The following is a 144,179-nucleotide window of genomic DNA, read 5'->3' as shown; positions in this document are numbered from 1 at the left end:
GCCCCTTACTTCTCTGCAGGGTAAGTTATTTGATTGATGAGTTTGGGAAAATGCACTGTCCACACTCATCAGCTCCCTTCTGTCTCCTGAAGAAAACATGTCATATACCATGCTCCAAACTGACCTGCTCCATAGGGGGGACAGGACTGCATCTGATTGACCATGAGTAAGAGTATGTTTATAAAACTCAGGGTAACTTATTAGCAAAAACACTGGTCTACAGACCAGAGACACATTCTTCAAATAATTGTATCATTTCTATCTGTTTGCCACCTGTGTTTTTCTCTCAATTGGTTCCTAACAGTGCATGGAAATCTCAAAGTCTGGAAAGAATGCAATTCAAGAATTTCATTTAATAAACATTCACTGGTGGATGGCAATGTGTAACCTTGTGCAAGATATGGGGTGCAAGATGGTGAAATGAGGGTTAAAAAGGTAAAAGAGAACTATTTCCAAACATAAGCCCGAGGCAAAGGACCACCTCCCTTTCTGACTTACCTTTCCTAAATACCAGGTTCTTATTAGATGTGAGGGCACAGATGGTCTTGTTGGGGTCACAGTTTTCTTTGGCTGCGTTATTTTTCATTTCTTTGAATGAGGATTTCCAAGCAATCTGATGAATTTCGCTCTCACTCACATTTATGCCGAGGAAAGTCGTTATTTTCTTTATGCTTTTAGAAAGATCCTGAGCAATAAGCAAATAAATAAATAAATGAGTTTTGTTACTCATCAAAACACCAAATTCATTCCCTCAAACCTGAAAACAGAGTTCATTGATCGATTTCCTGTATTAACTGAATTTGACTTAAATTTTGATTGTTGAAAAGTTAGGAGAGACTTACTTTCTTCATTTCTTCATAGAATATAAATAGAATGTTTTTATCATTTTTGTGATCTTCCCAGCTTAAAACATGATCAAACCAGGATCCATACACAACTAGAAGAAAAGTGAATTGTTGTGTTAATATTAAACATTATGGCTTTGGGTCCCTGGGTTCTTCCTACTTCAGCAAAGTTGTCAAAGCAAGGCACATACATCTTAGACTTCCAATGAAAAGCCTTTCCTTAGAAAAGCTCAGTTTCACTATTGTTTCAACTCAATACAATATTGTGAAGTGAAGTTGCATAGTGTTATCTTTTCATAAGGCTGTATGGTGTTTTTTTCTTATTTTTAGTAAAAATATTTTTTATCATCAAGAGAAGTGACAGCAGAAATAGTGATATACTATTTCCCAATAACCATGTTTTGATAACTGCTCTGGATCTTGAGAGAAATAGAGAAACATTGAGAATTTGCTATTTTATTTCTATAATGTGACGTGCTTTTCATAATTATAAGTTCTTAGCATGAAAAGTTTATAAACCTCCCTGCCCCCAACCACCACCACTACCCAAAAAATGAATTCTATTCAGGTATCTTAGCTCAAGATTGAGAAATACAGACTTAGGGATTTGTAAGTAGTTGATATTATCTCTTTAATGTTTTGTTAATTTGACAGATTTAAATATCTCCAGACCTTAAAAGTAAAATACTATCATGCAAGGTAACCTCTAAGGCCATGATGATTAAAAGCATACAGGGGGCAACTGCTTGTCACCACAAAAAGTTGACTAGGTTGACAATCTAAAGCATAAAACAACAATAATTTAAAATACTAAATATACATCTTTCCAAGCATCTTTATCATCCAAAGATTTAATACTAGCTGGTTCCCCAGTCATAAAAGAGCTACTCTCCTAGTGATTTCCTGAAGATCTGCTGACTATTGATTCATTTAATAAACATCTATTAAGCCAGACACTGTGCTATATACATTTCAAACCATAAAGCTTTGAATAAATTACAGTATAACTAACTCTAAACTAAGTGCGATTTTTCATGGCTTCAACTCCTGAGGAAGCAAAGAGCAAGAGAATAACTATAATGTATTTTTGAAGCAGAAACTTCTGGGACTGCGGTGGTATCATTAGAGTCAGCCCAATATTCTACTACCCTTTGGACCTGAAGGGCTGTATAATAAGAACTGGTTCTTGGAAGAAATATCCAGGTACAGTTTTCAGTTATCAGCAATCTCAATGCTATTTCCGTGCCTAACATTATACTTTGTTTTAGAATTACCCCAATTACCGTATCAGTGATAAGGGTTTATCTTCTAAGAATGACCAACCTTTTCCCAAGCACAAACACATGGTAGGAGGAAGACTGATTTTTCTCTCACATAAATTTAGGAAGTTAACTAGTCTCAACTAGTCTCTAGTTCCTCAGACTACCTCACTGTCTCAACCCTCCATGCCAACCCCCACCAGCAGTCACAGCCCAGCCCTTGTAGGTAATGTCACTGCCAAGAGTTGTTGATAATGCAGAGCCCTCAACACCATCTGGGGGAGCCCATGCTTCTGTGGCCAAGAGCTAGGTAGGGAGAGAGACCCAGAGTCACACTTCGTGGGTGGGGTGGGGGTGGGCAGGGTAGTGTGACTGACCTGCCCATTATGGTTATTCAGCAGGAAATGTATTCCAACATATCCAAAATAGATTTAAGAGGAAACATTTGGATCCTAGCCTGATCATAATTTGAGAGCCAGCTGTTCTATTATTCACTAATTAACTTATACTGTCCCTTGTTCCAAAAGGACTCAAACTAGCCAAAAGAATCTACAGAAATTGGCTGCCTGTGCCTCTCTCACTAATGTAGGAAATTACAGTTTGGGTTAATTTTTAAATCATAATCCTTATTGTCCAAATCATGAATAGAACTACGGCATTAAAGAAAATACAGTTTCTCAAATAGAAATTTGAAATCTTGCTTTTATGGGAAATGTTTTCTCCATATCTTTCACTTAATTACAAAATTATTCCACCACTTCCTGGCCTTAATTAACATATGCTTAGATGGCCCTCCTGCTCTCCAAAAATTACTCTTTCCCCTGAAATGGTCTTAAATACAAGTTGTCTTTCTGAAACAATTCATGTGTCTTAGGGTCTGGAGAGCGAGTGAGCAATCTCTGCTTTCTAGGGACTTCGAGAACTCCTCCCTCCTAGACAATCCAGGCTCCTTTAACATGTCCTTTGGCTATACCGCCCTTTCCATCCTGGTTTCAGCCAGAAACTAACCTTCTGATCTCTCCCCTACAGTCACTGAAGACTGATTTTGGAGGACAGTCTTCTGTGTGATCTCAGGCCTTGCTACCAGCTACGGCAACTTTAATGGACAGTTTCTGCAATACCCTCCTCTACCTGTACTTTCTTCTCTTTGTACATCCCCTCAACAATTTTCTCACCAATATTTTCCATTTCCCTGCCCCACTATACTTTATTTTAATCACCTCCAAAACACTCAGTATTGGATCAAAACACTTCATCTTCTTTCCATCTCACCTACCACTTCTGAGTTCTGCTGCAGAAATTCATACCACTCTGTGTTGACACCACCGCAGATTCATTTTCCAGCCGAAAGGGCCCCAGGGCTGCCTGGCAACCCGATCTGCGCTGCATCAACGCACTCTCCTATTCTCCAGTTGTTTCAAACCTCCCTTAATATCTGCAAACCCTCTGCCCCCCTCATATCCAGTTACGATGAGCATCTTAGTGTCCAGTTTCTAGGAAGCATTCTGATGACAGATAATGGTGCAGAAAACAAAACTCACAGGGATGAAGTGGCCTAGGAAGTACAGAGCTCTAATACACCACGGGAGAAGGGGCTACAGGGGATAAGCAAATGCTCAGATATTGCTTCACTGAAATAGTAATCTGCCAGGGTACTGGCAGAATACAATTTATAGTTATTGTTTAATTTGAAAACCGAAAGTGTTTGTAAACTGTGTGAAAGACAAATTAGATGATTAGATAAATGTGTCACTATCTTCATCTTTATAGTACTGTCTTGTTATATAATGTGTAATTATGTCTATGGTTTAAAGATGGCTTTTGGAATATCATGATGCCTCACTTGTAAAATAGTCTTTCTAGATAAATATCTACTTATAACATTTCCACCTTAACGTGAAATTATTTAAAAGTCTTTGTGTCTTTAAAAGTTATGTCTAGCCTGGCCGGGAGTGGCTCAGCGGTTGAGCATCGACCTAAAATCTAGGAGGCCGGGGTTCGATTCCCAGTCAGGGCACATGCCCGGGTTGCGGGCTCGATCCCCAGTCAGGGGCGTGCAGGAGGCAGTCGATCAATGACTCTCTCATCATTGATGCTTCTATCTCTCTCTGTCCCTCTCCCTTCCTCTCTCTGAAATCAATAAAGATATATTTTTTTAAAAAGTTATGTCTAATAGAATAAGTCAGTAGATTTTTACGGCAAATTTTAGTCATTACTCAATTTGAACCTCTAAATAATCCTGCAAAATAGATGGTTGTATTAGTCCCATTTTATATTAGGAGTTTGAACCTTAGAATGGTTAAGCTATTGTCCAAAATCTCACAGAGAATAAATTATTGTCAGGAATGGATCCCAGGCTTTCTGCTCCTAGAGCCTGTTCTTTCTATTATATCATGTTGTCATATGCAAGAGAAATAACCCTCCCCTCAAACAGTCATTGAAGAACACTCTTGAAACACAGTCATACATCATACACACACACACACACAGGAAAACAAACAACACTGTCGTATAAAAAGTAAAATGTTAAGCAACTGCTCCCACCAGAGTAAATTTTAAAAAACTTTAGTGATTCAGTGACTATCCCCGTGTCTGCAGGGTTTGCCCAGGCTGGATTACACAATTGTAGAACACTTACAAGTCAATCTCTTTACAATGAAAAATCTATTAACTCACCTAAGAAGGTATAAAAGAATCACCTGGGATATTTTTTCTACCAACTTACTCTGCTACAATTCCTGATACTTGGATAGCAAAAGCAAATGTTCCATGAGGCTAGTTTGCTTCCCTGTGTGTGGCCTGTGTTGGCCTTTCTGTAGCTACGTTCATAGAAAAATAATCCTCGAACAGAATTAATCAGATCATATCCTAAGGCTGCTTTGTCTTCTGAGCATTGCAAAATTATAGAGCTACAGCCAAATCCGAGCTCATGCAGTGGTGAGGGAGGAAGGGGGAGCCACAGCAAGTAATAATGGGAGACAAATGCAACTTTTTTTCTTGAGAAAAAGCAGGCTCAAGGTCTGTTTTAAAAAAATAATTTATGTATTTAAACTCTGCTTATTCCAAAAATGGAATTAAGGCAGAGTGAGGTATGCTAACCATCTTCAAATATTTAGAAGGCTAACACGTGGAAGAGCAACTAATGATCGGGGCACAATTATTTGGTGGGATGAGATATGGCACAGTGGTAAGAGCGAAGATTTGGAGCTGACATCCGAATTTAAATCTTGGCTCTACTCCTTAATAGTTATGCATCTATGGACCAGTTATTTGGCCTCCCAAGGTCTGCATTTTCCTCACCTGTAAAATGAGGATAATAATATTGACCTCATGTGGTCTAGTGAGGGTGAAAAGAGATCACGTTTGCACAGCACTTAGCTAAGTGTCTATATCACATGGTAAGATTTTTTTTTTAACATTTTAGAAGTACCAAGATGAAATGTGTTCCTTTGGAGCAGGAGTATGGAGTGTGAACGTGTTGTCAACGTTGTTAAGAAGTTCAGGCTTAGTCCTGGCTCGTGTGGCTCCGTTGGTTGGGTGTCATCCCGTGCACCGAAAGGTTGCCAGTTTGATTCCACATCAGGGCACTTGCACAGGTTGTGGGCTCAATCCTTGGCAAGGGCGTGCAGAAGGCAGCCGATCACTGTTTCACTATTACATTGATGTTCCTCTCTCTCTCCCTCTCCCTTCCTCTCTCTAAAAATCAATAAAAAATCTTAAAAAAAAAAAAAAAATTTCAAGCTTAGCCTCTACAATTCTTGGAGATGTTGTAAAGGTGATTCAAACATCGGGTGGGTGTTTTATACAGAGGACCTTTAGTGTATGTGTCACTCCTGAAACTTTATGAGTCTCCTAGATGTGTGCCATTAAATGAGGAACTAGAGGAGCTGAAATAGTATGAGAACAGCATATCCTTCCAAAGGGAACAGATATAGCAAAACAAAGTATTAAACCTTGTTGCTGGTGACTTCCCAGTGTCCTCAGGTTAAGGTTACACTTACTGTGGCCTCTCTTAAATTAACAAGCAAAAGCAGGACAATTTCACGTAAAATAGTGAAACTAACAATTAAGATCTACTCTAAGCCCAGTAAGAGATAAAATCTGGATACACACCATTTCTAAATTATGTCTCTTTTCATTTCTGTATTTTCTTGGTATATTATTTTTGTTGAATATACCTTGGTCATTTAGAAGGTGCTTTTTGTTTTTGCTTTTGTTCTGTAAGAGCTCCAGACACCACTGAATTTATTCACAGGAAAAGGGAATAAATTCAAAGGTCATGCCTGTTAGCAAGACCAACATATGCTACGCAGCTCAATCAAATGATGTATCATTGTGGTGTTTTCAGGATAAATTACTTTGTTAGTTTTTATAAAACCAAGTGCCAGGATGGCTCATTCTTTCACATTTGTTTTATTTGGAGAATCTGAGGGTTGTTCGTGTGCATTGTTCATTTGTATTGTTTTATTGTACATGCAGCTATATATAAGGCATGTTTGAGGCTACTTTTCTAGCTCTCAGCTGTATTTCACTGTACTCCAATTAGTGCATAATTATCTCACTGAAAAGACTGATGGTATAAAAAGAAAGAGATTCTTTGTCAGCATTAAGCTTAATAAGAAACTGCTAATATGTACTACCCATGGTGAAAAAAAAGACTGTGAAGAAGCACCATGAGGATTGCTTAGAAGTAAAAGAATCAGCTACTCAAGGATGTACTTCTGAAAGTAGGCATTGGAATCCATTTAAACTTTTGGAAAATTCTTTCATTTCGAGCAGAAAGGTTCACTGTATATTATGAATAAAAAATCATTGTCATATTTACCATTTCCTTTTAGAAATAGCTCTAAAAATGCAGCCCAGGTTTCAACGCCGGGGAGATTCGGGTTATCTCTGTAGTAGTGGAAGAGAGAAACAGCAGTGTCTTTTGGATTCCTAACGATGTAGATAATCTGTTAAAAAGAAAACAATTTATTTTTGGGTGGAAATAGCACTAACACAAAAAATTCCCTATAAGAGAGTAGGAGTCAGTCCTGGAAAAATCAGGAGGTACACTTTGTAAAGTATATGATTGTCTAACTACTATGGTGTACACCTGATAATGCAAAATAATATTAAATGTAAATTGTAATTGAAAAAAATTTTAATAAAAAAATGTTAAAAAAAAGAAAAAGTAGAAGCTAAGCTTACCTGTGCCAGTCACGATTTCTTGGCCGCTTCAGCTAATTATTAACCACAGACTTAAGCCAGTGTTTCTCTACACTTAATGTGTATATGAACCAGCAGGGGATGCGGCCAGCTCACCAATGGGGTAAGGCTTGGCCGGCCCCTAAGCCTTAGGGCTTGGCCATCAGCCACAGAGGCAGCTCATCCTCTTGGGAGACCAGGGACAACCAGAGTCTCCGTCCACATTAGAGGTCACATGAAAAGGGCTGTAACTTCTGCTGTACTTTTAGTGTGGTAGTTTAAAGAAGCACTCTAACCTTTCTGAGCTTGAGTTTCTTTGCTTATGAAAATAAAATACCCACTCCTCTCATTTTTGTAATGTGTTTATAAAACACAGCTCAACCTCTAGTAGTCATTTCTGACCAGTGTTATTGCACTGCCCTGAGTAAGGGTGATTGAGTTCATCAGACTCTTTTTCTCCCCGGATCTCTCTGTCTCAGACACAGTCTGAAATGAAAATGCTCGGTTGAGTGAAAGTGTAATCCAGTTAGTACAGCTTCACCTGTTCTGGTAGATTCGCTGGGGATAAAGGCAAAACTCTATGACCCGTGCCTCTGCTTGGCTGTGTTTACTTTTCTTTGGGCAGAAGAATAGACGGTGTGCATAGAGACATTGTGGTCATAGCGTTATAATCATGGAAAGATCTGTTTTGATTTGTACACATTTGACTGGTAGGTTATTTTTGTTATTTTTGGAATATGGCTGACATTGTTTAGAGAGGCTTCACTACTGGGAACTTGTCACAATAAACACATGTATCTGCCTTTGCTTTTCAATTTTTTTTTCTGATCAAAACAGAATTTTTAAAAATGCTCCTTATACAGACATTTGTAAAGAAAATAAAATCCAATCCTAATGTCATACCACAGAAATCACTCGACATGCTGTTATATTTACATCTAGACCTTTTTTCTGTGTGTATATGTATATTTTAATTAAAGAGATTATTCAGAATATGTGTATTTAAACATGCTTTCTACTTAACCTTATTCCATAAGCATTTCCCCATGAAAACATAAATTTTAATACAAAATATAAAGATATTCTTTTAAATTACAGTTAACTTTTAAAATAAAAATAATATGGTAACTTTATTTTTAAAATAGCTTGAGGTAATTATTCTTTAGCATGTTATACACAATATTTTTTATTCCCTTCCTATATAATACTTTGCAAAAATGACAGATAAAATAATAAGGCAAATTTTCTTCTCCTAGACATCAATATTTAAAGTAAAAGATTAAAACCACATTAAGAATAGAATAAGACATAGTCTAGTGTAATTACATTTCATATTTCTTTCATTACTGAAAGATTATTAAAATAACTTTTAAAAGCTAGATACCGTGGTCACACCTATACATGCACTGTCTTATTTAATCTTTACCACACTGTATGAGATCGATACCACTATTCCTGTATCAAATGAGGAAACAGACTCAGAGAGCATCAGCAATTTTCCAAGGTCACACATCTCGAAAGTGGGGGAGCAAAAAGATGAATATGTGGGGGAAAAAAAGTGACAAAATCTGAATATAGTACAGATTTTAGTTAATAATAATTTATCAACATTGGTTCATAAATTGCAATAGATATGCCATACAAATGTAAGATATTAATAACAGGGAGAAGGGGGAGATGGAAACTCTGTGCTATCTAGTCAAATTTTCTGTAAATCTAAGCCACTTTAAAAATAAAGTCTATTGCCCTGCCCCTGTGGCTCAGTGGCTGCGTGTTGACTCAGGAACCATAGGTCACAGTTTGATTCCTCATCAGGCCACATGCCTGGGTTTCGGGCTCGATCCCCAGTAGGGGGCGTGCAGGAGGCAGCCGATCGATGATGTTTCTCTCTCATTGATGTTTCTAGCTTTCTATCCCTCTCCCTTCCTCTCTCTCTCTCTCTAAAAAAACAAACAAACAAACAAAACCAAAAAAACACAACAACAACATTTAAAAAAATAAGGTCTGTTAATTTTTTAAAAAAAGAAAAGAAAAAAAGGAAGTCTCAGAACAATAATCCAAGCGGGTTTTGTGGTATTCCCAAGCTTCCGCCCTTCACCATTGAACTTACCTTGCATTGTTTTTGTTTAACATCCATTGGTAGCATGTTATAGTTCAAATGTGTCGGAATGACTCTTCTATTACAACACATTTTTAGCTCTTCAAATTTAGAAATGTCTCCCAATTCAATTGGAGATGTTAGAGTAATTTCAGCGTTGGGAATGTTCTCAATGACTTTTGCAATCCAGTGAGTGCCTTCACACAAAAATAAAATAAAATTCATTTTTAATTAAATGGTCCTCTTGATGAAATGAATTTAGAAAATTAGCATCAGGTTATAAAGTCAATGGATGCATTAATTTTATTATAAATAGTTTTACCTCTTGACACCCATTGAAACCTGCTAAAACATTTAAGATATTAATTCATTATACAGGAAAAATCACATTTTAAAACTGTATATATACTGTTTCCTCAGCTTGAAATACTCTTCTATGCTACCACTCAACTCTAACACCTTCTCCAATTCACAAATACCCAGATCTTCCCACACATAGTTCCTATTGGTCCTGCAAGCTCATGCATCTTGCTCTCTTAGAAACTGTCTTCTGACTCCCCACTCCCCTGGAATACTTGCTCACCCTTCCAGTCCCTCCTAAGAAACACACACCAGAGTATACCTGCCATCTCTTGTATTTATGTCTGTCTCTCCAGTTCCCCCTTGAAGATAGACACTGGATCTTATTTTTGTTTGTGTGTAAATACAGAGTAGTTGTGCAAACAAAGCATTAGAACAATGAACAAATGGTATATTCAAACATCATAGAGATGCAAGCCTTCTACCTGGATGTCTGCAAGGAATACCACTTTATGTTTAATCAAGCAAATGTGGATGTGCTCCAGTGTTGTAGACACTAGTAAGTGTGAGTAGGGAAACAGAAGTTTGGGTGGGGACAATTTTTGCTACTTTGAAAGCAATGTCCGTGAAGAATTTAAATCAACCTTAGTTTCCATTTATCTCACTGCAATTACAATTTTAACAGATAATAAATATTCATAGTTTAAATAGTGCTCTCATTTGCATTATATGTCATAAATTTAAGACTTTTGGGTTATAACAGTCATATAACTGACTCATATAGTAGTGACAGTTGTTTATTTTAACAAACTATATTGATTTCTTCTAATGAAGAGAGAGAATACAATTTGTGCTGCTGAAGGAGACCTGGAAGCTGGTGGGAAGGTGTCAATTTCTAGGCACCAATATGTACAGTGGAAGCCTTATTCTTGGTTGTTTATATATGGTATAAGTTAGCCACCTGTCCCAAGAACCTTAAAAGTATCATTAATTACTTTCTAAACTAACATATCAATTTAAGATAAGGTATAATTATTCACAGAGCAACCTATTGCATAGCAAGAATACTGAGGTATTCTGGAGGCAATCATTTCATTTCCATTTGCAGCAATATTTTCCAGTAAAGGAGATACATATATGTTTTATATTTATTCTCAAAAACACCCTGGGAGTTCTGACCCTATGTGAACTCTGCATCATCCAAAGGAAGGGTTTCTTGGGCCTGACTTACAATCCAATGAGGGGACTCAGTACACACACAACACAAAGGGATCTTGGCTCTCAGTTGCTGAATCCAGGGTAGCAGGCATATGCTCAGCCACACACATCCACTATTCTGGACACAGCAACAGGCAGTTGGATAGTATATATACTGGTCACTTCTAAGAATAAACAATAACATTATTAATTTAAATAATAAGGTAAAATCTTTAATAAGAAAAGTATTTATGGTTCTTGTTAGTCTAGAAGGAAAAAAAAAAAACCTATTTATTTATAAATCAATCATTAACTAGAAATAGAACAAACACTATTTATCACCATGCCTGGCACAGAGTACAAAGAGAATTTTATAATGCTATAGATATTAAGCTTATCGTATATGTCAACATTTGTATGTCTTCATAAATAAAATAAAAACAAGAGTGTAGTAAAGCTCTAATTTCTCCAGTTGAGTTTTTCAAAGCACATTTTTTTCCCTCTACTGTTAAACTTTTCCATTAGAATAAATAGGTATTTCAATTTCCTGTGGGAAATTCTGATAAACAAATATTTTGTAAAAATTATTATATTTATTATTATTATTATATTCCTACATTTACAAAATACATTAAAATAAGCTTTACCAGATTTTGGATAGGAAACCAGAAACACATCATCTTCTCTTGCGTTGAAAGAATCCAGGGAATTTAGAAGTTCTTCTGAAGACATAGTAGAAAAGAGGATCTCCTTGAATTTATGAAGAACTCTTGACTGGTTTCGGGATGACATCCTTCAACAAATCAATCAAAAATTACTTACTAAACACCAATTTTACACAAGGCACAGAGCAAGTACAGGCCTTGATTTCTATCCTAGCTCAGTAGCAACGTAATCAGAATTACTGAGCTGGTATTCCAACTAGAGGAACATATATATACCTTTTGCAATTTTCACAAGAGTAATTTTTAAGCCATCACCCAGCCAAAGTTTACTGTGACAGTTATGTTATCTGAATTTCACTGATAACACATATGAAAAAATATTTCCTCCATTTGTCACTCAGAATAATTTAGATATGAAGTTTTCAAGCTATTAAAATGTAATCCTTTAGGAGACTAACATTCATCAAATCCCTTGACCTAAATAAGGAAAGACTTTTAGTGGCTATAATGGATAACATCACTATGGTAGTGACTGGGAAAACCACACACAGTAGAGGAAGTAGCTAGTATTGCATTTCGGGAAGAGAGGAGGAACAGAATGAGAAAAAGTTAATTCTGGGAATTGGCAGATCAATCTGTGACTAACTAAACCTTACAGGCAATAAAAGACAACACGTGAATCAGGAAACCCAAGCCAGAAAAGGGACACACATAGCTACGATGCACACAGGAAGTTTTTGGTGAATTAAATAACTTGTCTGAGTCATTCTTAATTCTTGTCACTGATACTATCGTCTGGATTCAATTAGATATGGCGATAAAGTGCCCAGTTACTTCAGTGAACCACAGTTGAATCTTTTTTGTTTGCTAACCATTAAAAAAAAAAAAAAAGGTATACCAACAAAGAAATGATCAGTATTTAACTGAGTACAAAAAAGTAGAGGTCCACTGTGTAAGAAATAACTAAAGGGAAAGACATACATAATAGTGGCAGAAATGAGATTTAGAATGATTATCTATACACATTGTGGACAAAAAGGAGGTTCTATGGATAGTAACCTCACAGGATGACCTGATCATAAATTCCTAACTAGGCAGGTCATGGTGGGTAGTCATGCCCCAGGCATATAATTTTTTAGTAAAAGGGTTATCTTTGCTTTAAGCAAGCCTTGTCCATTGTTTCTGTGCATCTATGTTAACATGCCTTTGAAATAAGCCGTAATCACCCCCAAGAGAGCACATAATCTTAACTCTCCTGTTGCTTCCTTCCACCTTTGTGTAAACTTCCTAACCTTACCTCCTTCATTTCAAATGCATAAAAGAAACTGCTATTCTCAGAAGCATGTATCTCAGTCTGTTGAGATCTTGCTTCCAGGTGTATCCTTTGTTTGACTCAAATAAGTATTTATAAAATTCTCTACAGGTTTGGACATTTCATATGTTGACAATATAGAAAATCCCAAAGAATCAAAAAACAATTAGAATGAATATATAAATTGCATATGGTTGGTGGATTATAATAAGGTCAATACATGAAAATAAATTGTATTTCTGTATTTTAGCAACATGTAAGTCCAAATAAGTGTTGGTTTTTTTGGTTGGTTGGTTGGTTGGTTTGGTTTTTGTTTTGTTTTTTCCAACACAATGCTCTTAAAAACAGTATAGGTTTTCTGTGAATATTACTGGTGCTCCCTCCATGAGATAAGAGCCACACCCATAAATATCTTCAGGACAGGCCACATTCTCCTTTGGAATGAGCATCATGGTGCTTTGAGATGATGCCTTTGATATTCTTAGAAGCTCTTTTTGGTCTAGCAGATAAGGTCAGACAAACATGCCCTTAATATTCTTAAAAGCCTGTTGTCTGCCAATGTGGTCTATGAGACATGTACATATTTTAATCTTTCTGAGGTGTTAACAAAGGATCTTACGGCCACACTCTTGACTTCACCTTTACCCTGACACCATGTTTTGCTGGTACTATTATGGATGTGATCTTTGTTCTGAGGCCATTTCTTACTTTGAGAACCTTTTGCTAGCTAGAAAGACTGTCCTGGACCCTATGTCCACTAAATGCTAATACAAAACTCAACAGTTCCTCCTTTAGTCAAACTCTTTCTCCTTCTATTTTTATTATAGGCACTAGAAGAAGTCAGTTACCATTTTCAACATTCTGCCTGGAAATCTCCTTAGCAAAGCCACAAGTTTGTTAAGTACTCTTTCTTTTTTCCATACTTACTCAGGGGCTGGTAAGTGTTCTGCCATACATAACTCACACCCTCTTTCATCCAGCCTCCAACAATCACTTCCTCAGCGACCTTCAAGAGTTTGAAAAGTTTCCTCCTGGCCTGTCAAGCCTACTGTCCAGTCCCAAAGTCAATCTTACATGTGTCCACATAAGAATGTCCAAACCTGTATTTTATTATCTTATTTCAGCCAAACTGACAACATAAGTAAGGGAGCAAGATCTCAAATGTCCTGGAGAAGAGCAGTTTTGCAGCTTCTTTTATGCACTTGAAATTAAGGAGGAAACTAGGGAAATAACATGGAGGTGGAAAAAAGCATTACAGGATAGTTAACAAGATTATGTGCTCTCTTGAGGGTGATTATGGCTTATTTCAAAGGTGTGTTAACCTAGATGCACAGAAGCAATGGACAGGGCTTGCTTAAGGCAAAGATGAACCTTTTACTAAAAAGTCATATGCCTGGAACATGACAGCCGACCGTGACCTTCCCAGTTAGGCATTTATAATCAGATCATCTTGTGATTTCCATAAAATTCCTTTTTTTCATCCATACCTTTTAAGTTTTTGTTACAAAAACACCTCATATACAACAGGTACCAATTTCTGTTTTATGACCTATTTGCTGAAAAACAAACCATTCCTAAGAAGTAGTCTTAAGACAATAATGTATTTTATCTCCCATAGTTTTATAATGTCACTGGCCTCAGCTGGGCAATTCTCATTTGGAGTCCCATTAAGGCACCTTTCAAAAAGCTTGGCTTGAACTGAGTAGAAATCCAAGGAAATGGAAAGGCATTTTCATATATAGGACTGTGAAGAAAGAATGTTTGGGATTTGGTATCAGAATGTGGGGTACAAAAAAAAAAAAAATACCACAACATGAAGTGCAGTTATTGTTTATAGAAATAATAAATTCAAGGAAAGAGGTTATTTTTCTTTCCCCATCATTTTTTGATGGTAACTTTAAGTGCCAGGATAAAACAGATTCCAGAACAGGAAATGTAAAAAAATAAGAATAGTTACCGGCAGGAGAAAAATCAGATAAGAAGGCAATATCAGGAAAGGTTCATAGGTAATGCAAGCAATAAAGTCATAAAGACTGTAGTGTCAGCGTAAGAAAAGGTAAACCTGTAGAGAATTTTCGTAAGAGTTGATTTGAGCCAAAACTGACATCAATTACTGGGAAGCAAGATTTCAAATGCTTCCGAGATCACAATTTGCAGTTTTGTTTGTTTGTTTGTTTTATGTACTTGGAACTAAGAGGGAAGTTAAGGAAGATGACAGGAAAGTAGGGAAAGCAAGGGGGGGGAGGGAGTTGGATTACAGAATACTTAAGAAGATAATGTGCTCTCTTGGGGCTGGTTATGCCTCTGATGAGTATTACTTCTGGTATTTTAAAGGTGTCTAATCTAGATGCACCAGAACAATTGACAGGACTTGCTTAAAGCTTTTCACTAAAAAGTTATACATCTGGGGCATGACTACCAACCATGACCTGCCCAGTTAGAAATTTATACTCAAGTCACACTTTGAGGTTTCTTTCAGTAGAATCCCTTTTTTGGTCCACAGAAGATATAAGTGAACACGTAGCTATGCTGTGATACTAATATTCTTATGTTTATTCTTCTTTTACAACAGTTTCTTATGAAGCAACAGTCACTCTAAGGCCAGAGCCAGAAAATACTCTTTTAACGTATTTTATTGAGCACTTACAATGGGGCCAAACATTATTCTGGCTACAGGAAATAGACTCTGAATAAGACCGAAAGAGACATGATTTCATGGAGAGAATTCTAGTTCAGGGAGAAAGATAATTCTAAAAAATAGATCAACCAGAAAATATCTAGTAACGATAAGTAAAATAGCCAAAACAAAACCATGGTGATAAAAAATAGAATAACTTGGAGGCTACTTTAATTTGAATGGTTAGGGGAGGTTTCATTGATGAGAGGCTGGCTTCCATTTACCACATGCAAGAGGCGGTCCTCATTAAGAGTCTAAACATGTATTGTTGTAGAAGCAAATGAAAAGAATATCACCTCAGGCCAAAAGGTACAGACACTGAGGAATTGCTAACAGAGCTCTGATAATTGTCCTCACCAGGAGAGCAAATTCTCAGCTAAACACAGATCTATATAGCCATGATTAAAATGCAGTGTTGGTGAGTGAAAATTTGTTTTTAATTTGTTTACTTCATTGTTTTATTTTACTTTCATGGAGCATTTTCTTGCTTTTGCTATAAGTTGAGGGAGGTTTCTGGCAAAGATGGAGTAACAGGAAGCTGGCTTACTCTCCAATTTCAAACAACTAAAAACAAAACAAAATATATATATATATATGAATATATAAGGAGCAGTGGTATTCCAGACATTGGACACTGGGAAATGAGTTTATCCTGATGATATTACCATATATTTCTTATGAAGTAACTAAATTTGATTGTCTAAAATTAAAAAGAGTGACCATACCCAGTTTTGGTGAGAATGTGGAGGAATTATCATAACCACAATAGGGAATGTAAAACAGTACTAATGTTAAACAGATCTTGAATGTTAAACATATCTCTGCTACATGATCCAGCCATCCTATTCCTTGGCGTGAGAAATGAAAACAAATATTTACACAAAGACTTGTACATGAAGGCTCACAGCAGTTTGATTTGTAATAGAAGAAACTGGGGGGGGGGGGAAGTCCATCATCAGGTAAATGAATAAGCAATTTGTGTTATATCCATATGATGGAATAGCATTCACCCCAAAAAAGGAATGAACAATTGATACCTTCGACTACATGGATGAATCTCAAAATAGTTTAGCTGGATACACTGTGTGGTTTTATTTATATGAAGTTCTATAAAACGTAAACTTGTCTATGACAGAACACAGATAAGTGGTTGCCGGGGCTGGGAAGGAGGCCAGGAGAAGCAGGAAGGAGAAATACAAGGTGGCAGGAGGAATCACTTGGGTGTGATGACACGCTCGTTATGTTGACTGTGGTGATGATTTCACAGGAGTGCGTATACGATGACTGTATACCTGAAATACAGACAGTTGACTGTATTCCAGTTATACCTCAATGAAGTTGTTAAAATGATTGAGGAAACTATTTCAATTCCAGAACCTGAAAATCAGAGAGATTCACGCAACACTCTTTGCTATTTAGTGTGTGCGTGCGTGTGTGCATGTGCTCAATATAAGGAGGGTCTTGGACACTGTTACTGAAATTATCTAATGAATTATCTTTATAAATTATTAGAAGTCTTTTTAGTTAGGAATTTGATTAGTGGTCTTAATAAGGCAAGACTATTAGAAGTATCATGTAATTATTTTGGTGTCTTTCTTGCAAAAGTTATTTATTTTTACATTTGTACTCTCAGTGCCTGCCACTTCCACCTTCTTCCTCGCGCCCTTCAGTGTGCCATTTCCTACCAACCAAAAAAATGCACCATACAAAAGGCACATCGAACCAAAGCATTATCGACTTTAAATATCAGGGCTTTGTTTCTTCATTTAGCTGTTGATTCAGAGATACATATTACGCAAATGAGGTTCAGCTTTGGGAACTATTTTATACCTAGACTGTGGGGATTTCTCTTTAGTACTGAAGATTAATTGCTTTCCTTCTTTTGACTCACACACATATTGATTCACAGCTACCAAGAAGCTTAGCTATGAATATGAAGTGCTGTAGGGCCTGAGTCGGGACAGGGTATTAGATGTTTCAACCAAGTGGGCCTTGTTTTACTGCATCGCCCAGTTTGCGCACCATGTTCATACACTCGCTCTCTGAAAGGCTGCTAACAGCAGCACTCACACCAAGTGACCTCAGTGCTACCTGAAGAATGAAAGCTGGAAAGTTGCATTGTTTTCTCATGAGGCTTGGAAGAGACACATGACAGAAAGTTAAGATAGTAAGGGAAGTTTTTGCTAAAATGGAGAGTAAATTCTTTGGAAGATACAGAATCCTTGTTGCATAAGGTTTATGAAAAGTTGATGGTAAGGTTAAAACTCATAAAAATGAGATTTCTATAGATACTAGACAATTCTGCCATTTTTGAGGGCTTAGTAGGTTGGCATAGTAAGAAGATTTAGAATGGAAAATGTATTTTATTTAAAATTAGAGGAATTCAGTTTTATTTATAATCTATGTATATTAAGGCCATGTAGCTAGTGCACACAAATAGGACCATACATCTAACTTTCTTTGTCCAGTCAATCCTATGGATACCACCGGTACCTTCTTCCTTCTAGACACAAATATATACATACCATGTGATTCAATTTATATGAAATTCTAAAGTATGCAAACCTAATCTATAGTGTCAGAAAGCAGGTCAGTAGTTGCCTGAGCCAGAATTTGGAGGGATTTACAGAAAAAGGGGAACAAGAAACTTTTTAGAGTGATGAACATAGTTATGCCTTACCTGGTTTGTCAAAACTCATCACACTATGCACTTAACATGTTATTGCTTTTGAATTCTACTTCAATAAAGGCAATTTTTAAAAATGATATTAAAATACCATTTTTTACCTATCAGGTTGGCAGTAAATTCAAAAACTTGACAACGCACTTTGTTGGTGAGGCTGTGGGGAGACTGGCACTCATATTGCTTGGGGGAATAAAAAATGGTTCCGTTTCTAAGGAAGGGAATCTTATGTCTCTTGATATAATGTTTTCAGAATATGTAGCATTCCTGCCAAAAATGCATTAACCGAATTTAATCATGTGGAGATATAAGACAAACCCAAATTTAGAAACTTTCAATTGACCTCAACTCTTAATGATAAAGATCAAGATAGACAGAGGAATAGTTCCAGATTGAAGGAGACTAAAGGGATGTGAAAATTAAATGCAATATGTGATTCTAGATTGGAGAACATTATGGGCTAAAAAATAGCTATAAAGAAAATTAATGGCACTATGTAAATTTATATAATTGTCTAATCACTGTGCTGTATACCTGAAACTAATATAAAATAATATTGAATATCAACTGTAATAGAAAAATAAAAAATAATATTAATGGGACAATTGATAGAATTTGAATATTAGCCTACATTAAATATTATATCAACATTAAATTTCTGAAATTATTTTTATACCATGGTTATGTAGGAAAATATCCTTGTTAGGAAATATACACGGAGGTATTTGGAAGTAAAGGATTATGGTGTTTGCAAGTTACTCTAAAATGTTTCATCAAGCCCGGCCGGCATGGCTCAGCTGTTGAGCATCGGCCCATGACCAGGAGATTGAGGTTCAACTCCCTGTCAGGGCACGTGCCCGGGTTTCAGGCTCCATCCCCCGTAGGGGGTATGCAAGAGGCAGCCAATCAATGACTCTCTCTCATCACTGATGTTTATCAATTAAGAAAGAAAGCCAAAATGAGAAAGAGAATTTTTTTTGCCTTGGGATCCTGGAACTGAGTGGAGGCCTTGGATTCTTGGGAAAGACTTCAAAATGACCCAAAGACTATAACTTTGGGTAGTCTAGGAGCTAAGAAAGACCAGAATATAGCCTGGGCAGGAAGCGGGCAAAAATCTGTATTTGTGATGATAAAGGCAAGAGGTCAATATTCCCGCAGCCTTATTTCTGCTCCTGCTCTGCCAGTTTGCCTCCCTAATTCAGAGGGCTATGAACATTCTATTGTTATTTTAGCATCAGTGGGAAATGCACACACAGTAATATTAGTGAGGGGTATTGATGGCCACAGTGCTTTCCTAGGCAGAAAAATATGACCCAGAATTTACCTTGGAACTGGGGTGGGAACATCTTCAGTCCAGAACGCCACCTGCAAGGTTAAGACTATACGTAAGAGTCACTGCCAGGTCATTATGGTCAGGAATACCCCAAGAAAGAAAGCAAAGGGAGAAGGGAAGTCTGTGAAGAAAGGGAAGGAGGGGAGGAAAATGAGAGAAAAGCCAGCAATACTGGCTGTGGAACAAGCACGTGTCCCCAAGCTACCCTCAGGGCACTTGCAGGAGGCAGCTGCTTCTGCTCTTGCCCCTCCCGCGAACCCCAGCCGGGAGGATCCCCTGCAATACAGGGCCTGGCCACTTCATTACGGAGATGTTTACATTTTTTTCCCAAATCAAAGAAAATTTGAACTGATCTAGGCAAGGATTCACTCTTCTTTGGGATTTTTGTAATTTCCAAAATGTGTTCTAACACTTGTTTCATATCTCCCTTTATTTTCATTTTTATATGTTTTATCTCCTCTACCAAACTGTAAATCTTTTATAGGCTGAGAACAGATCATAGTAATTTTTATATTCCTCACAAGGGACAGTAGAAGCTTAACAGTTTATGCTCAGTAAATATTTTCTGAGGGAATGACATTTAAAAACCAAACGGGCCATCAATATTTTCATTTGACATGTAGCGTTTTAGAGCCCCCTAGTGTGCAAAACCAGCTGCCTGGAAATGCCCAGAGAAACAGGAATTTGAACGGGTTCTCTCACTCCTTTAATTCAAGATCCTTTTCTCATCTCCCTGATTTATTCTTCAGAGGGGAAAGATCAGTCTTAGAATATTAGAGCTCATTCATTCTCCACGACGGCAGCTCTGCCTTGTGCGTAAGCCTCCTTCCAAAATGCTTTTCCTTTCACCCCAGGCACTGAAGATAAAGTGTGTCATTAACTGTAAGACATACATTTTAATATTCCTGCATCTTACAAACTGCATCTTATAATCGATGCCTCTATCACTCTTAGTTATGCCCAATCATGACAGTTATTGCCTACACGAGCGCAAGCTCAGTTATAACACTTCTCAACCTCTAATCTAACATCAGTTATGGGCATTGTTTGCACCATTTTTGTTAACTTTATCTGCCATCTGAATATCTTTGAAATTATATATATGTATTAAGATGCATTAACAATTACATATTTACATATATAGATATACATGTATATACATATACATAGAGAGAGAGATATACTTTGGCAATAAAACATAAAGCTATTTGTCTATGCAAAAAGGCAGAAAATTTATGCAATGGGATATAAATTGATTAGTATAAATTGATTCATTTTTGGAAGAATTCAATATTGTGCTGTAAAATAAGTAAGTTTTTTCCTAAGAAGATACCTAGAAATTGATAGAGCTGTATTATATTCTGTTACTAAGATTCATGCCAAAAGATTGTTTATCCGGTATCAAGCAATGCGACCAGAGGCAGGAAAATTTGCATATGTTCCTCTGAATAGATAAAAGAAACTTCAGAGTAATGAGAGACTGATGTAATCTGTCCATTCATTGTGTAAGACTATCAATAAGATGTTAATTTGTCAGCACCTTCCTGACAGTTTGGAATAGAAGCTGTTTACTTGCAATGATACATGATTCATCTGAGAGAAAAATAGAAACAGTAATAATGGTAAATTGAAAATTCTGGTGAAACTCTAAGGTAAAAACCTTCCTCAAAATTATCTTGACAGTGTTAGAGGTATTAAAGAAATCAAGATAGTGAGCACAGGTAATAAAAATCAGCATATCACTATGATAATATGCATAATTACCCACAACAAGACAATTATCTCCATATATTTAATTTTAAGCCACAACATGAAATCCAAGATTGAGATCATCTCCAAAATTGCCATTGTGTATAAATGGCAAAATAATTGGATGGATAATGGTTGAGTTAACGGTGGACTGCTGAGAGTCCTTGGGACTGATATTCAACAGCTTTACATACCCACACGGAAATTTGATTTCTGATGCATTTCATGCTCCTGTAGCTCAGCAGTGAAGGAGAAGCTCACTGAGAGCTACCGTCACTTAGGGGTGTCTTGGCTGTTCCAAACTCTCATTACTCTGAAGTTACAAATTAAGTTACGCGGCAAACTCTGTAGGTCTAGGTTAATTTTAGGAGCAATGACATCTTTAAGATATTAAACTTTCTATTTATAAACATAGTGTGTCTCTCAATTAATGCAGATCTTTTTTACTGTCTTTCAAAAAATTTTTTAATTTTTTTATTGATTTCAGAGAGAGGAAGGGAGAGGGAGAGAGAGAGAGAGAAACATCAATGATGAGAGTCATTAATTGGCAGCCTCCCGCACGCTCCCTGATGGGGATCCAGCCTGAAACCCGGGCAGGTGCCCTGACTGTGAATTGAACCGTGATCTCCTGGATCGTAGGTCCATGCTCAACCGGGCTGTCTTTCAACAAATTTTATAATTACTCCATAATAGACCTGTGCATCTTTTGTTGTGTTTATTATGAATTGTCATTTCATTATTTTTATTTGCTAAGGTAAACAGTTTTGATACCATTAATAACCTGATGATTATTAACAGGAAAGAAGCAAAGGGGAGACTAGATAATATGGACATGCCATTTATCATTTATACAACTTTGCCAGGAAGCTACAGTTTAACACCTTCCAGGACTATTCCCCACAGATCTCTGGGGGAAGGGACTGGACAATAGGCGCAGGCCCAGTGAGGTCTGGGTGAGGTGGGAAGATGCGTACCTGTCAGTGACACCTGGGAACAAGTCAGTGGCCACAATAGGCATGGCCACTGCAAAGGCGGGGAGATTTGATATTTAAACTCCTGAGCTAAGGAGTTCCCTCTCTTACTCTCTTGCACTCCTGGGACTCCTGGTGGTTTAATATCTTAAAATTGATTAACTTAATACACCACATTAATAGAATATAAAATACAGATGATCATCTCAATAGATACACAAAAATACATTTGCCAGTAGCAAACAGTCACTCATGGTAACAGCTCTCAACAAATTAGGAATAAAAATCAAATTTTTCATTGTGATAAAGAGCACATATAAGAACACTATAGCTAGCATCATATTAACCCCGAAAGATAAAAAGGTTTTACATAAGATCAGGAATAAGGCAAAAATGCCCATTCTCAGCATTTCTGTTCCACATTGCACTTGTGTTTTAGCCGGTTCAATAAGGCAAACGTAAGAAACGAAAGGCATACTTACTGAAAAGAAAAAAAAAAACGAAAAAAAACACATGTCTTTACTTGCAGATGACATCAATAGCATTATCTTTCTGGAAAAACAAAATAAAATGAACTTCAGTAAAACAAAAAAAACCCTTTTGATTTCAGGAGACACCATTAAGAAAATGAAGAAATAATTCATAGACAAAGAAAAAATTATTTGCAAATGTTATATCTGAAAAGGACATGCATACATAATAGATCTCTTAAAATCTAAGAACTCAATAAGAGAAACCCCCACAAATGTGCAATGCAAAAAATTGTAATAGATATTTCACCAAAGAAAATACATAAATGGCTAAAAAAGCACCAAAAATATGTTGAACATCATTAGTCACTAGGGAAGCAAATTAAAACCTCAAAGAGAGCCCAGCCAGTGTGGCTCAGCAGTTGGACATTGACCTAGGATCCAGGAGATCAAGGTATGATTCCCGGTCAGGGCACGTGCCCAGCTTGCAGGCTCGATCCCCAGTAGGAGGCGTGCAGGAGGCAGCCGATCAATGACTCTCATCGTTGATGTTTCTCTCTCTCTCCCCCCCTCCCTTCCTCACTCTGAAATCAATAAAGGCATATTAAAAAAAAAAAACTTCAAAGAGATACCATTACTTATTTTTTAAAAGACCAACCGTACCAAGTGTTGCTGACATTGTAAAGAAACAAACAGTTACATTTATGTTGGGTGGTGTGAGATGGTATAGTTACTTTGCAAAAACAGTCCAGTAATTTCTTAAAAGGGAAATCTCACCAGGTGAATCAGCAATCTGCACACAAATATTTATAGCAGCACTATTCAAAATAGCTAAGCACTGAAATCAATGCAAATGTACATCAACTATTGAATTAATAAGCATAATGTAGTAAATGCACACAACAGAATACTATTAGGCAATTAAAAGCAACAAACTACTAATACATACAATGATGCAGATGAACATCAAAAACATAAGTGAAACAAGACAGACACAAATGACTGCATATGGTTATTCCATGTATGTGAAATTTCCGGAAAAGGCAAACTTATAGAGACTAAAAGCAGATCTATGGTTGGCTGGGGTTAGGGCTAAGAGCAAGGGCTAAGAGAAGGGGTTAACTATAAACTGAAACTAGGAGACTCTTGGAGATGATAGAAGCCTTCAAAACTGGAAAAAAACCTCAGAGGCAACAACAATGTACTTGGGCTGACATTTTCCTCCTCACTAAACTACCAACAATAACCATTTTGATGTGAAAAGTTTAGTTAAGCTTGACCTGAAAAATGCAAGAACTCACATGGTTTTGCACATTCTGGTGATACCCAGAACTGGAAACACTGCTACTATTAAATATAAAGGTGAAACCTCCATCAAAGTGCTAAAATCTCAAAGATAAAGAAAAAAAATCCTAAAGAAGTTAGAGGATTAAAAAAAAGCAAGCATCACAAAAATATAATAATAATTTTAGCAAAATCCTCAAACACAAGGCAAATCAGAAGACAATAGAATCACATATTTAAAATGCTGAAAGTAAAAACTCTAGAGTTTTGTATCCAGTAAAATACACTTCAACAATGAAGATAAACTATAGTCATTTTCAGATAAACAAAACCTGAAAGAATTTATTGCCAGCACTATAAGAAAAGCTAATGGAGTTTCATCAGGCTGTTGAGAAATGATACCAGTGCCACAGGAAGGATTATAAAGCATGAAATTAGTACATATGGAGTAAAAATGCAAAAGTACATTTTATTATTCTAATTCCTTTAAAATGTATTTGTCTATTTAAAACAAAACCAACAATATTATATTGTGGGTTTTATAAAATATATGGTAGTAATATGCATGATGTCTTCATGTCAGCTTGGGCAGCTATAGGCTGGTTGACTTATAAACAATAGAAATTTATTTCTCACATTTCTGTAGGCTGGAAGTCTGAGATCAGGGTGCCAGCGTGGTTGAGTTTTCATGCGGACTGTCTTCCAAGTTTCAGACTTCTGACTTCTTGGATCTTCACATGGTGGAGAGCTGAGAGAGGAAGCAAGCTCTCTGGTGACTCTTATAAGGGCACTAATCCCATTCACTGAGCCTCCATCCTTATTGTCTCATCTAATCCTAATTAGGGTTTCAACACCTGAATTTTAGAGGGACACAAACATTTAATCCATAACACTTGACAATAGGAGAAATTGACAGAAGGGTCAGACTAAAGTGATTTATCCAATTGTAACCTTATTTTTATTACATGTGAGGTGGTATAATATTAATTCAAGTTATACTCTGATTAAAGATGCATATTATAATTCCTAGAGCAACAATTAAAATAAAATCATAGATGAACAGCTAAGAGGAGATAAAGTAAGACACTAAGAAAATACATGATTAATCTAAAAGAAAGCAAGAAAGTGGCATTAAAGGAAAAAGGAACAGAGTAAACCAATAGAAAACAAGCAGCAAGATGATGGACTCGAACCCGGCCATATACATGATTATATTAAATATAAAGGGGCTAAACATTCCCATTAAGAGCCAACATTGTCAAAATAGATATGAACTACACAAGATCCAATTATATGTTGTTTACAAGGGATGCATTTAAAAAATAAATACAAAATAGGGTGAAAGTACAAAGATGGAAAAGATATACCATAAAAATATTAATCACAAGAAATCTCATGGGTTTTTATTAATGTCACACAAAGTAGATTTCTAAAGGAGCATTACCAGAAGAGGGGAATTTTATAGATTTATCTTAATATTTACTTATATTATATACTTACATTCTCATAAATGTTAATAATAAAATAGTCAATTCATGAAGAAAATACGTCTTAAATATGTATTTTAGGCAATCAGGTGTCGAGATGGTCAGTGAGCCAAATTGAAGGCAATAATCAAATCTTACTCACTGTGATGTGGCAAGCAAGAGACAAAAACAGGCACTGCTAAAAAACAAAAAACAAACAAAATTGAAACAGACTCATAGATACAGAGAACAGGTTATGAATACCAGAGGGGAGGGAGGTCGGGGGACAGGGTGAAAAAGGTAAAGGGGTTAAGAAATCAGTAGTTACAAAACAGTCACAAAGGCCCTGGCCAGGTAGCTCAGTTGTTAGAGCATCACCCTCAGACGCCAAGGCTGGGAGTTCAATCTCCACTCAGGGCACATTCAAGAAGCAACCAATGACTGTACACATAAGTGGAACAACAAATCGGTGTTTCTCTCTCTCTTTCAAAAATCAATAAATTAAAAAAATTTTTTGAAGTCACAAAGATATAAAGTACAGCATAAGGAATGTAGTCATTAATATTGTAATAACTACATGGTGGCAGGTGGGTGCTAAAAATATCGAGGGCAGGGGGATGCTTTGTAAAGTATGTGACTGCCTAACCACACTGTTGTACACCTGAAACTAATCCAGAATAATACTGAATGTAAACTGTCATTGAAAAATAAAATTTGGAAAAACACAGGGTTTTCTTTTTCATGGAATGGTATTGGGAGAGAGTCAGGTAGATGCAGAATAGGTAGGGGGATCGTCTCACTGCTAAGGAGCCTAAACAAAAGGCACCTGAATCTTTACGGACACGCGGATCAGAAGGAAGGACAGGGGGAAGGGCTGGGAGTGAAACGGTACTGAGCCAAAGTAGAGAAAAGTGCCTCCGCTGAGACCCCTGGTAAAGAGGCCTGCAAATGAAGGTGTTGGGCTAGGCAGGCAGGCCCATGAGAACGGCTGTCCCAGATGATGCCGAGTCCTTGGAAACACGCACTGGTGTGTACAGCTGGTCCGGGCAGGACCGCTTCCCCGGGAGGCCTGCCGGCAAAGCCTTGTAATTGCCTGTGGCTGGGCACGGAGGGTCACATGTAGTTGTTTGGCATAAAGTCAGACCCCTCGGTGTATGTAGTTTATAACAGAACTGCAAAGTATACAAAGCTAAAGTTTATAGAACTAAAGGCAAAATGGACATATAATAGTAGGAGACATTAACAGTTTTTTTCTGCAATTGATAGGACAATAGATAAAATGTCAGTGAGCATATACTTGCTCTATTAAACATGCTCAGTACATCGCTGCCGACAACCGTAGAATGTACATCCTTTTGAAGTCCTCATTGAAGCTGGGCCACAAAGCTAGTTTCAATAAATTTCAGAACATTAAAATCATAGTATATTTTCTGATCATGACAGAATTACATTAGAAAGAGATAAAAAGATGAGAACCTAAAGGTACTAGTAAATCCCCTATTTGGAAATTAAAATTTAAACCTCTAAAAACACATGGGTTAAAGATGAATCACAAGGTAATTCAAAATATTTTGAATTAAACAATAATAAAAGCACAACTTATCGTAATTTGTGGAAGTCTCTTCTACTTCCATCCCTTGGTCCCCAGATCCAAATATTCTAAATGTGACTTAAATATCCAAATATGGGAGAAATTGGTCACTGTCTGAAATGTACACCACATTTTGTAAGATTGTACCACAACCTCCTAAGGCATTCTCTCTCAGATGGTCTTTAAAATGAGACCCTGCCAACTTTTCTGTAAGGCAGCTGCTTCTAGATCAGCATTTCTCTCTCTCTCTTTTTTTTTTTTTATCCCAAGAAGCCCTCACTAAATAGATCTTCCAATTCAACTTCCGTTGGCCAGGTCCTAAAAGTGCCTGTGACTGCTTCAACACTACTGAGCACAAGAAAAGAGTGACAGAGGGGTCTATGGGGTGAAAAAGACAGTCATTAACCGGTTGTGGTTAAAATATCTTGTGTAAATTTTACAAAAAAAACCTGTGACCCTGTCGATATGTTCCTAGGCTTCCAAAGGCCTGTTCAAATGAGGGCTCCAGAAGCTTCAAAACTGCTTATTCAATTATTTAAATAACTGAGCCAATGAAAACATAAGTAAAGGGAGATCCTTGGTATTAGAAGTTTCCAGTTGATGAACTTGAAAAGATCTGATAATCCAGTCTCTCGACCTCAGTTCAATATCCCTTTTATAGAATCATGCTTCTGCTACTATGATGTCCAGGAAGTGAAGACACCAGCCAGTGTAGTTTCTTTGGGTGACATTTGTTCCTTCAAACTAAGTTTAAAAAACTCAAATCTCTATTGTATACAAGCTGTTCATTCTGTAAATTATCAATTTAAGATTGCCAAATAAAAGAATACTACCTATGAAATTATCTTGACCAAAATATTGAATCTGAATCTGGTCAAGCTGCTGAGCCTAATTTGCAAGATTTTTTAAAAAAATTTTATTCAATTTATTTGTTCTTAAATTTCACCCATTTCTTTACCCTTTTTTCCCCATTATTTTCCTACCCTTGCCCCAAAGGAAACTTTTAAGATATTTTTTCCCCTAATCATTGTAATATCTAAGATTTTTTTTGCCTCCTAAACCCATTTTTTTTTTTCTTGTGGAGGCAATATCACCCCATTGAAAATGAATCCTCTACACGAGATGGTAAAGAACAATACTTGTTAATTCCACAAGCACAGCTTCTTTCTACACTTTTTTGCTATAAAATGTGTCCCTTGGTCAAAAGGATGCTGCATGCTATAACACGATCCCAATATGGTAAATAAGTCATTCTGTAAGTTGATAGGTGGTGGTGCTAGCAGAAAGATTGAGGACAGAAAGGCAAATCCAGAATAAATGCCTATTTCGGTGAGAACAAATTGCTGCATGCTCCACAATAACCACTCTTGACCCCATGAGGCAATAACCATTCTATCTGGTATGCTGACTGGATACCAGTTCATCTCTTTCTCACTCCACTACTTTCTCAATGGACTTCTATGCAAAGTGGCTTTGGTAGCGTGTATGGCAGTTATGCGTGGAATCAATCATCTGGCTTCCACCACTGCTGAGTGCCCAACAAATAATAGCAAAGGCCAATGCTGAACCCTCAGTAGAAAACCATTTTCCATGAAATCAGCAATCCTCCTGGTGGGAAGTTAATTATGGTGGACCTACCCAATACTCATACTCCATGCTTACTGTCCCCCTTTCCCCACACGAAAGGTTGCAATCTTCTTGATCGAAGTCTATCTTAAGGCCAAATAAATTCTTGCTTGCTTTGGAATCTGTTGATTGCTTTGTTTATCATGAAAAAATTCCCAAATATTGAGGGTTTTTAAAAAAATTTGTATCTGGAAACTATAACTCTTGTAAAGGGAAGAAATAACTTTCACTGTATTTATATAAAAGAAATAACAAAGGGCTTGTTTCTTCATATTTTCAAAACCACAGAAGATGATATGTCTTAGAATCATAAATGTTAAGCATAATTAGATATAAGCTCTATTTCATCCCATGGTCTCCTGATCAAGATTCAATTCAATCAGCCTACATCTTTAGTTCTTCATATCATCAAGAATCTGCGTATCCAAAATAATAAGTTTTCAAGTAAAAATATACTCTGTGACTTGTAATTACCCTCCCTTTAGGTTTAGGAATTCTTGGGTAATTAATGGCTTTGGAGTCTTAATATCTGTTTTTGAATGCTTAAATCGAAACAAAGTAGAACAGCAGGACTCAGTAATACTTAGTGTTTTTTTTTTACTTAATGATAGTTGTTGAAAACAAGTTAAATCTGTTTCCTTCATATGGTCTGAGAATAGGTTAGGGCATCCACATTTATAGAGCTCTGCCTCCCCTCCCAAATGATTCAGCTAAACATCATGAAGATTTAACATTAGGTAAGAGAATGTCCTTTCCTAAAATAGCTGTAGCCCAAAAAGGCTGTTATGTGAGAATAAAGTCAAAGAATTAATAAGATCTGCATAAAGCACCTTGATCAATTTCTGAGGAAAAATATATGATCAAGGATGGACCAAGGTCACTCTTCCTGATGTTCCCTCCCTCTGAGAAAGCATCTGGCAGAACTGGGTCACTAGAGCCCAAGGGAAATGGGAGTTTGAAGCAATTATCTAAATAATTCAGATAAGAAGGCACACTTGGGCTTGTCAAAGTCACCCATGTGAGCAGGAGGGGAATCTAAATGTTTTGAATCTTATTAGGAATTTATTAAAGTATCTCTAGGACACACATACTGATATTGACTCATTATATAAAGATCATTTTATTGCTGTAAAAAGTAGGCTCGTGTACATATTCATATTAAGTAAATGTTCAATTTTCTTTCTATTTTAATTTGCCCAATACATAGTTCCTTTCACCCACGTAAGAGGTACCAACAGTGTTCTTATGCTCTATTTATGGCATCTATAATTCTGTATCTTTAAAGTAATTTTCTCACTAAGCAGCATGAGTTTTCATCCAGAAGGAAAAAAATCAGTGTAGCTGATATAGATAACAAGGACTAGAGGAGGAAATAGGATTATCCATTTGCTTCAGGGAAATAAAGAGACTTCACAAACTATTTTAAAAAATTATTTTATTCACAGGGTACATTTTCAAATTTTCTCCAAGTAAGGGAGGTAGAGAAACTGAGACTTAGCGAACCTTCTCACCACCAGCCAGAATTACAATGAACACACCAAAGAAAAAGACATGTTTTTACAGCAAACCTCCTCCTATGACATTGCATTTAGGTGCTGTGGAAAGAAACAACTCAAGCAGAACCAACAGAGATAGGTACTGTTTTTTCAAGTCACGCTATAAAAAGTGCCAATTAAAAGGTTTTTTACCTGCTCTATTTTACACAAAAAAGAAATCGAAGAGCACTGATTTTCCCTACACCTCCTGCCTGCAGAATGTAGCTTATTAGGAAGAAGGATTTCCATGTACACTTCAAAGGTAATTTCATTTTATATTCTAAGCTAAAGGCTTTTCCAGAATTACTGCATCCTTGGACTGCTAGTCAGACTATGACTGAATGAGAAATATTTCAATTTTTCTATTTTCCCCTTGCCTTCAGCCTCTCTGCAAATTTGCTCTTGAAGAGCAGCTTGCACACATCTAGAATAATATATAATGTGCAACAACTGAATTAGAGATCAGAGAGAAACTTCCTTTTTCAAAGTTTTTCAGACCAACTATGCTGTATGGTAATTAGAGTGCTAGACTATTTCAGACTTTTTTTAAAAATCAGGCAAGCTTTGCAATGGAGCCACCCTTTTCTGTTCTCTCCGTCTTCCCTGGAGCGTCTCGGACCTTGACGTACCCCTGTGGCCCTCAATCATCCCAAATTGTGAATCCTGTATTTTATGATGGGATGTCTACACTAACCTACCAACAAGAAAGCCCCAGAGATGGTGCTTATGAATGAGTGAAAAACAGAAGACACTTGATTCTTTGCTTCCATGAATGCTAGGATTTGCTGAAGAAAACATTCTTAATCTCTACATGTAGAGATCACCTAGGGAGCTCCCTGTGAGAAGGTTCTATAGCTTCAACAAAGGATATTTACATATTGTTATCAGAGGTCTCCAAGGCCTATATACTATTGTGCATTTATATAAAAGTCACATTCACTACATTTACAAGGGTTCTCGCTGACGACAAAGATACAACTTGGAACAGATACGGTTATGCCTCGAAAGCGACTGGGGTACATGAAGGAAGTAGATAAGAAAGTGGAAGCCAAGCCAGAAAAAGTTAAGGCACCCTCTGCCACCCCCCACCAGGTCAGTCATCTTTCTCTTTTCAATGGACATAAATAATGCAAAGAGAGAGAGTGTGTGTGTGTGTGTGTGTGTGTGTGTGTGTGTGTGTACACAGAACATAGGGGAGAAAACACATCTAAGTCTCCGTGCATAACAATGGATATAAAAGCCTCTTAATGAAGTACTGTGGGAGCAGGGGACTAAAGCTTTAGTCACTATGCATAGCATAAGGTGACCATGTGATCATGTTTCAAAGCCTCAGCTTCAAGGTGACATTTCCTACCATTGCTGCCTCATCATGACAGGAGGTCTAAATAAGAATCTTATTTTGGAAGTATGTGTCAAAGTGGGAATGAAAGAGGGGTATGAAAATGGGAGTGTTGGTATTTCCAGGCCCAAGTACCAAGGAGAGCACAACTGGAGAGGGGCAGGAAGGGGGAAGCAGTTAGGCTGAGGGTCCTCACAGGTAAACAGGTTCCCTCTTCTGTTTTCTTCCCTGAGTGTCTCCCAGTCCGGCTATCACGCTGCCTCCTCTACCATCTTTCACTGTTAGTCATAACAACTGCGTGGCAGCACATTTCCTTTAAAATGTCTGAAAAGGTTCTATTTTGGGGACTGCACTCAAGGACAAAAGCCTCCGTGCTCTCTGCTTAGCTACCTTCTGAGATCTTCCGAACGGTCCTTCCCAATAAACCCTGATTTTTAGTTTCTTTTTTTTTCATTTTGGTTAAACCATTTTTAATATTATAATTCTCCATTTCTCTTATTGTGCAGAGAAAAACAGACATATCTGACTCCTGATATTCTTTACCCTGGATAAAATCACATCTTGTAGATGTTTATTGGTATCGTGCGAAGCATGCGCTTTTAAAATGACAAATATCTGGAGAAAATCTAATTACATAAAAGCAGAAAGAGACATGATCAATATATTGGGGCATTATTCTATAAAGCTCCTAGACAGCTTTACAACACTGATTACATCCCACAGCTTCAGCACGAAAGCAGAATCAGAAAGAATTTCAGCACAATGTACAGATCAATAAGAACACAGAGGAGGTAGGTAAGTGAATGACCATAAACAAAATATAATTCGTCTTTTGTACTTTAAAAAAGTTACAGTTATAGGCTTTGGCTATCACACAAATGCTCACAGGTATTATAAGCCAATTTATAAAAGCTATTTATTCCTTATTTGTTAGAGAATAAATCAGAAATGCTGGCACCAGAAGGAAAAAACTTAGAAGGAAACATAACCACATATTTTCCTACTGCAACGGCAAGCAGAGGTGTTGTGTTTGCATGAGCCTTCCATTCATGCACCTGCTTCAATCTTTCACCTCTAAGATGTATGTAAAAATTCAAACAACAAGACTAGACTGGGGGTAATGCTGATAATAACCATTTTCTCAAGATAGGAAGAAAAGAGGTTATGGCAACTGTAGTTTCATATATACCTCCTTCCATTCACTCAACCTAAATATTATGCCCTCATATTTAGGAGTTTATAAACTGACACACTAGGCTTCAGGATTCCTTTGGGTTCATCTCCAGGGCTTTAAAAGAGGCTATAGGAACTGGTGAGGAAATACCACCATCCCCCTATCTTCAAGGACTCAGAAAATCCATCTGAGTGGGAGGAAAAGCTCCACTTTGAAAAATCACTGGCAGGGCCATAATTAGGTCAGGGTGACCAGAGCTGTCACAAGACACCTAAATTTAGAGAGCACGAGTTTAAGGGGGAAAAAATCAACTGAAAACACACACCTATTCAAGACAGTGTAAAATTTTAAGCTTCTCAGCAAATTTTCACACCACCTTTCTAGTCACAAGGCTATCAGCTCAGCTCCACAGTGAGGCCATGGGACCATGGGACTGGACAGAGATAGAGTGCGTGCAAGCCAAGGTCAAGAGCAGAGGCTTCTCTGAGCCTTTGTGTGCTGAGAGCTTGAGAGCAGGGCCGTCTCCTCCTTTCCGCTTGCCTCATCCACTCCCTAGCACACAGTGGACTGAAGCTGTCAAAACTGCTGGTCGTATTTGTAGTTACTGTTGACTGTGTTCGAAGCTTGACCTAAGTTGAAGGTGCCTCGAGTCATTTACCCACTTCCAGCCCTGATGTGTACACACCAGCAGTCTTATAATCGGAGGGTCAACCTCTATCTGCACTGGGAAGATGAAGAAACACAAAGCACGGTTTTGCCCTCATTCCTTATTTCTCCACATACTTGTCCTCGAGTTCCCACAAAAATCTTTATGGCCTTGAGCTCTGGACCTCCGCAAGCGTAGGACCGCTATGCTCCCTGGTTCTGGTAAGAAAGTTTTCACTCAACAGAATAAGAATTCTGTAGAGTTTTCAATAGGCTGTGACATTTCTTCCTTTGAGGTCCCTCTTAACAAAATTTGCCAGTTAAAAAATTTCACAAAACCAATTATTTTTAAACATACAAATTAAAATGATAGGTGACTGACTTTCCACACAAAGAAGTAAGAGGTTGTGCATAACAAAGTGTCCAACTACCATCGTTGCCGACAAGAGGACTGCTACTGATATTGTTTCCATTTGGAAGCATCTATAATACTCCTGTAAAGCTTTTGAATAATTAAGAATCTTTTTTATAAATTTAGAATTCTAGGATTTCTTAAGTTATTTTCCAAGTAGGTTTTTCAGCCATGTTGTCCATTGCTTCAGGTATAATTTATACTAAACCTAAACATTTTTAGCCAAAAGAAGAGCATGAGACATCACAAGGCCAAACACAGAGCACTGTCTGAATAGCCGCCATTCGGGCTCATCTGGATCATGTGGATCATTTACCTGTTAAAATAGCTAAAAGTGAACTAAACAGAAAGCAAGCCCAGGAAGCACTCCTTAACTTCCTGTGTTAATTGCGGTTTAGATGCACAACGGCCTACAAACTGCTGGTCAGATACTCTACATAAAGCTGACACATCCAATGTCCTCTTCTATATAAAAAGCTTTCATATAAAAAATTATTTTTTTTTTCTTAATCCTATCTCATAGACACAGACAACTGCATGGTGCTCACCAGAGGGGAAAGGGGGGGTAAAAGGGGGTATGGGGGGGATAAATGGTTATGTCAGGAGATTTGACTAGGGGTAGCGAGCACACAGTACAACTTACAGGTGATGTAGCATAGAAATCTACACCTGAAACCTATATAATTTTATTAACCAATGTCACCCCAATAAATTCAATTAAAAAATTAAAAATTATTTTTCTTTCTGTGGAATGACTTCATCTATCTTAATATTATGAAGTGTAATCAAAATTAAACAGGGGTCTTCCTCATTCATGGTCCTTAGCATTAATGCAATTCTTATAAAAAGTCTCATCAGGAACTCATTTTCAGTCCCTTCACCCCCTCTTTGGCCCCCGTGGAGCCACCTCATTTTTGTCACTAAATAACTTTAAAAATTAGACGGACGTCCGAGAGTAATTCCCTCCATAACCAGAATATCTTCTGAACTGAATCTTAATGATCAGTAATATGAAAATGTAACTGACTAAATTTGGCCAAGTATGAGTGAGGCAAAGTTTTGAAGTCCTCAATTTCAGAAAAACAAAATAAAATAATGAGAGTTTAGAATTCAATTTCTTAATAGGAATAGGGTATCCCAGAGTACGCTGTAAGATAATTATAGAGAGATCCTCACTTACGAACACGTGTATTTTAATAAGGATGGAGACGCACAAGTTTATTCTACACACACATGCACACACGCACACCTAAGCACAAACCCTCACAAGCTTAGGTTAGATACATCTATCTAACCACACAAATATGTATGGCATACCTATCAAGTAATGCCACATTTTAATCTACTCTAAGAAAATATTCTCATTAACTTGTAGTCATACTTTGAATGACATGAGAACGTGTATGTATCCTTAAGTGAAAACCATATGGAACAATCAAAATATTTGGCCTAATCCAGGCTTTCTCAACCTTGGCACTACTGACATTTTAGGTGGTGTGATTCTTTTTTGCGGGGAATCTTACTGGTGCATTGTGAGTGTTTAGCAGGATCCCTGGCCCCTAACAACTAGATGCCAGTAGCACCCTCCAAACTATAACATTAAAAAATGTTATAGTGTCACCAGATGGAGGAGAAGAATCACTCCATTGAGAAGCAATGGTCTAAGTAAACATTATCAGTTTCAGATCGGTTTTGCCTTTCAGAAGCCATAAATTTATAGACTAAACATTGTACAAATTTTCTGCACAAATCTATCCCAGGAATCATAACAAGCTGTAATATTTCCAGATAGTACTTTCAATAAAATTGTGATTCACTGGCTCTATGGAGCTCATTATTTACGTTTTAACAATTTTAACAATTCAAATACTAACTTGACCAACACATTTTGTTAACATTTCTATGTATTTTTCGTTAGCCCTTTTATATTTCTGAGGAAGTGTGTAGCTTAAAATGTATTCCTTTTTAAGGTAATTATTAAATAATAGCAATAGCTCAAAAGAGGAAATATATTCAGGATTGCAGAGTGAATATTTAATGCAGCTCACTCAATAGTACATTCTCACTATATTTTTGCTGCCATATAGAATCAAAATAGCAAATGAGTTATGCACAGAATCAATACTCTCAAATTCTTAACTTTCTAAGTAGCAGTATAATCTAGGTTATGTCAACCAGTCATATTTCAACTGCTGATTTCTATAATAACCTCAATATTCAGTCTTACTTAGAAATTGCCTATTCCAATGATGTAGATATTTCCCAAGGGCACTGTCATCTTGATAGCTTTTAAATTAAGCTACCCAAAATGCCACCTGTTTTAATCTACATTGTTTACTAAGTTTCTACCATTAAAAAAAATGAAACAACTTTTTGGCACAGTTTACCTAAAGTTTGGTGATACTTAAAAAAAATAAAGATAGTGATTTCTAGCGTCTCCTTTTAGATTAAGGCATCCCAAAGAACAAAGACAATGAAAGGCTTCCTTTACCTTTCTCTTACATGTAAACACATTTGGCTGCTTGTGGTCCATCAGAGTTTGGCTTTCTAAGTAGTCCTACCTGCTAAGAGTATAGATAGCTACTAATTCACATCCCTTTACTTGTATGAACCTGCCTCGTACAGTCAGTCCTACGCTACACAGCATCCACTCATGAGATGTTGGGGAGAGTCAGAATAAGTAAAACAATTCTGTTCATTTGGGGTAAGCATTGGGGGGTAAGGTTCGCATTTCATGCTGGTATAGCATTATAAGCAGCAACCAGTAAGCTGGTTTGTCTTATATCAGGGTGTAGTGGGTACTCAAAATACATTTGGAGCTCTCCAACACTGGTTATAGGTTTTTGAAATATCACGCCATGTGGGTTCAGCTTTCATAGCTGCACAGCATTGAGCTTTGTTTAGCTGTGTGTGTGTGTGTGTGTGTGTGTGTGTGCGCACGCGCACACATATGCTTTATCTCAGAGTGAATATACCATGGTAGATAGAAAAGGGAGGAGCCTTCCAGTCTGTCTTCCAGAGACTAAGTTTACATCATTGTGCTTTACTTCATCTCTGAACATTAAATTATAAAGACAACTATGCAAATAATTTGCAAATAAATAATGCACTCACATTTGTAGTCTTTTTGCACTAAAACAACAATGCAAACAGGCTTACAAAATGCAGACTTAAAATTGAATGTATGCCCTACATTCTGAGGAGGAAAAGTTGTTCATGTTATCCAGACTGTGAATCAACACAATCTAATTCCAGCGATGCTTCACATTGTCTAAGCAGACTTGACAAAAAGGGGAGGAAACAATTCTTCTTTAACATTTGTTAAATGGAGGGGACTATAGTTAACATAGACTTGGCTCAACAAATCACAAATCAGCTGCAGCGTTTTGTGTCCTTAATGCTCAGTAAGGGATTTTTTTAAATCTACCCCATCACCCACTCACTGCCCCTAAATAGGACAAAAATAAATAATAATTTTTTAAAAACCTATAGTTCTGTCAGTCTTCATAAGTAGTTTTGTTTTTTCTTTAAATTAAGCCAGTTTGTACTGATAATCAGTAGCAATTTGTCCTGGCATTTCCTTTATTAACCTTGATTAACTCTTCAACTTCAACTAGAGTTCCATCTTATTTGTGAACTGTACCTTCTCGATTTAAACCAGGTAAATGTGCTTGACCAACATCATTTCGTCAGAATGTCACTAGTTGCAAATCCACAGTGTGCTATAAAACATTTCATAGAACATTTGACTTCCTGTTTGTCCTGCAAGCCAACATTAAAAGCTGAGTTTCCTTTGGGTGGTAGTTGTTGTTTGCAAGTGGCCCATGCAAATCCATGAAACAACTTCACCATTTCCTTCTGCAGTCATGTAGAAAACTTAACAAAATACCCTGGCTTAGTTCTTCCTTTTCCCACTGACCCTAGGAAGTGGGCTGGAGTGAGGTACCCTCACATGGGTCCAGCTGCATTCTCAGTGCGCCGATTTTATGAAGATACCAGAGTTGGAGAAATTCCTCTGGCATGGCATGGAAGCCAGAAAAGGGCAAGACATTATCATAGTAGTGGTGGCTGATGGGCTGCTCATGCATATTCACAGAGAAGGGCCAGAAGCCATAGATGGCCACCTCCTCACAGAGGCCTAGGGCTGCGCTCACCAGGAAGAGGCCTGTGGACAGGCGTTTGGCATGAATTCCCCTATTTTTCCAGAACTTTCCAATGCTACGCAGAAAGTTGGGGTTAGCAAAGAGCACTGTTTGATTGGCACCGACATCTGACAGTGTATAATAAACCCTCAGGGATGGCTCTGTTCCTGTCTTCATAGAAAAGGCAGGCATGTAGATATAACTGTGGTTATAAATTTTCATGTTGTCCACAAATGTCTTTCTGGACCACAGCAGGTTCTGAAACCTAGTAAAGAGAAAAAGAGGCTCAATTACCCTGGAGAAAAGAAATTCGTCAACCCTACTCTGTTGTTCTGATGGCCTTGCTAGCCTATACATCCTTGAACTTCCAATTATCTCATCATGAGCATGACTTTCCACCACCTCCACATCCTAACTCAGGTTAAGAGTCCTTAATGAGATTTCTTCTGAACTAAAGTACATTGTACATTTTGTTCTCTACTAGATTTTATTTGCCTGGAATGTAAGGATGGTTTAATCTCACGAATTAAAAAGTATTTGGTTACTGAACAGGATTTTGATAAAAGCTATTTGTGTGGTCTGATATAAGCACAGGACTGATTTCCTCATCTGCAAGTCAAAGGAATCTCTTCTAAAATACTTCTTCGCATTGAAATTCTATGATTCTACAAGTATTCAGATTAATCAATGCTATATTGTAACTATAATGTCACATAGAAAAACTTAGTTATAAAATGATGCTAAGAGTTGCCTGTGTTGTTTGGGCCAAAGAACACTTCTTTCCTATGTTCTTTCACTTTGGATTACATGAAGTGAAAGTTCAACTATATTCACCTAAAATTAAAGGAACACACGCTAGGTGTCAGGCATTGGAGAATTAAAAACTTAATGACCCAATTTTGGGGACACTTTGGTCATTGACAAGAGTATACAGTGTACTAAAACAATGATGAGGATTCAGTGTTCCTATAATGAGCAAGGTGGGAATGATGAATGCAGTGGTTGAAGATGAGGCATGTTGCAAAAAACCTGTGTCTCTAATTTGTTTGGACTTCACTCTGTGGTGATGGGGAACCTTCAAGGACTAAGTACTTACAGCATTTGCTATTTGGATTACAAATATTTCATCATTTGTTTAGTGGTCAATCTATGTCAAAAAATGTAACTGGCAGTTCAGTAGGTGTTCTGGGGAAGGAAGAGGCTGGTGGCCTAAAGACCAGGTAAGAGGTTGCTGATGTAGCTTAAGTGAAAATGAAGAGAAGACTGTAAAATAGACTAAGCCCTTGCAACTTTTGATTTCTTTCACAGGACGGGGGCTGCCCATCTCAGGTTATGTGCAGGAGGAGCAGCGGCATCTGAGAATGGAACTGAGCCACAACTAGCAGAGGGAGCCTGACCTGACATCTTGGCAGGGCTCATCATAAATATGTGAAACCAAAATTCTGAATACACAAATCCACAGGTTTAAGATTCTCACCATAAAGTATGTTAGGTGAAGGCTTTTTGTAGATATTCTTTATCAAGTTGAGGAAGTTCTCCTTTATTCCTGGTTTAGTTGTGGTTTTTTAAAGCTTGATCTTGACATAGTCTTTATTGGTTCCAATAAATAATTTTTCAACTGGTTCTCTTGTAAATTCTAGATAGGTAATTATATCTCCTGCTAATATTGACAGATTTCCTTTTTAAACATACTTGAAATATGTTTTTAAATTTGTTCTAATGTAGTGTATGTATTTTTACGTTGCTGACTTCTATTACACTTCTGTTTAGATGATATGGCCTGTATGATGATAACTGTTTTAATATATTTATATATTTTCTTTGTTACATAATGTATGGTCATTTTAAGGAAATTTCTATTTATTTTAAAAATAACAGACTTTTAAAATTGAAGACTCTTGCTATGATTGTGGATTTGTGAATATATATTTGAATTGAATCAGTTTTTGCTATATATATTTTAAAACTATCTTGTTAGGTACATAAAGTTTCTTGAATATTACATTTTTGATGGTACTGTTCATTTGATCAATTTAAATTGCTTCATGTTTTTAATGATTTAAATTAAATTTTCATTTTTACCAAAATAATATATGTACATAGTTTTAAAAATCAAATAGTATTAAAATGGAAAGCAGTAATCTCCTTTCACATTCCCCCAAATAATGTTCTAAGACTTCTCTAGCTGTTTACCTTGTTACATTTTAAAGCACCATGCTAAATTGAAATTTAAAACTCTTCCACTTACCTACTCATTTCTTATGAAAAAATAAAGATTTATCTTTCTTAAAGTGCTCCTCACAGCATTCCCCCACCATACACACTTAGACTTTTTTGACCTTTCAATCCAGATATATCACAATTGAAATCAACAGTCTGTACTTACCTCCCTGTCTGCCTAAGTACTGTTCACATCAGAAACAAAAGTCTATTACAATTATTAAATATCCTCTTCAACTTTTAATTTTTCCCCAGAGCAAATAAAGGTTTTCCATGAAACGGTCACAAATTCATTTCCAGACATCCATTAGAGCTGCAAATCTTCCTCCATTACTGCCAACATGTTAGTCTGTCAGGGGCACGTTTTGTCATTGTTGAGACATCTTTTCAGAAACTGTTTTTTTCTCTCACTGGGATCTGCCTGATGGCTTTCAAGGCCTGCTGTGTAGCTGTTTTCCTGGAGCTTTTCTTTATCAGAATCCATCTGTTTTTATATCTTTTAATTGCCAACAGCTCTTTCTTATTACCTAAATTTTCTTTTTCATTTTATAGTATCCTACTCATAGTTGATGGATGCAATAAATATTCATATTTCCATACAAACTAATTATCAATTTTTAAGGGTTTTTTTTTCTGCCCCTTGAATAATCTTGTTTTCTTCCAAATTCTTATGTTCTTTGTTTTTGTACTCTGACTCTCATGTTAGAGACTCTCTTTTGGTGTCTTCTGACCTTGGATATCTGTTTTTGTTTGGCAACTGGAAGCTCTCTGCAGAGACTCAGCTTCTCGACTTTACTCTCAGTTGAAGAGAAGGTGATAAGGTGGCTTTCTTTTGGGTGACTCCCAAATGCCATCATCTACGGGTCTTTCTTTTGGCCTGTCAGAGTCAGTATTCTACTTGAGAACTATGACCACGCACTTCATCTCTCCCCTTTGTTGGAGTTCTTCATAGTACCTCTCACTACACGACATTTTATTATATGCGTACGTCTTTACTGTTTGTGCTTTCTTGAATGTCCACAAGGAGAACTTTGTTTTGTTTACTGCTAAATCCACAGCACCAGGAAGGATGCTGGGCATATGGCACTAAGTAAATATTCATGAATGTTTGCTGAAGTATGCAGAAAAGCAGAAACAACCTACAAGTCTATCACAAAGGAAATGGCGAAACAAACAGTTACAGCCATACTCTGGATACAAGGCAGTTTTTTTAATGACAAAGCTCTATTTGTATTGAAATAGAAATATTTCCAAGACAACATGTTACATGAAAAACAAATTGCATAATGACTGCTGCACTTGGTAAAGTGGATTATCATACAGGGTAAAGATATATATTTTCTATAGTTACACTATATGTGTGTAAATGCATAGGAAAGTGTTAAAAGGATTCACATTAAGCTGAAAATAATGGCTACCTCTGGGGAGAATAGTGGGCATGGGGTGGGGGTAGAGGGTCAAGGGAAACTTTATTTGTCTTTATTTTTATTGTTGACACTGTTACAGATGTCTCCATTTTCCCTGCCTTGCCTCCCTCCACCCAGCCCACCCTCCTTTCCCTCTGGCCATCACTACACTGTTGTGTGTGTCCCTGGATTATGCATGTATGTTCTTTGGCTAGTTAGTCAGGGGAAACTTTAGCTTCATCTGGAATGCTTTCATTTTTTAGAAGGTTACCTTTGAAAGGTCAGGCACCTTAGTAGTCACATAATGCAAAGTAAAACAATTGGGAGTTTCTTGTTCACTCTTTTCAACACAAAAAATTAGGACTATGTTGTAACTGTATTCTTTTTAAGTTTTTACTATTATTATAATGTTGTTTGTACCATATAAAACACATTGACAAAAAAGTCACAAATGTTCAAGTTAATTTATCTCTTAAGCATAGTTCATTTTAAAAGTTCACCTCTACATAAAATATTTTTCTTTTTTCTCTATAATAACTTTTATTTGAACACTTTCCTTATTATTTACTTCCTGTTCAAACCTTTCAGTAATTTTTTCAGTGGCTTAACTCATTTCCTCAGATTATTTACTTGCTTTTCTAATATTTTAGACCACTTGCCATGTTCACGGTTGCTCAGTTATTTTTCTCTTTGCACAGCTGTTTGTTTACACAGCTGTTGCTTCCTTTTCCTCTGTCAATGAACATTAATTTTGTGTTGCTTTACACATCTTTCCTCCTCTGTACCTTTTTATCCTGTGGAAGTATCTCTTCCACAGGAAAATATTTTACCAGATTGCAAAAAAACACATCATACAAGCTATTCCATTCATACAGAGTACATCCTAAGAATGCAAATTTCAAAAATATTTGTAGAATGGGTATTCCAAACTAGACTGGGGGTGTTTCTAAGGGGATAGAAATTTAAGACAATCCTCTCAGAGACGGATAAATCTGAACTGAATTTTGAAGAATGAGTAGAAGTTAGCTATGTAAAAGGAGTTGAAGAGAAAGAGCATTCTTGGCTGAGAGAGCAGCATGGTCAGAGGCACAGAGGTGAGAGAGGGAGGTGTTCAGGGAAATGCAAACCATTTAATAAGGTAAGGCTTTACAGCCTTGGGAGCAGCTAGAGATGAGACTAGCTTGGTGCATAGGGCAGAGTAAAAGAATGACCCACTGCTAATCAAGGTTGAAATTCCACCCATAAGGCAAAATGGAAACTAATGAGCATGCAGTAGCTTCTGGGGGAAATGAGGAGGGCCTTACCCCAGGGAGTGGAGGGGAGGAAGTCAACTTTGGTCAACGGGAAGAGCAGGGCTGATCTTCAGCTGGGAAGCGAAGGTGAGGGATACGGAGGAGTGTCCCTCCTTATTTAGTGTCAATTCTGTGTATGTCGTTAAATATATATATCCCTCCTAGGTGTGAGGGTGGTTTCAGTTTGGGGGGTTCAGTGGCTTGGACTTCTGGTGGCTCCTGTCATCATGATAAGTAACACAAGAGGAGGAGGTAGTTTGAAGGGAAAGATTATTACCCCATTTTGGACATGTTGAGCCACCCATAAACATGACATCACCCAGAAGAACGGTGGCCCAATGTACCATGCACTGACTAATTATAGCATTTAAACAGTGGGCAAAAGAGGCAAAGCCGTAGCTCAGGGTAGATAGGCAGAGAGGTGAGAAATAATCAGGATAGTGTTCAGTGACAGAAAGATAAAAGAGTTTAAGAAGTTTATCAACAATGGTAAATGCTGAGAAGAGATCAAATGAAATAAAGACAAAATGCTATTTGCAGATTGAGCAACATGGACAGTGGCATGAGCTATTTCAGTAGAAATCAGTCTACATCATGGTTCTTGAAAACTCAGTTGTGTACAGGGGCCAAGCAGGTAATGAAAATATGTCAGGGGGCCAGATATAAGACAAGAGGGTGTGGACCTGGAAATGGAATATACATGTGCCATCTAAAAAACTTCAAATTAAAAAGAAAGTAAAAGCCAAGCAAAGCAAGTATGCAGACAACAAGTTTGATGTTAATCCTCAAAATGTATTCAAAATTCCAAATGACAATGAGGTCATGAAATCACAAATCCCTTTGGAGCAGATGAAAAAAAAATGTAATAGAGATGGCCTTTTGTTTATTTGACACTAGCGATAGTCTGGAATAAGAATTGGAAGACCATAATCAAATTACAGAAATATCAACAAATTATAAGATTCCTGCTTAACACGTTACCTTATTTAAGCTTTGTAGTGACTCTATGAAGAGGGAATTATCCCTTTGCTGCAGTTGAAAACATTGAAGATCAGAGTGGTTAAGTACATACTCTAAGTTTCATAACAGGAATGTAGTAAACTCTGGATTCCAACTCAGCTCAGTTTGACTCTAGATTCAACGCTCTTTCATTATACTATGTAACTTTTCCCAGCGAGGAAGACGTATTGCTCGTGTCCTGTAGGAACTCATTCACCTGTGATCTGGGTTCTTACCCCTTCTGGCATTCTCAAGGACCTGGTCCACCTTACCCTCTTTATTGCCTTTATCTTCATTGATTCCCTTTCACTGGCCCTTTCCCCACATGGGCTCTTGCCCAAGTCTCCTCAACTGAAAACAACAACAAACATTTCCCCAAAAGTACATCTTTCTCTAGCTACTTCTTGATCTCTTTCCTCCCACCCATTGCTGATTTCTTATCTCAAGTCACTCATACTCTCTGGGAGATTTACTATCATTACCTTAACTAGGACCTAAACTGGTAATGGGGTGGAAAATATTACTTTAATAACAAATACCAGAGTTCTCTGTGGAAAAAAAATTCTCTGTTTAGGTTTAAAGGGTGCTTGGGGTGTTGCAGGTGAAATTCTAAAAGCCTGTCCTGCGGGCAGAAAGGGCAGTAAGTCGTAACTAACCTTTCCAGTATAAGTACGTAGCAGGAATTTCGGGGCTGGAGAGCCAAAGGGTGAGATGAAGGAGAGAAAGAGAAAAGATTTAGGAGCAACAACATGCTGGGAGGCTAGAGACTAGATGTAACATAACAAGCGGGACACTCTCAATGACAGGGTGACTGAAATACTTTAAAGAACAGAGATGTCTGATACTCAATTTTTATGTTCTTTGCTTACTAGTTTTTCAGTGTTTCCCCTCTCTCACCTCAAAACGTCTATAAATTTTGTTATAATACCTTTGGGAATGGTATTCTGGAAAAATCAAGGAAAGTAAACCTTAATCCATGTCTACATTGCTGTGAAGTAGAGAGAGGGGAGTAGTCACAGAAGGTAAGGTGAGGAGACAAATAAGCTGAAGGTAATTAAAAGAAACAGGTAATTGGAATAAACAATGACCATATAAATTTAAGCTTATGAAATTCTCCAAAAATTGGAGAGAGCATTGACCACAATGAGGGAATTGGATAATTTTTAAATAACACTGAATTATACTTTTCTCTTTACAAAAGCAAAAACTGTATAAAACTAGAGAAATTGAAACATAAAGATGAGCACAAAGAAGTATGTTTGCCATAAAGTATTCGATAAAAATATATTAAATATGAGAGAAAGAAGGAAAAATAAAACAGTAATCACCCTATTCTACATTCAGCATTGACCTCTATTAACATACTGATTTCTATCTTACACACACACACACACACCCCTAGTAGCAGGACTGAAATTACACAGAACTCACATGTGAAAAGGTCTAACACTTTTTCCACCTTACAGTTGCCTTCATCTTATTCTAGTGATCCCATTCTTGCTAATGTCAGGGAAAAACCTTAAATTTGTCAATTAAAAGTAATTCAATGTCTTTGACATAAAAGTCTTTGGGGTAAACAGTACAGCTATTTTAAATGAAAAACTTCTTCAGAGCTGGTTTTCCCTCTCTGGAGAACTCTCAATCCTGCTCGCCTCTGGATCCTCCTAGAAATGGTGGGTCTTAGGCTGTCTCTAATGTGGTGTGCTTGATCTTGTCTTGTCCTTGGGGTACAGCACTGGTGTCCTTGAGGTGTGGCTGGTACCTCTGGTTCATTTGGACACTACACTGGCCACCACTACTGAAGTCAGTGGCCCCCTCTCTTGCCCCAGGAATTCCTGGATGCTTTTCGCAACCTAGGCCTCTTCTTGGTACTTTTAGTGTTTTTGCATCTTCCTACTGGAAGTGTGAAAATGTCAAGATTCCAAAAATAGCACATGCAAGCTCTGTCACATACTGGAGACACCATCTCAAGCCTACCCCTGGGCACTCCCTTCAGACATTTTTAATTTACTTCCCAGAACCAAGGCGGACTTCACCTGAGCTGCAGGTGGAGAGGCACATGGCCCTTTCAGACACACAACCTGCTCACCCCACTATTACTACCCCAACTCTACAATTTATCCCATCACCTGGAAAAAAAGAAGACGATGCATGAGGACAAGTGGAAAAGAAAGGAAGAGAGATAGAGAACACGAGAAGAGAAAACAAGGGCAAAAAGAAGAGAGTGTGAATTAAAAATGCCAAAACACAAATGGAAAGACAAAAGCAGGCAATCAGAAGCTTGTGTGACACAGAATTTGAGATATAAAGAGAGAAAAGAAGCAAAAATAACTTCCCTCCCTACCCCTGGTCCCATTACTCTCTGTCACACTGAACAAAGATGGGGAGGGAAAGAGCAAGGTGAAGAAAATAACACAGGAGGAGGTGAGGTGTATCTAGCTCACTCAAGTCAACTTCAAGGATGAATTATACGCTCCATTTCATTTCACCTCCACTTCTTTCAAATCATGAACTGCAAACAGCCCCTAACAAACCTCAGCAGACTGCAAAGCCGTTGACTCTGTGGCTAGGTAAAAACAGAGCCTAGGGGTTAATTATATTGCAGTTGTTGAAAACAGAACGTCTATTTTCATTTCAGGTTGTGATTCAAGTGCAAGTAGATTACATCAGATTTTAAAGTAAACCATTTTCCCCACTTACACTTATATTAGATGAGGGCTCACGGCAATTTCTTCCATTTCCTTCCCCTTTCGTCACTGTCTGCCTATGCTAAAAAATATTTTGAGTAACAAATTTTACGTGTTATATATAGATAGCAGTCATTCTCCTAGCTCTCTAAAATATGGTTAATGCCACCATTCTTCACTCACTGCTCAAAAATGGAAAATAAAATAAAAAAACAAACAAACAAAAACCCCACAACAGTGCATATACTGGACTATTCCTAATAACATGCTCTATAATCATCATATTTTAGGATAAGGGACCAAATATATTAAGGATGAATTAAGGAAAAAAGTTAATTTAAATCTGTTATTGGGTTAACTTTATTTTCACATGTTAGTCTACACCTTTTGGCATCACCTTGTACGGGTGTCTTGTAAGGAGGTGGGGCAGTGAAATCGTCCCCCAGAATCTCTGAGGAAAGTCATGCGCTAGGTCACATGCTAAGTTGGAAAGCATGGTCCAGACAGATGTTTAGCAGTGAAAGCTGCCTCACAAGGGAGAATCATAGGAAAAAACTTTTTGCTCTACTTAGGTAGTTTTATTCCAGGAATTGATTTAAATTAGAAAATTGTTAATTTTCCAAAAAGTAAATCTCTACTAAGGAAGAGAGAGAAAAGACACTGAAGCACATATGATTTTTGTCATAGTTGATAAACAGTACAAATTACCCATTTAAACTGCCAATGGAATATTAATTAAAAGCAGCATTCTATGAAACAGCAAAGCATATAATATTATTGCTAGTTAATTAGGAAAAGACCATATATACACTGCATTTCTGGGTTTCATTTTTCTTTACAAGCAATTATTTTACTCATTGCTTTATAATTAGGATTGATAAAATTAGTTTTTTTATATATTAATATTAAATAAGATTCTATATAGTTGTGATGATTAATTTTATGTGTCTACTTGACTATGTCACGGGGTGCCCAGATATTTGGTTAAATATTATTTCTGGGTGTGTCAGTGAGGGTGTTTCCAGGTGAGATTAGCATTGTATCAGTGGACAGGGTAAAACAGATGGCCCCCCCACTGTGGGTGGGTATCATCCAACCTGTTGAGTGCCTGAATAGAACAAAACATCAGAGAAAGAGAGAATTCTGTAAAAGGGAAGAAAAATGTACTCTTGTGACAGTATGGAGGGACCTAGAGAGTATTACGCTAAGTGAAATAAGCCAGTCAGAGAAAGACAAGTACCATGTGATTTCACTCATATGTGAAATCTAATGAACAAACTGAACTACCAAGCAAAATAGAGACAGACTCACGGAGAGAGAGCAGGCTGACAGCTCTGGTGGTGTTGGGTGGGAGGTAGGGGGGGGGCACAGGGATTGAGCCTAAAAGAAAGACAGAACTCAATGACTTGGACAAGAGTATGGGGACAGCAGGGGAGGAGGCGGTAGACAGAGGTGGGAGAGGGCACAGAGGCGATAAATGGTGATGGAAACAATAAAATAAAATATAAACAGAGAGAATTCACTCCCTCTACCTGCCTACTTGAGCTGGGACATCGGTCATCTGCTTTCAGACCAGAACTCACACCATCGGTTTCCTTGGTTCTCAGGCCTGGGTCTCCCCCTTGCAGACAGCATATGGTATGACATCCTATCCTCCGTAATCGCTTACGTCAATTCTTTATAACAAACCAACGGCTCTGTCTCTCAGCCTCTATCTATGTACGTATCTCCTATTGGTTCTGCTTCTCTGGAGAGCCCTAACTCATACACCAGTCATATACTTTAACATAAACATTATATATTTATATTTATATATACATATATTTATACAAAATTATATATTTGCATGTTACACATACAAATATTATGTATTGACATGTACATATATTTATATATTGCCTAAGAAAAACACATACACACAGAAAAAACTAAATGTGTATCCAAATGGCTAACCTGTGCTCCCTATGCTATCATCTCAGCAGCCACAACTCAGGGCTGCTGAGAAAAAGCAGCTTCAGAGGGAAATAAACAAGCCTGTTTTGGATTTCTTTAAACCCTAAAAACAGTCAAGCAAATAGCAATGGATACTATTTTCTGTTTATGTCACTAATTCCCACATTTATTTATCAAACCTGCATTTGCTTGTTTTCTTGGGAAATGAGGACTCTACAATTAATTTGTGATCATTGTAGAAAAGATAAAAGGTATCCTTATGAGAAAGAAAACCTCCCGTAGTGTCATGCGCGTGTGCAGTGCATTGGCACATGTCTCTACACTGTCTGGTCCCCTATACATTTTTTACATCGTGGAGATCACACATTATATATGCTTCCATTTCATGCTCCTTAAATAAATGTTAAATCAAAAGTATTTCCAAAGTCATTTAAAGCCCCTGAATGCATTTCCTCTATTTGGGATGTTTAGGGTGTGTCAAATACGTGGAGAGACTCCCAGGATGTCCATTCCAAACTCCTTCTCTGATGTCCTCTACTCAAAAGCTGGAGAGCCAGCAACTGCACTTCCCGAACTTCTTTACAGCTAGGGTTCCGGTTGTGATGTAGGTTTCAGCCAGTGAGGTGAAGCTGTGTGTCTTGAAATCTGAACTGAGTTAAATGGGCAGAGATGGGGGGGCTGTTTTCACACTCAGATTCTGACTAAGGTAGACTGAGTCTGGAGCTAGCAGCTGGAGCTGCAGCTTCCCGCTGTGGCAGGTGGTTCCTGGTTCTGCACTCCAATGACTGCAGCGGGTTCTGCCCTGTGGCTCTTGGAGTTGTGCTCCATTCCCTCAGTGTTTCATCACCCTCCCACCAACCCTAAAGCCCAAGTAAATAAATCCCTTTATGCTTCAACTAACTAGAATAGATTACATTCTCTGCAATGAATCCTCAACAATAGAGTGTTTTCTAATGGTTCAAAATAATGTTTAATTCTTTGACACCATTTTTTTGCTTTCCCATTCTTTATGCTTTATAGATTTCAAGATTATTACTTGAGGATTGACTTTTAGAAGTGTTATGACTAATTCAAAAGGTAGGAACATTTTTTTAAGGTTCTTGATACCTGTCAATTCTTTTGTTCCTCTAGAAGAAAGGTTGTGCTAATTTACTCTCCCTATTCTCCATGACAATGTTCACCATCATTGTTACAGTCCCTCTTTATTTTTGCTACTTTAATAGTCAAAAATAGCTGGCTACCATTTTAATGTAATTGTATTTAATTATTAGTATGGTTGAATACTTATGAATTTCATGAGCCATTTGTATTTATTCCTTCATGACTTTTTTATCTCTATATCCAACCTTCCCTGGGACTGAAATATCTTTCATATCTATTTATATACACAACCTTTGTATATATAAAGAGATTTACCCCTTTTTTGTATATATAAAGAGATTTATATATTTTTTTGTATATATAAAGAGATTTACCCCTTTTTCTGTTTATATCTGATGCTATTTCTTCTAAATTATTTTTGGATTTTTAAATTTAGGTAATGTTTCTCACAAGAACAAATTTGAGATTTATTTAATGCAAAATGTATGCATCACCTTCCATGAATTCTTCCAGCAGAAAGTGTTCCATCTGAAGGAAAAATAAGAATTCACATTGATGCTATTTTTTGTGTTGTTTTTTACATTTTATGTGTTAATCCTTATACTGGGCTGAATGGTGTCCCCTCCAAATCCACGTCTACCCAGAACTTCAAAATGTGACCTTATTTGGAAATGGAATCTTTGTGATGTAATTAAAATTAGGTCATAGCAGATTAGAATAGGTCCTCATGCAATGACTGATGTCCTTAGAAGAAGACAAAAGAGAGGAAGACAGACACAATCAGGGGGGACACCATGTGATGATGGAGGCAGAGACTGGAGTGATGAGTCTGTGAACCAAGGAATGCCAAGGATTTCCGGCTATCACCAGAAGCTAGGCAGAGACGAGGAAGGATCCTCCCCTAGAACCTCAAGGAAAGCATGGCCTTGCCACACCTTGATTTCAGGTTGCTAGCCTCCAGACCTGTTCAGGACCACATTTCTGTTGGTTTAAACCACCCAGTTTGTGGTAATTTCTTATGGCAACCCTAAGAAAGTAATACAGTGAGTACACACTTGATTTGGGTATACAGTCTGAGATGAAATTTTTGATTTTTTTTTTCAATCCTCACCCAAGGATACTTTTTCCATTGCTTTTCAGGGAGAGAGAGAGGGAGGCATCGATGTTAGAGAGACACATCAATTGGTTGCTTCCCGCAAGCGCCCTGACCAGGGCCAGGAATCAAGCTCGCAACCGAGGTACATGCCCTTGGCTGGGATCAAACCCAGGACCCTTCAGTCCCCAGGCCGATGCTCTAACCACTGAGCAAAACTGGCTAGGGCGAAATTCTTAACTTTTTTCCCTCAAATTGTGAACTAATGGGTCTACCTGAAGCTAGCTCCTTAAAGGCATGTGAGAATCAACTGGACACATTTCTCCACAACTCCACATGGACTTCAATTGGTAGCTTGAAGTTGGCCACAGTGACAATGAACTTAAACCACAGAAGTGGGTTTACAAATCACGTCTTTCCTGGCCGCCCCCCCCCCCAAGCTGGTTTTAAAACACCAGTATACCACTGCTCAATCCCTACATTTTTTTACATATTTACTTTTAAACTGAATTTATTGGGGTGATATTGGTTAATAAAATTATATGTTTCAGATGTACAATTCTATAAGACATCATCTGTATATTATGTTCACCACCCAGAGTCAAGTCTCCTTCCATCACCATTTATCCCTCCTTGAGCCCCTTCTACCTCCCCTCAGCCCCCTTTCCTTCTTATAATCTCCATACTGTGATCCCTACATTTTCAATTGCTTTTGAATTTTACTGTTAATACTTTAGACAGCAAATATCTTGAGTATTTGGCTCACAGTTATAATACATATATTCCTAGAACATATCCTAAGTAATTCAAGAAGGGTATTTGAGAAAAGTATTTTCTGAGTCTTTTTCCTGATTGGACCTGATGATTACTTATTTTTTATTCTTCATAAAACCTATAGCCCGGCCGGGTGTGGCTCAGCAGTTGAGCATCGACCTAGGATCCAGGCGATCAGGGTTCGATTCCCGGTCAGGGCACATGCCCGGGTTGCGGGCTCAATCCCCAGTCGGGGGCGTGCAGGAGACAGCCGATCAGTGACTCTCTCATCATTGATGTTTCTATCTCTCTTTCCCCTCCTTTCCTCTCTCTGTAATCAATAAAGATATATTTTTAAAAAAAGAAAACCTGTAACCTATAGATTGAATCTCCTTTATTTTTCTCCATTTTATTTCTTATCATGTACCTCCTTTTTTCACCCCTCTGCATTTATAAAGTTGAAATATTACAAGCTTTATTTTCTGCACTCTAACTCTGCTCTTTGCTCCATCTGATGTGGAATGTATTGCTTTCTTTGTGCATTGTTTTCTTTGCAGTTCTGCCTACTCTCAGTCATCTCCCTTTACCTCTCCACTTTCAGCTCATTCTCTGTTCTTCTCAGCATTTCTGGCACCCAATGGGTCAATTCTTATTAAGAATATCAAGCTAAGGCTTTGAAAGTTTTTCTTCTGTTCCCTCTGGAAAAGAATTTTGATTTGTGGCTTTCCTCTGAGTGTTTAAGTCACAGTCCCTGTGTTGCAAAATATTTTGTGTATATATTTTTACATTTTTCTTAAATAGTAAACACACACACACACACACACACACACAAGCCTGATCCAGAACACATCTGGCTACACAATGGATGAATGGTATCCTCCTACCCACAGTTACTGATCATTTAGGTGTTTGTAGTTTTCTTTTTTGGATCTAGACCCAGAGAGCACTCAAGTGCTGAGCCCTGAGCCTGGATTCCGGGGTCTGGCAAGCAATCGTCTCCTGCTTCTGCCGGACTAGGGGAGGACCTTCCGCTCCAAGTGACCAGTTGTCCGGCTGCTGGGGAGTCGCCCGTCGGCTCAGCCTTCTCCAGTCAGAGGCAGGAGTAACAATTGTGCCTCCACCACTCTTCTTAGCGCCTTCCACTCATCCCCATCTTTCCTTTTGGAACATTTTCCAGCTTTCACACAACTTAGCCGGCAACGTGCTACTCCCTCTAGCTGTCACCTCTAGCCGGGCATGGCATGGATTGTGCAGGACGGTTTCCAAGTGAATGGAGAAAGAGAGAAACTGAGGAAGGAAGGGCATGGCTCCACCAAGCTGAGAAGAGCTCCCTCGGGTGGGGCCCTGCTGTGTTTCTTTGCCAGTGGGTCGAGTGGGTAGAGTCATAGCCTTTCCCCACCTTCACCCCAGATTTCTGTGCTATTCTCGCTCATTAGGCTTCGCTTAGAATTACGACTCTCAACTCTCTCCTCACTGCAGTTAGTGAAAATTCCGGGAAGAATCTAGCATTTGACTTCCTCTATCCTTATTTTTCAGTTCTCTTGTAAATATTTTGGTCCATATATTCGTATATGCTGATTTAATTTAAAAGCCAGAATAAAGCATTTCACCAGAATGACACATATTAACCCAGCATTTGCTGAAGACTCACTCTTTGTCACATACTCTGGTAGGCTCTGGGGACAAAAAGATGAAAAAGACAGAGTCACTGCCTTTGGACAGCTCAGCCCTCTCCGAGTCACTGAGGAGCAGGACACTCTAGGCCAAGGCGCTGCATGTGTGCAGAGGTGCTGGTGAGCGCGGTCCTGGGGGAGTGGAGTGTGATGCTGGAGTCTGGGGCAAATGAGAGGGTGTGGTGACAGATGATAGGCTGAGACCTGAAAATAACGGGGAGCCAGTGACAAATTTTAATTTTGGATTTTAGAAGACAAATCTGTACTGTAGGAGAAAAGAATCAGATTGAAGGAAGATCTTTAGACACTCTTTGAGCCCCGGCAAAAAATTGTTATGACTTCTATAAAGGCAATAGCAGTGGAAATAATGAGAGTACAGTTAATAAATGACAGGAAAGTAATACTGATAAGGCCTTGCAGTTGAGCAGATATGGATGATGAAGTGAGGAGGTACTTAAAAGTCAGCCACCTCGGTGACTTGATGGATGGTGCTCATAACTGTGACAGCAACTCCAGGGACAAGGAAGGTTTGATGAGAAAGATAATTAATCCACTTTGAGGACACGCTGAATGTGCGGTGCCTGTGGGGCTTCTAAATGGAGACAGCCAGGAGACACACAGCTGTCTGCAGCACAGAGAAGCGAGGCCGGGCACGATCTGCACAGTGGTGCTAATGGCTGAGTGGGAAAGCCCTGCATGTTTTCCCCAAGGGAAAGCAAATACAAGATGCAGTGAGAAAAGAAGAGAGCTGAGAGGCAACACTGGAGAACAGCAACAGTAAGGGGGTGGATTTTGAAAAACTAAAACAGCAAAGGAAGCTAACAAGAAACAAGACAGAGTTGTGTTGGGATTACAGAAGAATAGAATTTCAGGGAAGCATGAAATAACAGTATCAAGTGCAGTGGAGGTCAAGTGATACAGGAACTAATAACCACCAGTTCCAGTCTTCTATGCAATCCTTATTTGTGAACATTTATTTAATAATGAGTACTGTGTTTGAACAAATAATAACTGAAAGCTCTTGCAAAACAACACGATTGTTTCTAACCAGAAAACATTTTTATCCAATGAGAATTTGTATTATGAAACCTCTGACTTCTGGGCTTTTTAGTGGTATCAGCCACAGGTTATTATCTAGCAAATATCTGAAAAATGCAGCCTTTCTGTTTCACAGATTTGTTGGAGATGTAATCCAAAACAGAGACAACCTTCTAGGAGCTTCTGGTCTTAGAGGACAGCAGCAGACCTCTGACTCTGTCCTCTATGGGGCTTTGTAATACAGAAGCTGGAGGGTGTTTCCCATTAGTTCTCCAAAGGCCATTATTCATCTGTGGCAGCAGGGCCAGCCCTGGGATAACTAACCATGTAAATGGTGTGATATAAATAACACTAAAGATTCCTTTCCAATGCTTCACCTAAAATACCTCCCAGTCCCCGCCTCCTAGATGGTCAAGGTTCCTGGCACAAATGGTAAGGGGAGAAGCATAAAATTTTGTTGGGAGACGATTGCAGTAACTCAGAGAGGCAGATTATGGTGGCTTGGACCAGGGTAGTGGCGGCAGACGAGGTGAGAAATAGTTACAATGTTTGAAAGTAAGTTCATCATAATTTGGCAGCATAGTCAGTCAAATGTGAGATGTGAGAGAAAGGATAAGTCAGGAGACTTCGAAGGTTTTTGAACTGAGCAACTGGAAAAATAGAGTTCCCATTTATTGAGCTGGGGAAGAGGGCAGAACCCAGGTTTTAGGGGGGGCAGATTAAGAGTTCTGTACTGATTATTTTAAGTTTAATACTCACATTAGATATCCAACTAGGTTAGCCAAGCTAGGAGTTGAATATTTGAGTCTGGAAATAAAGAAATAGGCACTAGATGCAGGACAAATTTAGGAGCCATCAGAACATAGATAGTATTCATTTAGTTAATATACAACATTGTAACACTTTCAGGTGTACAACATAGTTATTCAATATTTATATATTTAAGTGATCACCATAATAAGTCTAGTAACCATCTGACACCATAAAAGGTCATTAAGATATTACCGACTATGGATAGTCCTGCACTAACCTTTTATTTTGACATTTCTTTCATCCATTCTAAGGAACCCAGAGATTTTTCCATAATTTTATCTTGTGGACATCCTTTCCTTCTGCCTTTCCATTCATTAGTACTTGCAATTGTATTTATCAAATACATTACCTCTCTCATCACTTTATATTCTGCCCTTGTTAATAATTTATATCAAGACTCTGATTTTTGTTGGGTTGGTTGTTACTGTGTGTGCAAGTTTGTCATATAGAGATACAGATATGAAAGATAGTAGTGAAAACTTAAGTTAAAACGCACATCAATTCAGAGATCCAAACGCTAAAGTTCTGATTAAAAAATATATATTTCTATTAAACAAATTAAAATAATTTAGTAATAGAAACATACAGAGAACATGTCTCTATATTTCTCTATTTATAATGTTCTCTAAGATCATCCTTATATTTCAAGTTGGAAAGCAAACATTTTTCAGTAAGAATACATAACTGATTAACCAACACATAATCAAAACACTTACAATCAGTAATTTCTAAAACTATATTCTATTTACTCAACTTGGTTCATATTCTCCAGGAAAATTAATTACACATACAAATTTAACAATAATGTAATTTTCACAGACTACAGAAATATTCATATACATACTAATAATTATTACTGTCATGCCCTTTCTTATGAGGGTATTAGGAAAGCTCATTAAGAGCTGAACAATCTGAAATCACTGCATCCTAATGAACTCTGTGAAATGGAAGTGTTCACAGATGGGCACCTGCCATCTTGCCCGAAGAAGCTCCGAGCACATAAGGAGCTTAGTAAGATAATTAGCAAGTTCCGGGCCTCACTTGTAAGGTTGCCTCCCACAGTGAAGCTGGGGCACAAATGCCTCGGCTGTAACAAAATCTCTGTGGATCAAGAGGACATGGAGTCAGTGCAAATGAAGCACTTGCCAGGCAGGATCCCACTCTGAACATTCCCAGGAGGGCGACATTTCGAGGACCTCTCTGCCCAGTAAGTGGCATTCACAGCACAAACCGTGTTGATCGCAGATGAAACAGTCACTTCACCATTTATACACATGCACATACATGCGTCCAAACAGATACCATATACAAATTGCACAGGTATATTAGGGAATTTGAGCACAAAAGGTGAGAGGTTTATCAAGGGGAAATAACCTCAGGGCACAGTTTCTGAAAAATAATTTACAATTGATTTCAGACATCATTCTTTTCTAACAAACTTGCTCAAGATTCCCAAATATTTCTGTCCTGGTCCTTCATTATTTCTCCCTTTTCCAGCTCTTCTTGCTTTCTTATCTCCTCTCTTTGGCTCTACCTTCTGCTGTTACTCTGATCCAACTTTGGAACAACACCAGGCCCTTTAGTCTCCCCCTGGCCCCCAGAGTTAGCAAGAAATAGCTCCATACACAAACAGCACACTCTAAACAGAATCCTGGTGCCAACTGCTAACAAATTCTTTCCTACCACGTTACATGCAGAAAGTAGTTAAGTAGCTTAGATCACACAGCCACTGCTGCCCTCCTGGTTTCCAGAAATCTTTCTACACATTGCTGCTTCCACTGAAATGAAAACATGCTGATCAGGAAGAATATACCACCAAAATAAACACTAAAAAGGCGGCGGAGGAGGGGTGGGTCAGAGAAAGTGGACATAACAGTTAGTCCTTTGGTCTCTGTATGTTGCATGTCAATATAAACCTTATGTAAAAATTCTTAACCTGGTACCACCCCCTAATGTTTTCTTACTGGGGTGCAACCCACTCTCAATGGACCTGCATTAAAGTACCATGAGAATTTAGTCTATTCCAATATCTATGTACTAATTATGCCTTTAGGGAATCATTTGATCTGATCTGCTATTTAATGTTGAGGATCAGGAGGTCACAGAGGGAAAGAAAAAGAAAGGAAACAAGTGGACATTGATGTAGCAGCTACCCTGTGTCAGGAGTTGGGTTCTTGGTGCCGTGCTCACTTCCTCTGCTCCCAGGACAGTGTTACTAGAAAGGTGCAGAGAACGTTCTAACTTTCTGAATTCAGGACACAAAATTTGGGGTCCAAGCTAATCTCACTTAGATCTGGAGGGACAGGAACACACATGCATGAGCACACGCACAAACATACACACGCACACAAAATCAGGGCTCCATTCATATTGTCTGCCCCTCTAACTCACAGGGCTGCTGTATTGTCGCAATGAATGTTTATTAGAAGCAAATGTAAAATATCAAGGCTTACTTTTTTAATGATTTTTTTCTATTATACAATTTTGCAGCAAATTTGGAAAATATTGATTTTTTTCCTTAGAGATTTTCTATGCATATAATTATATAGTTGAAGCATATACATTTATATACTTTTTTTCACTTAACATAATAGTGTGAGCAATTTATCATTTATTAATTAGGAACATTATTCCAAAATATCATTGCATATTATTCCATCAATACATATATAACGTAAGTTATAAAACCACTGGTATATTTAGATATGTTTAAAGAGTTTCATTATTTTCAAATTATCCATAACATGATATATATATTTGTATTAACTAAGGGTTTTTTCCCTTTGTTTTTAGGCTTGATTCATAGAAAAATAATAAAAAGTCTAGTTTTAAATAATTTTGATTTATCAAATTTTCAATGAATCAGCTGTTTCAGAGAATCTACTTTGGATTTTTGGATCTCCTCTGTTGCATTTTTGTTTTTAGATTACTCTTTTCTAGGTTTTTGCTATTGTTCTATTCTCAACTATTTGGAGATCCTGGAACTTTAAGTTGCTGCTGTCATGGGATAAGTCTTGGGGGTCTTCAAGGAGGGGCTGAGCTTGTTTTGAATGTGTAACGAATATAAATTATTTGGCTGTGGCAGGTGATATTTTCCAAGGGTGACCAGAACAACATCTCTTATCACACTCTTCTAACAATGTCACTTTGATAATTCTCCTAACGGGAGATGGATGTGTGCTAGGCCTCTTGTCCCTTGAACCTGGGTGGGCCTTCGTGATTGCTTCATCCAGTGGAGTAGCATGGAATGATGCTAAGTCACTACTGATGTGGGGCACACGAGAGGGAAACGATTGATGTTTCTCTATCACATTGATGTTTCTCTCTCTCTCTAAAAATCAACTTAAAAAAAGTATTGTTTTGCTTTTCAAATTTAGGTCTTAACCCTCTGGAAATGTCTGTTGGTATAAGGTATGAGGTAGAGGTGTAATTTCGTTTCTTCCCATATAGACACCTAATTGTCTCGGCATCATTTTGAAAAGCCTGCCCTCTTCTCACTGGTCTTCTACGTTACTTCTCTCAAATAGTGCGACTTTTCATGCACGCGGGTCTGACCGAGGGGCCCTATTCTGCCTACCTGGTCCGTTTGTTAACCCGGCACCAATGCCGCATGGTCTGAATTATAATAGCTATATATAGGTACGCTATTATGATATCTGGTAGAGCGACTCCTCTTCAAGAGCTACTTTGATATTCTTGGCTCTGCATTTCTACATAAATTTTAAAATCAACTTGTCCAGTTACACACACACGTCACTATGGGGTTTTTTATTGGAATTTCACTAAATCTATAGATCAATTTGGGTAGAACGGATGCCTTTCCAGTCCTGAGTCTTTCAGCCATGGACATGGAACATCAGTACATTTAGTCAGGTTGTCTGAAATGTCTCAGTAAAATTCCATATTTTTTCTATAGAAGGCTTACTCTTTTGTTTAATTGTTAAGTACGTCATATTACTTGATACTATTGTAAATGGTGTATTATTTCCTTATTTCACAACATGGAATGGTTATATTCATTTTTATTTGGAATCCAAATATCTTGCTACATGGAATACATTTTAAGTGGAAAGAAATTTCACTCACTTTCCCAAATTAACTTGTCACTCGTGAAAACTTGATTGTCTCTTTGTACAGTGTATGGATCACCTGGAAAGACCACCTGGTGGGATTGATGGTCACTGATTAAGAGCATGGACTTTGGATTGAGCTATGTCTGGGTGAAGTCCCAGAATGGTTACTAGCAGCTGTGAGTATGAGCAGGTGACTAAACTTACATCACATTTCCTTTTTCTGTAAATACACAAATTAAAATATTCTGCCTATTAATATTGTTTTGGGGATTAAATGTTACAATGTATATAAATAGCTAAAAAGCACATAACCCGACACATAGAAATGTTGACTAAATGTTGACCAATATTAATCATAATGATTCCTGCTTGCTTTGTATTAATTATGTTGGACATAAGTCTTAACCAACAGGTTTACTTTTCCTCTTAAGCATTTATTTTTTTACCCTTTCTTTTCTCCTATAGTTTTCATAATTTTTCTCAAAAACACAATCACTCTCTCATCTTGCTCTAAATATTCTTTTTCACCTTCCTTTTAAAATCTTACCACCAACTCAATACACTCAGGTAGGAAAACAGAATATTTTCCCCTTGAATGTCTCATTTCCCTCCACAAGAACATTTATTCCATCTTACAAGTTATCCCCAAATCAAAATAATAGTTAAAGTATTATACTAGGGTTATGCAAGATGTTTACAATGGGGAGAACTGGATGAAGAGTACATAGGGTCCTCCCATACTTTTTTTGGTGCAACTTCTTGTGTATATGTAATTATTTTTAAATAATCAAAAAAATATTTCTGTAAGTTCTCTTGACCTTTTTTTCGTTCTCTTGAACCTGAGATAAACTCACCCCAAATTTAAAAACTGCACATTCTTAGGGTTCCCAGAAACCCAACACACTTAATTGGGTTAAAGAGACACCACACCATCATTATTGATGATTTTCTGCCATTTTCCTGATCAGACCCCCATAGAAAAGAATAAGTAAATACACACATACAAGAATTGAGTGAGAGTCAATAATTACACTATAAGCGGCTGTTTTGTTTTCTTGTTCTACATTAGCTACATCAAAACAAACCACACTAAAAATTAAGTATCAAGATAATCTTTGGTCATTTAATTTACTGATTCACAAATTTGACTGGCATTTTTGGTTTTCTGTGACAGTTTTTAAAAGAATAGTTTATTGATTTTGAGAGAGAGAAGAATGGAGAGGGCAAGAGAAATAGAAACATGGGTCCACTGCCTCCTGCACGCCCCGTACTGGGATTGAGCTGAAACCCAGGCACGTGCCCTGGCTGGGAATCAAACTGGCAGCCCTTCGGTGCACAGGACTATGCCCGACCAAGTCACAGAGGCCAGGCCTTCAGCAACATTTTAAAAACAAATTGTTTATTATGAAAGTAATATACCTCTATTCACTGATAGCAAACAGACATCATACAAAAATAAATAGAAAACTAAAATTCAAATTTAAAAAAACTCAAATCATATACGTAGCATTAAATTTAAAAAAATAAAGGAAGTTATCTGGAATATAGAAATAAGCAAGAACACAATGCTTTTAAGTCCATTAATAGTCTTGATAAAGTAAAAGAGGACATCACATCCAGAAAAATGTGCTGATTTAAAAATAAAATAGACTCACAGAAAATAAAGACACAATTTTAAGAAATGGAAATGGTATTCTATATAGCAGAATGGACACAGCTAAAATATGATTTAGGGAGCTGAGAGGGGTTATTCTTGGAACACAATACACACACACCACTATACGGTACAAGAAAAGAGAAGTCTTGGATAATAAGCGTGGAAGTGCTAATATCCCCTACGAGAGTATTAAAAAGAGAGCGCCATACAGTGGGTAAGAGGAAATGCTCAGGCACATAAGAGAGAGACCGTCTAATCAACCCTACTTCAGGTGCATCTTGAGAAGGCAGATTTCTTTGGAAAAGACAACAATGTTGGGGAAAATAGCAGGCATCAGGGAAAGAAGAAGACCGAATATGAGCCTACGGGAGCTGGGCAGGGCTGCTGAGGACAAAACTTCGTGGGTGTCACTCATTCATAAGGTCACAAGGAGTTGAAGCTGACTCAACGGCATATAGCACACATGAGAGAGAATGTTCAGATAAAAAATAATACTAATGACAGCTAACACTTATATAGTGCTGACAGTATACCAGGCCCTGGTCTAAGCATTATCCATAATTACAATATATAGAGATATATACATAGACAGAGATGTATACACATAGATACATATACATATACGTAGTGTAATTCACTATAATAAAAGTATTATCCCTGCTTGATAAATGAGGAAACGGAAGGAGACGGTTGTTAAGTAACCTAGCCAAGCTCACACAGCCCACAAGTGGGAAATAGGGAGTAAAACCTAAGTCGTCTTGCTTTAAAGTATAGACTCTTCACCACCAAACCCTCAAGTCTTACAATTAAAAGAACCTCTCATTAATGTGCTAAGCAACATGAATTTAAATGATAAAAAGAAATTTTTCAAAGCTATCAATGGAAAGAGGAAAGGTTTCCCTGGAACAAAAAATAGATTCCTATTAGACTTTTAATTGGCAACACTGGGATCTAAGAAGATAATAAAACAATAGCTTCAAAGTTCTGAAGAACATATGAAATATCAGGAAGAAGTTTACCTAATATTAATTACTGTTATTTTCAAATGGTGAGGTTGGGGGTGATTTTTTATTCTTTATAATGAACATATGTTTCTTTGAAAACAATAAAATTATTGTTATAAGAATAAATACATTCACATGGACTAAATTTCCTAAATATGAAAAATGCAACTATAAATGTACTAGATAAATACAGTACAATATTTTCTCATTGGAGGAGATATGGATAAGAAAGATTGTCCAAAGAAAGATTTTTTTTTTTTTAAATAGAAAGAAGCCATAAAGGAAAAGATTAGCAAATTTTACTACATAAAAAATGTTAAATTCTGTTAGGACATAAGTTAAAAGATATGTGACAGACTAGAAGAAGATATTTGTTACATATATAGCAAACCAAACTTAACATTTATAATATAAACAGTTCCTATAAATCAACAAGAAAAAATTTTTTAAAAGCACAAAAGTGAACAAGACATACAAATAGGCAATTCACGAAAGTACTAATAGCCAATACCCACTCAGCCCTTCTAGTATTCTTGGAAAAATACATATTAAGTAAATAATGTATCATTTTCACCCAACAAACTAACAGAAATTTAAAAGATGAATAGTACATAATGTTTTCAGGAGTAGGAAACAGGCAGTCTTGCCCATTACTGAAGAGGAAGTAAATGGTACCTTTGGGAAGGGCAATTTTATAGTATCTGTCAAAGTTAAAAATTGTTTGGTTGTGTTTCTAGACATCTCTTTTATGGGAATACTTACTTAGGTACCAAAACAAGTAGTGCAACATTGCTTAAAACACTAAACATTGCTTCACACATTGCTTAAAACACTAAACATTGCTTACTTAGGTACCAAAACAAGTAGTGCAACATTGCTTAAAACACTAAACATTGCTTCATTGGATAGGACTTCCTCAGATGACAAGCACCAGAGCCCAGAATGTCTGGATATTTCACTCTTAATTGCTAGCCACACAAGAGAGTCTAAAGGCAATGTCTGACTCCCCTTTTCACAGAGACAGAGTCATTTCCACAATAAACAGTCCTTGGAGAAACAGCTTACTGATGGGCTTCATCAACTAGAGACTGACCCCCCAGAAGCTCCCACAGCAGCTGCCAAGATTTCTGTAATCAATACTAGAGGCAAGGATTTTCCATGTTTTCCCAAATCCGATAGAATATAATGTAATATCATATCATATCATCATACATTCCTATACATGCTCACAATATTGCTATTTTCATGCACGCATATGCAGTGGATGGGTCATTCCTTTGTTTTTATTCTTAATAAAACTGATATTCAGTTCAACAATTAATGCTAATCAATGAGTTGGGACTGAGACCAACAAACTGGAAAGTAGTAGTAATGAGTAAGCAGGATGTTGTGTTGCTTCTTTGATCAAAACAATGGATCCTCATGCTATTTCTACCATCTGTAAAGGCAAGAAACAGAATCCCAGCAGAAGCATGAAATAGTGTTTGGATTCCCATAGTCCCGCCTAGTTTATTTACAACTCCCTTCTTCATCCTTCCTGCCTTTCCAGATGGTTTTCTTCTTTGTTTCCTAAACTGAGTTATGCTCACTGCCTTTAAGATGCTAAATACTTCAAAAGCCTTCCTCTTTAGCTCCTCACCAACAGAAGTATAAATGCTTACCTTTGCCGAATTATGCTGGGGTTAGCTGTCACTAGATGACTTTTGGATCCAACATCTTTAGTGTATTCATTTGACAAGGGAGGAAGATTGCATCTAGAGAAACAAAAGCAAACATTTTAGAATGGTTTACCTACTTTCAAATCGTCAGTTATCACAACAAATAGGAATTTTACTAAGTCTAGCTCAATTCACAAATAACGTTTGGTCACCTCTCCCTTTTTAACGGGCATCAGATGACTATCAGCATCTTCAAAACACTGTCATAAGAACTAGCCCTGTTCTAGAGGAAAGAAAACATCAGCTGGAGAAGTAAATGACCTATGGAAGGAAAGAGAAATAACTAGAATGAATTTATTCCATTCAAAATATTTTTGATGTGGGAAGACAGGAGTATTAGACTTGAAATTACAGCTCAGGATGGTGTGGTACACTAGAGGCACAGGGCCTACACTGTACTCTGCATACCTATAAACCTCAAGAGACAGGGAGGAATTGTATTTGTTTATGTTTTTCCTTCTTTTTCCAAATTCTAAAATATAATAGCACATTCAGGGCAAACTCTGCCTTGAATGTACTATTATAATGTGCTAAGTCAATGCATGTCCCACTTTTGTATACATGACCTATGTATGGGTTGATTACTGGTGATGTTACAATGATGTCATCTAGAGAAATGCAATGATTCTCCACCATCCCAGTTCAGCCAAGGGAAAGAGTATATAGGTGACATTTTCCTGGTGATGCAAATAGCTCTCACACACACACCCACACGCACACACACACCCTTGTTTGCTTTCCGTGGTCACAATGTCTTATAAATGTTTACAATGGAAAATACGGCAATTGCAAATCCAAATCCCATGGCTTTCTACCAGTGGAAAATTTGAGAAATCAATTCATCTGCCTGGCCTGTTTCCCCACTACACAAAATGAGTTCAGTGTCATTTCCTTTCTAATAAGGTTGTTATAAAGATTAAACGGAGAAATGTATAAACAATCCCTACCTTTATGTCTCACGCATAGTAAAAGCTCAAAAATATCACATACCAGAAATAGTATATCAATACAATTAAATGTACATCTATTTCTTATGACAATCCCAAAGGAATCTACAGTTTCCAATAGGTTTTATTTTATTACTGGGTCCTAATTTCTCCTCTCCACCCATATCTCTAACCTGACTTCTACCTCATCAGAGCATCACTAACTTTTTATTACTTCAACAAACTAAAACATTGTTTATTTGTAGGTAAAGAGGTCTTACAAATATTGATGTCTTCGCAGTTCCCCAATGAATAAATTTTTCCTACAAAGTTTTGCCAGGACATGAACTTGCCTGGGCGCCCACTCAGCTGATCAGCTCAAGTTCCCCGATGTTGTCTCTTCTCCACCCTGTGACTCCTACCACATCAGGGCATCCTAGGTGGAGACCTGTCTCAGTAGATTTAGGATCTTCCTTTCACCTGTTCTTTGATAATGAGATACTGGTTCTTTTGGCAGCTACCCACAGATTAGTCATCTAGCCAGTGGCTTCTGCTGAGTGTCCATTGAGAACAAACACAGTGGGCACTGTGGAGAACCCAAGGGAAGCCGAGTCATAGAGCCTACTCCTCAGACGTCTCCAGTCTAGTGGTCACACGACATCCCTTGTGGTTTCTGAGGACCCTCATGAGGGAGTGAGCCAATGCCTTAAGCAACCAGGCTGGCCCAGCAGTGGTGCTCACTCTGGTCTTGTGATTTAATTGATCTTTGCAGACATGAAGATGACTTCCAGGATAAAACACCGGCTAAAATTTGCACATTTGTCTCTTGAAGAAACTTTGATCTTGATGGTCCTACGTAACATTCAAGAATCAGCCAGTTTACATTAAAACTATGAACTCTGAATATTGCTAAGGAGTGCTGTTTACCTACTTCATCATTATTAAACGAAGCAAATACTTTGTTTTTCTGTGTGTTCCTTGTGGTAGATCTATGGCTCGCATGCCTAGGTTCCTTCGTACCTCCTACCACAGGGTAAAGGCTCAAGAAAAACATGCAGATATTGACTGCTAAATTCTACAGCAAGGGGAAATGCTTAATACAATAAAGATAATATTTTATAAATGCTTTCCTGTAAAATAATGAAGTTATATTTTGGTGTGAATATCTGCTTTAAGTTCTTCTGGGTGAACTTTCTCTTCAAGTGCAAAAGTCTGTGACACTTCCCCGTAGCTCCTTTCTTTGAAAAAGCACACTATCATTTTAGCTCCTCAACTCCTAAGTTGGAAATTAATTACATAGATTTACATAAAAGGCACATTTAATACAGTCAAGTTGTTTCTAATAAGGCATAATTGTATAAAAGTGTTTCAAATTTTGCATTATCGCTTGTTGGCACAATTAACAAATATTAATGGCTAAATTGTCTTAGTAACTATGCTCATGAATCTAAAAGATGTGATCACAGAACTAATGAAAAATGAAATATTCTTTCAATTGGGGAGTGGAGGTAGGTGGGGAATAGGCTTGGTGGACATGAATCTTTAAACAGAAAAAAATCATGAAGTTACTTTTTAAATTTTATGTATACTTAGGTATGCAAAACACACACTTGAGCATAAGTCAAAGGCACCAAAATTACGTTGCCCTCACTTGTGTCCCTGAGCCACCCAATTCCTCTCTAAGATGCAATCACTCTTATCTCTGTCTGCAGGCCTTCCAGACAAGTTTTATCCTATATTACTTTTCAAAGTTTTGTTTTTTGTTATGGAGCATGTTTACTTTGAAAAATGGGAAATTGATTTTTAGCATTAGAAGTTGTGTTTGAAAATGTCTAAGCAAAGAAAAGTATAGCGTTGTTATACTCTAGTCCAGAAAGACATTTCTAACTGAACTCTGGAATGTCACTGTGTGCAGGTAAGGCCACAAATGTAACTGTAACTTTAGTCTAAAATAGGCATACTATGTCCTTTCTAATAAGATTTACTCACCAAATGTTTAATCTTGAATCTATGCTACTATCTCAATTTCCTAAGAGTACCCCAAAATGTGTATTAAGCAGCCATTTATAAATAGATCTATAAATGGTCAAGTCAAAATAATTTTAAAACAACTTATCAACATTTAATTACTTCCATATTGTAAACCATAAATAAGGCTTTTTAAAAATTCAAATGTGTTAAGAAAATAGCATTATTCTTGCAATTAAACCAAAGGCACATGCACACATAGCTCGATGCTATCTTCGAATTCTTTTCAATCCTCACTGCCCTCATCTGTCTCTGAACACTATGCTTCTTCATACTATGCTGGGCACTCTAATCACGGGAACTCATTAATTCTGAACTTGAATATATCAACACCAGATTGTATACAAGCAAACTTAGCCTTGGTTATTAGCAGTAAATATGCCCCCACTAGATAAGTCCCTAAGATATTCAGGCCTAGCCTTCCACATGTTACCTTTAAAATATCCATCTTCCTGCCCAGCCAGGCGTGGCTCAGTGGTTGAGCGTTGACCTGGGATCCAGGAGATCGGGGTTCGATTCCCGGTCAGGGCACATACCCCGGTTGCGGGCTCAATCCCCAGTCAGGGGTGTGCAGGAGGCGGCCGATCAATGACTCTCTCATCATTGATGTTTCTCTCTCTCTCTCCCTCTCCTTTCCTCTCTCTGAAATCAATAAAGATATATTTTTTTTAAAAAACCACTTAAAATAACCAAATGGATATATATATATATACGTGTATGTATATGTATATGTGTATGTGTATGTGTATGTGTATATGTATATGTATATGTATGTATATCCGTGTATCTCCATCTTCCTAAACGTAGGGGCACACACATATGCACTCAGGAATAATAAAAAATGACATTTATTATACTGCCTCCTTCTGCATTGTCTTAGGACTTCTTGAAGTAACTTAAGTTCCCTGAATCTGTGAGTATAATGTTATCCGTTCCCTCTTCCTTACACAGTTTTTGGAAAGAGCAAGTGAATTTATAATCAAGAGCATTTGGAAAGTTTAAACTTGACTGCATGAACTGGGTCGCAGTTACACAGTATTCACACGATCGCAGACAGAACTGGAGTTTCTGCAGTGGAAAGGCCTGAGGAACTGACTGCTCTCGCCTCCTCAAATTCATCAGGAAGCTGAGCCCCAGCCAAGGTAAGATGACTTACTGCAGATGACAGAGCTAGTCTGTGGCAATGGCCTGCCCTCCTACCTCTCTCTTGTCTTTGCTGGCTTCTCAGCCTCTTCTTAATGCCAACGTATAGAAGTGAGTGCCTGAATTGGACCCAGGGTCTCTTTTCTTCTATCTGATTGTTTCCATTCCTACTGCTTGAATACACCTCCAGCCCCACCTCCGGCCACTCTCATGACTCACGACACTGAAGGCCCTTGGTGTCTTCCCCACATTAAAGCCTTGCCAAAGGTTGTTCCTGTGCCCAGGGTGGAATGGCTCATCCCAGACATCACTTTCCTCAGAAAGTCCCAGCTCCCTCCACCCCTCCCCGCTGTCTGCCTCTGAATTATCCCCATCACAGCACTAGCACACCTCCAGCTTTTAAGCCCACAATAGAACTGTTCAACATACCATTTCCAGAGCCAGCTAAGGTGCCCAATAAACCGAAGTTAAACTGACTTGAATGAAGAGAACTGTATTATTGTCTCCATTTTCCTAATGTTTGTATATATTGCCAAAAAATTAATAATAATTGCAACAGAGAGGAAAATGCCATTCTACACTGGAAAAACCATGGCAGGACATCTTCCTGAAGGATCCTTGAATATAGAAAGATCCCCCATTCTGCTGCAGGCTTCACCAGTGAGATAAAAAGTTTAAGACGCCCAACTCTCGTTCCCTGAGAGGAAACCTGGTTCTCCCCCACGAACAGGGCCTCCCCTGCTCCACTAGCTCAGAGCTCAGAGGTGGTTTAGTGTTCTCTTAGCTACCTTTCCCTTTGAGACCATTACCTTAAAAATAAGCACAAAAGCCAAATCCACCTCCTTCCTTTACTCGCCTTCCATCCTCTGCGTGCCTTCATTTTTTTCAGTAACAAATGTCTTCTTTTTCTACAACACATCTGAGCATCCCCAGAGAAGGTAAGCTCCAAAAGTATATACTCCAGCAGGCCATTCTTTGACATGAGCTCTTCCATCCCACCCTCCCCCGTCCTCAGCACACGCCCTCCAGGCTCTGAGTGACCCTATCATTTGCCCCCTTTGGCTCCCTCCTTCCTTTCTCCTTCATGCCTCTCAGGGCCCAGTCCCAACGTGTGTCACTTCACCGCTCTCCAGCCAGGCTTCCACGTCGTCGCTCTCTGTCCTTCACTCCTTTCACTGAGATAATCCCCAACTTGCGTCAGTCCAATCATCTGGTCAAAATCGCCCCACAGTACAGGTGGTGCCACTGCAGTGGGATGGCCTCTGCCCTTGGCTGGCTGTGCCTTAGGAAGTCCTCTGCTCACTGCTGCAGAAGCCTCCCGTCCTCTGCAGGAGGCGATGCCCACGTCGCCACTCTGCCCAGTTCTTTATTCCAAGCTTACTCCTCGCTCAGATTTATTCCCTCTCCATCCCCCCAGTTTTCCTGTGAGGCACAGATCAAATCCCTCTTCAGATCCCACCAGCAACTTACAAATGCTTTTGTGAAAAACAGAGAAAGAAAACAGTGGGGCATGAAATGAGTAACTTAGAATATTTATTCACACAGAGTTAGTCTTCAGAACACTTTTTAAAGTTCTAATCACCCGACTGTAATCTAAAATAAAATGTGCGTGCTTCCACTTTGGGGGTCTGCCCAGAATCTCCGAACCTTCCTCTGCTTTGTACTTTCTTGGGGCACGTCCCTTTGCTCCCCTGGCCCTCTCCTGAACTCACTTGTATATGACCTTGAAGGGAAGCTAAAGGGCAGCTACCGCTGATTAATCACAAGCGACTAGTTTCCAAAGGCCCCTGGGCTTGGGGGGGGGGGGGGAGAAAAGGCAGAGGCCCACTGTGGGCACTCTCTTACCGCATGACAAAATGAGCTTCATCTATGTGACGGCCACAGCCACTCTTCTTCAGAATCCCACCATTTCCCACCACCGCGCACTTCTTCAGGGGCAGCTGGAATGGGGTTGCCTAGCAACAGAAAACAAGCGGGTTTTCACTGCAGAGAACACACAACTGCTCACAAAATCATTGTTTACGGCCGACCCTGTGGAGAAATCTGACCGGAGATGGGGCAGAGGAAGGGAGCATATAGAAAGAAAGATGCAAGGAGTTTGTATGAAACAAGCTGCCCTGTTCCTTTGAAATTTAACACACAAAAATTTAGCTCTCTGAAGTTTATTTAAATGAACACTTTTTTTTTCCCCCTGTATCAAATTGGCCGTGCACACAGTAGTGTCTGCTAAGGAAAAAAGAAAAATCCAAGCTATACACAAACATATTTTTAAAGGCATTAAGCTGGGAACCAACTCAAATGAATTCTATTCCCCAATTTTAATGCAATTTCATTCATTCATACAATTAGTCATATTCACTCAGCAAGCATTGCTGGGCATTTCCTATGCTAACTGTTGTGGACTGATACAAGGATACAGAAGTCACAGGCCTCAGGATTCACAATGTGGGACATGAGGAAAGTGTGCACATATATACTTATGTAATACACTCTAATGTAATGCTGAAATTGTTGTAGGAGAGGTGAGCTCCAAATGCTATGGAGAATTCTAAAGAAGTGCAGGAAGGCACTGCAGCCAAGTCGACTCAGGGAAAGCTTTCTCACTTAAAGGATGAGCCGTCTGGCCAGGCAGAGAAAGCAGCATAAACAAAGGCACAAAAGTGTGCTGAGAGCCAGTGCTGTGTTTATGAGCAACTGAACACGCTGGGTGGGTCTGTCTAGAACTTAGGAGGCACTGAGGGGCAAGTGACTTGTGACTGAACCAGACAGCATGTGACTTTCTCTCTGCAAACACTGAACTGGATTGCAAAAAAAAAAAAAAAGTTCACTGTGCCTGAGTGTTCCCTGAAGTGCTATTTATAGTACCAGGGAATATCCAAACCAAGCAGTAGCCCCTGAAAGTGAAATGCGTCATTCGGTCTCTTTTAGCCAGATCAGCATGAACCACGGGTACAGAACTTCCTCTTGCTGAAACAATGCATAACCGTGGGAGCTTTTTGGGAGACCTTACTATACATGAGTGACACATGAAATAGCTATAGTGATATTAAGTAGGCCATCCTGAATGAATCTGAAGTAAATAACATGGATTATACCAAAAGAGTAAATGGGATAAATACATGAGTGTATACTACAAAAGCCTTGCCTAGGCATAAAACAATTAAGCCAAAAAAATTATCAGAGATATCATTGCACTCATGGGTAACTGAGGCAGGCTCCTGATGCAGCACAGAGGACAGTCTCCATTCCTGGGTTCCTAGTATGTAAAAGGAACAACCAGAGCTATGAAAATACAGTTGACAACGATATAGTACTTAAAGTCTAAGCATTTGCCTGCAGAGAGTTAAGAATTCCCTGAATGAGCACAGCAGAGACCAGTCCAGTGGACTCCAGAGCAGGACACAGAAGAGGAATGAGCAGTTGGCCAGCACATCCAGGGTGGTCCAGAGTGATATGTGGCATTTTTCTCAATCACTCCTGAGAGGAGACTTTGAAATCAACATTCAAAACACATTAGTTAGATCTACAAATTGTTAGAGATTTTCGTATTTATGCGCAAGTTAGCTGTTCATTAATTGCACAAGTATTTACTAATTCCAGGAATTGCCCTGGGTGACAGGGAAGTAAGTGATAATCCCTGTTCCCCTGGAGCTAACATTCCGGTGGGGAGACAGATGATAAAGATAAATGAGGAAAATGAACAGTATGCCAGGTGGTGACATGGGCTGTGGAGAGAAAGAAATCACTGGCATTAGGGGACCAGGAAATGCTCCTGAAGAGGAACTGTGATTTACATAGGCTGTCAGGGAAGAACTCAGAGGAAATGCGTAAGCAAACCCCTGAAGGAGATGAGCTGTGAGCCTTACTGATATCGTGGGAACCACTGGTGTAGACCTGGAGGAGGGAACATTCCTGGGGTTTGAAGGGAACAGCCAAGAGCCCATTGTGTCTGGAGATGAGTAAGCGAGGGAGACAAGCAGGAGAGATCAGAGAGTTAACTGGTGGAGAGGTTGGGGAACAAATTCTGTAGGGCCTTGGAGGATATAGTAAAGGCCAAGTTTTATTCTAAGATGAGAAACAAGTTCTGAATGGTGAGCAGAGCAATGGCAATATGCCACATTTTGGAACAATCACTTGCTGCTGTGTGAACAGGCTGGAGGATGTCATGGGCACAAAGCAGCAGACCATGAGAGACGAGAGATTTGGGTGGTTTGGACTGGGGTGATAGGAGCGGGGGTAGTGAAAAGTAAGCAGATTCTGGAGATATTTTAGAAGAGGAGCTGACTGGATTTGCTGATGTAATGGAAATAGGGTAAGAGAAAAAGAGAAATCAAGAAGCATGCCAAGGTTTTTGGCTTGAGCCACTGTAAAGATGGACTTGCCATTTATTGAGACATGGAAGATTACAAGAAGAGCAGGCTTTAGGGGAACGATCTGGAGCTTAATTAAAAAAAAAAAAATCCCCACTCAGGGATACCTTTTTATTGATTTTAGAGAGAGGAAGGGGGAGAGACAAAGAGAGAGAGAGAGAGAAAGAAAGAAACATGGATATGAGAGAGGAACATTGATCAGGTGCCTCCCACATGCACCCCAACAGCCCCGACTGGGGATGGAACCTGCAACCTACTCCAACGAACTGAGCCACACCAGCCAGGGCTGGAGCTTAATTTTAAATATACCAGGTGTGAGATGCCCATTAGACATTTAAGTGGCAATGTCAAGTGGGCAATTGGATATATGAGAATGCAGTTAGAAAACTGGTCTTTCCTAGAGATGGAACATTGGGAGTAATCAGTATATTGTAGGTACTTAAAGTTAGGAGAATAAATGGTGAACGAGTGTAGACAGAGAAGAGAAGAGGCATAAGACCCGAATCCTGGGGCGCTCCTCAGGGGAAGGAGGAGAGAGCAGTAAAGGAGACTAAGAAAGAGCGGCCAATGGAATGGGGGAAAATCAGAGCAAAGTGTGGTGTCTTGGAAGCCAGGTTAAAAACCTATCTAGAGAAGGAAGGGGGGAAATTGCATAAGATGCTACTGATAGATTAAGAAAACAGCTAGCCCGGCCGGGCGTGGCTCAGCAGTTGAGCACTGACCTAGGATCCAGGAGATTGCGGTTCGATTCCCGGCCAGGGCACATGCCCGGGTTGCGGGCTCGATCCCCAGTCGGGGGCGTGCAGGAGGCAGCCGATCAATGACAACTCTCATTGATATTTCTCTCTCTCTCTCCCTCTCCCTTCCTCTCTCTGAAATCAGTAAAGATATATTTAAAAAACACACAAAACAGCTAAAATTGCCACTGGATTTAGCACCATGGAGGTCACTGGTTACCTTCACAAGGACAGGAGACTGATCTGAGTTCAGGGAGTTATACATGTATATTTGCATATCTATTTGAATACACCATAGTTTATTTGAAAAGTGTGGGTTCGCTCATCCTCAACTAATATTTAGTTGGCTTTGTAAAAAGCAACTTAAACCACCCCCCTCATTGTGGTTAGAGAGGTTCCAGAACCAGATTGACCGGCAATCCCAGGTTTCCAGGCAAGAACCTGGGCTCAGGACAAGCAGATCTGGGAAGTGGCAGCAGCAGCGTTTACCTGGGTACAAAACTCCCCCTAACTTCCAGGTGGTGAGATTGCGGGGCAAGCTGTCAGGCCCCTGGGCATGCTCCTCCCTGTCTCTAAAGGGGACAAAACTGCACAGGATTTTATGAGATTACATGAGATGATGTGTGTAAGGCACCTCTCAGAGCCACTGCACGGTCATCCGCTCATCTTCCTTCACTTCTCTCATCCCTTTCCTCCTTCCAGCAGAGTTTCATGACTTGCTCAAGCCATGAAACACCTAGATTCCGTGGGTTTGGGGGAAACATGGTAAAAAAGTGATTTATCTACCTTAATTGGAATAATATTATTAGCAGAATATTTAACTATTAAACCAATGAACTATAAAAAAAAAATTTAAGCTCTCCAACAAAAGCCTAGCGAGAAAAACAAAGGCCATTCATTTCTGACTTTTTTCCTGGCAGCATTCATTTGTTACTTCATTTGGTCAACTGCTAGCCCTCACACAAGCAATTTCATTTCAATAAATATTTCTTAAGTGCCTGAGTGCACTCTTCCGGGCATTGGTAATACGCCAGTGGGCAATAAGGGATCACTGAAGCTTGATAGAGAGGAAAAATTTAATTGAGAAAACACTGTGGAATTTTTTAACTAATTGAGATAGTATCATTATTCTATTTTAGAGCACAATATCTCAGTGTGACAATGGGAAATGCTCATCAGAATGATGAATGAACAAGGTGTTTCCCTTTTGGGGTATACTACACAGAGAGGACTTTTAATCATACAGTTCCACATGGATATTATGATTTTGGCAAGGACTACTTTTATTAAGACACTCCATCCTTTCTTTCAAATGTACTTGCATGCATTCATGCAAGAAAATATCTATTGGATCTCAGAATATAGTACACTTTCCCTGCTAACCTGAAAAAATACTACTCTAAATGAAAGGATGAATTAGCCAGATTGACTATAGTAATGAGCTCAAAATATTGCTTGAGCACTAATTCATGTTATGGATCTTTGTCCAAATGTTTTCACTGATCACAATTATTCAATAAGATAATTATTTAATCAACAGATTTATGTTGAGCATCTTACCGATTTTCAGCAATACCTGTCCAAAAGTGACATTTCCTTACGTGATAATGGATGTATAATTAATTCCCAAACTTAAAGAACAAGTGTGAGCCCCGCCACTATCTAAATATGAGCAAATTAATAAAGCCATTCAGAATCTCGCTTCTGAGATAGCCCTTAGCCATATCACCACCCACAGCCTACATCGCCTGTGCCTCTTCTTAAATAGCCCTGACGCCTAACTTTTCTTTTCATTCAACAACTATTTGTTGAGCACCTATTACGGTCCAGGAGCTGTTATGGATAATGGAAATATGCTGGTGAACAAAACAGACATGTACCCCACTGTGGAGCTCACATTCTAACAGGAAAAACAGGATTTAACAAATGTGATAGGAAGAGGCAGAGTGCTGCAGGGTTAAGGAATATCTCTGAGGAAGTGACACTGAGATCTGAGATCAGAAGAAAAGTAGTTGTGATTTTTATTCCATTAGATAACCTTAGGAAGGTTAAAAAAAAAAAATTAGGGCCTTTGATATTTTATGGCATGAATGAAGGTAAAAAGACTTGTTATAGGCTAGAAGACTTCTCTGGAAACAAACTACAATGTCAACTGTGAAAATATTCCTGGTTGACTATGACTTTTGGAAGAATAGTATTAAAATCTGAAGAATTTAAACCTCATTTTTGTGTGCCATATGTAAATAGTTCCTGAGTGTCCCAGAATGCTTTTTATAATTTTAGTGAATGAAGCACTGTTTACCGGCGTCACTTCCAAAGCCAGATACCTCATCGCATCCACCTCTTCAAGGGCAACCTACAAAGACAACACAGCACGCGGAGCCACGCCGCCAGCATAACCGCGCCTGCTCGGCTCTTCTTCTCTAACTTCCCTCTGCACCTGCTCTTGTTTGACATGTAACCTCCATTTCCTGCCTTGGTACTTTTATACTTGGGGGGAAAGGAGAAATGCCATAAATATTTCCAAATACATATTGTTTCATAGCAAAAAAAAAAAAAAAGTGAGGCTTTCGAGCTAAATTTTGCTAATTTTGTTACACTTCACCGCCTCGTTAGAAGAGTTGGCACTTTTATTCTCACATGTCACAATTCAAAGAGGAATTCTTTGTTTTTGTTTGTTTTGCCCTACTGCACCCTCCAAGCTCTCCTCCCCGACAGGAAGGGGGTGCAAGTCCTCCTTGGCCTGCAGTTGCGTTTTGAAGCTGGCAAAATTACCCCGCCGTTCAGTATTTAGAGCACCGCCAAGTGCCACCGTTCAGAAGAGGGAGCAATGTCAACGTTAGATGTGGGCCTCAAGTCTTAATAGAAAAGCAGGGATTTTGATTTGCAACCCTTCAGAGTGGCCTGAAAAGCTGTCACTAAATGCCAGCTGCCATTAGTCACGATGTCAAAACATATGCCTGCCCTTAGTGATGAAAATCTCAGGCTTTTGTGCATAAGAGCATGATCTCACACACTCCACTGCGCTTCAACCCATTCATTTCTATGTACCTTCACCACATATCCATATGGACTCCCACACATAATTATGCTCCACCCACACACATAATTTAATTTCTCACTCGTATGTTAATTATATCCTCAACCTAGGCATCTAAATACACCCCCTGCCTCACATCTAATTACAGCCCCCCTCTTATGAATGTAATTACATCATTCAGCCACCCATCTAATTATGCCCTCCTTGACATATTTAATTGTACTGCCCTGCTCAAGGACCTTCTTATACTCCAACCAGTGCATCAATTAAGCCCCCAACCCTTTAACAATATTCTTCAGATGCACATCTCTTTATCTCAGAACCTCACTTTATTATTTCAACTAAGGATTGGCAACCTCCCACAAGAGAATTCCTAGTAGGCATGGTGCCCAGCTAAGCAGGCAAAGTAATAACAAGATGCAGCTGAATCGAAAGCAGTTTTAGTCCTTTCCAGTAAATAAGTGAGCATGTAGTTGCTTTTTCAGTCATTTAACCTGCTCCTTGGAAGTCCAAATTAAAATTTCAGCTGTTTTTCTTACTTTGTATGTATAAGCATTTTTTATGATGAAAATATCCAGTAAGTAATTTACATAAGAGACAAATGTTTCTCAATTCAGACATTATTGAACCCTTATAAAAATTACCCAAAACTTTGCCTGGGGATATATAAGTACTAATTACAGAATATTTGCACATCTCTAGCAGTTAAGGGAGTTTAACTGTTCTTCAAATACATGAAAACAAATTTCCCGAATGCTGCTGCTCAGATTTGCATTCCCCATTCCACTAATAAACTTGAGATTTTGAAAGGATAAATGCAGCATTAATATTCTTTGTACACAGGATGCATTTCTGAAAACTGAAGGATGTGAACATTTATATAATGGGTACTATTTGCCTATTACAATTGTTACTCAATCCATTATAAAAATAACAAGCATTGCAAGGAGCATTATGTATTTTGCATATATAATCTGTTATCCTGTATATAACGTCTGGAAGCCAGATAGAACATCAATTCATGTGACTATTCAGCAGATTTATTAAACATTTCATAATCCATTCCTGGTTAACTTTGAAATTTGTTACTGACGTTGTTTCTGACCCATGAATGCCCAAACAGTAAGGAATGCAGTAGGCCAGAGGTTGGCCACATTTTAAGAATCCTCAAAACTGTGGGGTGTTTTTTCATAGTGGAAAGAAAAGGAAATATGAAGGACACACACAGCATTTCAAAGGTAGTGGCCAGTGATTCTTAGTAGGGGAGCAGGAAATGGCCACAGCAGCAGCAGGAACTAAGCCTCACAACATTGCTAGACTTTAGAGTTCTCAGCTCCAGGGATGCAAATACTACTGAGGGATCCCTTTTCTGCAGATATAGTGTATCTTCCTGTTGACGAACACCGCCCTAGAGCCTGCCGGCCTGCATGTGAATCCTGACTTACTCCTTCCTCCATGACTACAGGCAACTTATTTAACCTGTGCCTCGGCCTTCTCATTTATGATGACACCCAGCTGTTGTAAGGATTCAATGAGTTCTGAAGATTCAATGAATTCTTCTAATTCTTAGAAGAATTAATTATTCTTCTAAGATGAAGGTGACGGTCCAAACACATCAAATTATGCACATTGAATATGTGCAGTTCTTGATGTATTAATTATCCCTCAATAAATCTTGAAACAAACAAAGGCTAGTGGAAGTCACTCCCCTATAAAGATAAGTGATCAATAACTGTTAGTTTTATTTTTAATGGGCCAACATGTTCTCAGCAGCACAGCCCAGAGATCCTGGAGTCATTTTTACCCATCTCTCAAAGTTATCCTAATGCCACCTCTACAGAGGCTCTTCTGTTCTCCTCTTTCCACCCTCATTGGAAATACAGGGTGGGGCAAAGTAGGTTTGCAGTGGTTCGTATAGAAAATAATACATTAATAAAAATAATACAAGGGTGAACTCTGTGTCTTACATACTCACAACTGTAAACCTACTTTTGCCCCCCCTTTTATAAAAAAATGGCTTACAACTTATTCATCTTCTAGTTCTTCCCTATCATCCATCCTTCACTCTCAGATACTAATTATTCTTCTAAGATGAAGGTGACGGTCCAAACACATCAGATTGTGCACACTGAATATGTGCAGTTCTTCATGTATTAATTATCCCTCAATAAATCTTGAAACAAACAAAGGCTAGTGGAAGTCACTCCCCTATAAAAAAAAAAAAGGTACAAAATGTATGACGCTTGCCCCTTTCCACAGACAGAAACAATTGAGAGCTTCATTGACACACCCAGGACCCACCGACAGCCCAAAGCCCCACTCATTCTTTCCTCACACTCCATCCCTGTGCTCACGGCCAATGTTCCCTCCACACCATTTTATCTACCTGTGTTTTCTCCAACACAGTCACAATTCCTTGTCTCCCTGCTTTTGTTGAGGCTGCTACAATACCTCCTCCCCTTCTTCCCCCTGCTTTCCCAACTCCATTATCTACCCACGAAATTATTTTTCACCCTTGAGATCTGTAAAGTGTCTGCAAATATTGTGTTCAGTAAGATCCCCCCCAAGTTCAGGGAATGCTCAAAAATTGAAACAGGTCAGAGGAACATTAAAATTCATTTATGCTCATGGAGTCATGAGAATTATGTATTAAGCTGCACGGTAGTTTGTAAATATATGTGGAATTGAATCAAACCATTTCTTCAACACTTTAGAGGCTTTCAAAGTTATTATCGTTGATGTCACTCTGTTTGTTTAGCAATGGAAATCAAGATCATATACAGAAAAACCCCATCAAGTAACAAAAGTAGGAAACAAGAGGAAGATGCTATTTGAGGTACAGGGTAGGTACTCCGCTCTGACCTCTTGGTCTCTCTCTAATTTCTGAAAGTGATACATAGGCATCCCAAGGAATTTGATGGGGCAGAAAACCACTCACCTAATCAAACTCCATTTTTTTATTAACTACAAACATCAAACACACTTCAGTTAAGAACATATGGCAGGTATTTATTGAGGGACAACCAACCACACACCAGTCACTATATGAGGTATTGGGGCAAAACCCCTCAACCCCAGCTCAATGTTTGTTCCACTAAAATGTAGTATGAATTAAGATATACATTTTGTTTTCAATTATAAGCAGTATGTAATTGCTCAGTAATGCAGCATATAGTTAAATTGTTAATCCAATTTAACTGATTAATCACCTGAACTAGCAGGACCAGGATCAACTGCCCACTAATTAACTATTAAATTAAAACACACACACACAAAGTGTTTTCTCATACTTAACTATTCCATTTTTAAATGAAGAAATCAAGCAGAGAATATTGAGAATACCTGGCTCTTGCTTTTCCCCCACCCCCAGCCTCCACCAACTTTATAAGAAGCATCCGTGATCCTTTCTTGTGAGATAAAGCAAAAGAAGTTTCCAGAGCATCCCTGTCTTCCTAGCATTGCTCCCTTAACCATTTCCTCCCAGGACTCCCCCAAACAAGGCTCCAGTCAGCTGGATTTTATAGCCTCTAAATTCCCCACTCACACTTCTACCTCTGTTTATTTCACCCTACCTGCTTGGATTATCTCCCCCTTTTTCACAGTGTGACCCACGTAGATCAAAATCACTCTGAAATGCATATTAAAGATTCATATTCTTGGTCCCACTTCAGCCCTCTTGAAACAGAATCTTTGAGTAGAGCTCGAAGGCTATAGTTCCCCTACACAAATTCATGTGCACAGTAAAGTTTGTGATCCACCAGATCCTACCATCTCTCAAATACAGCCTAAGGGCTTCTGTTCCTCAGAACTCTTCCTGACCAATCTCATCTTCTGGGATCAGCATCCACAATCCTGCTACAAAAAAGCCTACAGCCCTGTCACCCCTCTAACCAGACACTCTGGACATTTAGCATTTGGTACCATTTGCTAGCCACTGTTTTGTGTGTGTGCCCATCACCCACAGAGACAGAATAAGCTGCTCAAGGGTATGAACCATATCCAGTGACTCTTAATGTCCTCAATTATTATGTATTATGGCCACAGTAAATACACAGATGTTTTCATTTGATGGGTTAATTGATTGACCCAGAAATGCCAGGAATATAAGCAAATAGAGCGAATCTGTTCACTTTTTCAGACCCCTGGTATGAAGGTTAAGGATGGATAGCTGAGCTAAAAGAGCCTAGAACACAAGAGCTGCAAAATCAAATACCTGCAGAATTCAGGCAGAGAGCATAAGTTACTAGAAGGAATACAATAGGGAGTGCTAAGGACTGTGGTTAAAAAAGACACATGTACCAAGCCAAAAAGATAAGGACCTGCTCATACCCAGTGCAGCTAGATGTTCTGGTTTTTCTTTCTGATACTATTTATGTGAAATTTCCTAGTTTTTAATATTCGTAAATATAGTTCCAATGATTTTTTTTAAAACAGTAAACGCCAAACAAAATATATCTGAGGGCCAGTTTTGGCTTGCTGGTAGCCAGTTTGCATTTTTTACTCCAGATCCCAGGCAGGGCTGTAGCAGACTTATTCAGAGTAGGAGGTTAGAGGTGAGTGTAAATCTTCAATTATTCAAAAGCTTGTAGGAAAATAGGAAATTTTTAACCAAAGATTGAGAAAGACCCTCTTCTTGCTAGGCCCAAATTAAATAATAAGTCCTTTCATAAGGCTATTTGTGAAAAATTCAAGATTCTAAGAATCCACATAAAATGGAGAAAATAATACCAGCCTTTATGTTGGAATTATCAGGTAATGCATGCAAAACACATAGTGAGTTCTCAGCAAACTATAGCTCTAGTGTTTTCGCAGAATCTAATCAAATTGAAAAAACATAATTAAACCACTCTTCAGGAGATTTTCTCTAATATATTTGATTTGCTTTAATACTTCTTAGACATTTTACCTAAAGGTTATATTTTTAGAAATTGAATTTATTTAAATAAACTTATCTACTATTTCTAATTTAAAAACACTGAATTAAAACAAAAATGTGGTACATATAATTTTTCTTCTAAATAGAAATATTTCAATTAAGAAAATTTTACAGGAGTTGTAAGCAGTTTATCCTCATTGATATAGAGTCATAATTAGCAAACTGAAACATCTTCAAAATGTCTTTACAATGTCTTTTTTCCTATTTATCTGGCCATGTATCCACTCTTCAATGCCACCTTGTCTCTCCTGCAATTGCAACAGCCTTTCACCTTCAGGGACTGTAGGAGAGTTAGGTGATGTCTGCATTTCCCATAGGTACATAGATTTCCTTTTGCCTTTCTTGCACTTATCAATAGGATTCTCAAGTAAATGAAGCTTTCCTTGTTTTGTCAGCAGTGGCTTTGATGGACCATTTATCTGGCTCACAAACCTTTGATTGACTCTGACCAAAAAAAAATTGTGCATTGACAGGGAGATTTTCAAGGCTAGAATGATTTCCTTTCAAGTGGACAAAACATAATACAACTGTTACAAAAGAAGTAGCTGGGCCAAAATGGAGTGATTTGCCCCCATGACAGCAGACCAAGACTTAGTGCAGTTTCAGCCTATCCCAGGAATGTGAGGTGTGGCAATCTGAAAGGTCCTCATTAGCACGAGTGAGGGAATCTGCAAGATGAAACCTCTGCTGCTCGCTTCCCCCACAAAAAAATGTCCTGGTCGAAGATGATCCTGTCTTTTCTTTTCCTAATAACTCCTCTACTAGCCTTTCTTCCTATAAGACCCTTCCTCTTGTACAGCCCCTAGAGAGCCCTCCTAAGTGCTAGAAGGGATGCTGCCTCGTTCATGAATTGCTAATAAAGCCAATTAGAATTTACTTGGTTGAATTTTGTTTTTTAACAGAACCTAAACCACGAATTTTGTGTTTCCTTCAGGCACTCCCTTTTTAAAGACATGACATTATCTATGACATTTTATTGCCACATTTTATTAATAGTCTCCCTTTTCCCCGAAGGCTTCCTAGGCCTCGCTTCATCCGCCTCACATTTTATAAATCCTTCCTGCTCACTAGGTATTTCCCTAAACCCAAATCTTCATCTTCTAAGTTCTTCCTTGCCTCTATGTGTTTGTAATACAAAAGGTCAACCGTGAAATTATAACATGCCTTAAGATTCGATGGACTGTTATTTGTGTTTAAATTTTGACCTGTTACAGCCTTCCTTCTGGATTTTGCAGAGCATTCTGTTACTTGTTTCCAGGCCATTTCCATGGAACACAATTGCAATCTGAAAAAGAAGTCTTGGAGGATTACTTGATTTATGTCCCTTACTAGATGTCCAGAAAAGTCACAAAGTTTCCAAGTCAGAGGATGATTGTTCTAACTGCCCACACACTGTACACCAGTCTAGGGTCTATCTGACTGAAACCTTTTTCCTGGTTAGAGTTTCGAAGGGTTAAAAAATTACTACTGTCTCTGGCAAGAGGTTAGTCAAGAAGTATATTGGTTGGCTTGTTTACTAAACATCCTGGCTCCAAAGAGCTAACAAAGACTAAAAAAACTTTTCTTCCAGCAGCGGAGCCAGGACAACTTGAAAACGAGGAGGGAAGCCGTAGGTTATCTTCAAAGATGGTGGTTTATAATGGTTGTGACTTCAAAATACAAATCCCACAATTCATTTTGTGGAAAATTGGTGCAGGACTATCTGGCGGTTAAATTCACAGGGGCCCAGAGTAGGGATGCCACCTTGTGGCAGGGAGGAGACTGGAATCACCCCCTGTGGCTCCATCACTGTTTCTGTTTTTAGTTCTGACCGGGCAGGGGGCAGAGACTGGCCGAGTTGACATCTATAACAGTGATTTTAAATCTTCTGAAAGGGCAGCAATTTCTAAATTGTGGTGTCTTGTAAGGGTGATCTCATTGTAACACCTGAGACCCCGTGTTGATAAATAACCACACTAGGGCAAAACACAGATGCGTAACAAAAGGGGGCTCATTGTAGCCCTATTTGACCATCTCCACAATCTCTCCTTAAAAGCCTCAGTCTGACAGTCATTCTGAGGTTTCCCAAGTGGGTTGCGTCCAATGTACAGATTTTCCCCTCTGCTCTCTGACAATGAACTCCAAGTCTCTTTATGTTTATACCAAACGTTGGCATTTGACCAAGAACGTTAGAATAAATGACCTGAATTATTTAAGGGTAGTGAAACTGTGTTCTGGATTCCTATAATAAAGAAACAAGGAGCAAAGAATAATTTTGCTTTCCTTTGAAAACCCAGATTTATCTTTTATAGAAATCAAAATGATGTAAGTCTTATTTGTCCTTTTAATGTGGACCACTAGGGAGCTCAAAATAAAGAGAAACTATAGTATTGTACAGGACCCTATAGCCTGCATATCTACACTCTAAATTTTTTTTCTCTCAAGTAGCTACAAAAGAAATTTTTCCATTTCTTCTAAAGAGTATTCATATAAGGGAGGTGAAAAAACCTTAAAATGGTTTCAAGATGACTGAGTGATAAAAATAATTACTATCTACTAGAATCCATGTTTGTTTGTTTTAAATTAATAACAATAAAAGTTTTGAAATCAGATAGTCCAGGTTCATATCCCAGCCCTTCTGCCTTCCTACTCTAGAATCTTCAGTAGGTTATTGGATCTCTTTCAGTCTCAGTGTCATCCATGTAATGAAGACAATAATGATAACCACACAGAGCTGTTGTAAGGATAGAGAAACATGGGAAGAAACTGAGGCAGAGAGTACATGCGGACACATTCAGTGCATTTGCCTACAGCTGAAATACTGAAAGTCCCAGGCTCTCCTGCAGCTAGATGTGCCCATATGATTCAGCCCTGACCAATGACACATCACCAGGAATCTGTCCTATTTCCTCTTCTGGTTCCTCCCTCTTCCTACTGGAATTCTGGACTAAAACCAGAGGTTCCTTGGCCATCAGCTAAGGATGATTGAACAGGAAGACAGAAGCCTGAGAGTTTAGTGGCACTGTGCAGCTATCATCCAGCCCACCTCTTAATTCATTATTGCTTGAGGTAAATAAGCATCTATTTGGTTAAGCCCCTGAGTCAGGTTTCTGTTATAAAGAAGTCAAACACTAGGCTCACAACGTGAACCAAACACAAGCTTAACAAAGATTATTTGTTAATAATCTTAACAAACACTTGTCCCCTTAGTTTTCTTCCAATCAAAAATATATGTGTTTGGGAACATTGTGACAATAATATTAGTAAGTTAAAATGCAAGCTAACAAATGCTGTAGGTTATATAGTATGACCCAAATTTCCTTAGAAAAAAATTGCTGTGAGATTCAGGCATATCTAGGAGCTCAGAGGATTCTATTAAACACACTAGTGTGAGGGGGGAGGAATGTGTATTTTCATTATAATAAAGCCAACTTGACAAAACTACTTCAAAATGTCCAGCTTAGTTTTTTAAGGGCCAAGAGCACTGTGGGTCCAGGCTCTGTGGAACATGTCAGGGAGCTTATGGTGACCGCAGGAGCTGGAAATAAGTGTCCATTTGGGAAGCATTAATGATGTTTTGTGATTCTTTACCTATGGCCTTGGGTGCCTATTCTGACGAAAAATGACCAGTCTAGTTTGTGATTTATATCACATGACTACTCAGCACAATGTAAGAGAATGATGAGCCGACCGTGTTTTTATTACACCAAAAGGAAGTATTTTTCAAATTATATCAGCACACTTGTGGTTTCTAACATTCCTGCTATCCCTTCACTCATTTCTAAGGAAATGAATGTTCTTTCTGAGCATAAATGTTTTAGGCCCAAATTGCATTTATTCAGTAATATCTACAAACACAAGACCACATAGGCTTAAAAGGGACAGTTCATGGCAAAGGGAAGGAACCCAGGGGATGCGGAGAGCCTAAAAGTGGAAAGACCATTACACTGTCCCCTCCAAACACATTCACAGAGAATATTCTAGAAAACCAATGTGAGGGTTAAAATCCTGCCCTTATGCCTAATAATATTCAACAAGTATTTCATCAAAAGACAGTGATGGAGCCATTTGGAAACAGCTGCATCAATATGTCCTGCTTGGTCTCCTGCAGTTCAGGCAAGGGCACTGCAGTTGTCAAGGTGGGACATAAAAGGGAACCCTTGGCAAACATGAGCAGCTGGAAGTGAACATCTATTTGAGTGGGAAGCACTGCACTAGGCACAGAAATGGAAAACAGCTCACAAGATGGTACAGAGATGAGCAGAGAAGGACTTTAAGAAATCTGTAGTATATTGTTACATAGATAGCTTCATATGAGCAGGATTGAATAAATTTAATAACAAAGCTATGGGAAAGTCATGCGGGAGGGTCCAAATAAGAGCTATTGATTGTAATTCAGGAGATTCGGTGTAGCTTCTCCAAGTGCCCAGCATCTCAGTGGGACCCTCCTGGGCCCTCCAGCGCTGATTCAGGACCTGCTAACTTTCCCCAGCACACAGAGCATCTCACACCGCATGTTGGCAACAACAATGAAGCAGTGGGTAAAAGTAGGCAGCACACTAAAGACAATAATGATGACAGCTAACACCTACTGAGCATTCAGGGGAGAAGTGTAATACATAATTAAAGTGAATATATTAAAATATGTCATTAGAGGTGGAATATGAAATTAGACATCTGAGTTAGAGAATAAGTGATATGACATGATTTTGCTGAAACTCGGGGAAGGAGGGACACTGTTCAACTGAGAACACTGAGTCTGGCTACTCACCTGCCTTGTTGCCTAATCGGCACACACACAACTTTCTTCTCACAGGGAACATGAAGGGAGCATATCAATGAACTGGCAACTTAGCTTCCTGACAGCAAACTAAGAAATATTTCACTAAGACATAATAAGGTGGTGATAGTACAAGTAAGTTTGATGATGCAAACTTATTTTCCAGGAATTCTATAAATTAATTAGTCATTTCAGAATCTCAATGGAAAAATACACACACAACTATTTTGTTTGTTTTTGGTTAATACTCACCCGAGGATATTTTTTCCATTAATTTTTAGAGAGAGTGGAAGGGAGAGAGGGAGGGAAGGGGAGAGGGAGAGAGAGAGAGAGAGGGGGAGAGGGAGAGAAACATCAATGTGAGAGAGAGACACACATTGAATGGTTTCCTCCTGCACATGCCCCAACCCGGGTTGGGAAGCAAACCTACAACCCAGATACATGCCCTTGACCGGTAACTAAACCCATGGTCCTTGGATGCATGGGCCTACACTCTAACCACTGACCCACACCAGCCAGGGCCACACACAACTATTTTAAAAATCTACTCATTGAACCGGTTCAGCCATTTGTGTTGACCGCACATGCACACACACAGACACAGTGATGTAATAACCTCTGCTTCCTAAGAAAAAAAGCATTTTTCTGTATCATTAAGAAATGGTTCCTTGGTCTTTCTATTGGCACAAAGAGGCACAGAAGTCTGTACACACACTTGAAAAGGGAAATGTTTCCTACTATCCGGCTACAGCTGACAGATAAGATGGGAAGCTAGTTTGTATTTCTCCAACCGCCTCTTTTCTTCAAATGTGCTTTCCAGCAACAAGTTAGAAGTCAGTATGTATGACTGAAAGCCTTCATGTATACAAAGTCTATTTTGGATTTCATTAAATCTTTTCCATTTGATGAGCTGTTAGAGCGATTGCTTCCTTATCTCTCTTCATTTCATAGCGAGCTGATATCAGGTTTTGAACAGAGGATGCTGTGGATTGGATTGCTCACTCTCTATTCTACCCTTTTTCTAGCTCCCTGCTGAGGCTTGATTTAAAACTGCCTCTCCTCGCCTGGCTGGTGTGGCTCAGTGGTTAAGCGTCAGCCCATGAACCAAGAGGTCCCCAGTTTGATTCCCGGTCAGGGCACATGCCTGGGTTACAGGCTCGATCCCCAGGAGGGGGCGTGCAGGAGGCAGCCGATCGATGTTTCTATCTCTGTCCCTCTCCCCCTTCCTCTCTCTCTACAATCAATAAAAACATATCTAAAAATAAAAATAAAACTGCCTCTCCTGGACTGCTAAGCAACTACTGCTCCGGATGCCAATTAATCTTACCTATTAGGTGCCCTTGAGGGAGATCTGGAAGGAAAGGGTGAGTTAGAACCCATCTTTCTGTCCCTATTTCTGTTGGAGGCAGTACTGGCCACATGAATGGCAACGGTAGCTGGGGATCTCAAATCCCTAAACCGTAGTTAAGGCAGTAGGTTGCTGAACTAAGTAATTCCAGGAGCCACCTCTTGACTCCCACATCTTTATTCTTCTAATGATTTTTAAGCACCTAATTCCCGATATGAAATATCTTTTTGTGAAAAATACCTATGAAGATTTCTGTTCCTTGCCTTAAACCATGACTAATATAATTCTATTCTTTATTCCCGTTTGAAGATGGAATATATGAACCAGAACAATATTAATACACAACATTTCCATAATGCTTTGCAGTTTACAAAGTACGTGCACATAAATTATCTACATGAATCCTGACCAACTCTGAGAGGTGATGGGATGGGCTGCTCTCCCCATTGTACAGATGAGAAAGCTGAGTCTCAGAAGAGTTAGGTGACTTGGCAAGGCATTTACTTAGTAAGAGATGAGACAAAACTCAATCCTACATTTTATGACTCTTTTTTTCTTTTTTCTTTTTAAAGTACAGTTGACGTACACTATTATATTAGTTTCAAGTGTACAATCCCGTGATTATGACTCTTAATCATTTTCCTTCGACACTAGAAAGCCTCCCAAGGGCAAATGAAGAAGAGAGAGAAAGCACATGAAAGCTGGCAATGATTAAACCTTCTTTTCCTATTGAAAAATAAAAATTAAAAATAACATCATTACACTCTAAAACCATTAAGTTAGACTAAAACATCTAAGGATGGCATAGCAAATATGGGCTAGTTCATAGACAGCGTGGCTTTGCATCCAGGAGAGCCTGTGCCTCCTTCATGGCATGCCTCCTTTGAAGACTCTTTGATGTTAATACACATATGTGAAAGGCTCAGTCCCATTTTCCAACTCTGACCACAACTTCTCTTTCTGCATAACTATCTTGGCCAAACCAAGAGTAGCCAGAAGATTTGGGGAGGCCAAGGTTAATTTCTCCTATTCTCCCTAACGGCAATTTCACCTAAGATCCACCCCTTCTCCAATGAGGACTCCTCGGAAAGAAAGATTTCCTTCCTTCCTACTTGCTACATAGATATAATTTACAAAATATTTGATTTCAACGCTCAAGAAACCAGGAAGAAAAACATTAAGTAGGCAGGGCTTGTTTTGGACCACTTCAAAAGTGGTCAGATTCCTTCTCTCCATATCCACCACCCCTCCGCTTCACAGCAGTAAATTAACCACAGGAGGAAGGTTCCAGAGCTCGAAGCGGCAAACTTCTGACCATATGGTCCCCACTCCCTGAGAGCAACATCAGCCCGAAGACAGAAATCCAGTGCCGCAAATCTTAGAGATCATTCCACAGCCAACCTCACCACACTGGAATTCCACGATTCCCTGTCCCTGCTTCCTTCCCTGCTTGCTGCCTTCAGGCTCCCAGGGCTCAGATCAGAAGGGGTAGAAAATCTGCTGGCACTGCACAGCATCCAACCTCTGTCCTGGTATCAACATATTACGTGGTTCCTTCACACACGCAAAATGACAAATACAGAAAGACATTTAAAATTAAGAAGAGAAGAAACAAGATGAAAAGTCCATCTGATTAGTTAGGCAAATTCAATGACACCTGTCCTGTAAAATCAAGACATGTAAGAAACTATCTTGAAAGGCAACAAACGCTATACTAACCTGGGGGAAGAGAGAATAAGTGGAATTGTCAATGGTGAATGAGTATAAAAATTCTCCATCATACCACATGCTCTTCCCCATGGGGGAATTCATTTTAGTCATAGCGAAGAGATGGGCGGGGTCACAGCAGTCTTCTATCTGTTTACTAGGAGAAAAAAAAGAGAGAAAAGAACAACAGGTTAAATGAGCAGCAGGCTCATTCACTTGTCATCCCCACAGAGATGTCAGCCTTACCTCAGTGCTGACTCACAAAAGCATCTGTGTCTCCAGGGTGATGAAACTACTGTTAATCCACTCTTCCAGCCACCAGAACACGTGACAGGAATTGTTCATAATAAAAAGAAGCTTAAGAAAAATGCATCAGCTCTCAGATGCAGAGAAGTAGGTCCAAAGGTAAAAATAATCATCATAATTGCAGACTGATTGATTGATTGATTTAAACATCCCAGTTCCAGAAAGCAGCTAACTGTGGAGACTGTGGAGATGTTCAGCTGCAGCAGAAATGCATCTCTGTGGTGATTTCACAATCAGGTAGTTAAATTCAGTGACAAGGGACTTTACATGAACCATATGGAGCAGGGAACGCATACAGGGGTTCAAAAGAGGGCGCATTCCCCATTTGGGGACAAGATTAAAGAACAACTCCCGGGAAACCTTCTTAAATAGAAACAAAATGAGATGGGTAATGTGATTTCAGACACCAGTAAATCTCATGGGGCTTGTCAGTTCTTATTTTGTCTGAACTCTCAGCAGTGTTCAACACCGCTGAGCGCTGTGACCTTTGCGAAGGTCTCCACTCTCTTAGTGACTGGAACACCAGGGTCTCCTGAGTCACTCCACCCTTCTGTGCAAGCTGCTCCTCTACTTGGCCCTCCAATGTAAGCCCTGTTCTATAGGCCAGTCCTCATATTCTCCTCTAATCAAAAGCTTGTTAGAAACCAACTCCATTTACTCACTGAGCTTTCCTGAGTAAAAGAGCTTAATTCCCTAGCGCCACCTCTAGAAGGACGTGCTGACATAAACCACTTCTGAATGGCAACCCCACACAGACATGCTCGCTCAGACATGTTAGCTACCCATGGTACAGAAGCTTAGAGCTGAAAGGGGACAGTAATGTGGAATGTTGGGTTCAAATCCTGGTTCTGCCATTTACTAACTCCTTAACTGGGAATGTTATTGGGCTTCAAAACTGGCTTCACAGACTGTTTCTAAGAATTCACTGAGAATGCACAGGTGGAAAACAGTAAAAGTTCAATGCATGTTGTTATCACATAACCCCACCCTCATTGTAGAGGTGAATAAACTGATTCAGTGTCAGGCCGCAAAACAAGTCTTAGCAAATCCAAGAAGATTGAAAGATACCAAGCGTTTTCTCTGACCACAATGTCATGAAACTAGAAATCAATAACAAGAGGAAAACTAGAAGATTCTTAAACACATGGAAACTAAATAGCACTCTCTTGTATAGTCAATGAATCAAAGAAGAAATTAAAGGGTAAATAATTTATTGATATAAACAAAAATGGAAACACAACATACCAGAACTTGTGGATGTAGCAAAAGCAGTTCTAAAAGGGAAGTTCATAGGAATAAACACCTACATTAAGAAGCAAGAAAGATCTCAAACAACCTAACTCTATACCGTAAGCAACTAGAAAAAGAACAACAAAGTGAGCCCAAAGTTGGCAGAAGAAAGGAAATAATAAAGACTAGAGCAGAAATAAATATAATAGAGAACAGAAAAACAATAGAAACTATCAGCCTAACTAAGATTTGGTTATTTGAAAAGATAAACAAAACTGACAAACCCTTAGCCAGAGTAACCAAGGAAAAAAAGAAAGAAAGAAAAAACCCCAAACCAACAAAATATAAATGAAACATTACAACTGATACCACAGAAATTCAAAGGATCACAAAAGGCTACTATGGACAACTATATGCCAAAAAACTGGACAATCTAGAAGAAAAGGAAAAATTCTTAGAAACATACAATATACCAAGACTGAATCAAAAAGTGACAGAAAATCAAAATAGAGCAATTAATAGTAAGGAGATTACATCAGTAATCAAAAACCTCCCAACGAAGAAAAACCCAGAACAGATGGCTTCACTGGTGAATTTACCAAACATTTAAATACAAGTAAACGCCAATCCTTCTCAAATTCTTCCAAAAAAAAGCAAAGAGAAGTGAACATTCCCTAACTCATATTATGAGGCCAGCATTATCCTGATGCCAAAACCAGAAAAGGACACTACTAAAAAAGAAAAGTACAGGCCAAAATCCCTGATGAATACAGATGTAAAAACTCTCGATAAAATACGAGCAAACTGAATTCAGCAGCACAATGGGTCATACACCATGGTCAAGTAGCATTTTTCTCTGGGATGCAAGGATGGTTCAACATATGCAAATCAATCAATGTGATACACATTGATTAGAAAGGAAGAAAAGAACATATGATCATCTCAATAGACACAGAAAAAGCATTCATCATCATTCAACATCCATTCAAGATAAAAACTCTAAAAAATCAGGCATGAAAGGAACATATCTCAGCATAATAAAGGCCACATATGACAAATTCATAGGTAACATCATACTCAACTGTGAAAGGTTGAAACCCCTTCCTATAAGATCAGGAACAAGACAAGAGTTCCCACTCTCACCACTCTTACTCATCATAGTCCTAGAAGTCCCAGCCAGAGCAATCAGGGAAGGAAAAGAAAATGTATCAGAACTGGAAAGAAAGAAGTAAAATTGTCTCTATTTGCAGACAGCATGATTTTACATCAATAGCATCCTAAAGACTCAAACAAAAAAACCATTAGGTCTAATCAGTGAATTCAGTAAAGCTGTAGAACACAAAATTAACATACAAAAATCAGCAGTGTTCTTATACACTAACAACAAATTTTCTGGAAAAAAAAAATAAATTGATTCCATTTACAACAGCACCAAAAACAAAAAGTACTTAGGAATAAAATTAACTAAAGAGGTAAAAAGATAGGAAAAAATCAAAAAAAGTTACAAATAAATGAAAAGGTATCCCACATTCATGGATCAGAAAAATTAATATTCTTAAAATGGCAATACCACCAAAAGCCATCTACAGATTTGTGCAAGTTGACATACATAGAGCTATTGTGAAATGGAGCCAAAGCAGCCATTTCAGAGAATGTCCCCCAAGCCCTGTTTTCTGAAACTTCGAACTAGGCCATATTGCCAATATTCCAAGAAGTTAGCAAGAACAAAAACATCTCGTTTGAAATGACTGATAAAAGTAAACTTTGTCTAGTGACTGTTTTGCCTGATCAATTGATCAGGCCTTTTCTTGTCAGCACCAATAAACTTCCTTGCAAACAACTTCCCTCATATTCTTCCTTTATTTCCATAAAAACCCTGATTCCCTCTCCTGCAGTCAGAGTAACATTTGGATTTCCACTAAATCTGTGTACTCTGAATTGCAATTCTTTGATTCCAAATAAACACTTTTGCTTTTCAACTGGTTCTTGTTTTTTTGGTTTTTTTTAGGTTGACAGATTCAATGCAATCCGTGTCAATATTCCAAAGGCATTTTTTTAAAAGAATTAAAAAAACACTCCTAAAATTTATATGGAACCACATTAAAAAAAACAAATAGCCAAAGATAACCTGAGAAAATAGAACAAAGCAGAATACATCACACTTTCTGATTTCAAACTATACTATAAAGCTATAGTCATCCAAACAGTATGGTATTGCCATAAAAACAGGCAGGCAGACCAGTGAAACAGAATTGAGAGCCCAGAAATTGACCCAAGCATATACAATCAACTAAGATTTTACAAGTGAGCCAAGAATCTTTCAATGGAAAAAAGATAGTTTTTTTCAGTAAATAATGCTGCAATAACTGAATATTTACATGTAAAAGAATGAAACTGGATCCGTATCTTATACCACTTGCAAAAATTAACTCAAAATAAAGACTTAAATGTAAGACCTGAAACCATGGAACTCTTAGAAAAAAAACAGGAATAAAGCTCCTTGACATGGTCTTTGGTAATGATTTTTTTGGATATGACATCTGAATTATCAGAAACAAAAATAAAAATAACTGGGACTACATCAAACTAAGAAGCATCTGCACAGCAAGCACTCATCCTTGAGACGGTAAACCTGCTTCATAGGATGTTAAGAGGACTATGAGTTAGTATTTGTAAAGTTCTTGGAACTCTGCCCCACTCTATGTTCTATCTTACGTAGGTGGTACATCATTTTTCTGCCAATGATATTTGTAAAATTTTTTAAAATAATATAAGGCAGGATAACAAAGTTAATATTACATGATAAATCAAATCTTTATAGAATTATTTGATATACTAGCATTCAAAATATTAAAGAAAATAACCTTTAGAAACTATATTTAATTTCCAGTTATTTAATTCCATCTAGACAATGAGATGTTCAGGGAGAAAATGTCCTAGCTGGGAACTCTTCATATCTTGTTACGAGGAACGAACAGTTAAATTTTACATCTGCCCCTAAAGAACCCATGAGGAAGAAAGCTCATAAAAACAGCCTCATGAGAAGTCATCCTGACCCAGGCCTAATAGAGAATCCTCATATCCTTCTTAACTTCTTTATTTTTCTCTACAGCGCTTAACACTATTTATGTGGTGCGTGTTTAATTTATAGTTTTGCTTACTGTCTGTCTCCCCACGTCCCAGGATATAAACTCCACGAGAGGGACTTTTGTCTTCTGTTCACCTCCGGATGCTCACCTCCTGAAATGGTGGCTGATATACTGAACATGTGCTGAATACTTGTTGATTGAATGAATAAATAACAAGTAGGAAGGAAAGAACAAAACATTAGAGAAACAGGAGGACCTCAATGCGCAGTCCAGTCTATTCTCGCTCATCAAAATTCAAACCGAAGAAGTTAATTCCTTATAGTTTTAGTTTATGAAGACCAAAAAACAGAAGATTGTGAAAATAATTGCTATAGACAGGAAAACATTTGCAGTAGCAGCAGATCCAGGATTTTTGAGATCTGCCGGCTGGTGAACCCCAAGTTCCTTATACGGTGCATTAAACATCAGTCTGATTAAAGCAAGCGTCCCGTTAGGACTGCAGACCTGCAACACAGGGACCGCAGGAGCAGTCCAGCAGCTGACGGTGCTTACAAACTCTTTCCTTCACCACAGTGTCAAACTTTCAAAATATGACTTTACAATGTCTGATAAGGTTTCAGGTTTAATCTTGTCTCCAAAAATTTCTTTCTATTCCGTTAATATCTAACTGCAGTCACTTATTGATTTTAACATTTGGCTTTTGGTCAAAATGTGTATCTAATGCACTTCCTCCAAACAGCTAAATCAATAGTCCTTATTGTAAACTGTCCTGAGTCCAGTTCCTAAAATTCCTTTTAGGCTATTAGATGTTAATTCCTTGGGCTAATGTCACAGAACCTCAGATTTATTGCCGAAAATGTTCCCACATTCCACATCAGAGATGGTTTTAAAATTGAGGTAATAATATATATAAAGCGCCTAAACACATGATATGGTCCTGATAATCGTTCATTTCTTTCTCTTTAGTAGTTAGGAATCATATGACTCAGCTCGCCTCATAGAATCCTAAGTTATTATTATTTTATTAGATATAATTTTTTATAGTTACCCCCTTCCATTCTCAAATATGCCTCTATTTGGGTGATAAATTATATGTTCACTCTTTTAAGAGTAGAAGCTAAACAGTTGGCATCCAATGAAAGAAGGCTTACAAAGAAATCAGAGAAGTTCTTATTCTAAATGGCAGATTTAAGATGAGATGGTGGAAGGTCAAGTTTGGGCCACCATAGTTATTTTTCCCCTGACTTAAAGAAATCTTTGTCTTAAATGATCAGTTTTGAAAGAAATTTAAAAACCAGGAGTCACTGTTGACTGAGGGCCCAGGATCTAAAGCACGGGTGGGGAACATCTGGCCCGTGAGCCATATATGGCTTCAAAATCATTTGGTCTGGCCCTGCCAGTGCAACCACAGGCGGGACTCCAAATTCAATAAATCTAGGAGCTTTTTTCATGGCTGATTTTTAAGTTGATAATTTTGTATGGCCCGAGAATGATGTTATAAATATCCAAATGACTCTCAGCAGAAAAAAGGTTCCCCACACCTGATCTAAAGCAAGAACTTGCAGAATTCACCCTGAAGCAAACAGGCAGTAGGGTCTCGCCCGTGGCGAGGCAGTGGGAGCAAGTGGTGGGAGCACCATCTCGGTGGCAAAGGCAACACTTTCTGTCCACAGCATGGTCCCCCAAATGGCTTACATCGCTGACTAAAGAGAGTTCAAATACACACTCCATACAGAGTAGTGATTTGCATTCATCAAATTTCTATTTTATTTTTCAATTATAGTTTACATTCAATATTACTTTGTATCCATTTCAGGTATACAGCATAGTAGTTAGACAATCATATACTTTATAACGTGTTTCCTCCAATATTTCAACTACAACCCCCCTGGCACCATACACAGTTACTGCGGTATTATTGACTATATTCCCTATGCTGTACTTTACATCCCTGTGATTACTTTGTAACTGCCAATTTGACTTCTCAATCCCTTCACCTTTTTCACCCAGTTCTCCAACCCCCACCCCCATCTGGCAACCATCAATCTGATCTCTGTGTCCATGAGCCTGTTTCTGTTTTGTTTGTTGGTTTATTTTGTTCTCTAGGTTCCACATATAAGTGAAATCATATGGTATTTGTCTGTCTTTGACTGACTTATTTGTATTCATCTCATTTTTCATAAAATTCTCTTGAATGGTGAGAAGTACTTTCATTAGATTATTGGTTAAAGTAATGTGTTCTACAGATAAAAAGTCTTTTCAAAGATTAATCCTCTGGATAATTTACCAGGACTCCAGAAACAGAAAAGCTGTTCTTATGTACCACTTAAGACAGCAGGTAATCTTTTATTTGGCAGCATTTAGTTATCACATTTGAAATGACTGCAAAATAAAGGAAAAGTATTCCAAAAGAAAGGTAGATTAGCATCAGGTGTGCTCTGCATTTCCCCCACTGAGGCCAAGCAGACTGAAAGGAGAAATCTTCAGAATGCAAATACGTCAAGGATGAGTGTGTTTTCCCCTCATATATATTTGCTTTGTAATATACTTAACAAACATACAAGATTATTTAAACTAAAGAACATAAATGTTTCCAGAAAAGATTTCAACAAATGCCACCTTCAGTTGTCCCACTTACGCTCTCTTGTCTATATAGCCAGAAAGAGCCTAACACTGTCCTTGCGATTCACCTGTTTGCTGTTTTAGTTACAAGTGGCTGGGCTCCTTTGGACAGCCCTCATTATTTGATTCACTCAACAAATACTTATTGAGTATTTGTTGTGCCCAGGGCTGTATCAGGCACTAGAGTCGGGGCAGAGGAGGGGAGGGGTAGGGAATACCTTGCTCTTTTAAATTCTAATGGAGAAATCAGACAAACAAGGTACGTAAAGTATGTGGGTTAGGGGGTGAGGGCAGTTTTCAGCAGGGGCTAAGTCCGGCCTCAGTGGGTAAGGGACATCTAGGAAAGACCAGAAGGCGGTGAGGGAGTAAGCAGGCCACTTGGATGCCTGGGAGAAGAGCGTTCAGGTAGAGCAAACAGCAAGTGCAAATGCCTGAAAGGACTGTGAGGAAACCAGTGAAGCTGGAGTCAAGAGAGTGTGGGGTGCATGTGTCGGCGGGGGGGGGGGATCATAGGGCTGAGCACGTGTGGTGTCACTCCAATGAAAGGAACAGAATCTGCGTTTATCACCAACCTCCTTGTGGCGGCATCCACACACCCTCAAGGATAAATCCAGCTCCAAAATCATAGATATCTGGATTTTACTGAAGTTGTAAGGGAGAGGCAGGGTCCCAGTGGGATCTGTCTCTCCCCTGGACCCAGTTCTATCGTTTCCTCTAACCACCCCAAGCCCGCCCTCCCTCCATCATGTCTCTCTCTCATCAGAGCAATTTTACTCTATTAGGCTCTCTAATTTTCACTCCCTCCATAATCATTTAACATCATACTTAGGTAGGAGAAAACCCACTGTACAAACTCTTTTTGGATTTTTGGATTTTTTTTTCTCTTTTGGAGAATGGAGGGATTTGAAAGACAAAAATTTTCAGTTATATATGTTTAGTCTTTATGAATAAAATTATTTCTCTCTTGGACTACTCACGGGATCACAATAATAGCTCAATGGCTATATATACCAAATTTGGACACGTTTTCGGTGGTCTGAAACTAAAACACAGGTTTGGGGGAAGGCAATAAATTCACTTTGGGAGGCTTGGGCAGGAGCAAAGGGAGGGGGGCAGGTACATCCACTCAGAGAAATAGTCGGGCGGTCGTACGGCTCTGAAAATGAGGTCCAGGTCAGAAGCATCGGTCCACACACAAACCCCATACTCCACTGGGTTTTAAACTGGTGCCTAAGTGGCAGATCCTCCAAATTACAAATTACATTGATTTACAAGTGAACTGTTTCTCCAACGCAACATTTACACAGCAGGGTGGGATGCAGCGGGATTCCTTCATGTCATCATACTCAGCAGCGTCCCAAACAGCAGTGGGAGGCCAAGACATTATGCATCAGAACTAAAACTCTATTCAGAGATGTCTTTTCTTGTTCTTATGACACCGAGGTCTGAGGTTATTTCTGTGAAGGACGAGCGAAAGTTAGTAGAAGGCAAAGCCAATATAAGGGAGGAGGCAGAGATGATAGAAACTGCTTTATGAATTTTCCAAATTATGAAGATTTTTCTAAACTAGGGAACTGAACCAACAAACATTAAGATGAGCTGGGAGCAATAAAGTCTAGAAGGCGAAGTCCAGCAGTCAAGCCCCTTGGATTCGGCTCAGCTCCCCTGTCTACTAGATAAGTGAAGGACTGGGGCATTCGTCCCAAATTTTTTCCAGACCATAACTGCCTCTTTTGTGATTTATGGTACACATTTCTGGTAATTCTGTAACTGTTCCAGTATTTGAACAGATTCAAAATTATTTTCTGAGAAAAATTTTGGCTCTTAGTTAGAACCCATTTCCACAGGATGGGATTCTGTGTAACAACACGAGCCAGAAATTCTCAATTTTCTTAACAGAATAGTAACTGTGCCACCTGCTTGTCTAAAACATATGGGTCTCTCTTTACTCAGCATAGACTATCAACATTTCAGGCTGTCAACAACCCTTAATGGACTACAATCTAGTTCCCATTAAATGCGTGGTTAAAGGAATGGGTATTTGAGAGAGACAAAGGGATGTGCTAGCCAATTATCTCCTAGGAGCCAGATTCTTTATAGTCTTTATATCAAGTCAAACCACGAGCAAGTCAGCAATCTGCACTTAATGAAGTAACTACTTTTAAATGTCCACCCTATGAACTTTCATAGATGAGAACAGAACTATTCTTCAAGTCAAACCTGTGAACTCAGCTTACCACCACCAGTTGAAAACAACCAGGCAGACATTTCATCTCATCCACCCAGCATCCCTCACCTTGTTGCTACGTTTGCTATGTTTGTACTTAGTTTTGAATTGTTTTATCAATATTGTTGGCCCCCATCGTGACAGAAAAGTGCAGAAAGGCATTGAGAGAGTTGACAGCAACAGTTACAGAGAAGCGTAGGCTTGGAAATGGAGACAAAAGTAGAGATGATTTTTCAAAACAAAGCATAGAGAAAATAAAGGATATCACAAGTGTAGATGGAATGAGTCCTTTGACAAAGAGTGAATAAAGAAAAAACAACAAGCAAAAGAGAAGAAAAATGAGATGAAATGGGGAATTTTTTTTAGTTTGTCAATAAAAGATTAGAAGAGACTGAAAACTAGAGACCAGATAAACCCACTACGATGGATTCAGTGCTTAGAGACTAATAAGACTGGGGAAGGTACAAAAATGTTGAGCTTATTGCAGAAGAAAAAGAATAGTTGTCAAACGCGTATTCACTCAATGATACTTCAGGGTAATGGCAGAGCATTATAAAAAATCTAAAGGAGATGGTACAAGTACTGCTGATGAAAATGTACAGTGAGCCATGGATGCCTCCTTGCCTTAAGGCCACTCCGAACCTGCCCATTAGAGGGCACGGGGCAAACGTTTATGAGTTCCTGCTGAGGAGGAATCCCTCCCAACATCTCAGATCAAGGGAAGCTCTTAGATGCCTCAAAATCCTTCAATGCAGACAAAATCTGACAATTTGGGGAAAATGTATTTAATTGGCTGTAGAACAAAAAGCAGAACAGCATGCTTTCAAAGGACAGACTCACACTCGATATGGTGGAAACGTATTGGGGAACCCAAGGTTAAAAATTCTTTTGGGCATTTTAGACTTAAAAACAACTTTTGGAACTGTAACCGATATAAAATTTGAAAAGTCCCTGAATTAACTAACCATCCTGTAGAAATGTCTTCACCAAGTTACATTATGAAGTTATGTTTTTTTATTATGGGTCAGTAAATGAAACAGCTACATCAAGAATAGCTTTCTGTTTCCCATAAAAATGGAAGTTGAAGATAATGTTTATAACATATCCAGTCTTGTCTATCTTCCTTGAATTTAGTGTCAGAAAAATGTTTTGTAATTACATAAAAATGTACACTTCTACTTATCAAACAATGAAATGTGTTTTGACCCACTCATTAAGTGTCCTATGCCCTGAGTCACCAGGAAGTTCAAAGGTAAATATAGCACAGTTAAACTATCTCGGTCTCAATTCCATGGACTGCTAGCCCTCGCCTCTTTATTAATGGTTGTCTTTAAAAAGTCAATGTACTATATTTTTAAATTTATAACTTTGAAATGGTAATTTTAGAAATTCTCAAAAGTACAAATTATAAAAATAGGCAAAAATGAATATCACAATAACCCCTCCACACAGAGAGATAACCACTATTAATAGATTGTTTTGTGTTCACTTTTCTATGCACTGATTCAATTATTCCCTTAGTAAATATTTATTGCATATGTAGTATGCATCAAATGTAATTCTAGAAAATGAAGGGACAGCAGTAAACAAGACAGGCTCAGTGCTTGCACTCCTGAAATGGCAATTTAGCCTGTTCCCGATTTATTGATGCTACAAACAGCCCTGAGGTAAACAGTCTCATGCTTGGATTTGTGATCACATCCGTGATTATTTTCCTGGGATAACTTTTTATATGAGTATTTGCTGAAATAAAGAGCAAATATTAATGGGGCTCCTCTTGCTTCAGAAAAGATATCACACCATCTTTCATTTCTTTTTTTTATTTCTAGCAAAGCAAAATAGGTATATAGAGTTTAAACTACTATAAGGCAACATAAACAAGATTTCCCTTTATATTCTGACCCCCATGTCTGGACCAAAAAGGCAACGATTTTCGTATTTCTGATTATCATTTAAGTAGTGCTGTTCCTATTTTCCGATTTTTTTGTACTATCTTGCTACTTACTACTATGAAACATAAAGATATTACTTTCTAATCCTACCCCAAACAGACGTGAACAGACTTTTCTTCATCCCACATTCCCTACAGAATTACATAAAAACTTTTAGCTAAAGCAATTATTTTTTTACTATGATAAGTCTCTAAGTATTACTTAATAGCTGAGTCATACAGTGTACTATCACTGTATTTCCTTTCTTGTAGCCTTTCTAAAATTTGCTTGTCCTGGAGTTAGTTATTGCCTAACTTTTTCCATTTGCTTCATTTGTCATGTGCTTTTCAATAATTCCCTTTCTAATTCTTCCAAGAGCTGTGAAGTTTTCTCAGTGCAGTCGGACACATCAAGGAATCAATCGGGTCCATTTCTCCTCCAGCTCCTCTGGCCTCCTGCTCTGGCGTGGGCCACTTTCTTGCTCGCCGCGATAAACACCTGGTATCTTGGAAATGGCCTTCACCTCTTTTCTGTACTGTATTACCTAGTTTCTTTTATCCATATTTTGTCTCTATTGGTACTTCCTCATTCAGATATAGCATATATTCTATTTCCTTTTAAAGAAAGGGTGAAAACAAAGTGCATATTTTGAGTCTTCAATGTTTGAGTACAAAATTCTAGCTTAAAAATACGTTTTCTCTGAATTTGAAGGCATCATCCATTGTTTTCTAACTTCCAGTGTTTCTTTTGAGAAATCTGGCTCCACTCTTAAATTTAAACATTTGATTGTAATCAGTTTTCATCTCTGAGAGTTTTTAAGATCTTACATTAGGGATTCTGACATTTCAGAATGATACACCTTGGAGAGGTCTTTTTGCATTCACTGTGCTGGACACTTGGCGGTCCCTTACATCCAGGGAACAAGCCTCAGTTCTGGAAACAGCCCTCTATTATTTAATAACTTCTACCCTCCCTTTCTTTTATATTTATATTTCTAAAATTTCTACTAGCCAAACTTCTTTTTTCCATTTTTCACCTCTTCATTTTCCTTTTCTACTTTTGGGGAATAGTTTCTTCAACATAATTTTACAAATCCGTCTATTTACTGACCTTTTCATTTCCATGACCACATTTATAAAATCAGAAAGTTCTTTAGCATCTTCAAAAGGTTTTATTTTCATAGCTTCCTATCCTTTGTGAATACAATATATTTTTTATGAGAATCATAGCTGTGTCTTTTGTTACGCTTTCTCCTTCCTGCGTTGTCTGTTTTGTGTGTGTTTCTTCTCTTGGTTTGTTTTGGTCTCTGTCTTTCATGTTAGAGGCTTTCTAGAAATGTTTACAGCTCCATAGCTGTCCGTTTTCATTTAAGAATGAGCCACTAACCAGCTGAATGAAAGCTCTCTAGGCTTGAGTCGTGATTACCTGCTGCTGGGCCTCATCAGAGAGCGATCCGTCAGGGATTCAGCCCTCTCACCAAGGGTAGCCGACTGTCAGTATCCACACCCTTTTCTCTGGCACTAGTCAGTTTCCCCAGAGAGGAACCTCCCAACAGCTTGATAACATATAAGGCTAGTTGATACATTCTGCAAGCTAAGTGAAAAGGGGGGGGGGGGGGTCTGAGGTCTTACTCTTCAGAACACACTGTTTCTCTTAATTCCCCTCTTTTCAGCTGATGTCTCAAGTCCACAGTCTCTCTGTTTCATCTCCAGGCCTCTAACAGAGGGGCCAAGGGCAAGGGCAAGAACTTGTGTCTGTGGGCAGGGGAAGAATTGGAGCACTCTAACCACCTTGCCTGTTTTTACTCTCATTAGCTCTCAGCTCTAATGCTGAGTCTTCCAGGAATTCTGCAGGATGAACCGGCTTCCTTCTTGCTGGCTTTCCCTACTGCAAGCTCTCAGGCTTTAGGTTTCTGTTGTCTCCTAGTCAGAAACCACTGGGCCATCTGCTTTTCATCTCCTAAAATTTTGTTGATGTCTTTTGTCGGTTCTTGTCTCCTTTCCATTCTCTTCATTCTTACAAGTTCATTCCTGTTTATATTCCTCTCTTACAATCTTATTAGTCTTTTGAGAGGAGTCAGAAAACCAAATGCGAGGTGATGTTATCCTTTAAATTCTTTACCTGTGACTTTTTGATAGTTTTCCAGTTTTAAAACATAAAAGGACCCGGCCAGGTGTGGCTCAGGGGTTGAACACCAATCTAGGAGCCTAGGAGATCAAGGTTTGATTACTGGTCAGGGCACATGCCCAGGTTGCGGACTTGATCCCCAGTCAGGGGCGTGCAGGAGGCAGCCGATCAATGATGACTCTCTCATCATTGATGTTTCCATCTCTCTCTCCCCCTCTCCCTTCCCCTCCCTGAAATCAAAAAAGATATATCTAAAAAAACAAAACATAAAAGGCAACCTAATGAAAAGATACTTATATATGATATATCTGATAAGGGGTTAATATTCAAAATATGTAAAGAATTCATACAACTCAACAACAATCTGATTAAAAAATGGGCAGAGGATCTGAATAGACATTTTCCCAAAGAAGACGTACATATGGCCATAAGACATATGAAAGATGCTCATCATCACAAACATCAGAAAAATGCAAATCAAAACCACAAGGAGATACCACCGCACATCTGTCAAGATGGCCATCAGCGAAAAGATAACAAACAACAAGAGTTGGTGAAGCCTGGAGAAAAGGGAGCCCTAATGCACTGTTCATGGGAATGTAAATTGGTGTGGCTGCTATGGAAGACAGTATGGAGGTTCCTCAAATTTTTTATTTTCCTCAAAATTTTTAAAATAAAATTATGCAATTTCACTTATTGGTTTATAGCCAAAGAAAATGAAAATACTAATTTGAATAGATACTGGTACCCCTATATTCATTGCAGCATCATTTATAATTGCCAAGATGTGGAAGCGACCTAGGTGTCTGTCAATAAATGGAAAAGAAGATGTGGTGCGTATGTACAATGAAATATTATTCAGCCATAAAAAATAAAATCTTGCCATTGTAACACCAGGGATAGACCTAAAGGGTATTATGCCAAGTGAAATAAGTCAGGCATAACAAAACAAATACTGTATAATTTCACTTATATGTGGAATCTAAAAAGCAATACAAACAAACAAAACAAAGCAGAAACAAACACATGGACACAAAGAATAAACTTATGGTTGCCAGAAGAGATGGCGCTGAGAGGATGGGTGAAAAAGTGAAGGGGATTAGGAGGAACAAACTTCCAGTAATAGAATAACTAAGTCACAAGGATGTAAAGTACAGCATAGGAAACACAGTCAATAATATTGTAATAATTTTGTACCGTGACAGATGGTTACTAGACTTAATGAGGTGATTGTTTTGTAAGGTATTTGAACATCAGATCACTACGCTGTACACCGGAAACTAAAGTCATATTGTACGCCAACTATATGTCAATTAAAAATGCGTGTGTGAAAGATTACCAAGAAAAATTTTGATGGTGGCTGGTTTAAAGAAATAGAAATGGGGTATTAGTGTATGTCGGGACTTTCATTTTTCATCTTATATGTTTCAGTAACTTTTTAGTACCACAAACATATTACTTTATCATTATAAATCTGAATAATTTATAAAAGCTATTAAAAATAATTAATTGATGCTTGTTATAGAAAATCTGGATGATATTAAAAAAGATGAAGAAATTAAAAATTAAAAAATAATACAACCACTTTTGCTCCCTGTGATCTTGATGACAGATTCTCAGGCTTTCTTCAAAACTGATATAAATTTATCAGTCACTTACCCATGTCCTCCAGCATCCTCAGAGCCATCCTCTTTACTAAATCCTTAACTTCTCTCCATAAAAATGCTTCCATTGTCCTAAGCTAAAGACAAACTCCCTCAAATGCGCCACCTCTTTAAGGTACCAAAAATCCCTCCGAGGACTTTCACAAATGAAATCTATTAAAACACTATTGCCTCTATTTCCTCATCAGCCTCTTCATTCGCTTCAAGCCCATGGCCTTGACTGAAACTGCCTTCTCCCAGCTCTTCCAATACATCCAAATGGCCAAATCAAATGCCACGGCCTTGCCACATTTCTTAGTGACCATGCCCACCCTGGCATCTGACACCGCCTAGGCCAACTCCCTTCTCATGAGCTCCTCCACCTGGGAGATCCTCGGCAACCACCTCCTCTCTACCTACTTTTCCTCTCTTTTCTGACAAAACAGCACTTCTTCCTCCCATCACTTAAATGTGGTCCTGTCCCAAGGCTCAAACTTTGTTTCTCAAAGCATTTTTTTTTATTCTAATAATAATGAAAATTGAATCACAGCCACATTCCTTATATTCAACCCAAGAGAACTAATGATGTCTCCTCCTAGAGAGATACAAAATAGAACAGACCTCAGGTGGACCGTTAAGAGATGTCTAAAGTTGGGGGAGGGGTGGGATTGGATCACTGGAGAAAGGAAGACCTGGAGGAAAAGGAAGGAATTTAGAAAAAATAGTCATTTCTTACTATACACAGACACTACACCAGGCCCTTTCATATATATTACCCCATTTAGTTCTCAACACAATCCCGTGGTCAGATACTTGACTTATCTTTACAGGAGCTAAGTAGCAGCACCAAACCCCGTAGCTGTGATCCAGGCGGCCTGATGAGGAAGGCAGCCTGGGGCAATGAAAAGAACGGAGGCTTTGGGGTCACATGGCTTTAACTCTGCCACTTACTGCTGCACGGCTCTGGCCAAACCACTTAACACTCCGGTTTTCAGCTTTCTCGTTTATAAAATGGGGACAAAAATTAGCTGATAACAAATGAAAGAATTGTAAATAAGATGCAGAAGGTACCTAGTACTTAGGTAGTGCTCGTAAGTAGTTGTGATGATTATTATTCTGACTGTATAAAAAACAGGTTACTTTCATAACAGAAGAGAGCACTATGAAAGGTAAAGAAAGAGAGTTTCAAGAAGAGGAACTAATGTTTCTTCCAAGATGTAGGCTCAAGCCTAGACTAAAGCTTGCCTGGGCTTTTGGAGGCTGTACAACCTTAGAAAAAAGCTCTCATCAATTCTCTGTCTACAGGGGGCATCTCTATGAGAAAGGCAAAGAAGCGTGTCCCTTGCCACTGAACAAAAGTCAGTGAAATGGCATGAGTCACAGCCGTCTTGTGAGCTAGGAAAGTGCTCAACCCAGTAACTCATATTACCTAGATATCACATCTCCAAATGGCGGTGCTCGTATCACCACTGAATCTTATGAGAAGCTGTGGCTATCCTTTCTGGATAAGATGTTTTGACAAATTTTTTTAAAGGGCAAAAAAATGTGTATATTTTTTAAAGAAACAACAATGAAAAGGCAAAATTGTCATTAAGCCTCTGTGAATTTAGAAAAATCACTCAAAAAAAAAAAAATAGCTGATATTCTCCACATGTACTTTTTAGCCTGTCTTAACATTCTTTTTGCCATAAAAATAAATAAAAATGTGAAAATCAACATGGTGAACCAAAAGTGAACAGGCTAAAAGAAAAACACAGGCTGACCAGAAGAGCTGAGAGAAGCATTACTGTCCATGGAAGTATTTCAGACAGCAGCTGCAGACTGTTCCCGGACACTCTGATAATGGAGAACATAATTAGTTTTCCTTGACTAAGAAAAATAGAAAAACCGATGAGGTCAAAACTCATAAATTAATTCAATTCAGTGAGTGTGTGTGTTTGAATAAATCAGTTGTGCTTGAAAATGCAGGTCAGAGAAGACATACAAAACACAAGCAAAGGGCATGAAGAGCACCCAAGTATTTACTCATTCATTCATTCACTCATTCACTCATTCATCTATAAATATTTATTATTCACTGAGTATGTGCAAAGGACGTATGCTAAACTTTGAGAATGAGGGTCAGTATGATGCAGTCTCTGTCTTCTAGAATCTCGGGGTCTAGGACCAGAGACAGCAGCAAATAAACAACCCCAGGGCAGTTAGTGGTGTAAGCAGAGGATGCCCACACTACCAAGAAGTGGTAACTGGAGGGGTGGGTACAGTGAGAGAGAACAGGTGATCGGAGACGGGAAAAGATTTTCTAAGGTCAACGTGTAATTGAGAATTGATGGACTAAGAGGATTTAGTCAGACAGGCCAAAGGCTAGAGGCATGAGAAAAGTGGAGAATTCCCGTCAGAGAAAACACTGTGTACAAAGGCACAAAGTTCCCAAACACCACAGGCCAGTGCCCGTCCAAAACAACTTTTTTCAACAGTCTCTGGCAAAAACAGGAAAATACAGGCAATGAGTGAGGCTTTCATATATTATTTATTTTAATGAGCAGCCTTTTTTTTTTTAATATCTTTATTGATTTCAGAGAGAGAAAAGGAGAGGGAGAGGGAGAGATAGAAACATCAACGACGAGAGAGTCATTGATCGAGCCGGCAACCCGGGCATGTGCCCTGACCGGGAGTCGAACCCCGATCGCCTGGATCCTAGGTCGATGCTCCACCACGCCCAGCTGGGCAGCCTTTTTTTCCTGAGAGTATGTCCTTTCTACATTTTGATGTTAGCATATAAAGTCTTTAATGAATTGGTTGTATTTTATAATTTCCTTGCTTGCCAAAATACAAAATTATCAACACTGTCCATTTATTTATTAATTTGGTAATTTTCTAACCCAATATATCCTAAATATGGGAAACCCTGAGCATGATTAACAAAGCCACAAGTACTTGGAATGGTCAGAAGGCAGACTACACCTGGCAAGTAAGTTCACAATGGTTTACACAGGAGATTACATTCAGAAAGCAGGCAGGAACCAGGTTATGAAGAGTTTTATATGGCTGGCAAAGAAGTTTAGTCTATCCCATAGGCAAAAAGGGGAGAGGGGCATTCAAAAGGGTGCAGAATCAGCAAGTTTGATGTTGGGCAAGTCACTTTCTTTCTCTGGTGATTGTGTCCAAAATGCTGATGCTGGCAACCTCCCCACCTACCAGACTTATGGGTGCTTAAATCAAAATCAGGATGAGTTGATGAACTACTCCATGAATTCTAGTGTATACTCTAAAAGTAAAGGGTTAATATTAATAAGATCCTCCCTCTCCTCTAAATAAATATACAAACTAATCAGCTTTTTAAATCTTGCCTCCTGCTCTTTTTTCCCTGATCACTTTCAGCTGGGGTACTAAACCAACAGATCCTAGTGAAGGACATGAAATGATGAAAACAGTAAGACATTATTGATTTCTAATAGATAAATGCATGTCTCTGCACAGACTCTGATTTTTATTTGTGACAAAGGACTACCCACTAACAATCTACAATTTTTAAGAATTATTAAAATTTTGTATGCAAATACTAGAATTACATTTTTAAAGTTTACCAAGGATTCTCATTCAACATTCTACAAAGGAGCCTGGCTGCCATGCAACTCTTGGCTGTAGAACAACGCTTTCTTTGTGCCTGACACATGCAGTTTTGAAATTCCCACAATTGTTAGAAAAGACGTGTTTCATTAGTGCATCATCGGTGTTGTGGGAAATCAGCTGTGATTTTTTTTATTGCTACTGCTCTTGTTTGTAAATATAAGTTATTTTAGTCACTGCTGAAGTAACCAAAAGGCAGACTATGTTTGTATTTGGTATGCCAAACAAATAATTTCTGTAATTTCTATAATCACAGCAACTAATTAAAATTTTTTAATAATTTGATACTTGAATTCCTAATAAGCTTTGAAGTAGTCATTATGGGAAAATTCAAAAAACTTTGCTAAACTGATAATACCATATCATATTTTTTATTAATTTAGCAAAAACACTTTAGTTTCTTGTGTATGCATTATTGGACTAACCCTTTGGTATGGACAGGTGAATATTTACATTAACAATATTTTATGCTATAATTGCCAAACAACTTTCATTTGAAACATATCTGTGTTAGTTACATTTCAACTATGAATCATCCATAAATGTGCTGGTATAATAATAGCTCATAGTTAGTAGGCTTTGGAAGCTATCATGAATTTGAGTTCTACCCCCATTTCTTACTACATATGAGTGGGTATGTCTCAGAAACTCTCTAAGCCTCATTTTCTCAAATGGAAAATAGAAATAAAATAGTATTTGCCTCATAGGTTGGCAGAGATCACTAAATAAGATCATATATATAAATCCCTTTGCATCAAGCCTGTCACATTTCTCAGCCATTATTATTATTATTCTTAAATTCATTTTCAACATAAAATAAAAACAGGTGAAACAGGAAGACAAGAAAACTCAGTGCATTAAAGCCACCAAATTAACACACTTGAGTTCTGTCAACAACAAAAACAAAAAGGCACAGAACAAACGCTGGAAGAGTATTTCCACACAGAAACCAGCAGGGATAGAAAATAAAACAATACCCACAGGAGCTAAAAATGAGAAGAGGATTACAGCACGTGCCAAAAGTCTTGGGCCACCACTTGCCCACAAATGTCTCCCTATTTCAGTGAACCTAGAGAACTAAGCCAGATACCCTTGATGTTCAACAACTAAATAGAATCTCTGAAATGTACACTCAATTACGCCAATATTGATGAATTTATGCATAAGCTCAATTTACAAATTTTATAGTAAGCATTTTAACTTTTCACACAGGTGTTTTTATAGCTGGAATATGCTAGGAATGTCCGTGGAGCCAAGAAGGACATGTGTTGCCAGCAGGAAGCTGTCCCCAGCCATATGGGCTGACCAATCAGTGGCCAAATACCTGGCACCAGCAGATAAATTCTATTTATACCTTGATATTTGCTCATAATGCAAATTTAGAGATTTACATTTTTTTCGATGTCTGCCTATTGAAAAAATATTTTGGTTGTATTTGCTCCACTGTGTCTATGTTTGGGTGTGTTGCAGAGCAAGGGGTACACTTGGAATAAGCATTCTGTGGAGGGATAAAAGAAGGGCATATGTATGTCAGGAAGCCTCTCTCCCCATCTATCCAGACGCCCACGGGCTCAGTCCCAGCAGGTGCACCAGCATCCACTGCACAATGGGCCCGAACGGAGGCACTGGCAAAGTGGCTAACGTGGAACTGGTCTAGTCTTCCCTCCTCCATGCTCACTGGTACTAGCATTCATTGTAGACTGTTAGTCATAAAAGAGCTCCCAAATACAGTTACCCTGTATTATCGAAAAGAAGGAAGGAAGCCAGCCAGTACGTCTCCCGACACAGGTTTTCAGCTGCTCCTCTGCTTACGCCAGCACGGTGATAGCTTTGACTCTCACTCACTAGAGCACGCACTGGAGGATCACTTGAAAACAGTTCAACACAGAACTGATGAAAGAGCTATGGGAATGCACGAAGGTTCCCACATAACAGCTGGGGGGAAATTAATGAAATAACTGGCTCAACGGGCAGAAGAAACCTCCATTCCAGCCCATCTTCTGACTCAGGACAAGACTGCGTCAATGTCAAATCTGTCAGTCCAGTTTTGAATAGTAGCACTTGAGGCTCAAACCTTATGTAGTGAGTATCTTCCTTCTCTTTCATTAATTCTACTAAATGATTTTTTATATTTGAAGAGCCAGATATATTGAATATCAAAATAAAGTTGATGAATAAAAATGCACACTGGGAAAGTTCAAGAGTAAAGAGAACAGAACAGTTCTTTTTGGTTTGTTTTATTTCTCATGTAGGAGAAAACGGAAACAGGTGTATTAAAATTACTTTTCAGGTAAAGGTTTCTGTGAATCGAAGCAGTTAACGTTGGCTTCTTTCTCACCTAATCCTACGCAGTCTTTTCTTTCATTGGCTTTGAGCATGTGTTTAGTCTTCCGCCATGTAGAGGTGATACAGCAGGGCCGTGACCAGTGCTGAGATGGCTGGGACCATCCAGTTGGTCCACCAACTGGAATTACTACCAGAGTCAACGGTAGTAATAAGAGTTTCTGAAGGCTTAGTTATCTTTGATCTGTCACCTGGAAGAACCTTCCCAATGATATCTGTTTTGGACAATTCTCCAGCATCTGTGGAGTGCCTAGCATCCTCAAAGTTTTCAGAAGCATTACCTCCAGCTTGTTCCCTTCAGATTTCTCCACCAGGATGTGCCTCCAAAAATTTGGTCAAATCCTACACCTTGCGGTGCAGAAACATCCAGGTGCTCTTGCTATGGTTGTGCTTCTGGATCTCTTCCAGGGTGTAGAGCAGGCGTGGGAAACCTTTTTTCTGCCAAGGACCATTTGGATATTTATAACATCATTCATGGGCCATACAAAATTATCAACTTAAAAATCAGCCTGTTATATTTGGTCAAACATTTAACTGAAATTATTGAATTTTGAGTCCCGCCTGTGGATGCCTTGGCACACCTGGCCAAATGATTTTGGGGGCCATATAGATGGCCCGTGGGCCAGACATTCCCCACCCTTGGTGTAGACCTTGATGGTCCTGTCAGAATACTAGGCCATTTTGGACACGGCGAGCTTCAGGCCCTGCAGACACCAGCCGAGTTGGGCGAAGCACAGGAAGCATCTCAATGAGCTAAGGCTGGACATTCCCCCAAGTCCCAGCCCTACTAAATCATTTTTTAATCTGGAGGGTTTTCTGCTGAGTCTCTTGGATCTGCCCACTCTACACTTTCCCCACTGTCTGCACTCTCGATCGGGCCCCTGGCAAGACTGTCTTTTAATTCACGTCTTTGCCTCTGCCAATCTGCCCCAACGCTACCACCAAATTTGTGCTCCTAATCATAGTTATTACGTTACTTCCATACCCAAGAACTTACAGTGGCTCTCAAACTCCTATTAAACCTCATCTTAACTGTCCAAAGATTTTCTTTCATTTCTCACACTCACACGTTGTGCTCAAACCAACCATTCAGGACTAACTTGAAACCCAAAACCATTTCTCATGCTCTTCCACTGGGTTCAGAATGTGCCAATTCGACTCCCACTCAAGCTTTAGGAACAAGTTCATCACTCTTCTCTACTCCCAAGCACATTACTTAGTTGTCTGGCCCACTGGCTACAAACACTGGAGTTCGGGGACTATGCCTTACACTTTCTTTGTATCCCCTCAAAGTTACCATGATAGTAAAAGCTCAACAATGATCTGTTGAATAGAAGAAGATGTGCTAAGCAGAGTTGTAAATTCTGTCACCTGGAAACACAATGTTTCTATTTTTGTCATTTTTCCTACTCATCTGTCCTCATCTCAACCACCTATGACGAACCTGCGCTTGACTAGCAGAAGCCTTTGTTTAGAGCAGGCGATCTTTCTCCAAAGTAAGATTCATGCAGAGAAAACATAGCAGAATTGACACACCCTGATTTTTTAAAACCTATCACCATTTCCTGTCTTCTGAACAGAACTTTTATTTTGCCTCTTGCTTTCCATTTCCCCACAAAAATCTAAACTATTTTCCTACCCTCCCTTCTGTGCTCCCTCCTAAAATAATGACATTTCCAGAAACCAGAGTCATTTGATTTAAGACTCTCACGGTGAGCTGTGTTTCCTGTCAAGTGGAGACCTTATGGTAGTGAAAGGTAAGGGGAGACTATGCAGCAAGAGTCCTTTAAGTAGTGAAGGAATTAAGGACTTGGAATAATCTGGAAGAGATGAAAGGTTAGGGCAAACCAATCAACCAGCTCAGGAAGCCCCCAACAAGGAAACAATCCCCTCACAGACAGCCGTGCCCTACGGTGAAATCCACGGCTCTTCCAGTCACAGGGCCACCATACCGGCTTCCAGTCACCATAATGCTACAGCTGGATGCCTACTGTATCAGCTGCAAATTTCCACCACAGCAGCTCAAGCAGGATGCGTTCTGGGATGAGTTTGGGTGCCTGGATTTAGGGAATCCATGAACAATGAGCAGAGTAAAATACTTATTTACTCTGTTTCGTAAAATAAGTATTGAGTGGATGGGGCAAGAGAGAGGAAGAAAGAGAGGGTAAGGGAGGGAGGCAGGGAAACAGGTTAACAGACTGACACGGGAAGAGGGATACTGGAAGCAAGCTGGCTTCCAAAATCATTTTTGAGGCCAGAAGAGAGAGAGCTTAGAGTGTGAGCCCTGAGGTCAGAGACTCCTGAGTTTGCGTCCGGCTCTCATCACTGCCTCTCTAAGCTCCACTCTCCAGTCCTGACACATTGAAGAAACACTAAAAGAATGCCCCTTAAAGAACAGAAAATACTAGAAAAGAGAACAAATTACCATTATTTATAAGATACATAAATATACAAGTGAAATTCTGGGAAACCAAACAGGATCAACTGAACAAACAAGCACTTTAAGAAACTTAAATAAGGTGTCTTGCTAAAAGTAAAAATTAATAAACTTCCTATATCTATATAAACAATAATCACAGAAATAAATATGAAAACAACATGCTATGGGTATAGAAGTAGAAGCATCAAAAACATAAAATATCTAGGAGTAATCTCAATAAGAAATGTGCAGAATCTGAGCTAAAAAACTATATACTCTGTTTCATAAAATAAGTATTGAACATATAAGGAAACATATCTTATTCTCCAACAGAAGTTCTCAATTTTGTAATAACGTATCAATTAATAAAAATATGAACAGGAATCATTTGAACTTGAAAAGCAATCTCAAATGTCCCTAAGAGAAAAACATGAAAGGATCGCAAAGAAAATTCTGACGGACAAAGGAACAGTGAATGGCCTTATGAGATATCAAAATTTACTAAAAAGCTACAGTAATTGAGATGGTATGGCTGTGGAATAGAAAAGAGACAAAACTTTGGAAGAAAAGTGGGACTTCCAAAAACAGACACACACACAGGATTATCTAGCATGGATAAACACGGCATTTCCAATCAGTGGGGCAAGGTAAGCTTTTGGTTTTGTTTTTGAATAATGATGCTAGAACACCTAGGGAAAATATGTAAGCTCTACCTAATTATACCACAATAAATCACAGATAGATCTAAAATTTAAATGCAAGAAGTTAAATCATAAAAATATCAGATGAAAATATCTTGGGCTGTAGGAATTCTGCAACGAAGTTTCAAAGGCCATCAAAGAAAAAAACTGATGAAGTTGATTGCCTGGTTATTTTTAAAGTCTTTATATGAAGAAAAAAAATTAAACATAAGCAAAGCAAAAGACACACTGGAAAAAATATTTGCTACAGTTATGACAAAAAGCTACATTCCTTTAACAAACATAGACGTGTTGAGCATCAAAAGAGAAGAGATGAACAACTGGAGAAGAAAGGAGGCAAAGATATGGAAGTGTCTCTCACAGGAGAGGAAATCCTCAGGAATAAAGAAGTAAAATAAAGCTCAATTTCACTAATCGTTCGTATTACCATTTTCACCTATATAGTAGCAAACCATTTTGAAGTTAATAATATTCAGCACTGGAAAAGCCAACAGGCTCTTGGTCACAGTGGAGATGACTTCAATTGGAAGACAATCTGTAAATATCCATCTAAAATTAAACTGGTGCTTCATGACCCTGAAATTTTTTCTTTAGGAAGCTACCCTGTGGAGATCCTTGCAGAAGAAGAAAAACATATTTCCAGGATGTTTGTTAAGTCATTTTTGGTAAGAAAAGAAAAGAGAAAAGAAAAGCACCACGTTCAACCCTAAAATGGAACTTTATACTCGCTCCGTCTTTCCTGAGACGGTCCTGCCTTGTCCTGTACACTCTAAAATGAGGCAGTTACTGACATACGTTGTGGGTGGAAAAAGAAGAATGTTAAAACAACTGTATTTTGATTTGATTATTACGTAATAAATATGTTATTTGTTAGTATATAACAAATTACTCCAAAAGTCAGCAGCTTCAAGCAAGGAGAACTTATTTTCTCGCATGATTTCTAAGGGCCGGGGGTGTCCCAGCCGGGCGGGCCTGGCTCAGGGTCCCTCGCAAAGCTGGGGACAAGCCGTGAGCTGAGGCCGCAGCCACCTGAAGCCGGAGGATCCCCTCGCCGGCTCACCCGCGTGGCTGCCCGTGGTCTCGGACCCTCACCGACCGCTGCCTCGGGTCCACGCAGGTCCTCACCGGTGGCACGGCAGCCTGCTTCCCCCAGAGCAGGGCATCCAACGGGGAGGCAAGGAGAGCTCCCCAGACAGAAGCCGCGCTCTCCGTAACCTCATCTCAGGAGTGCCATACCCTGGCTTCCACTCCGGAAGTCACCAGAACCTGCCCACGCGCAAAGGGCAGGGATGACACAGGGACACAGGAGACGGGGATCACTGGGAGCCGTCGCAGAGGCTATCGCCCTATATAACAGATGTATGGAGCTTATCTACATGTTGCTATGGATGTAAATATAAAAATTCACACACATCCCAGTTTGCTTGAAATCATCCTAGTTTATGCCTGTTGTCCTGGAGCCGTGTTGGCATTTCACGTCGAGTATCCCAGTTTGGATAATATATTATACTCTGGGTAGGAAAATATCTGAAAGAATATACACCAAAGCATTAACATTGTGATGACGCCTCTAAGAAACGAGCTTGAGAAGACTTTAATGTTTGCTTAATACACTCTTGTATAAAGTTTTAACATTTACAATAAAAATGCATTACCTTGCCCGGCCAGCATGGCTCAGCAGTTGAGCAGGGACCTAGGATCCAGGAGATCACAGGCCGGTTCCCGGTCAGGGCACATGCCCGGGTTGCAGCTCGATCCCGAGTCGGGGGCACGCAGGAGGCAGCCGATCAATGACTCTCATCACTGATGTTTCTCTCTCTCTCTCCCCCTCTCCCTTCCTCTCTGAAATCAATAAAGACTTTTTTTTTAAAAAATGCATTATCTTAATAAATTTTCAAAAAAAGCAGCAATTATACATTCGATGTCTAGATTATCTTTCAGAGTAACTGAAAATATTACCACATGAATTCCATTTCAGAGACAGTGACTGACCCCAAAAGAAAAGCTCCTGGGGATTTCAGCACCGGAGGGAAGAGAAACTTCCCTTTTCAAGTGACACAGAAAAAGTCTCCACGCAGTTGGCTGTCCCTCTCCTGTTTCTCACAGTTGTACGGGCTTTAGTTCTCCTGACCATAGCACAGTTGGTATCATTTCTTGGCATCCATCTCACAAATATAAATGGGAATTACGCAAGTGAATTATGACACTAGATAAGAGAGAGAGAGAAAACCAACAACAACAAAAACTAAGCCACTGGGATGAATCAGAGGCACTGGGCAGAAAGATAAGAGACATCTTCCTCCTGACTTCAGTTCACAGCTTTATTTGCAGGATCCTTGAAGAGTGGGTGGTAAAAACAGCCTTCGACATTAACAATAGTAAATTACAGCAAGTGTTAATTCACCTTCGCAGACTGAAATTTTACCATTTGAGATTATTTCCTTTGTGTTAAGACACTGCTGTAAACGGAGGTATCAGGCTGTAGCTTGAAGCCCTGAATGTCAGCGTTGGTCTTACTGCAAAGGATCAGCCCAGCACACTAAGGAGCCTAGAGCCCTACATCCCGTGAGCCTTAGAGCCAGAGAGGCCAGTTCCTAACTGCATAACCCTGAGCAAAGTCCTTTAAGTTCTTTTTGTTTCAGTTTTTCTATTGATAAAATAGAACTAATATCTTAGTCTTTTAACAAATGGTGCTGGTACAACTGGATATCCACACGCACACACAACAATAAATCTAGACAAAAACGTGACACCCTTCACAAAAATTAACTCAAATGGATCATAGACCTAAACGTAAAATGCAAAACTATAAAACCCCTAGAAGAAAACATAAGGAGAAAACTTAGATGACTTTAAGTATAACTTTTTGTTGTTGTTGTTGTTAATCCTCAACAGAGGATATTTTTTCCCCACTGATTTTTAGAGAGAGTGGAAGGAAGGGGGGGGGAGAGAGAGAGGAAAAAAACACCAGTGTGAGAGAGACACATCAATTGGTTGCCACCCGCATGTGCCCTAACCAAGTACGTTCCCCTGAGCAAGAATCAAACCTTCCACCTTCAGGGAGTGGGCCAATGCTTTAACCACTGAGCCACACTGACTGGAGCTAAGTATGGCTTTTTAGATACAACACCAAAGGCACAATCCATGAAAGAAATAATTGCTCTGCTGGACTCCATTAAAATTAAAAACTCTGCTCTGTGAAAGGCAATGTCAAGAGAACGAGAAGATAAGCCATAGACTATATGAGGTCTGCAGACACAGCTGATAGAGGACTGTTCTCCAAAATGTGTAAGGAACTCTTAAAATTTAATAAGAAAACAACCCCATTTGAACATGGAAAAAAACTGAACTGATAGATACAGAGAACATATTGGTGGTTGTCAGAGGCGGGGGTGGGGGTGATGGGGTGAAGGTGGTAAAAAGATACAAACATCCAGTATTAAAACACATAAGTCCCGGGGACATAAAGTACATCATGATGACTGCAGTTAGAATCACACTGTACTGTATGAGTAACTAAGTTGCTAAGAGAATAGGTCTTAACAGTTCTCATAACAAGAAAGAAAACTTTGTAACAGTGTGGTGATGGAGGTTAACCAGGCTTACTGTAGCGATCATTTCGCAGTGTATACGAATATTGAATTATGGTTTACACCTGAAACTAATATAATGTTATATGTCAAGTATACCTCCATTGTTTAAATGAGCCAAAAACCTTACAGACACCTCATCAGGTGGCAAATAAGCACATGAAAAATATGCTCTGTCAACTGTCATCAGGGAAATGCAAATTAAAACAGCAATAAGATACATTACACATCTATAGAATGGCCAAAATCCAGAACACTGACAACACCACAACGCGAGGGAAGATGCGGAGCAACAGGGACTCTCCCTCACTGCCGGCGGGAAGGCACCATGGTACAGCCACTTTAGAAGACAGTATGGTGCTTCCTTACTAAACTCAACATACTCTTACCGTACAATCCCACAACCACGCTCACTGGTATTTACCCAAAAAAAAGCTGAACACGTGTCCACACAAGTGTTTGTACAGATATTTTCATAACTGCCAAAACTTGGAAGCAACCAAGATGTCCTTCGGTAGGTGAACGGATAAAAAAAAACCTGTGATGCACTCATATGATGGGAAGATTACTCAGTGCTAATAAGAAATGAGTTATCAAGCCATGAAAAGAGATGAAGAAGATTTAAATGCACATTACTAAGTGAAAGAAGCCAATCTGTAAAAGATCAGGGGTTCTCAGGGGTTGAGGGAGAATGGAGAAGTAAACAGGCAGAGCACTTGAGGAATTTTAGGCCAATAAAAATACTCTGTATGATACTATAATGATGGACACATGTCATTATACATTTGTTCAGACCAATAGGATGTACAACACGAAGAGTGAACCATAATATAAACTGTGGACTCTCGGTGATTATAATATATCAGTGTAGGTTCATCGACTGTAACAAACGTATCACTCTGGTGGGGAAGGCTGACAATGGAGGTAGCAATGCATGTGTCGGGGCAGGGGTATATAGGAAATCTTTGTACTGTTCTCTCAATTTTGCTATAAATCCAAAACTGCTCTAAAAAATAAAGTCTTTAAAAATAAAAAAAGGCCCGGCCGGGCGTGGCTCAGCAGTTGAGCGTCGACCTAGGATCCAGGCGATCAGGGTTCGATTCCCGGTCAGGGCACATGCCCGGGTTGCGGGCTGCAGCCGATCAATGACTCTCTCATCATTGATGTTTCCAGCTCTCCTCTCTCCTTCCCTCTCTCTCTGAAATCAATAAATATATATTTTTTAAAAAAATAAAATAAAATAAAATAATAAAATAATAAAATAAAATAAAATAAATAAAATAAAATAAATAAAATAAAATAATTAAAAAAGACCCAACCTGCTTTTGGGAACATTTAAGGAGGAGGAAGGGAAACACGAGCCAAGAAATGAGGATGGCCTTTAGAAGCCGAGGACAGCCTTCAGGGGCATCCAGCAAGGACGTGACCGCCTCCTTCATACAACCACAAGGAAGTGAACTCTGCCAGCAGCCTCTGTGAGGAAGAGAAGGGCCCTTTCCTAGAGCCTCCAGAAAGGAACGCAGCCTGCTGACACCGACTCGAACCCACTGGGGCCCATGTCAGACTTCTATCCTACAGGAACTTAAAATAATAAACACGTGTTTTTCGGGGACAGAGAGGAAGACTACCATATAGGGCTGCCATGATGATGTTAACATACATAATAGTTATTATTATTTTTGTTAACCCTCCCCTGAGTATATATTTTTCCATTGATCTTTAGAGAGAGTGGAAGGGAGCGAGGGAGTGGGAGAGAGAAACATGGATGGGAGAGAGAAACATCAATTGGTTGCCTCCCTCACGTGTCCTGACTGGGGCCAGGGATCAAACCTGCAACCCAGATACATGCCCGTGACCAGGAATCAAACCCATGACCCTTCAGTGTGCGGCCGATGCTCTAACCACTTAGCTATACCAGGGCAACATATATAAATTCTATAGAAGAGGGTCTGACTCATAGTAAGCATTTATTAGATGCTAGGTCTAAGTGTCACCTACACTCTAAATAGCCTTAGGCAAATAATTACAGCCTGTTTCTTTATAAAATAAGGGCAATAATATCTCCTTCATTGAGTATCTGTGAATGTTAAATGACAACACTGTGTAAAGTGCTTAAAACAGTGCCTAGCATATGGCAAACACAAAATAAATAATTATGCTACCAGAAATATCATCATTGTCAGAAAAGTGGAGCTGATTTTAAAACCTAGGGTTAGTTTGATATATTAAGCACGAAAGCATCTAGCATAGCGATTATACATAAGTGGTGTCCAATAAATGCTAATTAAATATGAACATTTTTCCATGCGGCATCTCTCAAGTCCAAAGAATGTTTTAGAATGCTCATAAGTTATAAATCCTGAAGCCTGACACACCAGGAGCAATCATCTGGCTTCTTTACAGGGTCTTTCCTTTTGTCACAGGATGTTCAGTGGGATTTGATGGTTTAAGTCTGAAGCTGGACACACAGCTGCTAAGGAGCCCACATTCTGAGTTGGGAGAGCCACTGGGTATGTGGCCGGCCCTCCAGCAGGGCTTGGGGGGGGGGTGGTCTGATTAGCAATCCGTCTCACCACCATGTCCAGCCCCAACCCTGGTCATCAAAAAGGGAAAATTGGGAGAGAGAGGAGCCTGCTGAGAAGTGGGGGTTCTTCCTTTCCCTGAAAAGCGATAACACCCAAAAGAACCAGGAGTGGGGGACCTGTCCAGACGGGTGTCGACCCCAGCTTGACTCTGCTTAGCCAGCACCTGCTGGTTTTCCCCCAGGCTTCCTGAACAGGAAAAAAAGGGAAACAGAAGAGCGACTCTAAATGGTGAGGCAACAGTCGGAGGCATTTGTGCTAAACCCCCAAAACAGGGGGCTGGGGCTTAGATGCCTTTTTGTGATGAGAAGCCTTGATCACCTGCTCAAGATGAACGTGAACTCACCTGGCTGAGCATTTAGATATTTCTGGGACCTAAAGGGGTCCTTTAGGAAACAGTGTACAACGACTGAGTTTTGTAAGGATCCAAAACTTATCCAGGGGATAAATATTATAAAATGTGAGGGTTTTTCCTTCTACCTTGGAATTACGGTCATGGATAAAACAGAGACCAATGCATACCATGTACCCCATCTTCAGAAAGCTGCCAGAAATCAGAGCCGGCCACCTCTTCACAGATTTTCTAACCAGTAACGGACCAGAAAACCAGCCCTGTCACCAAGCCAGTGATTTATACTGGGAAAGGATGGGAGGGGGGTAGAGGGGGGCATGAATGGCCTTGGGAGTGCCGTGTTTGTGGGTGAGGCGATTGCCTGTTCACCCCACGGAGAATGGAGTGGAGACGAGTGTTTTCCCTTCCTGCCAACAAGAGGGGCAGAGGGGGTGGGGATGTTCCCAAACCATCACCTGTAAAGGAGGACCTGAGGCTCTGTAATCAAGAGAAGCGGGCATTTCGTTCTTGGGTCCTTGGCTGCACTGGCCCTGCGCTATTTAGAAAGGAGAACAGAAGTGGACCGAGGTGGTGAGGCAGAGAGGGGAGGGTGGTGGAAATCCCTCTGGCGTGTGGAGGATGGTGTGCTCACGAGTGCTGCACCTTAGAAGGCTGCCCGCCAGGCTGAGGACCAGGGGCAGCTTGCTCTCGCAGCACATGGGCCGCCTGTCACCGGGGCAGCTAGCTCTTATAGCACATGGGCGGCCTGTCACCGGGGCAGCTTGCTCTTATAGCACATGGGCCGCCTGTCACCGGGGCAGCTAGCTCTTATAGCACATGGGCGGCCTGTCACCGGGGCAGCTTGCTCTTATAGCACATGGGCCGCCTGTCACCGGGGCAGCTTGCTCTTATAGCACATGGGCAGCCTGTGACCAGGGCAGCTTGCTCTTATAGCACATGGGCCGCCTGTCACAGGGGCAGCTAGCTCTTATAGCACATGGGCCGCCTGTCACCGGGGCAGCTTGCTCTTATAGCACATGGGCAGCCTGTGACCAGGGCAGCTAGCTCTTATAGCACATGGGCCGCCTGTCACCAGGGCAGCTTGCTCTTATAGCACATGGGCAGCCTGTGACCGGGGCAGCTAGCTCTTATAGCACATGGGCCGCCTGTCACCGGGGCAGCTAGCTCTTATAGCACATGGGCCGCCTGTCACCAGGGCAGCTTGCTCTTACAGCACATGGGCGGCCTGTGACCGGGGCAGCTTGCTCTTATAGCACATGGGCAGCCTGTGACCGGGGCAGCTTGCTCTTATAGCACATGGGCCGCCTGTCACCGGGGCAGCTAGCTCTTACAGCACATGGGCCGCCTGTCACCGGGGCAGCTTGCTCTTATAGCACATGGGCCGCCTGTCACCGGGGCAGCTTGCTCTTATAGCACATGGGCGGCCTGTCACCGGGGTAGCTTGCTCTTATAGCACATGGGCGGCCTGTCACCGGGGTAGCTTGCTCTTATAGCACATGGGCGGCCTGTCACCGGGGCAGCTTGCTCTTATAGCACATGGGCGGCCTGTCACCGGTCACCCGAGAAGCAGCTCCTGGAAGGGAGGAACGGGCCCTGCCGCCCAGAGCACCCTGCTCACTCCCACTCAGAGCCCGCGGCTCAGGCGCGTGGGAGGCAAGCAGGCCCACGAGTTTCACTGTGCTCTAAAATCCAGAATAAGACTGTCCCAGGAGCAAAGGTGGATGCAAATGAACAGTATCTGCCGAGCGGATGAGAAACCCATTAGAGTCAGCACGCTGGAGCAGGGGTGGGGGTGGGAGGTAGACTGACAAGGCGTAGTTGGAGCAGGCACTTGGAAAAAGAAAATGACTTGGTGTGTTTACCCCAGTCCACGGCCCGTGTCCTCCCTCCGGCCCTCTCCTGCCTGCTGAGCTCCACTCCCTCCTCGCTGCAGGACCGCAGGCCGGCTGCCGGAGCGGAGGCTGCTGCTCACAAAGTCCACGATCCCCATCGGAGCCCGCCTGCCTTTGGTCGCTCTTATTCTACCGGTAACTGAGCTTTGCTTTCCCCGTGGACTCATGTAACTCGTAGCAGTGTTTTAAAGGGCTTTTCCTCGCCAGCATTTCACATGTTGCACAGGTTAACCGGAGTCAAAAGATATTACACCGCTGAACTGCGCAAAGCTCCTCCTCGCGGCCGCGATGCAGGCCAAACACCGAAAGGATCAGAGGCACTTGGGGACTCTCAGGACTGTGCCAAATGCACACACACAGCTAAATCCTGAACCTGAAGTGAAACTCTGGCCTGTTTTTCCTTCATAATGAGGAGTTGAGAGACTTTCTGGAGACCATAGCTGCTTGTATAAATAATGTGTTCTGTTGCTTTTATTTCCTATGGGCAAGGACATGTGCTCCTGGCTAACCGCACCTAGCGACAGTGCCTGGCACACAGAAGGCACTGAACAGATACTTGGTAAACAAACGAACAGAGGAGTAAATAAATGACTTTGTCCTGGATATGTATAGCAGGGAGTCTTAATATTAGGCACCAAATGAAACTACCCCTGCAAGATGTTCAGACAGCTGTCTTTAGGCCTTTCAGGTAATCTCATGTTTTTATTCATATAATGAATACCTACTGTGATGGGGGATCTAAACCAGATGTAAGGGAGGAGAGGAGTACAGGGTAGAGATGACACAGGCCAATGTCAGCACAACCACCAACACTCTACCTCCCAAAACCAACCCAACGAAACACCATCATGGGATTTTTATGGCTTTTTACCGCACCCTCACCCTCCACCCATGTGGGCAATGATCTGCTCCAGACTCAAGCCCAGGACTTTTAATTACAGTAAATAGGAAAATAACTCTTAAAATAGCAGAGTCAGAAAAGGTAATTGCTTTATTTAAGACAGTTTTCTTTTTCCTTGAAATTTCTACCTGATAGTGAAGCAAAAGCTCATTTTTCTTTTTAAATTGCAGTTTTATTTAATTACTGAAGTCCTAGAAAGTTGATGCAAATGGTCCCATAAAGGCATCGCTTTTCAAATGTAGACTGAACACCAGGCTAATGGAGAAGATAACCATGACAGATGAGGGCATATGTCCCGGGTTACTAAGTAAATTCCTCATACCTAGGTCTCCACAGTGCTCAAGGAAGGGAAACTACCGCGGTACATGTCCACTTGTATGGGAATCTTTCTCAGTTGCTTTGGACTCTTGAAAATTCCCTAAGGGGAATACCATCACCTAACGTTAACAATCATTGTATTCTGCTTTGTATGCAATAGTCACTATTCACACTGAAATGCAGGAAACCTCAAATTTGCCCTTCGCCAAAGTCAAAGATTTTTCTATAACAACCAAAGAAACCAGATTTAATAATTGATGGTAGGAGGAAAAAAAAATGGTCAAGAAACTACTTTTAGAAATTTATACTAAGAAAATAAACAGATAAACATTTAAGATGTATACACAAAGATATTCATCTCACCATTATTTATAAAGGCAAGAAATTGCAACAACATGACTATCACGTAATAGTGGATTAGTTAAATAAATTATTAACTACTCCACCAACAAAGGAAAATCTTGCAGCCATTAAAAAGGATGACATAAGTCTACATATGTTGTTACCAGAAAATATTCCCAATGTTGTTATAGAAATAGATTTGTGTGTGTATTAGAGTCAGGAAGATAAGTTTGATGTACGTATTAGACTTGAAATAAGTAACTCCATGTTGTGTGACTGCGTGTAACTGTGAGGCCTGCGTGCCACGATAAGATTAACACTTTGTAGCCCCGGCTTCCAAGCAGGCCCGCGCTCTGTAGGACCCTGATAAGACACACTGAAGACGCACCACACCTTCAACTGAACTATTAAAAGCAGGAGCTTTTCCGCCACATCCTTGGATGCTTGTCTGCCCTCCAGACTTCGTCCCCAGCTCCGGGAAAGCTGACCCTTGCCTTGCTCTGCCCTGCGCCTCTCTGGAAGAGCTTCCAGAGGGCTGCAGTGACCGACGCAGTCGGGCCGCACCCCCAGACCTCGTGTGTGTCTTTCAGCGGATCCTCCGGGTGGCCTGCTGGGCCGAGAACCATCAGGATCTCGTAAATAAACCCCTGTGATTTGCTTTATATTTGTCTCTGTCTCCCTTCTTGAAACTTCAATTATTGGCTCGGTCTCATTGAACCAAAGTGTCTCTTGACCTTCACAGTGGTATAGCCACGTACTGGGAGTTAGACCACCTGCGTTTACGTCTCCAGAGAAACTGGGGCAGAGGGAGAGGGAGAGAGAGACAGAGAGAGAGAGAAACATCGATGTGAGAGAGACACATCGATTGGTTGCCTCCCCTGTATGGCCCATTGGAAAGGAACCAGCAACCCAGTTATGTGCCCTTGATTGGAATCGAACCCACTACCCTTCAGTCCAAAGGCCGGCACTCTAACCACTGAGCCATGCCGGCCAGGGACAATACAGTAACATTTTTTTTTAAGACACTGTAAATATTTTTTTTTCCCCAAATAAAAACAATGAAGCTATTTTCTCACAAACTTGAAAGTTAAAAATTATTTAACTGTATGAGAAAACATTAAAGATGTAACACTGAGTGAATAAAAGGATATAAAACTAAATACGCAAAATACACACAACTTAGTAATACACACATATGCAAGCAAATCTGCACAAAAGAAAGTGTTCACGGTGAACACCTCTGAGGGCTGAAACTATGAGTGTGTTTTTTCTCCTTTTTACTACATTTTAAATTTTTTCTATAGTAAGTATCTATTACCTCCAAAATCAGACAAATAATAAACACTATAAAATGTTTAAATAGGCATAGATAACATAAAATCATGTATGTATTTGTTGTATCAATAAATGAAACAGGCACTTTAAAAACACAGCACTTTCTCATCACACACTTGGAAATCTCCGGTAGTGTGCTGTGCTACTTAAGCCCTGAATAATGGAGGACGCGTAGCTCTGAATTCATTTCAGCTTCTCCCTGGCACCTAATTAAAGGAGTGACACAGCTCTTACGGTCTTGGCTGCTCCCCTCTCACACAGCGCTATAGCTGCAACAGTCCAACCGAAAGGGGAAAAATCAATAGCTTTGAAACTCACCATAATTATCCAAAACAAACTATAAACCTTAGAACACTACATTACTCAGTTTCTTACCGACTTAATTAATGACACTAGACTAGACTGTCAATTTTATAAAATCAGGAACCGTGTCCTGCTTCCATCCCTGTATCCCAGCACCTAACTGGCATGTACTAGGCAGAGGAAACGGGGACGAACGAACGAATGAAGAGGTGGTTTATGGCTGGGCTCTGCTATCTTCCTTAATATTCTACTGGCCATTTTACAGCATCCTTAGCGCTGACACTATTGGAAGAAGACGGTGTATCACAAGGTGACATTTCATTGTAATCTATTCCTTTACCAAAGGTACAAGTAATAGGCACAGGACCTGTCCCAGGAAGCAGCTTTGCTCATTATGGCCTCATAATTGGCAATTATTCAGCACCTAATCTTCTCAAGGCAGCTCATGCCACCCACAGCTAAGGCTCAGAAAGGCTAAGGAAATTTTTCAAGGTCACAAAGTTAACAAATGACAGAATCAGGATCAAAACCTGATTCTCTGAGGCCCGAAAGACTCTTTTTAGGTGAAAACAAGCGTTCTGTCATCTCACCCAATCAGTGCAGATGGCGCGGATGCTACACACTTATCTCACCTCATTCTCATCCCAACCCTGTGAAGTGGGCTAGCATATTATACCATTTCCCAGGTGACAAAACAAGAGAGGTGAAGCAGCGTGCCCAAGGCTGCACAGCTCCCCACAAGCCAGAATGGCATGAACCAAAAAGTACTGTGACTCGGTATCTATCGACTCCAGCATAAGGGACTGCACTAGTGACGGATACGCGGCCAGCACCATCCCAAGATGATTCACAGCTTTGTCAAAAGACAGACTGGCCATACCCTACACTAACATATATAATTATTCAACTGATTCAACCAGCTTCCTGAACCCTCCTCTCCAAAATGCAGAGCAACAGGCTCCCCAGTTGCAAAAGTCCACTCCCAATTGCAAGGCAAAGAACAAAAGAACAAATGTATCTAAATATTTTAAAGTTACAATCAAATCAACAAACACAGAATGTGTCCCATCCTCTTGTCCTTTCTCTGGCCAAGTGCACCTGCGTAACAGCCTGGAACGCCAAATTCGTAGTCAGGCTTCTCAGATGTCAGGTACTTTGGTGCTAGACACAGCAACACAAGGAGAGACACCTTCCCGAGTATACATGTGACCCCCCCCCCCCCAATCCCACATCCAAGTTCCTTCTACAGCCTTCCTTTTCCACAAAGAGTTGTTCCTTGGCCATCCCTTGAGCCTAGGAGTGCACACAGCAGTGGGGCAAGCCACCCTCAAGAGTGAGGGAGGGGAAAACACCCCATGCGGGCTGGTAGGCTGTGAAAGTGGGCTCTGGTCATTTGGGCAGGGAATTCTAGGGTCTACAAAGACCCCACCGATGCCCTGGCCTCTTAAGAAGGGATGAGACCACAAGAGGAGGGGAGTGAGCCCCCCAAAACTAGAGCACAGAGCATGGGCTCCTCTTGCCAGGGTCTGAGGACTGCACTGATGAGAGCCCTCCTCAGCTCCCACCCAAGCTTTCAATAGAGACAGCTGCCTATAATAAAGTTCTCAAAATGCATCCTGTCTCCCTACCTTTCCCTAACCAAGACTTGGCCACCTATCAAAGTACAATTCATTCACTCCTCTTCCAGCAGTCAAAGCACTTACAGTTTGTAGTTTCCAATTTTGTCTTTGAATTGCATGATGTTTTCTGAGGGTCTGTTGTTGTTTTTTTATAACTTAATTTTTTTTTAATATTTCTTTATTGATTTCAGAGAGAGGAAAGGAGAGGGAGAGAGAGAGAGAGAAACATCGATGAGTCATTGATCAGCCATCCCCTGCACACCCCCAACTGGGGATCGAGCCCGCAACCCGGGCATGTGCCCTGACCGGGAATCGAACCCCCGATCGCCTAGATCCCAGGTCGACATTCAACCACTGAGCCACGCCCGGCCGGGCTGTTTTCTGAGTTTTTAAAATCCTCTCAACTGGGTTGGTTTTGTTTCTCTAAAGCAGTGGTTCTTAGCCAGGGGCAATTCTGCCCCCTAGGAGACATGTTGCTAAGTCTGGAGACACACGTGGTTGTTTCATTTAGTGGACAGAGGTCTTGGATGTTGCCAAACATTCTACAATGTACAGAACAGCCCTTCACAATGAAAAGTTATCCAGCCCAAAACGTTAGTAGTGCTGAGACTAGGAAATGCTGCTCTAAAGTAAGAACTCTTAGAACAGAGAGGATGCCTTTTACTCCTTTGATGACCATATATATGGCCAAGCAGAGTGCTGGGCCTCACTAATTACTTGTTGACTGACTGACAGGCTATCTGGTCCCATACCTTCTTAAAATGTTCATTCATGCAGTAATTCAATAAAAGTTAGTGTGCCAGGGACTGTGCTCAGCTCTGGACTGCAAATATGAATGAATCAGCAGAAAAGACAGACAAACTGGTACTTTTAATACAGCATGAAAAAGGCACCTGTCACTAGCAGTATTCGATATCTGTATATTTTTCTGTTCATTATGTCTCCCTTCATTAGCCAATGAATTTCAGGAAAGTAAGAATTCTGTTAAGTTCACTATTATAGCTCCAGTGTCTTCTATGGTAATAGTGGTAGACACATAGTAGATATTTTGGATAAGTGAAAGAAATCTGTAGAAAGCATTTCTTTAAAAAAGAAGGGAGAGGCTTCTAACACAGCCTGAGGAGGAAGGAGGGAGGAAGGGAGGAAGGGATGCTGCCTTGAGGAGAGAGAACATGGAATAAGCTCTAATTATGTGCCAGGAACAGTTCTAAGCATTTTCAACACATCGACCATTCTAATGTGCACAACAATCCTACCAGAAGCCACATTTTACAGATGAGAAAATGGACAATGAAGGCTGAGTTGCTGAAGAAAACAGCACGTGGTGGAATCAGGATCTGAACACAGCTAACTTGGGAACCTTTACTCTTAACCTTTATATTGCATGGTCAAAAAGTGACTCCAAATTGGCTTGGCAAAGGGGGAGATGCGGCCCTGAAGGAAAACATTCCAGGCAGAAGGAATGACACAAGAAAAACCAACACAGCCTGGCTTATTTCAGGAGCTACAACCCTTACCAATACTACTAGAGCATAAAGAGGAAAACTGCTGAAAGATAATACTGGAGAAGTAATCACAGCCAGATCTCACACTCACACACACACACACACACACACACACACACACGGGGTGGGCAAAAGTAGGTTTTCAGTTGTGAGTAGGCAATTTCACTGATGATCCTGACAAATTTATAAATGAATGGAGAAAGGTTACAATAGCTTTTGACTTAACTTGAAGGGATCTAAGCCTTCTTCTACAGGAAGCTATGTCCTCAACTGAAAAGGAATTCACATGTCGCGTGGCACAGGAATATGCTGAACTAAATGTCCAAAATCCTCACTATCCCCCGGGGAGCTAGGGCCGTTCCATAGACAAGAATCCAAACCGGGGCGACCATTCTCAATCAGGCAGATGGGACCAGGATCACAGGATTCATTGCTTACATCCGGGACTCACAAGGGCCCAAAAGAAACCTGTCAACTACAACAAATTAGCCACCATTGACCAGGGAGCACGGGAAAACCCTACCACCGCCCTAGAAAGGCTGAGGGAGGCAATCATTACATTTACTGATTTAGATCCCACTGAGCCTGCAGAAACCACTGTCCTCAAGGACAAATGTATGACCCAACTGGCTCCTGATACACAGAGGAAATTACAAAAATTAGGCATGGGTCCTTCCACTCCACTTGCCTATATTGTAACTACAGTCAACACGGTCTTTTATTATCGAGAACAAGAGGAAGAGAGAGTAGGGACAAAGGAACAAGGCAAGGAGAAGAGGCAGGCGCAGTTGTAGCTGCATTACAGGGATACCAGCCACAGCAGGGAAAGCCCCATCAAGGCTGGGGTGAAGGGCAACCTCAAACTGGCCCTCCTGGCAATTGCCACAAATGTGGGCAGCCTGGGCACTGGAAGTGAGAATGCCCTAAGAAGGGCCCTAACAAGCCCTGCCCCATATGTCACAAATTTGGCCACTGGAAACAGGACTGGCCTGAGGATCTGAAAACCTCCGAGTCGAATTCCCCCTCCTTAATAGGTCTAAACTGACGGGGCCCTCAATCTGCCTTGGCTCCCAAGACCAACAACGTCACCAGGATGGATCCAAGGGTAACCATAGGTGTGGCAGGTAGGCCCATTAATGTTCTTCTTGATACAGATGCCGCCTACTCAATGCTAACTTCCTGTTCTGGGAAACCTAATATAACACCTTGGTGTTTTCAGCCCTTAAACATCATATTATGTACAAACCTTAAGAAGAATTTCTCCCATCAGACAGATAGGAATGTATTTAATTGTTACCAGGACGGCTTCACTTTCAAATTCTCAGAGAACAAAACCTCCTGTAATTGTAACACAACCGAAAAATGCTACTGCTACTATAAAAATGGCACACAATCAGCAGATATTTGCAATGGATCCCTTGCTAATGCAGGACCAGATGCTCCTAACTGTACCCTCCAATCCCTAAATAGCTCCATTACCTGCAATACAACTTTGCAGGCACAGACTATACAAAACTGGAAGAGAACCATAATTTCCTCATCTACGGGAAAAACAAGAAGCCACTACCCTGGCTGCAACACATCAGCATTACTGTCAATCACTAATCGGTTAAGTCATTCCTCCCTAGACCCCCCCCTAAACCTAATGATATCTATGCTTACCCAAAGGACTTATGTTCCTAGGACAAACACTCCAAGGTGGAAGAGCTCAACAGTACATTAACCCATCTACAACCACAAGAACATGGACAATAGGCTACCCCACTCCCCTGGAGCAAACTGTTCCGGTTTATAGTCCTCACAAAAGACACAAAAGGGCCATAGTTTTACTCTTTCTAGGCCTAATAGCCTTAATTGGAAGCCTAATTGGGCTAGCAGGGGGCATTACCTATAATGCTATTACAGCCAAAAAATAACTGCTTCAATGGCAACTATTGCTACCACTACTGGCAGAGACTTAAATTATTATCTCAATCTCTAAATTTGCTAGCCAAGATGGTCACTGATAACTGCATAGCATTAGATGATTTATTGGTTTCCCATGCTGTTTCTACATCAATACAACTGGCCAAATAGAAACAGATGTTCCAGCAATTTTAGAACATGCTACTTGGTTACAGGATTTTAGTCAAGAAGGCATGGCAGATGCTATTTGGAATACAATTAAGCAGGCACCGTCCACTCTAACTTGGTTCTTACCCTTGTTAGGCCCACTAGTAACTCATACTTATCTGCACCTTCGGAACGTACATAATAGACAAACTAACAGCTTTTATTCCCTTCTGGATACAGGCAATACATCTACAAAGGATGATTCAACAAGGCTATCAGTCTCTACATCAAAACCCGTTGGGCCAGGCTACAGGGCACTTCCACTCCACCCCACTCTAACTGCCCCGGACAGTGAGCAAGGGATATCAAGCCAACACAGCTCTATGTGCAAATTCAGCAGGAAGATTCAGAAGCCAGAAGTGTCCCTCAACTTCCCAAACAAATTTAGCCTATATCACTTGAGGCGGGGAATGTTAGAGAAGGTAAATAGACATGAGCTGGGATAAATGGCTAAGATCAAGGGGAAGGCATGGAAGAAGTGACAAACAAGAATTAACCAAGAGTTAGCAGACCCATGAGTGAGAAAGGGGAGACTTGAAACCTCCCCCGGGATGTAGTCTAACAGATGGCTTAACATCCGGGCGGGGCAGCCTTGGAACCTAAGGAGGCTTTGTTGGGGTGTTTTGCACAACCCATCTCTGGGGTACCAAACTTCAAATGCCCAAACAAGCGGAGCACTTGGTTCAGCTTCGGCCAGCTAAGCTGCCCCCCTTGGACTATGTCTGAGTGTATTTCCTTTTCTTGCAAATAAACTCTTGCATGCTTTGCTGCTATTTGGTACTGTTTCCTGTTTGAATGCCTTCCTACAAGCAAGACAAGAACGGAGGGTGTGGAGACCACCTCTAACATTCTGTCTGAACTGTCTAATATTTAACCAACATACACTACTACTCACATCCTAAAAATCCAGATGGTAAGGAAAAAGGATTTTAATAAACAGGACAGTAAAAAAAATCTTGACTTAACAAACCATGATACTTTTATTATCATTTTAAACCCCTTGTCCCTGTTTATTAGCTTAAGCGTAAAGGCATAAGGAAGGGTGGACAGAATATGAACCAATAAAGTTGCTCTACAAATTTGGCAGGCAAAACATTCCAAATTCATATGGGCTGGCAAGCTGCCCTTATTTAAGTTGTAAGATATACAGAAACTTAAGACTTATAACAATTATAATAACACCATTGATTGGGTTATGCCAGACACTGAGCATCGTTTTGTTTTTTTAAAATTTAAGCCTTAAACCAACCCTGCAAGGTAGATGTTATTATTTCACTTATAAGTAAGGAAACTGAGACTCAAAGAGATAGAGTAACTTGCCAAAGACCCTCTGCCGTTTCTCTAGTCATGGCACAGTCTAAAAATTCAGTTTCTACTCTGAAGCCTAAACTCTTTTCAATAAGCAGTGGCGCCTCTTACACCGTTTTACAGCACTAACTCTGAGGGATACGTGTTTAGGTAGTTTGCAGAGTGCATGCATTTCAATAAGTAATTCTCTGCACATAGAGACTAGACCAAATGACAGCCAAACACACTGAAGATCATTCCAGGCTATAGACATCAAGGGACAAATGTGTCTCAGAAACTATCAGCCTGTAGGTCTCAGAATAGGAAGCATTTTCCACTTGATTATGCCCGCCAAAAGGAATCTATTCTCTAACAGAGTTTCATTATTCCTCCCCCTATAACAAAAAAAAAGGGGGGACTCTTTCATTGCAAACCAATGGGACGTTCTTAACTCATTTCCTTATATTACTTGAAATGAAAGTGCTTTCTGTCTTTAGAGAAAAGAATTGCTGGATGCCATGCCTTTTGGGTGCTTTTGAGCCCAACAATCGATACTGTGGAGGTGAGAGAAGATTAGCCCTTATATCCTTTTAAGGAGAGTGGGGTGATTTTAAACTTAATGAGAGCCGAATTCTAAAAAGAGAGAAAAGGAAAGGCTTCCCTCCCAGTTTAAAGGAGAATTCAGCAACCTTCCCTGAAAGGATTGGCTATTATCTCCTTGACCAGGAGCAGCCCTGAGATGAGGAGGGAAATCACATGTTTTTAAAGATTTTTTTAAAATTTACAGATGCTTCTGAACATTTGGAACAGTAATGAAAAATGTTTAAGTTGGCTCTCACCTGCCCATATACTGCTTGAAGGGTCCTGTGCAGAGCAAAGAAAAGCACGTCCCATCCAGACCACGACAATCACAGGAAGAGCCACTGCAGCACTGCCAGCCCCGGGGGACTGAAGGTGAAAGGGGCACCTGGCAGTGGTGGAAGCACCGGGTGTCCCCCAACATGTCCAGGGAAGTGGAAAGGAAGGGGAAGCAGCTCTGCCTTCCCTCCAGTCCACATCCAACCCCCTGCTGCCAAGAACTTATTTTTAGACGCTTAAATTCCCAGAAAGGAAGGGAAACGACCACCTCTGAGTGGTCCTTGGAGTTCCGATATCCAACCTGGTTGTAGTTTTTTGTTTGTTTTCTGATTTCAAGTCCCTTCCTAAAGCCATCTCCCATCCTCTGCAGAAGGCTCCCCCTGTCTAAGCCAAGAGAAAGATCTGGGAGCCAGCTTTAGAGCTTTTGTGATGAAAATCCCAGCAGCAACCCTTCAAAGGTACATGACTTTGGGGAAGTAGCTCATCCTTCTGAAGACTCAGTTTGCGGTTGGTAAGATGGGGTTAGGGGCTGTTCCTAGAAAGTTGTTGAGCCTTCAACATAAAAATCACACAGTCCCTGGCTCTTAGTAGGGCATCAGTAAGCGCCCTGTGTCTGTCCTGGGCACGCTGCACAAAGCCACTGGATCCTGGCCGAGTGTGCCCGTCTTCACTGCCCAAGACTTGGCCACTGCTCCCTCCTTAGTGATTCACGTCGCCAACCATTCGCCTACCCTCGTTAAGGCTTCGCCTACCTGCCTCCAGTTCTCTACGGTTTCAAACGTCTGCAGAGCCCAGGAGAGCGATTCTCATCAAGTGCACAGCACAAAGTTCGCCTGGGTTTCCCTCCCCCACCAGTTATCGCCGAATCGCCGAATACAAGTCAGGCTTGCGCGGAAATGCGTGCAGGCTTTGCACATGCATAAAGCAGGTGTCTGCCCGTTTCTCGGGGTATGGGTGGGAAGGGCTCCTGACTAGTGACTCCTGGTTGGGGACGGGGAGGAAAGGAAGCAGGACCGGAGAGGCTGGTGGAGGGGATGCCCGCGCGCGAGGCGGTCCTCGCCGGCGGCCCCGCGCCCCGCGCCCCGCGCCCCGCGCCCCGCGCCCCGCGCCCCGCGCCCCGCGCCCCGCGCCCCGCGCCCCGCGCCGGGGGTGGGGGGGGGGACAGGGCCCGGGGAGGCGGAGTACCTGAAGAGTCGGGCGGCCGTGCGGTTCCTCCTCCACGCCGTGCCCTGCTGCAGCACCCCCTGCACGATCTCCTTCTCGTCGGGCAGCCGGTAGACCGGGAAGATGTAGAGCCAGCAGAGGACCACGACGCAGAGGGCACTGGCTCCCACCGGCAGCCGGGTCCGCGGGAACTTCCAGGCCAGGACGGCCATGGCCCCTCGGGACGTGCTGTGTCGCCGGGCCCGCCCGCAGGGGCTCATCGCGGCCCCGCGGTCCCGGGGGGCGAAGGCCAGCGCCTCAGCACCAGGCGGGGCGCAGTGGCGGGGGAGGGCGCCCCCACCGCCGGCCCCCCATGCACACGCACCTCTCGCTTTCTTGATCTGCACGCGCACAGACGCTTCTTCGGCTCCCCCACGGCTCCAAAGGTCAGAGCAAGGATTTTTTTGATTTTTTTTTTAAATGCAACTTTTTCAAGGATTTCTTCCTAGGGGAAGTGGCCGGGGGGGCAGGTCACCAGCTACGGCCATGGCTGCTTCCCCTGGAGAAGGCGGCGGCGGGTCTCTCCGCCGGTCCTGCAGCATCACCGGCGCCCGCGGCGCGGGTCGGGCCGCGGCTCGCTCCCTCCGGGACCCGTGGCCCGCGGCGTCCCCTCCGGAGAGATGCTCCTGCGCCCTTCGCCGCGTCTCCCCGCCTCCCGCGCGGCGGCGGCGCCGGGCGCCCCCCTGGACGCGCTCTCCGCGCCGCGCCAAGTCCTTGGAAATTTCCACGGCGACCCGGGACCGCTATCCCGCCCCGGGCTCCTCCGCCGCGTCCTTCAGGACCCCCGCTCCCCGCCCCGCCCGGGCAAGAAAACAACTCGCTCTCATCAGTCAATTCGGCGGCGCCCCGGGCTCCGCAGGCAAGCGCCCGGGGATTGGTGGAAACCGAAGGGCCCCCTCCCTCCCCCACGCGCAAAATTGCCGTCTCGGAGCGGTTCAGAGCCGCGACGCTCGGCTGCAGCGCGCCCCTCTCTCCCGCCCTTGCTCTCCGGAGACAGAGGCAAACAAAAATAACACCCCTCCCCCACCTCGCCCTCAAAATATATATATATGTATATCTGTGTGCCTCGGGTGGCAGAGACTGGCTGATAAGCGCACCGCTGGCACGCAGCCGGCGGGCAGGCGTGTCACCCTGCCGCGTCACCCCGGTCTCTCGCCACCCGCAGCGAGAGGCGCGAGCAGGCGGCGGCGACGCCGCCCCTCCCGGACTCCAGCCCCCGCGCCCGGTCCCGGAGCCGCAGCCCCAGCCGCCCCCCGCGCGCGCGCACCCCCAGACACGCGCCGCCGCCCCCGGGCCCGCGCGCGGGGAGACGCGCGCACCACGCGGCCCTGCGCCCCGCCCCGCCCCGCCCCGCCCCGCAGGGAAGGCGCTGCTCCCCCAGATGTGGAGGCGGCGGGCGCCCCAGCGCCGGACCTCCAGACGTGCAACGCGCCGGAGCGCGTGCGCCGCTCCAAGGCTGAAGCGCGGCGCTTGCGGCTGCCCGGCCGCGTCACCGACTGGTCCCTCGCATCCGCGACCTTGGAAAGCGCCCCCCGCCCGGGCCCGCGAGCGCGGGGACGCGGCGCTGGCCATTCGCGCCCGCCTCGGCGGCCGACGCTGGGCTCGGGGACCTCCTAGCGGTTGCTATGCCGTTTGCTTAAGCATCGCGTCGAGTGGAAAGTGAGCCAGGACAAAGAAGAAAGGCGGCTGCCTGCTGTCTAGGTTGGCTTAGTCTTCGCGAAAACAAAATCTAAGGCCTTAGGTCCCTTTGCCCAGCCGACCAGTTTGCAGCGCCCAGTGCAACCAACACTGACTGCTCAGTGACCTGCTGCCTTTCTGCGCATCTTTCACCACAGAGGAGTGATGCGTGGGAAGTTGATAGTTATTTGCTGCGCCCCCCTAAAAAAAAAAACAAAAAAACACAGTAGTCTCCTTCTTCCAACACTACCATGCTGAACCGGAGCATGAAACCCCAAAAGCAGAAGTTTGCAACCACAAAATATGCACCTTTGTGGTATTGATTAAACTGGTTATTTTTAAGGTCCAGAAAGCTCTGGAAGAGCTTTTGACCTTCTAACTGCTAAAAGAATTTAAGATGGAAGGCCTATATCAGGCTTGAGGGAGGAACTATCACCACGAAACAGTAGTTTAACCTGAACTAGGTGTGGCAGCCAGGGAGGAACCTTTGTGTCCCCTGGTCTCTAAACGTCCCAGAAAATACTTATTTACTAAACACTAACATTTTTCATCTCCCTGTGACTCCTACCTTCAGCTCCTCAGTGCAGAATGACATATATACCTCATTTTGTCTTACTGTCTTTGGAAATCTCATGCTTATGTGAATTCTTGTGTGTAATAAATTTTACTTTTCTCCTATTAATCTGCCTTATGTCATTTTCATTGTTGGACCAGTCTTAAGAACCAGGAGAGGAAAGGGGGAATTTCCCCCTCCAACACAACCCACTGCCCTCCACCCTGAAGCATGACCCAGGTAAATCAGGAGAGAGAGGAAATCCTGAGGTCCCAAAATTACGTTTTACCACAGAGGAGCCTAATAAAGATTATTTGAAATGAAGATCACCTGAAGTCCTGCAAAGTAACCAACCCAGCCTCTTCTGTTCTGGAAATGGAAGGGAGACACAGATATGGGGAACCCTTCCCATAGTTACCAGGGCTGTGGATAAATCATCTGCCTCCTTTGTTCTTATAATTTAAATAAAAAACAAGCTGCCCCAGTTTTTCTTTTCTTCCCCAAGTCCAAGTAGAGTAAATAACAAGACATATTGCACTTATGAAGAGGCTATGTAAATGTTTCTCCATTTAAGCTTATAAAAATACATCAAAGTCCTGCCTTAAATTGAGAGACTTCTCTGATGGAATGTGCTATTTACCTTCTTCTGAAAACTAAAATTCCCTTACCCTTGTTGACTCTTACCCAGCCTACAAATCAAACTTCATTCCCTGCTTTTCCTTAGCCTGAACATCAAATCTAGTCAAGCCATTGCCTTCCCCTTTTAAACTCACACAGGAATCACTTTTGTCACTGCTCTGTGGTACACCTTCTTTCTTCCATGGGATGTTTTTTCCTCCCTCCACCCAAATCCAATGCATCATTCAAGGCCAGACCAACTAACTAGGCACTTCTTCATGTGTTCACAGACCAACTAAAACACAGATTTCATGGGGTAGGAACTCAGTAAATGTTTGTGGTTTCTGCTCCTATCCCCTATGACCTTCGGTTCTGAGTGTCTATAGAACTTGCTGGCTCCGACAGATGATAAAACATTCAGGTGTGTTGTGTTACTAGCATTTTTCATATGTAACTTTGTCTCATCAACTGGGCAGTAAGAGTATTTGGTCTCTTGTATCAAAGGACAAGCCCATGCTTTTGATCCACATGAGGACTCCACATGACGTGCCTACATGTATGAGGGAAGAGCAGGGACAGTATTTTACATTTTATTAATGTTCCTCCAGGTGTACCGACTGGGGCTTGGCACATACGTGCTCAACAAATCATCATCACCTGATTGTTTGCTTGGTAAAGTTGAGGGCCTCAAATTTATTCAGGCTGTTGATAAGGCAGCACTGTTTAAGAAAAAATATAAACTCCCATGGTTTAATGTTTTAAGTAAAATATTTTACCTGTTACTTAGCTGTCTGGTTTATGACTTTTAATAGATAGTTTAGGCACTGTTTTATATTTCTGCATGTGAGTACACATACGAGGTTTGCTCAGGAACTGAACAGCTTTTAAAACTCTATAAGTGTTTATTTATTGGACTGGTCAACATGATGGGCAAAGCTACTCTATACCACAAGCAAACTTGATGGGCAGCGCATCTGTGACACGGGCCTGTAATGGAAGCCAGCGTAAGAGACACAGCTGAAGCCGCGGAGGAGAGAGGAAAAGAAGCGCCTCTCATTGAACGCTGAGCGAGAGCAAGATGTGGAGAGGTGATGAGAGAAAGTGGGACACACACAGTTTATAAGCTCTCTTGGATGCTAATGGGTGTGAAGACAAGCATTAATAGTCACCGAGTTATGCATATATGCACAATCCAAGGACACAGACTGGGGAGGGGGAAGGGACAGGGTGGAACAGGTCATTGGGGAGAAAAAGGGACATCTGTAATATTTTAAACAAAAATAAAATAAAATAAATAAATAAATAATAAAAAAACAAGTGCTGGCAAGGATGTGGGAAAAAAGGAACCCTAATACACTGCTGGTGGGAATGCAGACTGGTGCAATCACTGTGGAAAACAGTGTGGAGTTTCCTCAAAAAATTAAAAATGAAACTACCATTTGACCCAGTGATCCCAGTTCTAGGAACATATCCTAAGAATCCCAAAACACCAATCTGAAAGAATATATGCACCCTATGTTCATAGAAGTGCTAAGATCTGGACACAGCCCAAGTGCCTGTAGTAAAATATTTTAAAACCAAAAAAAAAAAGTCACGTAGAAGTCTCTTACTAAAAGATGAAATAAAATTGTCTACGATTCGAGATAAAAATAATTTTTTTAATGTCACCCTTTCTTCAGTCTCCTCTCAAGTTCTTCTTGTCATAAAGGCTTGGAATGGAGAGGGGGAAAAAAAGCATAAAAACATGCCTTTTTCACAATCAATTACAACACCCAAGCAAATAGTGTTGTGGAATGAGTAGAGTTTATCTGAACAAGTGCATTTGCTTGTCTCCGCTCCCTCCTGTGACCCCACTAAAAGGACAATAAAGAACTGAAAGAGGCATCAACTCAAAAGAACATGAAAAAAAGAAAGAATGCAGAAGCAGACAAGCATGTCCAGAAGTTCATAAGCAGGTAAGCAGTTTATCAGAGTGGAGAAAGCTCTGGGCCTTCAAGTGGTGGTGGGTGTGCTGAGGGGAGGGGCGAGTAGAATAGACAGAAGCTCATGACAAGAGAAAGGTCCTGAGATGTTCTAAATTAACTTACAGCTGCTGAGAAGTGAGAGAAAGAAGACAGGAGTTATTAACCAGTTAATATCTGTGGACCACTTCACAAAAGACAGCTCGCATTTCTGAATGTATGTCGGAGCTTTGAATCAACCTCCAGGAATCCATTAGCTGACCGCTGCATCCTGAATATGCATGGACTTTCCGGATTGTTGCCTGTAACTAATCAAAAGCAGTAAATATTTCTTCTTTACAGACTGTGTTTCTATCATAGAACTGTCCCTGTATCACCTTTTCCCACCCCCCCCTTATCTGTAGCCAATGTAAATTCTTTCAAAAAAATATACATCTTTCTTCCCCAAAACATAATGTATAAAGGTGCTCATCAACTCCAGCGTGGTGGGCACGTTGCCTTCTCCATCTAGTGCTGCTGCTGGTGGTTTCGGCCTCATGCTCCAGGACCTGGTCCTTGTCTGGTAAGCACATGGTTCAATAAACCTATTCTTTTTAAAAGGCTTTCAGTTGTGGAAGTTAAGTAATTTCATGCTCAACACCAACAAGAATAAAGCTAATTTGTAACACAGAGCTCTTGAAAGCCTCAGAAGTTAGAGGCACCTGGTACCTCTGGAGGTAGAGGTGGTGGATGAAGGAAAGTAAGAGTTTGTTTGAAAGCCTCTAAAAAGAGCTGTGAAGCCTCTAGATCTCATCCCCCCACCTGGCTAAAAACAGGAGGCTACTTCTCTAGAGAAACTGACCAGCACAAAGGAGAAGACCTATATGTGCAGAAGGTCTCCAATCAAACAGTCATACCCCTGCTTAACACCCTATAGTGAAGGCCACCAGTAGGTCAGCTCTGCTCACACAGACCTGCTAGCCTCTTTGTTAGGCCTCATTTTAAAATAAGAGTGGAGAGTCAAGGATCCCCAGACATTTGAAGAGTTTCCAGCATAGACCATCAAAATTCTTACGGAAAATTTTTTCCTACCTGGAATTCTTTGCCCAGCCAAAACGTGATTCAAACATGAAGTACAACAGACAATTTCAAGTCAAAGTCTTAAAAACTTCATACCCATGCACTTTTTCCTGAGAACATATTATTGATACTCCACTAAAATAAGAGGTTTACCAAGAAAGAGGGAGCTAGGGATCCAAAAATCCAGGGCTTTCATGCAAGAGAGAGACAAAGGGAATTCTTAGGGAATCAAGTGTGCCTCAGATCAAAAGAACAATCAGTAACTTCTGGTTTCAGCTCAGAAATAGCTTGAAAGTTGTAACTCCCAATCTTACAAAAAAGCTGAACCTGGTGAAAATCAACAACTGAGGTTACAAGGCAAATAACCATCCCCAATCTGGAGACAGAGGCATATCCAGTGTCAGAGTTGAGATCTGTTTATCTGCAGCAGAAGATTCTGAAGGCATAAACTCAAAGAAACAGTTCAATAGTGATTTGGAACTAGCAAAAATGGAACTGGTAGAAGCTGAGAGTGGGCTAGCACAACAGTGAGAGACTTCTGGGAATTACAGTCAGTTGGGCCACCACACTTTTGTGAGTTTTACCTCCAGGAATCTCACCTAATTACAGGAAAAACAAAACAAAACAAAACAACAGAAAAAGATCCTCTTGGTGTTCTGGTAGGAGTAGAGAAAGAGAAACCATTGTGAAATATGGCCCAAGGAGTCTCCCTAACAAAGTGCTACTGTCTATCGAAAAAGACCTTATAATAGCCTTATCCCATCTGGAGGAAGGGCATTTATCCCACTTCAAACCCAGTGGCCTTTCTGTTTCACTTCAGCTGGGGAAATAAAACTATGAAACATTTGTGAGGTGTACAGCCCAGGGGCACAAGCTGTAATTTCTTGTAATTTCATTACAAGAAATTTAATCATAAGATCATTGAACACTTCCCCTCTCCCACAACTTGCCACTACACTAATAGGGATCCAATATAATATCCATGGATTACAGCTTAAAAACAAAAAAACAAGATACAAATTCTTTGAGGAAAAATACTCAGGAAAGCCCAAAGTCAACAGATGAGTCAAAACCAATGACACTAGAGAAAGTTGAAGCCTCTGGCACCTTTAGCCAAACTTCCAGACAAGTTAACGTAAAACTTCATACTAAAGGCCTATTTACCTCTGTTCCTATTACCTAAAACATCATGTCTGACTTTCAACAAAAAATTATAAGGAACATCACGTCTGACTTTCAACAATAAATTATAAGGCATTCTAAACAATAAGAAAAATAAGCCGGTCTGAAGAGACAAAACAGGCACCAGAACCAGACACAGCGTAAAACATATGACCCAGGTGTTGGGGTTCTCCAACAGAGAATTTAAAATCACTATGATTAAGATGTTCAAGGCCCTACTGAAAGAAAGTAGACAGCATGCAAGGGAAGCCGCAGGATATTCAGGGAAATCATTAAGTCTGGAATGCTTATAGCAGAGATTAAGAAAGGAGGGTTGAAGAGAAATATTTAGGAGATAAAATTGATGGCAGTTAGAGAATGAATTTGAAAACAGACATGAGGGAGATGTGGGTATTGAGAGTACCTCATGGTTTCCAGCTGAATAATTATAAAGGTGCTATTCTTAAAGACAGCAAACACTAGAAGAAGACCTGTGTTCTGTTTTGGACACATGGATTTGAGTGGCCTCAGACATCCAGGTAGAATATCACATAAGCAGGGGTCTATTTGTACCTGGAACTCAGAGGAGAGGTTTGGGCATAATATATATTTGGAAATCATGAACCTGTAGATGGAGGGCAACATCGATGAAATTGTTTAGTGGAGGAAAACACAGAGAGGAGAGAACAGTGCCCAGGACTGAGCTATGACTACCCAGCATACAGTTGGCCAGATATGAGATAATTCATGTGTAAAAGAGTTGAAAAAGGCCTGGCCCCAGAGGTGGAATGAAAACCCAGAGAGCACGGTGCCACAGAAGAGTAAAATACTGAATGGAGGAAGACATGATCAATGGTGTAAAAAAAAAATTTCCCTTCCTGTGATATGTATTTTTGAGGTGATCCAAGGAGTCTGGTCATGGTCTGGTTAGACTATCAAAAAATTCTGTGAATAGTTAATCATTTTGAAATGATATCATTTTAGCAAAGAGAAGAATGGGTACTTTGGCTTACAGCAATGGTTCCATGATTTCACGAAAGGCTACTTCAGATGCATTAAGTGTAAGACAGAGGAAGAGTGGGAGGAGGGAAGCTAACCCTTCCTGAGACACTAAGTGTAACACTTGCATGTTTTAACTCACCTAATCTTCACAGCAGCCCTCTGGGGTACTATGTGTTTCAAAGGAGCAATCTGAGGCAGGTAGAGGTTAAACACTTTACATCATTTTATTCTTTTTCGAGCTCTGCCTAAAATCATCTTAAGAAAAACCTTTTACAAATGGGTAGTTCCCTTATAGAGTAACCCTAACAACGGAACTGGGGGGGAGGGACTTGGGGTCTTGTGCTTCCCACGTATTCAGAGAGTGATTAGTAAATGTGTGTTAATGTCTTTACCCTGAAAAGAATATATTATTAACTTTATGTATGTAAATATTCATCTCTACTTTAAATTGAGAAAATCCTAGGTCCCTAGGTTATGGGTAGAAAGAATGAAGCGTTTATTCCATCTAAGCAGAGCTAAGTTTTGCCAATGCTTTGTGTGTCTTTAAAATCCAATCTCCCCTTTTTGTTACCATCTCAATCCGGCTTCTGATTTTCATTGGTCTCCTATTAGACTTCTTGCCTACAATCTTTTCACTCATCCATCTTGTGTACCGCTGACCTATTTATCTTTCTAAGAAACTCTTTTACTCATACCATCCCGCACTTTAATAAGGACTCCCAGTTATCCACATGTATGTATCTAAAATCCACAGCTGAGCAGGCAGGATGCACCAGTGTCACCAATCCTTATGCTCAGTTGTATATCCCATCCAAGCAACTGCCTCCAACCACGTCATTCTACTCGTGTCCCTACTCGTCCCACCTCTCTTTTGCTTGCTCCACTTACGTGAGCCCTTTCATTTGAAATCCTGTCTCCCTTCCTCTGCCTGTACTACAGATCTCGCCCACCTTCGAAACCCATCCTTGAAGGTTTCTTCTGTATGTTCCTTTTCCCCCCACAACATTCCAGGCCATGGTGGTCTTTCCCTTGTGATTTCATGCCAATATCTCTAAACCTCTTTTTGCAGTGATCTAGAACTACAGCAGCAAGGTTTGAAGTTCCACCTTGTTGTGTCTGATTGCTTCTCCCAGGTGCTATTTAACTTTTTCCCTCCCCCCCCTTTTCCTTTTACCCCTAACCTTGCTCAGATTCAGGTTCAGGCTTTCTTGCAAGACTATTTCACATGTTGTGTTATGTACTTTATTAAGTCTGGTTGTTTAGCTGTGTTGATGTTAAGACTAGCAAGTTCAGACAGTGGTTGTCTGATCCTTCGGTTATAATCCACTTTCCTCTTGGTGATTTTGACATCCATTGATGATCACTGTTTAAATCAATTATTACTTTAGAAGTTGCAAAGTGGTGCATTTATAATGCTACCATTTTCCCTGTACTTTCAGCTGAAGTCTTCCGTAAAACTAACTTACTCTCATCATCTAAGGCTCTTTCGTTAGCCTGAAATAGTGTGCAGGACAAGATGAATAAATACTTAGCTCTTTCTCTCTTCAATAACATTTATCAAAAATTTTAAGAAACACAGCCTTCTACTCAGCAATTATGCTTCTAGAAATTTTCCTACACATATACTTACAAAAATGTGGGAAGAAATATGTACAAATATCTCTACTGTAGCACTCTTGTAACAGAAAAAAATAAAATTCTGAAACTGTTTAGTGCAGTAAAACACAGAAAGGAGAGAACAGTGCTCAGGACTGAGCTATAAATACCAAAATGTTTCTCAATATGAGACTGCTTAAATAAACTATGATGTATTGTGCAAGAAAATATCATATAGCCATTCAAAAAAGTGTGCTTCTCTTAGAAAACTAAGAAAAGGAACTTCCTTAACTTAATAGAAGCTACCTACTGCAAGACTACAGCAATCATCTGATTTCATAAAGAAACTTTAGATACATTCTGTTTAAAATTATGACTAAGACACCATCTATTATCCCATCTATTCTTTAAAATACTATTAGATGCCCCTGCCAACATAATCAGACAAGAAAAAGAAATAATAGGCATAAGGATTGGAAGGAAAGAAGCAAAATAACCAACATTTGGTAAAAAGAATCTTATTAGAATAAAGAATTTCAGTAAGTTTGCTCAATTCAAGAACAACATAAAAAAATCAACAACATCCCTCTACAGCAGAAACAACTAGAAAATGTATTAGAAAATATGACACTGTAAACAGTAGCAATAAAACTATAAAATGTCTAGGAATTAATCTAACAAAGAATATGTAGAATTTCATGAAGAACAATTTTAAACTCTATTAAGGATTTAAAAGAGGAACTTAATAAATGGAGAGATAACCATGTTTGTGGCTGAAAAACATAAGACTGTAAAGATATTTTTTTCCACACACACAAAGAAAAATAACCTAGAAATTCTTTGTGGTCCCAATCAAAATCCAGGTGGACTTAGAGAAAATACGACAGATTCTCAAATATAGATGAAGAAATAAATGTCTAAGGATATCTGACACAGTTTTGAAAAAAAGAAGAGTAAAGAGAGTATAACTGACATATTTGCCCACACAACAACCATTTCCCCACTCTTCCGCAGTAGAGCTCCAGTTATGCTCCCTGCCTTCTATGTGACTGAAGGAATGCCCCGTGCCCATATCACTCCTAGGGTACCTCTTAATTGGTCTTAGGCAATCATTGTGGCTCCACTGTCTTTGCCAGTAATTGGGTTAGACATGCGCATTTGGTATGATCTAACCAATGACGTGCAAGGGGAAACCTTCCAGAGACCTTGTGGGGAAGGTCTCTTCACTCGCAAAGACACAAGACGAGACAGTCCTTCTAATACTGTGCTTTGGCATATCAGAATATGATCCCTCCTGCTACTGCACTCATTTTGTAACCAGAAGGAAAAAGCAAATAATAGCTGAGTAGAACCTGGGAGCTCCCTTATCTCGGGACTTTTTGTTCACAACATAATAAATGTCCTTCACTGTACAAAAAATGGGATGAGGTGACAGGTATTGATTCGAAAAGATGTTGAAACATATTTCAATCAGGAAAAAAAATCCAAAATAGTGTGCATAGTTGGATTGCCTTTGTGTAAAACGAAGATAAATATATATCTATATATGTATTATTTACACTGTAATATGCATAGAAAACTTATTTAAGGAAACAAAAGAACTTATTAACAATGCCTATTTTCTGGCATATCTGACTTTTGCTTTATAATA

General features: G+C 40.0%; 2 protein-coding genes and 1 pseudogene across 3 annotated transcripts in view; all 3 read right to left on the bottom strand.

Moving 5' to 3' along the window:
* LOC308552302 (sulfotransferase 6B1-like) overlaps positions 1-11,678 on the bottom strand; it is a gene marked incomplete at its 5' end in the record, with an annotated part of 16,742 nt that extends 5,064 nt beyond the window's left edge. Inside the window, 5 exons of the mRNA XM_081127525.1 lie at positions 499-685; positions 843-937; positions 6,930-7,056; positions 9,402-9,586; positions 11,534-11,678. Of these exons, the coding sequence (XP_080983651.1) occupies positions 499-685; positions 843-937; positions 6,930-7,056; positions 9,402-9,586; positions 11,534-11,678 (739 nt within the window). The remainder of the gene's footprint in view (positions 1-498; positions 686-842; positions 938-6,929; positions 7,057-9,401; positions 9,587-11,533) is intronic.
* Positions 11,679-34,326: 22,648 nt separating this feature from the next.
* Positions 34,327-133,562, bottom strand: ST8SIA1 (ST8 alpha-N-acetyl-neuraminide alpha-2,8-sialyltransferase 1). The gene is made up of 5 exons (XM_081127523.1): positions 132,884-133,562; positions 88,447-88,591; positions 69,383-69,492; positions 63,384-63,476; positions 34,327-38,225 (listed from the first exon to the last, which is right to left on the bottom strand). The coding sequence occupies exons 1-5, from the start codon at positions 133,120-133,122 to the stop codon at positions 37,739-37,741; spliced, it is 1,074 nt and encodes a 357-aa protein (XP_080983649.1). The 5' UTR covers positions 133,123-133,562; the 3' UTR covers positions 34,327-37,738.
* Positions 109,622-111,551, bottom strand: LOC308553597 (cytochrome b5 pseudogene; annotated as a pseudogene). The gene is made up of 2 exons: positions 111,495-111,551; positions 109,622-110,020 (listed from the first exon to the last, which is right to left on the bottom strand). The product of its transcript is annotated as a cytochrome b5 pseudogene (transcript).
* Positions 133,563-144,179: the final 10,617 nt, after the last annotated feature.

This window comes from Miniopterus schreibersii (assembly GCF_964146895.1).
Source record: "Miniopterus schreibersii genome assembly, chromosome: 2".
NCBI lineage: Eukaryota > Metazoa > Chordata > Mammalia > Chiroptera > Miniopteridae > Miniopterus > Miniopterus schreibersii.
The sequence above is the reverse complement of the archived record's forward strand: the minus strand, read 5'-3'. Positions and strand labels throughout refer to the sequence as shown.

What these genes read in the sequence shown, in the direction of transcription:
- ST8SIA1 (XM_081127523.1), bottom strand. Translation starts at nt 133,122, where the DNA reads ATGAGCCCCTGCGGGCGGGCCCGGCGACACAGCACGTCCCGAGGGGCC. An exon ending in ACGGCCGCCCGACTCTTCAG is followed by an intron (nt 88,592 to 132,883) that starts GTACTCCGCCTC and finishes TTTTTCTCCTAG; the next exon opens with TAAACAGATAGAAGACTGCT. An exon ending in GAAGCTCATTTTGTCATGCG is followed by an intron (nt 63,477 to 69,382) that starts GTAAGAGAGTGC and finishes TTGTTTCTCTAG; the next exon opens with ATGCAATCTTCCTCCCTTGT.